The sequence below is a fragment of the Pristis pectinata genome, chromosome 28 (assembly GCF_009764475.1).
Source record: "Pristis pectinata isolate sPriPec2 chromosome 28, sPriPec2.1.pri, whole genome shotgun sequence".
NCBI lineage: Eukaryota > Metazoa > Chordata > Chondrichthyes > Rhinopristiformes > Pristidae > Pristis > Pristis pectinata.
In genome coordinates, this window is record NC_067432.1 from 6,954,751 (window position 1) to 7,098,929 (window position 144,179).

General features: G+C 39.9%; 1 protein-coding gene and 1 long non-coding RNA gene across 7 annotated transcripts; both read left to right on the top strand.

Moving 5' to 3' along the window:
- Window positions 1–37,959: 37,959 nt before the first annotated feature.
- Window positions 37,960–86,922, top strand: LOC127583989 (uncharacterized). Of its 6 annotated transcripts, XR_007958322.1 has the most exons (6): window positions 37,960–38,101; window positions 65,358–65,483; window positions 65,922–66,039; window positions 83,874–83,902; window positions 84,762–84,847; window positions 86,838–86,922. It is a non-coding gene; the product is annotated as an uncharacterized LOC127583989 (long non-coding RNA). The 6 variants fall into 6 exon arrangements; XR_007958324.1 differs by lacking the exons at window positions 65,922–66,039; window positions 84,762–84,847 and adding an exon at window positions 68,626–68,748; XR_007958323.1 differs by lacking the exon at window positions 65,922–66,039.
- Window positions 86,923–86,937: 15 nt separating this feature from the next.
- On the top strand, window positions 86,938–112,040 carry LOC127583987 (D-glucuronyl C5-epimerase-like). The gene is given in 6 exon segments (XM_052040465.1): window positions 86,938–87,168; window positions 87,171–87,224; window positions 87,227–87,432; window positions 87,434–87,464; window positions 106,594–106,839; window positions 107,743–112,040. Coding segments are annotated over 6 exon segments (1,692 nt in total). The 5' UTR covers window positions 86,938–87,038; the 3' UTR covers window positions 108,768–112,040.
- Window positions 112,041–144,179: the final 32,139 nt, after the last annotated feature.

Below are 144,179 nucleotides of genomic sequence, written 5' to 3' on the forward strand. Positions count from 1 at the left end.
AATCCCATTCCCAATTAATTTCCCTGTAACCTATTCTACCTCACATGCCAATTACATCTATCCTGATTCTCCAACCACTCAGACATAAGAGATTCTGCAGATGCTGGAACCTGGGGCAACACACACAAAATGCTGGAGGAACTCAGCAGGTCAGGCAGCATCTATGGAGGGAAATAAACAGTCCACATTTCAAGTTGAGACCCTTCATCAGGACTGGAAAGGAAGAGGGCAGAAGCCAGAATAAAAAGGTAGGGGGAGGGGAGGAGCAGGTGCTAGGTGATTCCAGGTGAGAGGGGGAAGGTAGGTGGATGGGGGAGGGGGGATGAAAGGGAGTGATGTGAGAAGCTGGGAGGTGATGGGTGGAAGAGCTCTGAGGGGTCATTCTGCTGCCCTTTGTCAAGTGCAACAAGTCCATTGTGTATAGGGTGTGACCGTTCATGGACTGATTCTAGTCAACACCAACACCCCCAAAAGAGTGTCTGCTGGTTATTACTTTGCCTACTGTGAGATGAGTAGTATCTGTTGACCTCTTTTTTTTTACTGAGTTAGGTGATCTTCACCAAGAAATAATAACGATAGGACAAGTGATCTAACACACAAAGCGCTGGTGGAACTCAGCAGGTCAGGCAGCATCTATGGAGGGAAATGGACAGTTGACATTTCGGATTGAGGCCCTTCATCTGGACTGGAAAGAAAGAGGGCAGAATCCAGTATGAAGAGGTGGAGGCGGGAACTGACAGGTGAAGGTGGTGATAGGTAGATGAGGGAGGAGGGAGAGTGGAAATGATGTCAGAAGCTGGGAGGTAATAAACATATCTTATGGTTTTGGGTTGTGAGAGTAGGTTGGGGCCGTCTGTGATCTCAGTTTTGACTGATATTCAATTATTCTTCCTACAAAATGTATCTGTACCTGAAAGGTGATGGGATTGAATTGAACTCCATGGTGAAACCATAGTTTCAATAACCTATTGTCACTCACTGTCTTGGCAAACATATGGGCCACTTAAGCAAAGTAATGTTTCTTGAAACAAACATAAGAAACAGATCAACATTATCAGAAGGGAAGGAGAAAAGAGTAGGTAAAAAGAGAAAAGATTTTCTGAAAATAACATTGATAATGTCATGAAAGTTCTATCAAGCTGGCTTCTGACTTTTTTGTTTAATGCAATTAATTTGTAAAACTTCCACACAAAATACTTGGCTCTCAAGGACCAAGTTATAACAAGGATAAAAGTGTGGTGTCAACACTCACAAATGGTTGTGACATGCAGCTTAATGTTCTAAGACAGTATCACATTAAAGAGTTGTGATAGTTCACTCAGGCAGTTTATGAACAGCACCCCAAACATAAGATGTGCAATTGCCTTGAAACATCTCCCTTGCCTGTTTTGATCTCAAATACAAATTAAAACTCGCACAATTTTTGGACAGTTCTTCGTTGCTCCTTTCCAATTTTTTTTCATTTCTGAGGTGCTCACACATAAACCTAGAAATTAACTTGCATAAGACTTTTCTCTGGAACACAATAGTGACTATTCCTGTGTTGTTTCACGTCCCTCCAGAAACTTAACTGGGTACACCCTCGCATCCTTGAAATGTTTCCACATGGGAACAGATAATTTGTTGTCATTCCCTGTGCAATGTTCTTTTTGGAGCACTTCAGAGGAGCATGGACCATGGTGTCCCATGACTGACCATTGTTGAGCATCTCGGACTAACCTAATGTTCTCTGTGCATTGTTGGACTGGGAGTCCTCGTAGGTAAGACCTCTACTCACTCCACATCCATTGAAGATCTTCTTATTCCCCACCATCAGACTTCTGCCACTCCCCAAACTCTATCCTGACCTTGTGATTGCTGAAGGTCAAGATCCCCCAAACTCCTGAACCCACAACTTACCGAGCCCCAAGGAAAAGGCCTTGATCTCCAACCCCACACCTGCTACTTAACTTATTCTTAGCCCCATTCATACCACAATCCTTCTCCTTCTCCTCCTACTCCAATGTGAGAAACAGGCCCTCAATATCCTCTTACAACTCACTGCTGCGACACAGCCCCAATTCGTCCTATTGCCACTGGCCACCCTGAGCCCCAAACATGGCCTTGGGACCAGCTAGTTGGTAGTACATTTGCAATTTAGATCTAAAAGCCTCAGATGCATCTGAAGGTGATAACATGGAACCTACAATCAAGATTATCAGTTAGCAGCTCATTGCAACATCCATCCAGCACTCCCTGATGGGTGGCTGTATACACACACAATCCAGGTTACCTTTTCCTTTCCGTGACTGTGGGCACTGAGATTAGTTGTAACACCACTGTCACAATCTGCTTAACAGGCAGAAATTCAGAATCAGAATCAGGTTTATTATCACTGACATATGGTGTGAAATTTGTTGTTTTGCAGCAGCAATACAGTGTAAGACATAAAGACATAAAAATTACTATAAGTTACAAAAGTAAATAAATAGTGCAAAAGAGGAATAATAAGGTAGTGCTCATGGACTGTTCAGAAATCCGATGGTGGAGGGGAAGAAGCCAGGTAGCTGCTGGTCTACACGGCTTGTACTTGGTCTGTGAGGTTACTGCAGTCCACCCAGACATTTTCAGTTTTCACTCTCTTCTGTATCATGGGGTCAAGGTCATGCAGCACAGAAACAGGCCCTATGGCCCACGGAGTCTATACTGACCCCCAAGCACTCACTTACACTAAACCTGTATTAATCCCATTTTATTCTCCCCACATTCTGATCGAGTCTTTCCAGATTCCAGCACTTGCCTTCACACTGGGAGCAATTTACAGAGGCCAAATTAACCTGCTGATCTACACGTCTGTTGGATGTGGGAGGAAACCAGAGCAGGAGAGCAAACCCACATGATCACAGGAAAATGTGCAATTTGTAATTTATAGTAATTTTATGTCTTTGCACTGCACTGCTGCCGCAAGACAACAACCTTCATGACATATAAGTCAGTAATAATAAATCTGATTCTGAATTCCATACAAATGGCACCACAAGTCAGGATCTGTGAGGCAGCAACTTTACGAGCTGCACCAGTGTTTCCTACAGGGCATGTTCCCGGAGGTTTTATCATCTGATCCTCCCACCTTCAGCAAACCTGCCCAGTCAAACAGACTTTTGTCTCACTTCCAATATTTCTTGAACTAATAAAGCAAAGTGTTGAAAGAACACTGTTGTGAGCAACCCTGGGAGAAAAATCGTTGCAGCACTAATAAAGCTTGAATGTCATTATATTTTCTTTGAAGTTGAATTCATTCTTGTAAAAATATTAAAGGGAAAAAGCACCAGCTGACTAGGCAAGGTGGTTTAAAATGGGAGGCGTGATGATTAAGTCATTTAAACAGAAAAATCATTTTTTAATTCTGCTGTGTTTAACTTTCTGGATTGCATTTGGAACTGGAATTGGAATTGGTTTATTATTGTCACCTGTACTGAGGCACAGTGAAAAACTTAGTTCTGCATGCCATCCATACAGATCAATTCAAAACATCAGTACATTGAGGTATTACAAGGGAAAATTAAAAATAAAATGCAAAATATTGTGTTACAGTTACAGAGAAAGTGCAGTGCAGGTAGACAATAAGTTGCAAGGGCCATGACGAGGTAGACTGAGGTCAAGAGATCATCTTTAATGTACAAGAGGTCCATTCAAGAGTCTTATAACAGTGTTATAACAGCATTTGGTGGTATTCAGAGATGAATCCAATTTCTGGAGCCAATTCTTAAGCAATCAAGCCTCCCCTGAGTCCCTCCACACCTACCCCACCCTTCCTACCCCACTTCTCCTACCATACCAACTCACTGATAAAACAATTTTCCCTCCACTTCTGGCCACAAGCAACTGTGAGGTTGCACTTTCTCTCTACTCTGCAACTTATGGAAAATAAAGCAACGTTCTCTTGCACTGATCTTGAAAAATGTTGCTGCTTGTTTGAGATGTTACAAATATCAAGATGCAGTTATAGATGACTGAGCAATGGGTTTAGAAGAATGCTGGTTTCACATCAGGGAGTATTTCAGGCAGACTTGCATCCTAAAACAGTCAATCACAAACTGATTTGAAATCTTTGTTGCATTTCCCACTGCGCCGGAGGATAAAGACACAATGCAGAAACAAGCTTGTCACCTGATAAAATGTTCCTTTGTGCAGCCTCCAACCTCTATCATATGTTTATCCTTTGTGCAGCCTCCAACCTCTATCATATGTTTTATGGCCTTTATTTTATTAATAATAAACAATTGTCACTGCTGCTGTGAACTTCCAAAGAGTCCCGATTAATCAAACTCTCTCCTGCTCTTTAACCACATCCTGTATTATCAGTGCTGCCAAATCAGTTGGCTTGCATGCCTGGAGGTTTAATCACGTCCAATCTCCAAACACCCCACCAAAATAACCACCCTATTTCCCCATCTCCAAAATTTTTATGACTAAAACATTCAAAGAAAAAAGACACTCCAATGAAATTTCTCACAGGTCTGTCAAAGCAGCGTTCAGAATAATTTTAATTCCTGGTGACTGCAGGCTATTGGAGAAGTGCCAACCTTATCTGTGTACTTTGGCCCTTGGCCCTGATTTAGCTTTGCCTATTGCTGTATGAACTTGTTTTTGAAAAAAATATTAATAGTTGCGTTGACAACAAGGCCAGTCTTTTACAGTCTTATTGCACCATCACATCTCTTTCAAAGATGGAGACTATGAGCTTCTTAAAATACTGCAGTCTAGAAAGGTGATAATTTTGGCCAGGTATTTAGCATGCTCACTACAATAATACTGATATAAATTGTTAAATTTCCATGTTAAAATAAGGGAATTTTGCATCAAACTGTTAGGTTGCTATCCCTGACAATAGTTTCTAAGTTTGCAATTGATTTCATGATTCCATTAAGCAGTATAGATGTGACCTTAACAGGTGAGGGCTAACCAGAAATTAAACTTGGGTTGCTTTCTGCATTGCTGCTTCACAGAATTAAATTGATTGCTTTGTGACAGTTGATTTTGGAGTTCAATATGTTGCTATGTATCCTTGGTATGATTTCACAGCTCAGATCTTTGGCAGGAATAAAAGTGGCAGCTTAGAATTCAGTGTCAACTTATAATGGATCTCGTGTTTGTCAATTTCATCTCCTGGGGAGCATGGGTAATCTGCCAGATCCAAGCCTGAAGTTTCTTCTTGGCCCATAGCCACTAAAGGAAAGCAGCTAGATAGAGTACACTACTCTGCAAATCCAAGGTACAGAAAATGACCTGGAATAACTCCCTTCCACATTGCTCTCTTCCATCCTTTGGAAAGGCCATTCAGCTGATAATATTTTCTTTAATGGGAGAATCAGGAATGGGGGTGGGGAGACAATATTAAAAATAGAAGCAGGACATTTCAGAGGCACTTCAATCAGGAAGCACTTCTTTTCAAAGGGTAGGAGAGATTTGGAAGGTTAACCTGGGTCAACTAAAGAGAGACACAAGAGATTCTGCAGATGCTGGACTCTGGAGCAGCACACAGAATGTTGGAGGAACTCAGCAGGTCAGGCAGCATCTATGGAGGGAAATAAACAGTCGACGTTTCAGGTCGAGACCCTTCAGCGGGACAGCTAAACCTTTTATTGTTGTGAGTGATGGATTTTTGTTTTGTGAGTATATCAATGGATACAGGACACGTGCCTGAAAAATAGAATCGAAGTATGTAATTGTTTGGCAAAGCAAGCTTGTGGGGTAGAAAGGCCCCTTCCTGTTCTATGGACAGAAACGAGTAAACCTTTAATACAATTACACTTAACATGACGAGAAGGTATAAAGCTGCTTTTATGTTGGACTTTAGCTACCAGCTCCCACTGCAGCCACCTAATGAATAAATCTACTGGATTTTTACTTTAGATTGGTGGTGGGAAAACCAATTGTTACTAGTTTTTCTTGTCAGCCATTAATTTTCCTGCTCGGAAAATGCTCCTCTTCAATGGCAGTACTGTGGTTTGGTGGCAATGTCTTGTCTCCATCACACATGCAGTGCCCTCAGGGTTCTGTGCTTTGTTAAAATGGTTGAGGATATAGAGCCATAAGAAGGTCACATATGCATTAGAAAGTGTGGCAGCCTTAACTGCAGTGCATTGTTAGAAGTGGGATATTAAATTAGAACATAGAACATAGAACACTACAGCACAGTACAGGCTCTTCGGCCCACAATGTTGTGCCGACATTTTATCCTGCTCTAAGATCTATCTAACCCTTTCCTCCCATGGAGCCCCCTATTTTTCTATCATTCATGTGTCTATCTAAGATTCTCATAAATGTCCCTAATGTATCTGCCCCCACAACCTCTGCTGGCAGTGTGTTCCACGCACCCACCACTCTCTGTGTAAAAAACTTACCCCTGACATCCCCCTTATACCTTCCTCCAATCACCTTAAAATTATGCCCCCTCATGTTAGCCATTGTCGCACTGGGAAAAAGTCTCTGACTGCCCACTCAATCTATGCCTCTTATCATCTTGTACACCTCTATCAAGTCACCTCTCATCCTTCTTCTCTCCAAAGTGAAAAGCCCCAGCTCACTCAACCTATCCTCATAAGACATGCTCTCCAATCCAGGCAGCATCCTGGTAAATCTCCTCTGCACCCTCTCTAAAGCTTCCACATCCTTCCTACAATGAGGTGACCAGAAATTGAGGCTGTCAACCTTCTTGCAGATGTGTAAAGGAAATTAAACCACTGATTGAAGGACAATCTTCTTTTCCCATGAACCTTACAACATTTTTCCAGAAAAAGCCGGTTATTTTCTGCCTGAGGAAACTTGCTCTGTCTGAACTGCTGCTGTATTTGACAACATAACAATGGCTGCCCTTTAAAATTATCCATTGATTGTAAAGTACTTTAGAATGACCCAACTCTCTTAAAAGTGTTGTAGATTTACAATTTTATTCCTCCTTTAACAATTACATCAGACCCTAGTATCCGATAACTAATTATTCTTCTTTCTAGATAAAAACCTCACTCTCTCGCAACCTTTCTTGTCTCTGTTTCATTTACATTGCTATGTCGTATCTACACTGAACTTGCCACTCTTACTTTCCCTAAGATGCAATTATTCCATCTTTCACTTTATTCTCAATCCCTACATCCTTAATGTGCTGACATTTAGATAGATAGACCTATACATTAATTCATTGGACCAGATTTTGTTAATTGGGGCCCATCGCCCACAATTGCACTGCAGTGTGTCCACTTCTCACATTTGTCCTCACCTCGAGAGGTAATTTTGCTGGCAGAGAACACTCTGGAGCTGAGCAGCAAGGCCCTGAGTGGCAATAGGACCTTGTGTGAAAAAAACTGGGACATGTAGGTGGGAGAGTAAAAAACCCACGCCCAAGTGTCCTCTGGAAACCTCTGGTAGACAGCAAGACCCTACCTCCAGCTTTGACATTAGCAAAGCTCTCAAGGTTTTTCAATGCTTCTGTATTTCCTGGTATTCAAAAACATTTAAAAACCATTAAGCAAGAAATAAACAATTAAAACATGTTTAAATTATTAAAATATAATTAAATAAAATCAGCTAAAATACTTTAAATAATTAAAATGTTTAAATTATTAAAATATTAAAAAATAAATCAACTAAAACTCCTTTAAATAATTAAAACCATTACTAAAAACACAAATATTTGAAATAACGTAATTTACCCTTTCCTTAACTTTCTTTCTTGCAGCTGTAAAATCTCATTCAAATGAATGTGTTTGTGGATCTGAACCTGGCACTGGATCCGATAGAAGGTTCTCGATGTGCACTGGGAATTCCCATAGGTTCCTGCTCTACAATGGCAAAGTGCAGCTGCGAAGTTGGAAGTGGACCATAGCCAGCAAGTTCAGAACATTGTGTTTGTGCATGAGTCCCAAACTTGCTAGTGTTTCTGAAGGTAAATGCCAAGTTGAGCTGCCAGCAAAGCCATTATTTCCTAAAATCACAATCTTACTGTGTCTCCTTTAACCTTGTCTTCCTTCTGAAATTAACAGGCTTTACTTCTTGATTTATCTCGTCTTCCTTCCGATGTTCAACATTGGGGTATCCACCACTATGGTTGATGGTCCTTCACTGCTGCCCTTTAACAGAAATTCACTTGGAGTTTACTAATTCACCATACTCAAAGTCTAACTCCATCTAGCACTATCCCAGAATATAGTCCAGGGTGGCACAGTGGTGAAGTTAGTGAAGCTGCAGCCTCACTGCTCCAGTGACCTGAATTAAATCCTGGCTTCCAGAGGAGTATAAACGTTCTCCTGGTGTTTCTCCATGGATTTCCTTCAGGTGCTTCAGTTTCCTCCCACATCTCAAAAACATATGGGTCGGCAGTTTAATTGACTATTATAAACTGTCCCTAGTGTGTAAGTGAATCATAGAATCTGGCAGAGTTAATGGGAATGTGGGGGGAATCAAACAGGATTACTGTAAATGGGTGTTTGATGCCAGCACAGACTTGGTGGGTCAAAGGGCCTGTTTCTGTGCTTAATGGTTTATAACTCTATGATCTTCATAAGAACCAATTATTTCAACTAAAATATGGGAAGGGCACAAATGGGACCAGATGGAAAAGGACATTAGGGCTTAAAATGTAGTTGTGATACTTTGAGGGATTTTTCTTTAAAGGGAACTACTTTTGCTCCTAATCTTTTAGCCTTTCCTGATGAAGACTTTGGGGTATGATAACACAAGAGTCAAAAATCTTTTGGTATCTCAGCCAAGTGATATAGGCTCAGACAATGGTAAAATTTGCTTTATTAGATCATGGAAACAGTTCACACTAAGTGACACTCATAGGGTCAAGTGGGAACTGGTGATAATGAAGTGTTAAAAATCTGACCTCTTTAGGTAAAAGTTGATTAAATCCCATTTGCAAAGATCAGTACAAAGGAAGTTAATCTGTTGTTTAAACAGGCATATAAGTGTAATACTGTGTTAATGAAATGAACCCTCATTATTAGACATTATAGGCTAAAACCTACCATGTTGGGAAAGAATTTCAAACGATCAAGAAAAATGTATATGTATTTAATGAAATCGTCCTGATTACTATTAATATCAATAGGTATGGAATATGAAGTCAAAAGCACTATTTATCAAGACATTCACTGAGCGTGTGGGCATTTGACATATTGACACTGTGATGCTATTGCTCTAGAAGCCCATTAGACTACTAAAATCTGCAACACAGTTTGCTCTGCTAAACTGCCACCTCCCCGCCAACTCCCCCACCCCCCACCACCACATTCTGAGAGATGAGATATCTTTATCAGTCACGTGTACATCGAAGCACACAGTGAAATGCATCTTTTGCATACAGTGTTCTGGTGGCAGCCCGCAAGTGTCTTGCATCATACTGCTGCCACAAAACAACAAATTTCATGACTTATGTCAGTGATAATAACCCTGATTCTGATTCTGAAAATGACATCGGTGACAGTAGAGCACTTCCTCGGTATTCCTCTCTCTGAAGTATCACCCTAGATTATTTGCTCATTTCTCTAGACTGGGATCTGACTCAGAGGTGAGAGTGTCGACACTGAGCCACAGCAGACGTTTTCACTGAAAATAAAAACAAATTCAGACATTCTGGGCAAAAAAAACACATTTCATACCCAAAAAATTCTTTCAAAGAGTAGCAGGATACGGGGTTCAGCTCTGTGATTTATTCTGATTTATTTTTTGAGCATGGTCCTGCCATCATGTAATAATCCCAGGCAGGAACTAGGCAACCATTTACAGGAAGTCTGGAAAATATCACATCTTAGACAGCCAGGGATATACCTGCACACCTTTCAGTGCACATCTCAGATAAATGGGGCAGACTGGAGAATACACTAACAAAATAAATAATAAATTTCAGGACAGTCCCTGCTCTCCTCCCTTCATCAGCCACGTTGTACAGACCAGCAAAGTTCAATATCCTGTGGAATTATCTCCAATCAGCATGCACTTCAAAGGAAAAAGAAACTCTTGAGGTACAGAGTAAAGCTGTGGAAAAGTGCTGACTAGGATTTTGTACTGGGTTGTTTTGTTATATCAAGAAGACTGCTTAAAAGAGGAAATATGAGTTATATTGGTGCATTGTAAATAGAATGTAATGGTTTGGTGGCACAATTAATGGCACAGTGAATGTAAAGAAAGACGTACTGTGTTGTGTTTCTTGTCTATATATTTATGAATAAAGTTTATTTTTAAAATGAAAAAAATATCCAAAAGACTGCTGCATCTATTGAAACAGGAATTTGGTGACAATTGAAGGGTAGTTTATAATCCACAACTGTAGACAGATAAACCTAGCCAGGGCTGATTTGTTCAAAAGAAAATCGTTTACTTTGGAGCACTGTAGCCCAGGCCTACATGATAACAATGCAGAAGCACATTGTTGATGACCAGCTTAGGTAGCCAATCAGGAACTAATTCCAGGGATGGTGAGACCATGGCATGAGGAGAGATTGGGTCAACTAGGCTTGTATTCACCAGAGCTTAGAAGAATAAGAGACCTCATTGAAACATACAGAATGCTGATAGTCATTGATCATCTCAGGATAAAGGGATAAGACATTAAGGACTAAGATGAGAAATTTCTTCATTCAGAGTATGACGATTCTCTACCATGGAAGGCTGTGGATCCCAAGTCACTAGCATATTTAAGAAGGAGATATGAGGATTTCTACCTGCAAAAATCATCAAGGGATATGGGGGGCAGGCCAGGATATGGTGTAGTGATAGACGAACGGTCATGATCAAATTGAATGGTGGAGCAGGTTCGAATGGCCCATTCATGTTCCTATTTTTCTGTGTTTCTGATCATGAGGCTACTCACGGAGTACAATAGGAATAGTGGGAGATATGAACATCAGCACTGCAGTCAGGAGTCAACCTAGTCAGCTGGACTCATGAAAATACGTTCAGCTCAGGCTGACTACCTGAGGAATGACTGTACCATTGCAACTATCAGTTAAACCAGAGATCTGTGAGCAGAGAAGATAAAAGTGATCTGTAGTGATGGTGACTGTACTTGTGGAAGGTGTAACTCACAAAGAATAAAGTTATTTGTTTACAAGATCTAGGTCATCCATCTTGCTGCAAAATGTAAAGTTAAACTTCTATAATGCACAGAATGTCAGAAGTACTCTGTTCCTACAGTCTGTGCTTGCTCAGTGAAGAGTTGTCTTTGCAGCATGCCAGTAAGGATTCTATAACTGGCCTCAGGAAGGGAAAAAGAATTGGTATGTGGTTCCATACCCGATGAGGTAAGGATCTGTCCATTGCCTCCCATGGACTGAAAGTCTGCTGTCTTTGTTCACACATGACGGACGGCCTTCTGAGAGGTGCCAGAATCTGTGGAACCAGAGCTGGTGCTTGATTACAGAGAGAGAATTATGAGGGTCATTTAGTGAGAACAGAGATTTACAATAATTTAAGAAGAAAAGTTGGAGCAGGAATTATTTTACTCAGCAGCTTGTTATGATCTGGAATGCACTGCCTGAAAATGTGATGGTAATATTCAATCATAACTTTCAAAAGCAAATTTTTCATATGCACAGAAGAAAAAGAAATGCAGGGTTATGTGCAAGAAGCAGGGGAGTGTAGCTCTTTCAATGTGCTGATACAGGCAAAAGAAGTCAAATAGACCGAGTAACTTGCACGATTCTACTCTGTAGTCGAGAAATTCCACTGCACCCAGGTGGAGTATTCCCAAGATGGGAGGTGAGGGGAGCTGGGAGCAGAGACCAGGGAGAGAATTTTTACAGAAGATTGGAGCAGTGTTGAGACAGTGATCAGGTAAGTGGCCAGGTAGAAGTGGGTGGGGTGATGGGGGCTGTGTGTGGGAGTTGGGAGGTCATTGTCATTGGCCTGTGCCAATCCATGGTAAGGGCAGAGAGGGTTAGTGTAGGAGAGTCATGAGTTCAAGAGATTGGAATATCCAGGTCAGGGCATGGGAGACACCTTAGAGGGTCATAGCATTGGAGGGTCAGGACCATCAGCGAATGGTAGAGTTGAAAGATTGAATCCTGGACTTAGCAAGGTCAGGAAACTGAAGGAAGTGGAAGGGAACATTCAGAAGGATTAAAAGTAAGTAAGAGACTCAGCTTACAGAGGTCCCACTCCACTGCTATATTGGTAAAACATGGTTGTCTGGGGAATGACGAGTTGAATTTCCAAAGCGCTGTGAAATGACCCAGAAACGGCTGCTATCACGTTTCACTGCAGGTCAAATCAATTTTTGATCACAAATTGTTCTAAAAATTTCTTTTGCAATTGAATTTCTAGGCCCGTGTTATGAGTCATCAGTAAAGATAAAATGGGGAAAATAAAAATTATGCCAGAATAATCTATTGAACATTCAGGATTTTTAAATAAAAATCATGCTGCTACGTCAGAGTTTCATTCAAAGCAGAAACAATAGTGTGGAATAAGGTATAAATCTCTGAGCTGTCCATAGAGCTGTTGCTCCCAGCTGAACGTTTTAGTTGCAAAACACTCCGCTAAAATGATTCCATCAGATTCTTTGTTTTCTTCATTCCAGTGGCTTCAAGCATGACAGAGAGGTTAATAACAGATACAGGACCTAATAAGTTAAAGCCTGGCACTGCAACACATCACAATGTGACAATTAGAAACCCGATCTGAATACAAATCACCAGCAACCTGATAGACTTCAAACCAATCCACTGGATTTTGCATTCTCCCTCTCCGAATCATTTATCATTTTCCTGACAGCCTACAAAGCTCACATTGAACATTAGGATCACTTCCTGACTCCACTGTGAATGATCTATGCAATAAGAAAATGGGATAAAATCAGTTCTTCCCCCGTTGAATATTTATTACTTGCTTTTTCTCTTGCAGCCTGAGGGCCTTTAAAAGAAGGAGGTTATGAGGGTTATGCTGTGGCTATCTGTCATGCAACTGTGTCTACTGATTGTGTTATTGAGAAGATCCATTTATTGTGAGTCATTTGGCAAATGCAGATAAAAGAACAATTTGCTATGCAGGCAACTGTATAAAATTCTCTTCCATATCAACAAAATAACATTGCGGAAAAATAGTGAGTATCAGGGAGATGGCTAGGGGAGAAAAGGAATGAAATATGGATTTTCTTTAAAGAATCGATTTGAGTTTTGCTGTGGGTTTCTTACATAGTTCTCTAAGATTCCATTTTTCACACTGCTGCATGAAAGTTTCTATCATGTCTGACACTTGATCTGCCCAGTTCAGGAATGAATGTGGAGCGAGGTCAGGCAGAGGAATATTTGTGGCACTACAAATGGCCTCAGTACCTCTCTGCCAAAGGGGCATCTGGTGGTGAAATAGTGGGGTGAGGGTGGCTGATGCGTACGGTGATCTTCATCCAGAGTCCATGTTGGAAAGTGCACACCCGGGTGAGGTCAGGATAAGGCTCATATGTGATATTACTCTCCTTCCCTTACAAAGGGTGAAGTAACCACTCCTACTCACTCTCCAGATGACAAATTGCCATTTGTGTGAAGTACCTGGGACTGCCAGCACCTGAGGAAACATACCTCAATATGAATAACGCCCTCTGGACAGCTGGAATTTTAAATGGAAATAAAAGATGGAAAATCCTTCATGCTGTATATCATGTTGTTTTGTACACTTGTTCTGGCTCCTTCTGAGATGATTAAAGATGGTGGTCCAAAAAATACTAAACCTCTTAAAAATTGTCATTAGCTTCAGCAGCTTTTTGAGATTATTTTTGAGTGGGGATTTTGATTTTGCCTGGATTGGGGAGCATGCCTTATGAAAACACGTTGAGTGAACTCGGCCTTTTCTCCTTGGAGCGATGGAGGGTGAGAGGTGAGCTGATAGAGATGTATAAGATGATGAGAGGCATTGATCGTGTGGATAGACAGAGGCTTTTCCCCAGGGCTGAAATGGTTGCCACAAGAGGACACAGGTTTAAGGTGCTGAGGAGTAGGCACAGAGGAAATGTCAGGGGTAAGTTTTTTACTCAGAGAGTGGTGAGTGCGTGGAACAGGCTGCCGGCAACAGTGGTGGAGGCGGATACGATAGGGACTTTTGGATAGGTACATGGGGCTTAGGAAAATAGAGGGCTATGGGTAAGCCTGGTAATTTCTAAGGTAGGGACATGTTCGGCACAACTTTGCGGGCCGAAGGGCCTGTATTGTGCTGTAGGTTTTCTATGTTTCTATGATTTGTACTATTTTGCATAAAAAGCATGATTTTGTTTAAATCATGCGAAATAGATGATCTCAGTGGGGGAAATATGAGGGAAACAGGACCTCTCGAACCTGATAGCATGAGGGAGCTGAATTATCTTTGGTGGACATAGTCATTAAACCAGGATGCTTCAGCGATATTGTCATTTCAATTGTGTGCTTGTTAATCCAAAGCCATCATGCTGCAATGCCTTAGGACATTATTGTCAGCCAGTCTCCATGATGATAACAGTGCTGTCCATGATTTACATTTAAATGATTTTTTAAATATTGCATTTAAGCAAAAAATATAATTAAAAAAAATCAAAGGATAGAAAATGTCATGAGACTGGTGTGAATAATTAGTTTTGCATTTGACCTTTTCAATAAAATTTCCTCTACTTTGCAGCAAAATGAGTCTCAGCCATCATCTCAGAATAAAGCCCTGTTGTTATTTTACAATTTCTCAGAGTATGTGGTGTCAAACAAGGGACTGTTGTGTGCATTAAATCTGAGGCCACTAAGGATTGGATTAAAGGTCAAAAGGGATGACGTTGCAAAGCAAAATGGTGAGCTGATGGGACAAGAATGAACAAGGCTGAGTCCAGAGGAGATGTAAATGGCAATGACAGAATCACTGTAAGCAGTAACTATGATCTGAAATTGTGAACTCAGTTATGCATCCAGAAAGCTGTAAAGAATGCTCAACCATCTCTGCACCCTCACCTGAAACTCTCCCACCCCAACTCTTTCTACCCTACTCCTGATCTTTACCCCCACCCAAAACTTTCAATTCATATCCTAATCCTCTCTCTAACTCCACCCTAATTTTCTCTCTACCCCCACTCCTGATTCTCTACCCCACAATCCTCGTTCTACTTCCATCCCTTAATTCTCTAATTCTCCTCAACCCCTATCCATTCAACCTGTACCCCCATCATCTTTCTATTCCTTATCCCAATCCTCCTTCAACTGCCCATAACCAAACTTTTCTGCCCTCGTCCATATTCACTCTTTAGCTTCATCCCGCTCTTCCCTCTATCCCCACCCTGATTCCTCTCTCTACCACCCACCCCTAATCTTCTTGGGCCTAGTGCACTTCAGAATTTTGTTGTTGGGTGGCCTTACAAAAACTTGAGCAGAGACTCCAAGCAATGTTGCTTGAATGGCTCTTTTGAGTCACAGTACAATTTCTAGCCCAGGTGTTGTCACTTTATCCTCTGACCCCAAAGGTGCCAAAGCTAATTACAGCACCCCAATGCTCACCATGGCTGTGATCAATTAACTTAATGCAGACAGGAGCTGTATCTTGGATCTTCCTGTTGGAGTCTTGGAGTTGTATGGCATAGAAACAGGCCACCACAACTATACCAACTTTTTTGCCCATCTACACTAATCCTATTTGCCCGGATTAGGTCCCTATCCTTCTAAGCCTTGCCTATTCAAGTGTGTAGTGATTGCATCTGACTCCACCACCTCCTCTGATAAGAGTTCCAGATATCTACAACACTCTGTGTAAAAAACTTTCCCTTCAAGTCCACAATAAAACTCTCACCTTAAACCAACGCTCTCTTGTTTTTGATACTTCTACCTGAGCAAAAAGATTCTGACTATCTACCCTATCTATGCCTCTTATAATTTTATATACCTCTATCAGGTCACCCCTCTACCTTCGCTCCAGAGAAAACAAGCCCAGTCAGTCCAATCCCTCCTCATAACTAAGCTCCTCCAATCCAGGCAACATCCTGGTGAATCTCCTCCACACTCTCTCCAGTGCATTCACATTCTTCCTATAATGTGGGGTCCAGAACTGCACAAAATATTCCAACAGTGGTCTAAATGGTGTTTTGTAAAGTTGCAACATAATGTCCCAATTTTTAATATTCTATGTCCTGACCTATGAAAATAAGCACACCATATGCCTTCTTCACCACCATATCTACTTGTGTTGCCATTTTCAGGGTACTATGGCTTGAATGTTAATGAACAAGGTCCTTCTGTTCATCAACATTTCTTAGTGCCTTACTATATACTGTGTATGTCCTACCCCGATTTGACTTCCCAAAATGTATTACCTCACACTTGTTGGGATTAAATTCCATCTGCCAATGGTCTGCCCAACTTTCCATCTGATCTATATCCTACTCTGGCCTTAGAGAAACTTCCTTGCTATCCACAACACCACTAACATTCGTGTCACCCACAAACTTACTAATATACCTCCTCCACTTACATCCAAGTTGTTAATATATAATCACAAACAAAAAGGCTCCCAATGCCGATCCCTGCAGTATACCACTGGTCACAAACTTCCAATCAGAAAAGCACCCTTCCACCATTACCCTCTGCCTCCTATCACCAAGAGAATTTTGGATCCGATGTCTTACTAAAGTCCATATAGACAACATCTACTGCCCTGCCTTCATCAATCATTTTAGTTATATCCTCAAAAAGCTCAATCAAATTAGTGAGGCAGGATTTTCCCCACACAAAGCCAAGCTGATATTCCTTTATAAATGTACAGAAGTCCTCTCCCCTGGAACGTTCTCCAATAATTTCCCTACCACTGACATAAGGCTCACCATCCTGGAGTTACCTATTGTCAGACTGAATTTCATATGGGGTATTATACCACAACTGTGCATTAAGTTGTTATCAAGAGTAAATTTAGCTGGTGTGTGGGTGCAAATAAACACCCTATTCTCTGGCCTGTTACAGATCTCCAGCTGACTGTAGAGCAGGAAGAATTTGTATTATAAATCACATAATTTAGAAGTTGCTCCCACACTTTTATTGAAATTCATCGCCCTTGCTTCTTCAAAATATGTTTGAGCATCCATTTAGTGTTTCGATGGTGTGAATCAATTAATTTATGAGAATCATGATAGATGTTGGAAACACATATTGATGTCAGCATTAATTAAAGGGCAGGAATAAGAAAATAATTGCAAGTTTGAATTTCACAGTATCTTTTTACAAAATTATTCAAATAACTTCAGTTATAATGTGCATTATGATCCATCCTCATGAACATTTTGAATAATTACATACTGCACCATAGAGCTGAACAACCCAATTGCTTTAGAAAGTTTTTTGGCTTTCCTTTTCAAATTATTAAGTAGAATTATTTACTTATAGATATCCCCTGAAAAGTGTGCAAACAAGCTACATAGACCCTGGCTACACAGACCCTCACTGAGACATTTTTTGTTAGTGCTCGGAAGGGGCACTACAACTTTAGCTAGTGAGGTGAAAAGCCACCAGTGTTTCATCTACTCGTACCTATCACACGTTCACTGGTGCACCATAGATTATCATCTACCAAGTGCACTGCAGTTACTCATAAAGGCCACATTGACAGTACCTTCCAAACCTTTGACCTCTGCCATCAAGAAGGATGAGGACAGGAGCACGAGGTGATGGGTAGGAGAAGATCCCTCCCAGTAGCACACTATTCTGATTTGAAAACATATCGCAGTTCTCTCATTGACACAGGATCTAAATCCTGGAACTCCCACCCCAACAGCTCTGTAGGAGTACATTTGCCAGAAGACTGCAATAGTTCAACAATACAGCTTACTTCATTAGATTGGGAAACAAAAGTTGATCTTGCCGGCAATGGGCATACCTGAAAAATGAATTTTAAAAACGGCATGTCTTTGGATATTCATTGTGGGCAGAATTTCGTTCATCTGTTTCTCCTCTAAGTCTAATATTTTCCTGACTCTCACAATCTAAGCCCACAGATGAAAAATGACCACTGAGGTGAGGTATCTGAAGACTGTTGGGATGGGTTAGGGAGCATAATTCAGGTTAGGACACAGAAAACAATTGTGAAAATGTGCATAACTTTACAGAAATATACTTATGCTGAAAATACTGTTGTGATGGGGAATAATATTAAAAGTTACTGGTATAATCTCATTTACTTTTTAAGGATATCATTTTTTATAAAAAATTATATGAAAGAAAGATATATAGACAACATCAAATGCTTTCTGTAGTGTAAGTAGATGAGGTACATTAAGTCTCATGAAACTCAAAAAACAGGATTTTGTGAAATCATGGTTCTATTATTTTAATTTGCAAATCAAATAATTAAAAGCTGATAAGGACTGATTTAAGATGATCTAGAAATGAAATTTTATCTTAAGTATTTTGTCATTTTTCTTGTAAATTGTAAATTGGTTTATTATTGTCACAGGTACAGTGAAAAACTTTGTTTTGCATGCCATCCAACAGATAATTTCATTACAACAGTGCATTGAGATAGTACAATGTTAAACAATAACAGAATTAAGGGTTACGGTTACAGAGAAAGTGTAGTGCAGACAGTAAGATGCAAGGCCATAACGAGGTAGATTGTGAGGTCAAGAATTTGGTTTCCATAATGTGCTGAGCTGTGATCACAACTCTCTGCAGTTTCTTGCAGTCTCGGGCAAAGCAGTTGCTGTACCAAGGCGTAATGCATCCAGATGGGATGTTTTCTATGGTGCATCTACATTGCTCTTTTTAAATATCCCAATATCACTGCATAATCATTCTGTTATAGGTATCTGATTGATATTCAGCAATAAACTCATAGACAGATTCCCACACAAATTTTGCATTGAGGCCTGGGAGAGGCTTGGACGTGCCGTCATGGAGTGAAATGTAAATAATTCTTTTCCATTCTCCTTTCTTTTTTGCATATCACAGTTACGGCTTGCTGAAGAGGTTAACCTTTCATCAGAATTGATGATGGGTCCCATATGAAGCTTTAATCTGCCTGTTCCAATTCAGATTTTCTTGAACTGTTTGTATTTGCAGTATGTTCCATCGTTACTACTGTTTTAAACTTGTAATCTGAAGAGTTGAAAACCAATCAGCTCTAATTTAGGACAGCCAACTTGATTCTGTCCATTTGGTACATGTTATTTCCTAATTAATTTCATAGCATTGGCACTGAAACTATGAGAAAATTGTAAAATTTAGCAATCTTCAAGGTAGTGATGATGGGTGTGCCTAGAGGTTGTGCGGGTGTGGCGTTGTGTGGAGAGGGAAGTGGAGGTAGGGAAATCAGGCTCACACAGCAACTCACTGTACCAAGCATTACCTGGTGCCTGATTCAACAATATACATGATGTTACCAGAGTTAAGACCAAAAAACTGCACCTCCTACCCTTACATGCTCTTTGAAGTTTCTGATGTGCTATCAATTACACCAGCACATCAACGATTACACATGCAAAAAAAGCCACCATAGATGTAACATTAAAGGGATGATGGAAGTATGTCTATGCAACCCAAACTACAAAATTATCCAAATAACATTGGGTACAATCTGCAATACAATCCATCCTGAATATTTTAATTAATCGCATACTACAAAGTTGCACAACCAATATAAAAAAACAAGATTCACCTGCATTAAGATCCAAAGTCATGCATTTTTAAAAAATCTTTATGGACTACGATCTTTGATGGAAAGCTCTACTATTGCCTATCCATAATTCTCTTTGTGAAGGTGCTGGTCAGCTGCCTTCTTGAATCATTGTATTCCTTGTGGTGAAAGTATGTTCATAGTACTATTCTGGGCTTTAGACTCAAATGTCAATGAGGAATATCTGATATAATGTCATGGTTGTGTGTGACTTGAAGGGGAATTTCACCTAATGGTAATCCCATGCACCTGCTGTCCTGGTACTTTTTGGTGGTGGAGCTAATACATTTGGAAGGTGCTGTGAATGTAGCCTTGGTAAGTACATTTTGTAGATAAGCATTATAGCCCTGGTGCACCTGTAATCACCTGATAGAGCCCGTGAACTGAAACATTGATTTCACTAGCTGGAGTGACACTAGGTGATAACTCGTGACAGTGTCTTCACCAGATGACTGTGATTTGTGGCATTTTGCTATACTTTCACTGAAGCATGTGATCTACAATAGTTTGTTGAGTGAAGGAATTGCAAAATTCCATGAACACTCTCCCAAAGCTTTTTCAGTGCAGGCATTGACATTCGTACATTAACATCGTGCCAGTAGCAGGAATATTGCTCCTACTTATATTCCTGTAGTTGAACCTTGTTGTTTTTATTTTGATTTTTGTGATGATGCAATGTTATGGCACAAGTCTCATGAAGCTGGGAGTATGCTCAGAGTTCTAAAGTCAGTCAAAGGCAAGATCCCCAATGAACAAATCTGCAAGTTGACCATGTGGCAGTTGTGCTGTGTTATTCTCATACTTTGAGAGAAAGTGACACCAATACCTTCCAAAGCCAATGTGGTGAGAATAACACCAATGTGGTCTGATGAGAAACTTTAAATTAGGCTATGGCTGATTGCTGCAAAGACATTTGCCTTCACAGGATCCTGCTTGAGCACAATCAGCAATATTATTGTTACCTTGAGATCTCTGTGCAGCAATTCAACACTAGATCTTCAGGAAAAAAAGGCTGTTACTTTTCAACATTTTATCATTTTGCCTGCTATTGTTTAGAATGCAAATGCTTGCATTAATCATTTGCAAAGTGAGTTTGATTTGTCTTCCCCATCCTACCCCCACCCAACACCTCTTATTTCTTTGATGATTGCTAATTTTACAACTGTCTTAATTGTATTAAGGTCTCCAGTGCTAACAGTATGAAATTAAGCAGGAAATGACAAGCACTAAAAAGACAGAATCAATTTGGCATCGCGACAGTGGGCCTGGTTGATTCATAACTCTTCAAATTAATCAATCAATTTTTCATGCTGCATTTTAACTTTTGCATGTCACTAAATGGTACAGTCAGCTGTCCTAAATCTCATTGATCTGACAGTCGGATCAGAAGAGCAAGTCCACGATTAAACAGATAAATTTGAAGATCCATCAATAGGTTATGCACATAACTTTTTAATTCTGCAAGATAGATTAAATTAATACAAATGGAACAAAGTGGAATTAACATTCATGCAATTAAGCAGAGGAACTATATTTTTTGTCTTTTTTGTGCGCTTCATTTTCCTGTTAGTATCTTATTTCTCTATAATTTATTTTCTGGCAGTTTATGAGGGTAGGATATCCTTCTGTGGTACTCAAAGGGAAGCAAACATGAATGGATACAGAAATTTTCCAATTGGTCTTTCCAATTAAAAGAACTGGCATGGCAGCCATTTGATAACTGTCTTCAAAAGATTCTTTATCCCAATCGTAGCAAATCCATTAGAAAGACTGGCATTCATGGAATGTGGTTCAGCATAAGATATTTCCCTATCTTTGACATAGTTTTGCCAAGAACAGATCAAAAGGTTAAAAAATAATTTAGTATTAATAGGTTTCATTTCTACGAATAGTATATATAAAATGGGACTGAATCAAGCTGATTACACATCTGACGTAGAACTGAGGTATCTACATTAGGAAAGACTATAATTAATCTCCCTGGGCAAGCAAGGAGAAAATCAACCAGGGTGCAGACTTCCAATCTGTCTACTGATCTTATAAGTGCAGAGGCATCAAGGTCATTTTGGCATAAACTGAGTCAAGATGTAATGCCATGAGAAATATTACTCTAAAATAGCTCTTCAGTTCTGACAATCTGATCCACAAAGTCAAGGTAACGCAGTCTGATTTATGCTTGTTAGGATAATTTAGCCTCCTGCAGTCCAGGCAATGTGAGTCAAAGATGGCACTAAAACATTGTAGTTTTAATTCTCTGACTCCCACATATGCAAGTGGGGTTTCTTGATGGGAGTATAGAAATCTAATATTTCTCATTCGTTATCATGGTTGAAAGTAATTGGTTTAGAGTTTTGGAATGGAGATTTCTAAGTGCTTTTGCCTCAATTGGTAGAATAAGCCTACTCAGAGCATTAGAACCCATTACTATCAGTTAATGGAAATATTGATTCAAACCTAATTCGCAGTCTTTGAATCTTCATTTAATCCACCTACTGAACTAGAACACAAAGTCAAAAAGTAGGACGGAAGGTAACCACCGTTACTCTTGTTACTTTGAGGGATCAAGTTTAGTCACTAAGTGACATGAAAAATTGGTGCAATGAAATTCATTAGAACATGAGGATTTTTAAAAATGAGAATAGCATTAAGCCAGATAAATCTGTCCCTTATTGATGAATCAAAATAACATGCCACTGATTGATTAGACAGGTCAAGCTTTCCATTAATCCTAAGGGCCTTGGAAGTACACTCTGCAATGTACATTGTCTCTGTATGAAAGTCCTGTCTCTGATCTTTAATCTGTTGCATTAAGTCATTCAAATTTAACAGATTATTTCCTCTACTAAAAGAACAAAGGAACCACAAATCTATTAAGTATTCATGCACTAATATTGTTCAGTATAATTTCAAAATCATACAGAATTTTTAATATAAGTGAAGCAATTGGGAGATTGTGCAGTGAAGATACAATGCTTCTACCAAAATAAGGAAAAATGTCAGAATAGACATCAATTCACCTACTAAAGCATAGATCCAATTAATGGCTAAAATGTTGGTGGTGAGAGAGAGGGAGTTGCCTGGCAAATTCTTGTCTTACCAATCGTACATTTGTTTAAGTATAAAAGATGACAGAATTCAAATAAAAGCATAACTTGTACTAACTTTAGTTTGAAAACTCTGTTGGGTAATCATTTCTCGAAAGGAAGCACACCCCATTTCTCTGAAAAATGCATTATTTGCCAATCAAAAATCTACTCAGTCTTTATAATAAATGTGACAATGTGTAATTAGGACGATGTCTTAATTAGGTTGATGCATTTCTTTCATTGCCACCACTAATTTACAATAGTCCAGAACCAATGCTATAAATTTACATCCAAGACATTTGTTTCATATACTTTGCTGACTCATATAGTGTTAATATCTTGGATTTAGTGCTAATATCAGCATTATGACACCAGAAATATTCAAATTTAACACAGATTCAAATTCAAATACAAGGTATAAATATAACAGATCTGAAGTGGAATTTTGTTCTTGTTTGTGCATGGTGATTAAAATTCACAGATATTAGCCTCACGTTGAAGGAAACATTTTTTGAATCTTTTGCCGTAATGGCTCAGCTGATTAAAATATTCAGTAGCAGAGTTGCAGATATGAAAGATCATAGGCTCAATTCTTAGCTTGTGATGGATTAGATTATCCGATTGGGTAACATTTGGGAGACTTCCAACAACGTTAAGGAGGAGAACCAGCCAAACTTCTTTTTACTTATTGCTTAGCTGGAAACATGTGGGACCAGGTAGACTCATTATCTTCAGAAAAAAAAATACAGAATTATGTAAATACTTGTACATTTACAAACATTGACCTTATTTAAAATGCTATCAGTGTACTGACCTCCAAGAGAGGAATGGAGAGCAGGTGGCTGAATCCAATAATCTCTAATGCTAGAAATAACACTGCAGGAGCTGGTGTGTGGTTTCCCAGCATGCAATTTCAGAGATCTGAGAGCTAGGACCAAGATGTGCGGCACCCTTATCAATGGACTGTACATAAAATCAGTAAAGGAAAATAGTATTATACAAGGCTTGTCTAAAAAAAAATCCTGATTAGGAACCTTAGTTGATTTTTCCCTTCTTGTGGGCCAATTGCTGTCTTGACTAAGATCCTCTAACTCATCAGAGATCTAGGAATTGAGTCTCTGATCTTCCTAATTTGTATAGCTCTAGCTTAGTCAGATGAGTTAGTTAGGACAAATGTTTGTAGAACCCCTTATTAAAACAATAATGAAATTCTGTAACAATGACATTTTGAAGTAATTGAAAACACCAAGCACAAACAAGAATAAAATTACACTTTGCATCTGTGCATTTTCACATATTTTTATTAAAGTAACCAAGTCTAGATGGTCTAAGTTTGGACATTGAGCCTGTTGGTCCCATTTTAAGGAAATTCCCATTTTTTGAGTTAACATTAAAATCATGCAGAACATTATGCAGTGACCATGCTGATGAGAAAATTATTACTAAGTGAGAATTATAGAGAGCTGAGTTCCATCAGTGATTCCTAGGTACCTGAAATATTAGATTGTTCAGGCATAGTCGGTGGCGGAAGTGATTTGCGGAATTTAAAATGAACACCTTAAGTGATAGTAAGAAGTTGCATGTACATGGGTGCTGTTCATGTCCCTTTCAGGATCTCCCAAAATGTTTCACTGTTAATTAAATACTTCTTTTGAAGTGCATTCACCATTGTGGAACTGGAGATGCAGCTTGATGACCCTCGTCTGGTCAGAGAGAATGAGGAGGTGATAGAAAGGAGTTATAGGCAGGTGGTCACACCTGGGCCACGGGAGGCAGGCAAGTGAGTCAACGACAGGAGGGGGAGGGGGAAGGGGAAGAGTCGGGTACTAGAGAGTACCCCTGTGGCTGTACCCCTTGACGATAAGTTCTCCTGCTTGAGTACCGTTGGGGGAGACAGCCTACCTGGGGGAAGCAACAGTGGTAGTGCCTCTGGCACAGAGTCCAACCCTGTGGCTCAGAAGAGTAGGGAAAGAGAGAGGAGGGCACTAGTGATAGGGGACTCTATAGTTAGGGGGGGCAGACAGGCGACTCTGTGGATGCAGGAAGGAAACTCGGATGGTAGTTTGCCTCTCAGGTGCCAGGGCCTGGGATGTTTCAGGTCACGTCCAAGATATCCTGAAGAGGGAGAGAGAACAGCCAGAGGCCGTGGTACATATTGGTACCAATGACATAGGTAGGAAAAGGGATGAGGTCCTGAAAAAAGACTATATGGAGTTAGGAAGGAAGTTGAGAAGCAGGACCACAAAGATAGTAATTTCAGGATTACTGCCTGTGCCACGTGACAGTGAGTATAGGAATAGAATGTGGTGGAGGTTCAATGCGTGGCTGAGGGATTGGAGAAAGGGGCAGGGATTCAGATTTCTGGATCATTGGGGCCTCTTTTGGGGCAGGTATGACCTGTACAAAAAGGACAGGTTGCACTTGAATCCCAGGGGGACCAATATCCTGGCGGGGAGGTTTGCTAAGGCTACTGAGGAGAGTTTAAACTAGAATTGTTGGGGGGTGGGATCTGAACTGGAGAGACTGGGGAAGAGGTGTTTGGTTCTCGGGTAGGGAGGGCTTGTGGACAGTACGAGAGGGAGGATAGGCAGGTAATAGAGAAGGGACGTACTCAAACTGACAGTTTGAGATGTGTCTATTTTAACGCAAGGAGTATTGTGAACAAGGCGGATGAGCTTAGAGCTTGGACAAATACTTGGAGCTATGATGTGGTGGCCATTACAGAGACTTGGATGGCTCAGGGACAGGAATGGTTACTTCAAGTGCCGGGTTTTAGATGTTTCAGAAAGGACAGGGAGGGAGGCATAAGAGGTGGGGGAGCGGCACTGTTGATCAGAGATAGTGTCGCAGCTGCAGAAAAGGTGGACATCATGGAGGGATTGGCCGCGGAGTCTCTGTGGGTGGAGGTTAGAAACAGGAAGGGGTCAATAACTTTACTGGGTGTTTTTTATAGGCCGCCCAATAGTAACAGGGATATCGAGGAGCAGATAGGGAAACAGATCCTAGAAAGGTGTGAGAATAACAGAGTTGTTGTGATGGGAGAGATTAATTTCCCAAACATCGATTGGCATCTCCATACAGCAAGGGGTTTAGATGGGGTGGAGTTTGTTAAGTGTGTTCAGGAAAGATTCTTAACACAATATGTAGATAAGCCTACAAGAGGGGAGGCTGTGCTTGATTTGGTATTGGGAAATGAACCTGGTCAGGTGTCAGATCTCTCAGTGGGAGAGCATTTTAGAGATAGTGATCATAATTCTACCTCCTTTACAAGGAGAGAGATAGGAACAGACAGGCTAGAAAGGTGTTTAGATTGGAGTAAAGGGAATTATGAGGCTCTCAGGCAGGAAATTGGATGCTTAAATCGGGAACAGATGTTCTCAGGGGAAGTATGGAAGAAATGTGGCAAATATTCAGGGGATATTTGTGTGGAGTTCTGCATAGGCATGTTCCAATGAGACAGGGAGGTTACGATAGGATACAGGAACTGTGGTGTACAAAGGCTGTAATAAATCTAGTCAAAAGGAAAAGAAAAGCTTACAAAAGGTTCAGAGAGCTGGGTAATGTTAGAGATCTGGAAGAGTGTAAGGCTAACAGGAAAGAGCTTAAGAAGGAAATTAGGAGAGCCAGAAGGAGACGTGAGAAGGCCTTGGCAGGCAGGATTAAGGAAAACTCCAAGGCATTCTACAAGTATGTGAAGAGCAAGAGGATAAGAAGCGAAAGAATAGGACTTATCAAGTGCAACAGTGGGAAAGTGTGTATGGATCCGGAAGAAATAGCAGACGTACTTAATGAATACTTTACATCAGTATTCACTATGGAAAAGATCTTGGTGATTGTAGTGATGACTTGCAGCAGGCTGAAAAGCTTGAGCATGTAGATATTAAGAAAGAGGAGGTGCTGGAACTTTTGGAAAGCATCAAGTTGGATAAGTTGCCGGGACCAGATGAGATGTACCCCAGGCTACCATGGGAGGCGAAGCCTCTGACAATGATCTTTGCATCATCAATGGAGACGGGAGAGGTTCCAGAGGATTGGAAGGTTGTGGATGTTGTTCCCTTATTCAAGAAAGGGAGTAGAGATAGCCCAGGAAATTATAGACCAGTGAGTCTTACTTCAGTGGTTGGTAAGCTGATGGAGAAGATCCTGAGAGGCAGGATTTATGAACATTTGGAGTGGTACAATATGATTAGGAGTAGTCAGCATGGCTTTGTCAAGGGCAAGTCCTGCCTTATGAGCCTGATTGAATTTTTTGAGGATGTGACTAAAGACATCGATGAAGGGAGAGCAGTAGATGTAGTGTATATGGATTTCAGCAAGGCATTTGATAAGGTACCCATGCAAGGCTTATTGAGAAAGTAAGGAGGCATGGGATCCAAGGGGACATTGCTTTGTGGATCCAGAACTGGCTGGCCCGCAGAAGGCAAAGAGTGGTTGTTGAAGGGTCATATTCTGCATGGAGGTCGGTGACCAGTGGTGTACCTCAGGGATCCATTCTGGGACCCTTACTCTTTGTGATTTTTATAAATGACCTAGATGAGGAAGTGGAGGGATGGATTAGTAAGTTTGCGGATGACACAAAGGTTGGAGGTGTTGTGGATTGTATGGAGGGCTGTCAGAGGTTACAGCGGGACATAGATAGGATGCAAAACTGGGCTGAGAGGTGGCAGATGGAGTTCAACCCAGATAAGTGTGAAGTGGTTCATTTTGGTAGGTCAAATATGTAGAGTATTAATTGTAGGACTCTTGGCAGTGTGGAGGATCAGAGGGATCCTGGGGTCCGAGTCCATAGGATGCTCAAAGCAGCTGCACAGGTTGACTCTGTGGTTAAGAGGGCATATGGTATATTGTCCTTCATCAATCGTGGAATTGAATTTAGGAGCCGAGAGGTAATGTTGCAGCTGTATAGGACTCTGGTCAGACCCCACCTGGAGTACTGTGCTCAGTTCTGGTCGCCTCACTACAGGAAGGATGTGGAAGCCAATAGAAAGGGTGCAGAGGAGATTTACAAGGATGCTGCCTGGATTGGGGAGCATGCCTTATGAAAAGGGGTTGAGGGAACTTGGCCTTTTCTCCTTGGAGCGACAGAGGATGAGGGGGGGACCTGATGGAGGTGTATAAGATGATGAGAGGCATTGATCGTGTAGATAGTCAGAGCTTTTTTCCCAGGGCTGAAATGGTTGCCTCAAGAAGACATAGGTTTAAGGTGCTGGGGAGTAGGTATAGAGGAGATGTCAGGGGTAAGTTTTTTACTTATAGAGTGGTGAGTGGGTGGAATGGGCTGTCGGAAACGGTGGTGGAGGTGGATACAATAGGGTCTTTTTTTGGATAGGTACATAGAGCTGAGAAAAATAGAGGGCTATGGGTAAGCCTAGTAATTTCTAAGGTAGGGACATGTTCGGCACAGCTTTGTGGGCCGAAGGGCCTGAATTGTGCTGTAGGTTTTCTATGTTTCTATGTTTCTAGGAAGATGAACTGGTTAATTCATGTCGCAGGCAAATTGAAATGACTCCCACATGCCTGCTGTAAGTGCTGAGGATTGTACATAAATATTTAATATCGTGCAAGTGAAGAGTATAGACTCTGCAATCTACTCTGGATTAAAAAACTGTTAATAAATATAAAACCACAATTGAATCTTGCAATTTAAATGTCAACAAAACTACTGACCTGAAATCAATAATTTTGATTATTGACATATTTTGTTGCCCAATATTCTGCATTTCTTGACTATCTTAGTTAGAACATTAATGCAGTGCTGATGAAATTCTGCCTTGTCAAAAATATCACCCTTCAGACAAAGTAGTAAACTAAGGCCTTATTGGACAGTGGATTGGCCAGATTTGAAGACTACAAGGCAATACTTGTGGAATAAGTTCTCCTACTCTTGAACAGTTCCCATTCAATCATTACCACTAAGCTGGCTTGTATTTATGACTGTACCTAAGTTCCTGTTACATTTGCTCAAATAACAATTGGAACACCTTATTAAAGGTGTGATATAAAAATTGTTGAAAAATACAATTCTACCAGAAACATTTGGCGATTTTTTGGGGGAGGAAATTTGATGAGATCATGCATACATGGTTCACTAATTCCAGTGATTAAAGTTAGTGGTCTATGCTAAAGCAGCATTTAATATTGGGGAAATGGTTTATGAATAGGAAAATGATACTTGTGTAGAATTAACTCCTATCAACTCTGAACTTTTTTTTAGGAATAATAGATTGGAGTTCACACTGCTAATTGTTCAGTGTCAAGCTATACATTGGTGATGGCATGAGGGCAAGTCAGTGCAATAGAAATACAGTGAAATCGGTACCAGATATTGGTCTGAATGTACTGTAGTTAAATGCACGTAGCATTAGAAATAAGGTGGATGACCTCATAGTACAACTACAGATTAAAAGATATGACGTTGTGGCCATCACCGAGTCATGGCTTAATGGTGGATGTGATTGGGAACTGAATGTCCAAGGATACACAGTGCATAGGAAAGATAGGCGGGTAGGTAGAGGGGGTGGCGTGGCCCTGATGGTAAGCAACAATATTAAATCAATAAAAAGAAGGGACATAGGATCAGGAGAGGTAGAATCCTTATGGGTTGAGTTAAGAAATGGCAAGGGTAAAAGGACCCTAATGGCAGTTATATACAGGCCCCCAAACAGCAGCCGGGATGTGGACTACAAGTTACAGCTGGAAACAGAAAAAGTGTGTCAGAGCGACAATGTCAAGATAATTATGGGGGATTTTAACATGAAAGTGGATTGGGAAAGTCAGGAAGGTACTGGATCTCAGGAGAGAAAGTTTGTGGAATGCCTACGGGATGGTTTTTTGGAGCAGCTTGTTGATGAGCCCACCAGGGGATCGGCTGTTTTGGATTGGTGCAGTGTAATGAACATGAGGTGATTAGGAAACTAAAGGTACAGGAACCCTTAGGAAGTAGTGACCATAACATGATTGAGTTCAGTTTCAAATTTGAAAAGGAGAAGCTGATATCAGGTGTGTCAATATTTCAGTGGAACAAAGGAAACTACAGTGACATGAGAGAGGAACTGGCCCAAATTGATTGGAAAAGTAAGCTAGATGGAGGGACAGCACAGCAGAAATGGATGAAATTTCTACAGGAAATGAGGAAAGTGCAGGATAGGTATATTCCAAGAAAGGAGAAAATTATGAATGGAAAAATGGCACAAATGTGGCTAACGCTAAAATAAAAGCAAGAGGGAGGACATACAAGGAAGCAAAAATTAATGGGAAAACAGAAGACTGGGAAGCTTTTAAAAACTTACAGAAAGAAGCTAAGAAAGTCATTAGGAAGGAAAAGGTGAATTATGAAAGGAAGTTGGCAAATAACATACAAAAGGATACTAAGAGTTTTTTTAAATATATGAAGAGTAAAAGAGAGACACAGGTAGATAAAGGACCAATTGAAAACAATGGTGGAGAAATTATAATGGGTAACAAAGAGATGGCAGAGGAACTAAATGAGTATTTTGCATCAGTCTTCACTGTGGAAGACATCAGCAGTATACCTGATAGTCAGGGGTCTCAGGGGATAGAATTGAGTACAGTCAAGATTACTAGAGAGAAGCTGCTCGGGAAGCTGAATGGATTAAAGACAGATTAGTCTCCCGGACCGGATGAAGTGCACCCTCGGGTTCTGAAGGAGGTGGCTTTAGAGATTGTGGAGTCATTGGAGATGACTCCAGGAGTCCAGGAATCGATAGACTCCGGCATGGTTCCAGAGGACTGGAAGGTTGCAAATGTAGTTCCGCTGTTTAAGAAAGGAAGGAGCAGCAAAAGGAAAATTACAGGCCTATTAGTCTGACATCGCTGGTTGGAAAGTTATTGGAGTCAATCTTCAAGGACGAGGTTATGGAATACCTAGAGGTGCATGACAAGATAGGTCCAAGTCAGCATGGTTTCATGAAGGGAAGATCCTGCCTGACCAACCTATTGGAATTTTTTGAGGTAATCTCAAGTAGGATGGACAAGGGAGAAGCAGTGGATGTTGTGTATTTGGATTTTCAAAAGGCCTTTGATAAGGTGCCACACAAGAGGCTGCTTAATAAAATGAGTGCCCATGGAATTACAGGAAAGATATTAGAATGGGTAGAACATTGGCTGATAGGCAGAAAGCAAAGGGTGAGAATAAAGGGATCCTGTTCTGGTTGGTTGCCGGTTACTAGTGGTGTTCCGCAGGGGTCAGTGTTGGGGGTGCTTCTTTTTACACTGTATATCGATGATTTAGATTATGGAATAAATGGTTTTGTGGCTAAGTTTGCAGATGACACCAAGATAGGTGGAGGAGCAAGAAGTGTTGAAGAAACAGAAAGGTTGCAGAGAGACTTGGACAGTTTAGGAGAGTGGCTAAAGAAATGGCAGATGAGATACAATGTTGAGAAATGTGTGGTTGTACACTTTGGAAGAAGTAATAAATGGGCAGATTATTATCTAGATTTGGAGAAAATTCAAAATTCAGAAGTGCAAAGGGACTTAGGGGACCTCGTGCAGGATACCCTAAAGGTTAACCTCCAGGTTGGGTTGGCGGTAAAGAAAGTGAATGCTATGTTGGCATTCATTTCAAGAGGAATAGCGTATAAAAGTACGGATGTGTTGATGAGGCTCTGTGGGGCACTAGTGAGACCTCATTTGGAGTACTGTGTGCAGTTTTGGGCCCCTTATCTTAGAAAGGATGTACTGATGTTGGAGAGGGTTCAGAGAAGATTTAAGAAGATGATTCCTGGAATGAAAGGGCTGACATACGAGGAGCGTTTGTTGGCTCTTGGACTGTATTCATTGGAGTACAGAAGAATGAGAGGGGACCACATAGAAACATTTCGAATGTTGAAAGGAATGGATGGAGTAGATGTGGCTAAGTTGTTTCCCATGGTGGGTGAGTTCAGGACAAGAGGGCACAGTCTTAGAATTAGAGGGTACCCATTTAGAACAGAGATGCGGAAAAATTTCTTTAGCCAGAGGGTCGTGGATTTATGGAATTTGTTGCCACGTACAGCTGTGGAGGCTGGTGTTTGGGGGTGTTTAAGGCGGAGATCAATAGGTATCTAATTAGCCAGGGTATCAAGGGATATGGGGAAAAGGCCAGGATTTGGGGCTAGATGGGAGAATAGTTTAACTCATGGTGAAGTGGCGGTGCAGACTCGATGGGCCGAATGGCCTACTTCTGCTCCTTTGTCTTGTGATACCTCCCATGATTGAACAGCCTCTGACACTCACAATCTGGGCTTACTTATGAAGAAGTATCACTGGACTGATGGCTCCAGTGAAACTGTAACCCCAACTTAGATTTATATAGCACCTTTAATGTAGTAAAATAGCTCATGGTGTTTCACATGCAGCATTATCAAACAAAATTTGACATCATGTCGGACAATAAAAGATGGGTGTTCATGGTGTTAATTTGGAGGGTGCAAGAGATGGGCAGATTTTTGAGAGGAATTTCAGAGTTTAGGGACAAGGCATCTGTAGGCATGGCTGTTAGGAATGAGGAAAATGAATCATGTTCAACGAGTGGTAACTCTTAACTGAGTTGACCTTTGGTTTTCCCCAAATTAATTAATATTGTAGCAACAAACTGCAGTAGATGTATGAATGAAAAATGTTGGCAAATTTTCATGATTTTTTTTGTTTGATAGCTGTAGAGAGGAATTCTCTGGGTAAATGATGGCTCTCACACCATCATTTATATATACCTCAAAAACTGAAGGAGATTTCCAGTTATATTCAGTTGTACTATTTTTCTGGCTATTATTAATCCTTAGAAGATTTCATTGCACCAAAATATAGTGCAATACCAGTAATGAAAATACAAAAGACTGCACGTGTATGTTTAACACAGAGGATTATGACTCCATTAATTTGAGTGAGACCCGTGGTGGGGAATGGAATAAGTTTCCATTTAACTGTTAGCATCAAGTACTTGAAGTTCAGGCACATCATTAGTCCCATATTGTCTTTGCCCAAAGCACATCCTGTTACAGCAACAAGATATTTTCCAATTTCCCATACAACCATTTTGTGTCTCTGAAAGTGAGATAGCCTTATTAGCTTAGAACCAGTAGTTTCGTGCATTTGCCCATGCTTACTACGAATTGGTAAAATTGCTAAAAAAATGTCTTGGGGCACTGGCAATAATTAAGTAGCGGTAATATATGTGCAGGACAAAATGGTTTCCAAGTTCGTGTTCTCACTATCTTGCTGCTCTTGCCCTTTGCAGTGGTAGAAGTACTAAAGCAAATTTTGCAAAAACTCTTCATCTGTTGGCTACTGCAGCTGGAGTGTGTTGGTGCTGAAGGGGGTACAATTGAGAGTGACAGGGGTGATGATCAATAAGACTGTTTCAATCTGGATGGCATCAAGTTACTTCAGTGTAGTTGCCAATGCCTCTGTCCAAGTAGGAGGCAATTACTCTGTTGCTCTCAGACTCGAACCTTGAAGACCATATTTTAAGCTTTCCGAGAGTTAGAAGGTAAATCACTCATCACAGAATATTAACTTTTGCTCTGGTCCTACAGGAATAACAGAGATATGGCTGATCAATGGTGGACTACACAGAACCTGTTTGCATCAAGCTATGTTTGATCCCTTATATCCCTTCCATTTGTTTTATGAATTTCTAAGAGAATATTTTGAAAACAGTCAATATATCAAAGAAGTTTGCAAACCATCTTTTCATTTGATCTTCTGCTGTTACATTGCTCACTGAGGTACCATCAGACAATTTCAGTATATATTTCCACTTCAAATGACTTTCAGTGATTTGATGAATCTCACTTTCCTAATCTCTAGACCACAGAACCGTACACGTACTGTTTGTATGTTTGAAAATGATGCTGCTTTGTCTTCAAAGTTCTACTGAATGATGTGTGCTCATCACTGAAGATGTCTCAGAAGTGACAAGATCAAAGGTGGATCAAGTAATATATATATGGAAAACATTTTTCCTTGTCAAGACATTTCCCACTACTCATATTTACTGACAAACAGCAGGGTCTGGTAGGAGGAGGTAGGGAGAGATAGGTGTGTAATCCTGAATTTAACCACAGAACCTAATTCACAACTTTTGGACTCATTTTCTGCCTGCAATCAGCCAGAATGAGAGGTTGGATGGCTGTTGGACAGAAAAGCATGCAACACCAGTGTGTGGCTAGGGAGACATTAGGGCTTGGATAGATCATAGGAGATAAGACTGGGGTGGGAGAGGCAAGAAGCAAGTAGGTATGGATAGCAGCAGGATGCTGATTGCTTGGAGTGGGAAGCATATTTACTGAGGTCTGGGGAATCATTCCTATTCCTACTGTCCATAGGCACTGGTGAAAAATCACTTACTTGTCAGATCAGGCTGTTCTCATCTCCTTTCAGCTGTTGGGTCTCCTGAGCCGCAAGAGACCCAAGCTGTGTCCATTAAATGTAAAACACGACTAAAATTTGAGCCACTTAACCTCAAAAAAATATTTAAATTACTCATTTCCAAAGAGTAGGTTAGTCTCCTCACCATGCCTCTTTTATAAATAAGACAATTAAAATTCTCTCCAGACACTCCTTTTCATACATGAAATGTACCACTTATTTTTATGCTTGTAATCTAGATAACTGATGTATACTCTTTGGCCCAAATGGCCAATGTCTCTTGCTGGGAGCTTCCTTTCACCTCACCAAAAATTAATTAGAAAAAGGTAAAGCTGTGAGTATTAAATATTGTATTATACTGTAACGAGGTTCTAGGGAGAAGGTTGTCTGGTGTATATAGAGCAAAAGGGGTATGAAAAGGAGTGCTTGAAGAAGCAACTACCACCTCGGCATTAATAAATTGGAAAGAAGCACAAAAAAATTGCAGTGAGGTTGCAGCCATCTATGTGCCTATTGGATGAAAATCTTACGCTCTTTATTCCACTTGCCAAAGTGAAAGCCACTGCTTTGGTGAATAAATGGAGCATGCTCAGAATGTTTATGAATAACTATGTTTATTTTTCGACATTGAACATTGGCAATTATTTCAGAAATGGCATGGTATTTCCTTCCATTGTTTAGGATTACAATGACACTGCATCGTGGAGAAAAATTTAGATATTAATGAATACAACATCAGTGTACAGCATCAACACCTGCCACAGGTGAGCAGGGCATACACATGTGGTTCCTGTTTATTTTCCATTCACTTCTTGATTGCACGAGCTGTCTGGAAATATGCAAAGTGGTTCTTTTAATGCTGATAATAACCTTATTTGAACCTATTCCTTTTGAATACTCTGTTGTGGAGCCTGTTGACTTAAATGCTTACATGAATTTTGTAACATGTATCACTAGGTAAAAGTTGCATTTTGCCAATCACTATAACGGATTAAGAGTTTAGAAAGTTTCTGACCAAGTTTTTAATCATCTGCTCTAATATTTCAGGCATCACAGTGTAAAGTTTTATTTGAAGCACCTTTGGATGTTGCTACGGCTTCGAAAATGCATTACATGAGCTCACATTAAGAATGGTCACATAGACAAAATACTTGACAGCCAATTGTGTGCCTCCACTGCACAGGAGTCAGTAGGCTGAGGGGCAGCAGTATATTTCTATTTAACAAAGATATACAAAACCAAGATAACCAGCTTTGGAGGGTTTCCAGATGATATCCACTTTGGCACATTGGTAGCATTCTCGTCACCAAGTCAGAAGGTTGTGATTTCAAGTCCCACGTCAGGAGCTTTAACACATAGTCAAGGCTGATACTTCATTGAAATACTGAGGAATCGCAGTGTGAAATATTGAAATGAGATCCTACTGTCCTTTAGGTGGATATAAAAGATCACAAGACATTATCCAAGAGCAGAGGAGTTCTCCAACATCATTAAAACACATTATACAGTAGTTATTTAATTGCTGTTTGTGGGGTTTTGCTGGGGTTCCACCCATTAAAATAGTGACTGCACTTTAAAAGTCAATAATTGTTGTGATATGGTATAATCTTGGGGCTATGAAAGGTGTTATGCAAATCTTTTTATGTACTTTTTATAAAGTTATCGATCTGAAACATACTTCCATGGCACAAAAGCAAAACATTTCTTTCTGTTTTCTATTCCCATGGCTTGTTAATGTTATTGCCAAAATATTGAACAAGAAGTTTCTTTTCTACAGCTTCAGAGCATTGCAAAGCATATTGGAAACAATGAACTGCTTTTTGAAGAGTAATCGCTGTTGTTATGCAAGTGAACACAACTATCAATTTGCACATAAGGTTCACAAAGGGCAAATTAGATGAGGGAATCAATTAATCGCTTTTCTGTTACAGGAGAAATGTTAGGTAGGATAATTATCTATTCTTTGAACAGTGCTGATGGAATCTTCACTTCCACTCGAATGATCGGTTTAATGCTTTGTCTTAAGGATAGCATCTCTGTGTCTTTACAGCGTTCCTTAGTATTACAAAGGGTCTGTCAATTCTAAACAAACTAAAGCAAATATATTGAAAAAAGCAAATACTGTCAATGTTCAAAATCTGAAATAAAGCAAAATATATTGAAAAAAGCAAAATACTTGTCAATGTTCAAAATCTGAAATAAAAACAGAAATATGCAGAAGTCAGATAACATTTGTGAAGAAATAGATTTAATGTTGATACAAGAGAATGTCATTAGTTAATGATCTTTTATCATAACTAAGTTAACTCGTTGCTGTCCAAATGTTTGACTGTTAAAAGTCTATAATGATGAAAGGCCATTTAGTCAACTAGCTCATCACTTCATAAAGATCAATGGGATTCTTAGCACACTGTCGGTCATTACTTATCTTTATTAAACATTCTTCTGTCACTCCTTCAAAAGCCACTAGTTGAGGGAATGTAATAGAGTCCTTATTGGAAACAGGGTAAAGGGATGTGTGGTTATGCTAATTGTGGGTGCAATATCTTAGTGTAGATATTGGCTGCCAGCCTATACCTTGAAACGTAGGCAGAGAAATGGAAGATGGACCATGTGAAGCAAGACAGCAGGGTGGAAATTGGCAGCGGAGACAATGTGAAAGCAAGAAGCTGTATTGACATAAGAACAGAGAACAAAGTAAGACTGAAGCAGAGAGTGCTCTACATATGCCAAAGATGCAGGCGTAGCTAGGGTCTATAATTTCCCTTTTATTTGGAACTGAACCCAGCCATGCTTGGACCTGCTATGATTGTTAAACGTTTTCTGTATTTCAGATTCCCAGGGAATGCAGTATTTTTTTCTCCTTTCCACGCTCCACCTCGACATCCAGCAATAATTATTTCTCTCTTTAGCTGATGGCATCTCCTGCACAGGCTGCAATGAGCACCATGAAAACGCCACCTGCCTGTCTTCTGGTGCTCTGTGCTGTTACTAGATGCCGCCGGGCCAAGAAACGGTGCGGCTTCCCATTGGCCAACCCGCTTGCCCACTCAGCGGCGTCGCCTTTCACCAATCCCGGGCCCTCGGCGGCCCTGACTGACAGGGGCCTCCGCTTTAGCTCCACCTCCCTTGCCGGCCGGCACCGCCTACTCCAGGCAATCCCGTGGACCTGATTGGCTCGGCTCCCACCTCCGAGCCCCACCCACCACCCCGCGGCTCCTGTCACTCACACCTGCGCCGCGTGACGTCGGCTGTTAGTCAAGTTAGGTTGAATAGCAGCTTGTAGATAAAAACTAAGAGAAAGCCGGCGGTTGTGTGAATGCACCTCGATTTAAGTTGCGGCTTCTCTTATAAATCTACCCTTAGAAACTGTGAGCAAGAATGTGGCTTTGCTGCGGTATATAAGCAAGGCAGTATTTTATTTTATGTTGTTTTTCAAAAAAGTGAGCATCGAGATAAATAAAAAGGACTTTCCCATCGGATTACCTTCGGTCCAGGTGGGTGTGCACGAAGTCCGGTGACTTTTGTTCTCCTTACCTGCTCTTCGTTCGGTTTATCGGTGCCCGGACCGACCCAACGAGCCCACGCCGCAACCGTTGGCTTCGCCGAGTCCCCGCCTCTTTCGCCGCCCCCCATTGGTTGACTCGGTGCGTGGCGTCGGCCGGGTGCCGGCCCGCCGGTTGGCTGCCTCGGATGTCAGTCCGCCGGCCGAGTGGGAAAGACCGCGCATGCGTACTGTCTCCCTGCCCCGCTGGGCTGACTGTGGGTGCAGTTGGCAAGCAAGCCTTGCTCTTGCCCGGTTGGGTAAACATTGCAGAGTTGGCAGTCTCGGTGATCCCGCTGTTTCCTGTATGTGGATACCTTCTTTCGTACTCCCACGAATTGTAACATTTTTGCCAAAAAAAAATACTTGCGTGCCAGGAAGAAAAACCTGAAGTAAAACAAACCATTTGGTGTCAAAAATCATTGCTACTGTTGTGATGGTCGAACACATCCTGTGGGACTGCAATGTAAGATGTTTGCTTTTTTTATTGAAAGTATCTCTAAAACCAGTTTCTCTGCAAACCGGCAGTTCAACATTCGCTCACTTCTAATGTTTTTCTTTCCATTCCTCGCTCGTGTGCAATAGCATATGTGCTTTGAACTGCTGCGCTTGGTTATCTAGTGCAATGGAATTAGATTTTAAGATGGTGCATGTTGAATACCAAAATCTCAAGTTCGTAATCCTGTTCCAAATCATTGGATGTTAAGGAAGTAACAGGTATGCAGTTCGATGCCTTGGTACAGAGCAAGCTTTTTGTTTTTTTTAAGGAGGTGGAAGAAGCCCCCTAGACCAATATTGACTTGCCAAATAGTAACTTCAGATTCTTCTGTTTGTTACCTCGTCCGATGGTTATTGCATGCCTTTGGAAATCTGAGTTTAAAATAGGCAGTGGATAGAACTTGTGTACGACCAAATCTGACTTGAAATGTAGGCTTACTGACATATTTCGGAGATATAAAATGAGCACAACATAATTTAAACTATATATGAGCTGAAGTTAAAGCCCCTCATTCTCGCAGTATGAATATTAAACACTCCACAGTTGCAGCCAGAATTCCAACTCTTGTTGAGGTATTTTGCTTTTAGTTTACATTAGAATGTTGCAAAACCAAGTTCATTGAAATCTGTGACATTTGTTGACATTAAGCTCTGAATAATGTCATTAGGATTTCAGTAAGGCATAACTATGTATTTTTCTTTATTTTAGATTTGCATTTTGACAAATTGTTCATTGGTATAATTCTGTCCTTTCAATCATGACGTGCTTAGAATGAGTATTTTAAAATGCTTATTTTTGGGTGGAGTGAGATGTGTGTGTGTTGGTTGAAAGCTCCTGGTTGTTTGAGTAATATCAGGTAGAAGAATATTGAGCAAGATGTTTATTGGTATAATATGTAGGCATTTATTTTAAGTGGAATTTCTGAAGTATATTATAGAGATGTCTTTGGAAAATATTATTTACACAGTAATAATGGACAGTTATGATGCAGTATGTTAAATAGATTCTATATTGGTAATCATTCAGTTAAATCAAATCTAATTTGACATCTACTTGACAAGAGTAGACCAAAGTAAGTGTTTTGAACTTTTTCCTGGGAAAAGAAGTGATTCATTTTGAAGATATGTTCTTTCATGGTGGTTTTGGAACTGTAAATGTAATATGTTTATTTGATTTGCTTTGGAGAAGGTTGAGAGAAAAGGAAAGAAAGACTTTTTGTTGGGAACTGGGTAATCAGATACTGTTATTCTTGATGTAAAATTGATTATTTCTTTCTGTTCATTTTACCATATTACCCATGCAGCAGTGAGGCTGTTAATTTAATATGAATATGACTGACGCTGTGCAGAGTACACAATCTGGAAGACTACTCGAAGGAAAAGAGTTGAGTTTTATATATAAAGTTTGAATGACAGTTTCACATTTGCAGGCTGTGAAATTTGGGACAATATGACAGCTAATTGCTCACTGTTCCTAATCAATACCTCAACCCTAATCCCTCAGTCAAATGTTAAATTTTGAATTTGCATATATTAGGCATTAGAAATGTCAATACTGGCTCTTCCTGGCCCTTCATGGCTGTTAGTTGAAGAATTGTAAAGAACTATTATTTGTTGAAGGACTGCTGATGATAATGGATAATTTCATCTGAATTATGTATATCTGAAGTTAGTGTGCTTGGCAGGGTGTATTTTGGGTTTGCTTTTTGATATGGATTAAGCTATTAAACTGCAGATTTGACATGTGATGTGTACACTGAAGAGTTGGAGCTGAGCAGGAATTTGAACTGTATGCACAATGGTGAATCTGACTTGATATTTGCATGTGCAGATTTCATAGGAACACCATTTAGATTTAATATTGAGCTTGTCTGAATTGCTGCCCAGTGTTTGTGTTCAAAGTTCTAGAATGATGGCTTTTGTCTTTCTATGGAGCGGCTCATATCTTATCTCACGTCAATATAAGTACTCAACTCAACTTGGGGCATTGTTTGTAATGTGACATTTGGCATGAAAAAGAATATGGAATGGTCTATACTGAGCAAAAGAAAATAAACATGGGAGAAACAAATTGAATTCATTTTCTCTTAAGTACTTTTTGAGGGCGGTGGAATGACTTTTTTTGAGAGAATTCAGAAGGTGTCAGGGTTAGAAGAATAGTTCCTAGTAGGGAAGTTAGGAATGAACATGACTATTGCCTGAGTGTATTCAGTTATGTAATCAGTAATGATTGCCGCAATATGCGAGTGGAAAAAAAGGATAGTTAACATCTGTAGACATCTGCTCTGATAGAAGTTGTGGCATTTGAGATTTTAACAGATTGAGCAAGCCTCTGGAATGAATTAGTTGATTCTTGCCAGTGTCAAGTTGCGAACATTATATTTTCTGTAATTCATTTGCAGCTTATCATCGTAACTCGTCACTAATCAATTTGTTTTGCATACTATTGTAATTTAAACAATTTCTTATGATTTCACTATCAAAGCTCCTTTTCCTGTTGTCATTACAGGATTAGTGAAAGCAGATTCAAGCAGGAAGAACAGCTTTGAGACTATTGTATATTCTTGCATTAAGTGGAGTTAATTGGTATTGTTAAAATGCTATAATCTTGGTACACGATGTAAAAGAGTGATGGTGAGTAACAGTTAACTTAAAAAGTATGAAGAAGGTCCAAGGTTGACTGAAAGTACATTAGCAGGGAAATGCAAAAATAATTGTAAGATCATATACAGCTATATTTTTTTTAAATAGAGAGTAGCAAAAAATAACTGAATCTCTTGGAGATGAGTGAGAGAAATTATAATGGGGAGTAAAGAAATGGCACAAGCATTAAATATTCCATCTGCCTCCTCTGTGGAGGACAGTAACTGTAGCAGAGATAAAGGGAAATTTGGTGTCTAATGACAGTGAGGGACTTGAAGTAATTAATCGAAAGGAAAAGCATTTATAAATTAAGAGAATTAAAATCTGACAAATGCCCTGGAGCTGATGGCCTGCATCCCATAGTTCTGAAAGAGCTGGCTGCAGAATAAGTGAATGCATTAGTGATCATCTTCCAAGATTCCTTAGATCCTGGAATACTGCCAGCTGATTGGAATGTAGCAAATGTATTACTGCTATTTAAGAAAGGAGGGAGAGATATGATAGGGAGCTGGAACAGAAAAAAATGCAGTTGCTGGAAATCCAAAACACACAGTGCTGGAAGCACTTGCAGCTTGAGCAAAGTTGACTTTTCTGGTTATACACCATTCATCAGAACTGGAAAAAGTGAGAAAACTAGCCTTTTTCAAATTGTGGAGAGAAGCAGAAGGGTTGCTTGTGATAAGGCGCAGACCATAGTTGACCAGAAAATAAACAGCTAGAGGAAAAAAAAGAAAAAGAAACAAATTGAAACAGAACCACAATTGCATCTGTGAAGAGGAGGTGGGGGGGAGGGCATGGGAAGGTTGGTTATCTGAAATTAATAATTCAATATACTATCTTGAAGGCTGGGCTGCAATGTTAGTAGAGGGGTTAGCTGCTGTTCTTCAAGCTTGCACTGGTCACAGATAGAATAATAAGAGGCCAGGGACGAATGGGAGTGGAATAGAGAATTAAAGTTCCAGACAATTGGAAGCTCGGGGCTGTCATTCTTGACTGAATAGTGGCATTCTGCATAGAAGAAACCGTCATCGGCACTTGCTTCCTATAATGTGGTGGACACCATCTTGTGACACTTTTTACAGTAAGTTTGGAAAACTTTGACTTTTTATTTTGAGAATGTAACTTGCTGGATAAATAGAGAGCCAGTGTACGAGGCTTATTTAATAGATATTTGGTCGTACAAAACAAGGCTGTCTGGTGTGTGTGGGATTTGTTTAAGGATCATACAAAGAGTAGGAATTAAGTTGTTTTTAGCTTGACACACTTACTGGTGGTTTACCACAGTGTATTTGGCTGTTGACCACTTGCATTAATGACTTGTAATGTACTTCAAAAGGACAGCGGTTAGGTAAATGGCAAAAATGTGGTAGCTTTAGTACAGTATAGTGAAAATGTAATTTTTATAACGGGTAGGCAGAATAAACCAAGTGTTCTTAAATGGTGAGAAGTTGGCAACGTGTTTGTGCAGAGGGATTTCAGTGTGTTGGTTTGGGAGTTGTGGAAAGCCAACAAGCTGGTACAACAAGCAATTAGGAAGGCAAATAGTGCTGGTCTCTATTGCAAAGGTGCCAGAGCAAGGAGGTCTTGCTGAGATCATGCAGGGCTTTGGTAACTATGGTGAGTAACTGTGCTGTCCACTCCTGAGGAAGGGTACACTGGACTTTGAGTCTGTGTGTACGAGATTCTGTCTTGGAGAGAGGGGATTCTGCCGTCAAGACCGGTTGAAGAGTTTAGAAGAATGAGAAGTAAGCTCATCGAACTGTATAAGATTCAGAATCGGGATCAGGTTTATTATCACTGACATATGATGTGAAATTTGCTGTTTTGCAGCAGCAGCACAGTGCAAAGACATTAAAAAACATCTATAAATTGCAAAAATAAAACAAAATGCTCTTTTTTAAAAAAAAGTAATAATGAGGTAGTGTTCATGGACTATTCAGAAATCTGATGGCGGAGGGGAGGAAGCTGTTTCTGAATTCTTGAATGTGGGTCTTCAAACTCCTGTACCTTCTCCCCAATGGTGGTAACGAGAAGAGGGCATGTCTCAGATGGTGAGGGTCCTTAGTGATGGATGTTGCTGCCTTGAGGCACCTCCTCTTAAAGGTATCCTCAATGGTGGGGAGGGTTCTGCCTGTGGTGGAGCTGACTGAATCTACACCCCTCTGCAGCCTCTTGCAATCCTGTGCATTGGATCCTCCATACCAGGCTGTGTTGCATCCAGTCAGAATGTGCTCCACCATACAGCTATAAAAATTTGTAAGAGTCTTTAGTGATATACCAAATCTCCTCACTCCTAACGAAGTAGAGCTGCTGGTGTTCTTTCTTTGTGATTCCATCAGTGTGTTGGGCCCAGGATAGATCCTTCGAGATGTTGATGCCCAGGAACTTGAAGCTGCTCACCCTTTCCACCACTGACCCCTCAATGAGGACTGGTGTATGTTCTCTCAACTTCCCCTTCCTGAAGTCCACAATCAATTCTTTGGTCTTGCTGATGTTGAGTGCGAGGTTGTTGTGTCACCACTCAACCAACCAATCTATCTCACTCCTGTGTGCCTCCTCGTGGCCATCTGAGATTTTACCAGCAACAGTGGTGTCATCTGCAAATATATAGTAGAGAATTTGGAAATGGTCTTTGGGTGGATGGAGTCAACAGGAGATGCTGGCAAAGTGGTGACCTTGGCCAAGGTTAGTTCATTCTGGCATTAAGCAGACGAGTGCCATTTATTCTGTGATTTTTTTTGTTAAATACAGTTTTATCGTATTTCCCATGAATAAACCTGGATTGCATTTCGATTGCAGGTTGTCCCAAGTCCAACTTTATTGATTAGGGGTTTCTTCTTGAATTACGAAGAGTACACGCGTCTGTGATCGGTAGTATGTTATGTAAATCAGTAGTTCCTCCTCCTTTGTCGGCAGCTACTGTTTTTTTTGGCAGCAACTGCTGTGCTCTTTATTGTGCCAGTAGTTAGTGTGCTGCAATAACAAAGTAATTCAGGGCCTGCATCTAAGCAAAACCTCGCATAATGAAATATCTTTTTCTAATCAGAGGAGTATAGGAAGTGTGAAGGGAAAGAAGAGCTGATGCTTAGACTAAAGTATGATGGCACAGGGAGAGGTGGGAACGAAAGGGAGAGGTGCCAAGGGTACTTTCTACCTTGATAGTTTTAGCAAGTTTGTTAATTTTATTTCTGTGCCAGGTCCTAGGAATGCTGCAGGGATTAGCTTATTGTGTGAACTCTCATCATTGGTATTGATTTATTTAATGGGGCCCTTCATTAATACAAGGGAAAGAGGACCTTTAGTTGTGTTCCTCATTTGTTCTATGAGCACCATCTTGGCTGTATCTGAGACTTGGATCCAAATGACAACCACAGGTGATTTTCCATAAAGCAAAGATGCATCATCTGTGCTGACATCAAGAAACGCATTAAGAAAAGAATTTGTTTAGTTACTTGTTTTTTTTTTTACATGGATTCCATAGATTTTACATAAATGTGTGCAAATTTTATTCTGTATCTCAGATTATTTTGGTAGTGATATTGTGAATTCTGTAAGGGTGATTTTTTTTTTTCCCCATTACCCAAACAGCTATAACATGGGGATCACCTGTATTCAGAGTTGAGAAATGGCAGCCATGCAAGTGGCCACCACTGAATTTCACACCAAGCTAATCAACAAGCTATCTTTAAGTTTTGTCTATAACTTATCAATTCCAGTGTAAGTGGGACTAATAGCAAAGAAAGGTTACTACTGCATTGGTAGAACTAATAATGACCTGTGCTCATTGAAAGCTACATAGGAAAACTGATCTCATCTATCTGCCAGGAGACATGAGGAATTGTCTTTTCTGCTAGCCCTACTCTTCAAGGTGATGAAGAATACCTTGCTGGTGCTTTTCTGCCACTTTAGTGTTAATGGTTTTTCACTGAGGGACTGCCAATATGGAAACCATTGCTGAGAATTTCAGCTGCATAACATTGCTTTTATTTTTCAACATTTTCAGTTAGGTCTTGTTTCCTCAGAGTGAAATCAATAATTATTTCTGAGTAGTTCTGTTTCTTTCCAGAAATTCAGCTAGTTACTTGAATTCTTGAACCACTCTTCTGTCCCTGATATGATGACCTTATTCTCCATATAGTGCTCATTTTGTAACATCATGAGAGATTTAGAATAATGTTGTTCTGAGAAAACTGCTCACACTTGGTACCTCCCAACACCAATAGATTTAGGTTCTATTGGATATGTCCCATACTTCACTTATAGTACATTGACCTCCCTGTTCCCCTAATGTCATTACCAACCCGAAGACTTCCAGATGAAGGGCCTTGTCCCGAAACGTTGACTATCCGTTTCCCTCCATAGATTCTGCCTGACCCACTGAGTTCCTCCAGCATGTTGTGTGTTGCTCCAGATTCCAGCATCTGCAGTCTCTTGTGTCTCCCAAGAATTTCCCCAATGGAAGCTTGATTTATTTCCGCCCCTCCCATGTCACCTTAATCATGGTTAACTATGATTGTGGGCCTAATCCTCAATTGTTCATTTACTTCTGGTTATTTCCCCTTCCTCCCCATAAATATTGCTACCACCCCCCCCAGTCCATCCAGATCAGGTGAGGTGGGGAAATCTGTAGGACTGGCACATAACCTGTGAAAAGGCAGGAACAGCTAGGACCTATTTGGGTTTCTGTGGCCGCACCTGTTACTTGGAAGAAGGTAGTGAAGTTACTGGTAAAGTTGTTCATTGTGAGAATAATTTCACCCAGGTGGACATAGATAACTCTTGAATTTATCTATAGAAAAGGTAGCTCCATTACAGTGAGAATAAGTTGTGGTGCCTCAGTCAAAAATCTGATTTTTTTGCTATTTTAAATGCAAGTTTCAGTGTAAAACAAAAAATATTGGCTTTATCTGAACACCTTTTACTGAAGCAATTGTTTTTCATTGTCAATTAAATTCATAAACATGTATCAGTATGTTCAAAACAATAAGCATTTTAAGAGGTGTTATACATAAACAGAAGTAAGCAATTTATGTACTGTTGGATAAAATATTTTAAACTAGAGGCTTTAAATATTTACTCCCATGAACAGATTGATTAATTTGATTAAACTGAGAAAGCTAAAATAATGAAACATAAGTTAACCTTGAGGTTTTTTTAAAATTTTGACTTGATGTTTTTTCTTAACTTTTTAGTTTGTTGTACAACAAACCTTTCATTAAAAATTGCCAAAATCCTGCATCACTTAAATTTTCTAGTTTCCAGCCATGCTTTCAGCATAGGATCTTTAAAAGAAATTCCTCAATTTCTCTTGTTGACAATGTGGTAATTTTTAACAAGATATTTTATTGAATGATGATCAGTTTTTTCCATTCACTATCAGGAGTTGGTGGCCTTCCAGTATGAATCTGAAATTGATGGGTATGTTAGATTTAATGTAATTTTTTTTAGACCTGATTATCTTCCAATATGATTGTATAAAGGTGGGTGCTGTTGTATATCATGCTATTGCAATGTTACTACAGTCGGCAAGAAAACCAAAATTAGGAACCAAATGTTGTCATAATTTGTTCAAACTTTGTAAGCCCTTCCTTGAAGGATCTGGATTTGTGTACGTGTATAATCTCTTGTATAAGTATCTTACAAGTACTTAAAATTATGCATCCTTTTTCATCTGAGCAGTTTCACCACATTGTCATATGGTTCACTATGCATATTTATGAATTTTAATTCACTGTGGCTGCAGTGTGTTCCATTCACAAGACTCTGATAGTCCCCAGTCTTTCTACCCCAAAGAAAGACATAATTACTGCGTAGGTGGGAATATCATCTGCATTCCCACTAAGTTGCATGATTTGCCATTCCTTCATATTCTGTAAGGTCAAAATAAAGACACTTTGATTTGTCACAGTTTTACACTGGATGTAAATATAAACTCATTATCGTTATTTATGTTTGGTTCCCAATGATTTTTGATTGGCAGGGGCGATATTGGAGAAGAGAAAGGGGACAGAATGCTATACATGTTTGTGAAATAAAACTAATGTGGGGGAAGTATGCAGACTCTACCTGGCATTCGAATAAATTATTGCAAACCTGAAGGACGCCTGTTATTTGAGTGTTTTGAGGATTTAAGTTTTAGTTTGTGACAAAGGTGTAACAGCTTTGTTCAGTAACATAATCTGTTTTTAAGGTAGTAGATTATCTTCCCAATATTTGTACCAAAATTTGGAACAGTATTACAGAACTGCAAGTTCAGTTAAAGCATAAATGTGTTGGATTGCTGGTTATTCAGTTTGTCAAGTCCTTGCTGATACAAATGGTCAATTATTTTTTAATGGACCTTTTTTATAGTAGCAAGAAAAATGAAAGTGAGCCAAATGTTTTCTTAGGTCTTGCCTCTCTGTGTCCATTTTTTTTCTCCAGTATTGATACAGATGGTACGTTCTAATTCAAATCTGGTACTGTTGGTGCCTTGGTTTGAATCGGTAATGTATTGCTAGCAAAATAATATTTTTGAAATCTTCCAAACCATGATGCCGTGACTTGAGTCCAATGTACGCAGTGAAAATTTTTTTCTCAACTTTGTTTCTAACAATATTTATGTAAATTAGTGAAAACAATATTCAAGAGTTTCTTCTGCTATTAAGATTAATTTTTAAAATTGAAAATCTAACTACAGATGCTGGAAATCTGAAATTAAAATGTAGAACTGCTGCAAACACTCAGCAAATCAGGCAATTCAGCAAGCCTGACCTGCAGAGGATAGGCAACCCCCTGGTTATGATAGTTCAGGTAACTGAAAGTTGCCCTTGCAGAATTCACAATCACTACCAGAATAAGAACTTGCTCTCCCAGAATTTATATGGGGGGGGGGGGGGGGGAGGGAGGGAAGGTGGGGAAGTACTTTCCCTGACACGAGCAGGTGACACAGCTTCACATTACGGAAAATCGCAGTATGGTCCATTTTCTAGGAAAGCAACCCTGCCATTACGTGGGGGTGGCCTGCATTTCCAGCATTTTTCTGTTTGAATCAACACAATTATCCCATCCAAACTCCTCATCAGGCTTCAAGACCTGGGCCTCTGTACCTCCCTCTGCAACTGGATCCTTGACTTCCTCATCAGCAGACTTCAATCACTGAGGGTTGGTAACAACATCTCCTCACTGACCATCAACACAAGTACACCTCAAGGCTGTGTGCTTAGCCCCCTGCTCCACTCCCTATACACACATGACTGTGTGGCTAAGCACAGCTCTAATGCCATATACAAATTCACCAACAACACCACTGTTGGATGAATTACAGGTGGTGATGAGTCAGTGTACAGGGGTGAGATAGGACAGCTGTTGGAATGGTGGTGCTACAACAACAACCTCACTCAAGGCCAGTAAAACTAAAGGGCTGATTGTTGACTTCAGGAAGTGGAAGGAGGGCGCACATGCACCATTCTACGTTGGTGGATCGGCGGTGGAGAGAGCAGCTTCAAATTCCTGGATGTTAACATATTGGATGACCTGCTTGGGCTCAGCACATAGATGCTATCACAAGGAAGGCATGCCAATGGCTTTACTTTCTTTAGAAGGTTAAGGAGGTTCAGCATGTTACCAAACATTCTAATAAACTTCAACAGATGTACTGTTGAAAGTATCCTGACTGGTTGCATCATGATGTGGTTTGGCAATTCAAATGCGCAGGAACGTAAGAAGCTGCAGAGAATAACGGACTCAGCCCAATATATCACGGGCACATCCCTCTCCACCTTCAGTAGTATCTACATGAGTTAAAAGGCAACATCTATCATCAAAGATCCCCACCATCTGGGACATGCCGCCATCTTGCAACTACCATCGGGCAGGAGGTACAGAAAAGTCCCACACCACCAGGTTCAAAAACAGCTACTTCCCTTCAACCATTCAGTTCCTGAACCAACCTGCACAACCCTAATCACTACCTCAGTATAGCAACACTATGACCATTTTTCACTATAATAAAATTTTCTGTGTTCTTTCTTGTGTAATTTATGTTTAATTTATGCTTTTCTTATCAATATTGTGATGCTGCTGCACGTAAGTTTTTCATTGCACCTGTGCACACATGTATTTGTGCATATGACAATAAACTTTTACACAATGACATTTAAGTTTAAAAAAAATAATAATTTTCATACCATTAATATTACCTTGCATTTACGTTAATGGATTTGTGGTGATAAGGTAGAATGCTTGCAATGATTTAAATTGGAAATAAAAAACAAGATGCAGAAAACAATCAATTCCATCATCATCTGTAGGGGGGAAAAGGATTTAATGTTTCAGGTCATCAGAACTAACAAAAGGTTGTTCAGCTGCAATGTTGATTTTTTTTTGTTGTTTCTCATTCAATGGATGCTGCCTAACTTTGTTGGATATTGTTCTATGGATGTTATTTGGCCTCTTGTAGTTCAGCCAAATAGCCATTCTTCACAAGAGGCTAAACGTGGGGTACATTTTGAAAAGCTTTTTATGGGGAGGAAATTATCAACATCTTGCATTTGTATTCTCTTCCTCAAGTTAAAGGAGCTGAGAGAATTTTTTTGTCCCTAGACACCAAGCATAAACTGATACCAAATGAGTATTGAATAATTTGATGTGATGTTACTTCTCAGTTAATACTGACATTAACAATACACATCAGCAGTTTGCGAAAACAGGTTTATTCTCTCATGATGGCATTTGAGGTGTTTTATAAATTGATACTTTGCATTTGGGTTTTTTATTTTTGAATAATTTATGAAATTTGAGCTTTTTCCCAAAATGATTCATTCTAAATTTAGAAGCATGTCATTGGTAGCTTCATTTATCCTGAGACCTCCTGAATAAAGTGTCTTTTTGTCCTCTTTAGCCTTGGGAAATGGTTTTGCAATATCAGGAAAGTGCAGTTATGATTTTTGTGGGAGTTTGAGTAGCCAAAATGAAATTAAGAATAGTATGTGCAATGATTTTATTTTAACTGTTTTGCAAAAGGTTACTTGGATAACTATAACATCATTACAGCTTTGCTGGCTTGTACAGGTGGGTTGATCTACTTAGCCTATGAACAATCAGAAAACAACTACAGTGCCTGTCAAGTATAATTCTCTGCATTGTCACTGGGAGCTGTGCAGAATCTATAGAAACTGGTATCTATAGAAACTATTCTCTTGATGTGTTGCTAGCTTCTGCCACATTTTGAGAGCTGAAATGGATTGAGTGGTGATCAGGTGTGCAGGGAATTAAAAAAAAACAAATTTCACAGTTACCAATGACCTTATGGGCACATAATCACAAAAATGTGTGATGGCCTAGAAGCTGTAATTATGGCTAAAAATAGACATGCTCTTCTCCTGGTGGGAGTGGGGGAAAGAATTCAGTCCTAGCAAAAGGGAGAAATTTGGAACAGCAACATTTTTTTGACCACGCCCTCTCCCTATTTTCCTCTTTTGGCTGACTTGGAATGCCAGCTATCCAAAAACAAGTCTTTTTTTAAAAAAAAACTTTTGTTTTAAAATTTTATTTATACAACACGGTAATGGGCCTTTCTGGCTCAACGAGTCTGCACTGCTCAATTACACCCATGTTAACCTACTTAGCCATACATCTTTGGAATATGGAAGGAAACCAGAGCACCCAGAGGAAACCCACAGTCATGGGGAGAACATACAAACTCCTTACAAACTATCAGGGTTCAATGCCAGCTGCTATGTAATAGCATTATGTTAACCACTAAGCTACCATGCTGCCCAAGTTGTAAGAATGCATTGGGAATGCAAGAAATGCATAACAGGAATGGGGTTTCTCCTTTTTTTTAGAAAAAGACACTTCATTACTAGGTTATGGTGTTTGTGTTTTGAGAACTATATTAGAACTGCATTGCTCTTTCGGATAGTCATTCAAGTGTGATGTGTGGTAACTGAGGCATAGAAATTAGGAAGGTTCCTGTTCTGATCAGGTTGTGATGAATTGCACTGGGTCCTTGCAACTGGTTTTGGGGAGGGAATCAGAAATTGGATGGAACTGCTCTACGTGGGCATCAGTAGCGCAAGCCTGGGAAAGAGACAGCTTCTCTGTCAAATCTGGAGTCCGGCAAGGTTGCCCACTCCTCTGTCTTGTTTGTATGTTGTATTGAGCTATCAAGGGATGTACACGGAGGTAAACGTCAGCTACTGCTGGAAGAATGTCAACTTGCTGAAGGTACACTTTGATCTGCCGGAAGCTTGTTGGCCTCCAGTAAGGAGATAAATGCAAGTTAATGCCGCTGACTGACACATCCTGAGGTTCAGGAGGTTCATACTGAGGGAAGCAATGGAGCTCTGTGCAGCCACCACAAAAGTCATGACTACTGGACACTGATGGGCTGGATGCCATGTAACACCCTCTCAAATGCTTCACAGATGCATTGTTCAGGAAGAAACATGAGGGGCATTGACACTCGCAGAATGCTTTGAATTGATAGTACAATAAGTATGTCCTGATTAGTATTTACTATATACGTTATGAATAAAGCATTTTAGGGGGTGGGGGGGGGTATTCTCTCCCTACCCCACCCACTCACATAACTGCTATATGAGGGGGTGGGGGAGAGGAAGGAGGGGTTAGATCAAAAGAGGAGGCCGCAGTATGGATGTAATTTTACAGCTTCCATATTTACCTGTGACAACTACTGAACAAGATCAAGCTTTTCCTGAACCTGACTCTCATTCCCCATAAATTTCAGTTGCATGCTACATTGCATCATTTTGCATACCTAAAATGGATGCTTAATTAATATACTGGGTCAGGGGACATTCCTGCAGAATTTTTTGAGGGAAGGATTAAAGGGTAAACAACTCCAAAACATAATCTAATATTCTATTAATTATTTTATGTTAGAAGTTTTAAATAAGGTGGACACAGTAACACTATATTGTAAAGCTATCTTTATTGCATGGTTCTGTGAGTCTGTATTACAAGCAATGATAATGTTTGGAGTCTTTACAAAAATTAACACAATCCCTGAATTGAGTTTGTATGTAAGCTGCTCATGGGACCTCTGCCTTTCTGATTTCCTTTTACTTCACCCAGCTGTTTTCTTAACGCAATCATTTAACACATGTATTCAGAGAGAGGGATATCACTGAGCTGCTTTTAGGGGGGAAAAAGTCTTATCAGCAGTTCCCTTTTGGGAGAACATGATTTAACCCTCATTTTCCTTTTCCTTTATCCCCCACCCCCCTTGCCAATCACACTCTACCTTCCTCCCATTGTGCGCAACGCCCCACCTGCAGGCAATTTGGTTTTATTTTTGGCAACTTCTCAGGAACCAGGCTTCTATATAATTTTTCTTTTAAAAGTGCTTTTGAAATGTGTTTATCTTGCTTTGAAAGTTTAATCCAATGTATTTTTCTTTCATTTACTTAAAACGACTAAAACAAATGTGTTTTTTTTTGTTTTTTGCCTCTGCATGAAGAATGCGAGTCTTTAGGATGAAAGCAGCTTTGTTACAACACCTCAGTGCAACTTGCTTGCATTCTCCACACTGAAGTGGTAACGTAACCACCTTCCTAGTACTCAACAATACTACTTGGGAAAGCCCACGTAACTCGCAGCTCAATTTTTTTGGGGGGGGGTCAAATCCATTTTTATAGCCAAGTCGAGAGAAAAAATGTGTGAATACCGAGTTTTGGAATAAAATTTTGGGGAATGAAGACCAAATTATTATAATTTTCTGGGGAAGGGGAGAAATATTGAATGGTACATGAAGGAATCTTGTCTTGTTGTAGAAGATTGAAGGCAGATTGTAATATGTTTTGAACAAGGCTTTTTAGATAAAATTGCCAATAAAATAGTATCAATTTTCACAGAAGTATTTAGTCTGGTGATTGCACGGGGATTTTTAAGTAGTTATTCTTGCCTGGCCATATGATCCAGGAGATTTTTATTCTGGGATTTCGCATTTCATTATGTTTTATTTTGAATGTCTTTGAATGGATTATACAAACTCTGTTTTTATCTAATTCTTTTGATGGGCTACCTTTTGTCAATATCAAAGTAATTTGTAAGGGAAAGAATATGTTCAAGAATGTACTCTTGAACACAGCTTGGTTCTGACTGCATTTTTTTTAAATAATAGCTTTTAAGGAACTTTTCCTTCAGTAGCAAAAATGGTAAGCAAAGCTTGTATGTGAAGAAAATCATGAATTCTTCAATCTGTTTTAAAGAGAGATCTTTTAAATTTTGATTTTATTCACCGTCCAGCTTTCATTAAATTTATATACATACTGTTTTACTTATTTTCAATCAGTAGAATGATTTAAACTATTAGGGTGTATTTCTTTCCCACTTTCTTTAGATGTAAATAGAAAAAGTATATTTTTGCAAGATTCCTTGCAGTTGTTAATAAGTTATTTATTCTTTTAATGTAAACCTTGTTCTCTATCAGAAAACAGATTGAAATAACCACTTATTCAAATGAGAAAATGGAGAACAAGTGTCTTCTCTTCAACACACTTGCACTCTAATGAAAGTTTAACTGTGCATATTGGATGTAAATTTTTAAAAAAAAGCCATTGCAGTAGTTATTTTTTCATTGGCTCTGAAAAGTGGATCAGTGATAGCATGTATTAATAAATGGTTACAGCACAGGTTTTCACTCTTTAGTGTTGAGGGTGGATATGATTTGTAGTTTTGGAGCAATATTTTTCTCTTTCATGGCCATGCGCAATATTTTCTTCCATCTGTATGCACCCATAATATTTGTAAATAAGTACAATTTAACATGACTGAAAATGTGGCACTTCAGTAGCAAAATTAACATCTGTGCAAGTTGTCTTCTTTAACTTGCATCCAGGATGATGTGCTTCTACTCTTTTGATTGTGAGGTGACAAAGGTCGATCTGTGTGACCTTCAGACTACCGACCTGCCTGTCCAATATGGCACCTCCCTGCTTGTCTGTGTTGATTTGTGAGGTGGGGTGCCCCTTCCACTGTTTACTCTGAACTTCCTGAATTGAGCTTCTCAATGCTGTTCTGAATGATCTTTCTCTACCTTTTTACAAATTACTTTGATATTGACAAAAAGTAGCCCATCAAAGTGATCAGTTGTACCCCCACCCCCAAAGAAACTTTGAGAACATCCATGAATCATTTTCCTCTGTCCACCTGGTGGTCCCTTCCCATGATCGGAATAAGGTCTTTCTTGGAAGTTTGGTGACAGGTGTGAATGGTGTGGCCTGTCCAGCAGAGCTGAGTGTAATTAGGACCTTGGTGATATCAGCAAACTTGCCCAAGCTGACGTTTATTCACTTTCCAGATAATTTGGAGGATTTTGCAAAACTGAATTTGTGGCACATCTCCAATGCCTCGAAGTCCCTGTTGTAGCCCCCACATAACAGAAAAATAAAGCAAGACCGGGATCATTGCTGCCCATTAGATCATGAATTTTCTCCTAGATTTATTGTCTGCCTTTGCTTAAGAGGTGGCTCATAAGATGTGGAAAGTAGTCCAGGTTCTCACCGTGAACCTTTATTGTTCAGCAAACAAGACTCTTGGCTTCCCTACCAAGAAGAAAGGAGACTGGTTTGAGAATGATCAGGAGATCCAGGAGCTAATTAACTGCAATTGCAAGGCAATCTCTGGAGACACAAGAAACTGCTGATGCTGGAATCTGGAGCAAAAAATAAACTGCTGGAGGAACTCAGCAGGTCAAGCATCATCTGTGGTGGGGGAAATGTTGCTGTTTCGGGTCCAGACCCTGCGGCAGTCCTGGTGTACAGTCTCGACAGGAAACGTCAACAATTCCTGTTACACGTGCACGTGCACACACTTGTTATTTTAGCATTCCCTGCATTGGAAATTTTCACCTTGTCTCAATGGGAAAAACAACTGCACCTGAAGGCCAAGGACCAGCAGAAAAATGTGTGATCTAAAGGACGCATGGTAGGTGGAAAGAGCATCAGCAGATCAGTAATTCACTGACAGTCATGACGTGTTCCTCGGCACGTTCAAGGCTTGCAGCCAAACATCCAAGGCCTCCACCCCAACGAGAGCTAAGAACAGAGGTTAACTTATTTTGGAGAAAGGCAATCAGTCAGCTGGAATGAACACTTCTTGAAGTCCTCAGTAATTTGCATTCAGAATACTGATGGTATTATAACGAAACTTGAGTACTTACTGCAGTACATTGAAATGTTACTGAATTTTGTAAGTCATCTTGTAAGGCTTATTTAATAAACCCAAAATTATTTTGTTTTTTGTTTTGTTTACTTGAACCTCTTTCTCTGAACAATGAACTGTCAGTGAGGGACAGTATTGAAAGGATCTTCAGGGGCTGGTTCAGGCATGGCTATTTGCAAATCAACACTAGAATATTGATCTCTACAGAACCTTTTTTTGCCTGTGTTTCTTCCACCACGTTCAGCTCAGTGCATTGATGTTTTGAAAACCATTATATTGAAGGCTGTATTGGAAATGTTCACTCACTTGAATTATTGGTGTGGACAGTGGTTATTCCTTCACACACACAGAGTCATGTCATCCTAGACATTGGTCTTGTGTCAACTACTTTATGGTGCATTATTTCTGGTTAAGGTAGTTATTCTGCATCCTGTATAACATCAAGGGGAAGCCCACTTTAGCTGAAGTAAGTGTACTCCAGTCCAGGTTCCAGTTTCCTTTTTGACTTGCTGGTAATCTAACTTTTTAAGTTTCAGCAATGTGAACTCCTGAATCCAGGTAGGAAGTAAGCTGTTGGGAGGATGAAGAAATTGTCAGAGAAAGGCAGAAGGAGTGTGTAAGCAGAATGCCAAGATGAGGAGTGTACAGAAGTAAGAAGGAGGCTTTCAGAAATAATTGACAATAAAGAAAAGAGCATCTGAAAAAGTATAGGGGCTCACTGTTAAGTTAGGTTGTGAATCTGATGTTAGGCCCCTACTCTGCACTCTAACCATTCTAACTCAGCTATATTTTTTTTAAAAAGTTATCTTTTTAAAAAAAACTGTTTAACCTGTTTTGTTCAGTGGCAGGAGCCATGTAATCTTCACCTGCAGGTCTAGTCTTGCACTGTGCTTAACTCTTGAAGCCCTTGGGGCTACTTGAGTGAACAGTATATAGTCAAATGTTGCCAGTGTCCCATGAATTTAAAAGAAAATGCATGCATAGGCACAAAAGTGAAAGGGAAGCAGAACAAAACCCTCAGCAGTAATCTACAGGGAAGTTCTAATGACTGTTACCAAATAGGAATTAATTTTATAATATCAGCTCATTGGGCAGGCACTTTTTTTTTAAATGACTTGCACTTCTTCCAAGTCCAGATGAATTGCAAGCACACCCATAATCGTCATTTTGTTTGCCTCAGTTTCTGAAGTGCCATCAAGGAGGAATTATTACCAGAGCCAATATCTTTTTTTTTCCTTGCAGCTCCACCATTCTAGCCCCCCTACATTTATGGGCCCAAACTGTGTTGTAAGTATAGATCTTTATCTTTGTTTGCTGAAGTCCCAGACAAATAACACTTGTATTCCCAACTTGGACAGGTTCATTTAACATTCTAGTACTCGGTTGCTGTTGTGATTTCCTTGGAATCAGTCAATTTGGAAGTTTCCCTAGTGACAAATTGTGTTCTTTTCGGCTTAAGCAAACTAGCTTTCTGTGGACGTGGTGATCCTCCATTGCACTGTTGCAGTAAATTGACTTTGCTCATCCTCCCTTGGTTTGTAATTTACCAGAATGATCATGAAGCATTTCCATGAGAGGGGTGTGAACCCCAGGATTATTTGTTTCTCAGGCTGATTTTTGGGGAAATGGGTTATTTTTGCTTCATCGTGGTCCTCCTTGCTGGTGTTTCTACACTGAGTTTAATTCTCTAAGATTACATGATATGCTCCCTTTTACTCTTGTCTGTATCAACAAGTTACTTAATCTGGTGATAATCACCTGCTATTTTTGTATCTCTGGTATGATTTATTGATGTGCCTTTTTATATATTCCTTTGTGTAGTTCAAAGCAAGTTCTAAGATATGCTGATTACTTGATTCAGAATTAACTGGGACAAATCAACGTTTCTATTGCATGGTGTTGTGTAATTGTCATTTTCCAAATTATTTCTGTCTGTATTGTACACAAGTCGCATTGTATTTTTTTAAATGATTGTCTTGGTTTCCTCCCACAGATGTGCTGTTTAAATTAATTGGCTGTTGTAAATTACCCTTTTAGTATGAGTTAATGGTTGAAAGTATCAAAGGAGTTGATGGGCATATGTGAGAATAAGTTGCAGAGGTGCAGGGAAGTAAGGAGCAGGGGGTATGGGACTAGAGGATTACTCCTCAGAGCTCTTCTGTCATCAGGAGTAAGTTCTGGTTGCCACATTGTAAGAAGGGTGTGATTCCACTGGGTTGGATGCAGAGATTTACCAAGATGTTGCCTGCCTTGGAGCATCGGTTGTAAGGAAAGATTGGATGGGCTGGATTTGTTTTCCCCAGAACAGAAGTGGCTGAGGGGTAACCTAATAGATGTATACAATAGGAGGATAGATGGTAAGAATCTTTTTCCCTTGGTGGGTGTGTCTAAAATGAGAGAACATGAGTATAAGGTGAAAGGGCAAAGTTAAAGGGGATGTGAGGGAAAATTTTTCTGCATACGGTCATTTTGGAATCTGGACTGTACTGCTTAAGGAAGCAAGTATCTCTATATTTAGGAAGCATCTCGACAAGCAATTGAATTGACAATGCATAGAAGTCTATGTACCAAATGCAGGTAAGTGGGACTAGTTTAGCTAAGTACAATGGTCAGCATAGACGTAGTGGGCTGAAGGGTCTGTTTCTGTGCTGTGTGACTTTGAGGTAAGATATCCATTTTTGCAAAAAATACAGACATGGATGATTTTCCAGGAAGAGTACGGGGTAAGAACAGTTGAGGGTAGAGGGGTGGTATGAAAGGATAGACAAATGCTGTAAACAAGAAGGTGGAATTGATGAGTGATATTTCTATATTGTGTTTTGGTGCCTGTGATCTGGAGAAAAGGCAAGTAAATAGGTTGTGGAGCAAATCCAGACATGATATGGTTGAGTTGCAGAACAGTCTTAGGGGCTGGATTGCCTACTCTTGGTCCGGGATTTCTGGTAGGTGGCAAATACAAAGCAATGAAGGTGGGTTGCATTGCTGAGCTTATATAAAAGGGGATTTCTGACACCTTTGGCATTCTCTAAGGGTATGGTAATGCAGCAAAGCATAAACTGCTAGAGAACTGTTTTCAAATAACTTGAAGCTTTTGAAAACTGCTTTCAAAAATGTGTTTTGCAATATTTCTTGTAGTAACATGCATTTGTGTCCATAAATCCCAAATTGATTTTAACAAAAATCTATATTGAATAAAATCAGACGAGTTTTTCCTAATGTGTCAATATCTGAAATAGTTATAGCTTGATCCTATATGTAATATTGATTCTGAGAAGTGTACCTACATGAAAAATACAGCATATGGTAATAGGATGAGATTTTGTATATTCCTGTACATAAGTTCTGTTGCCTAGTTCCTAGTAAGTGTTTTAAACTTTTTCCTTCTGGAATTTTACTGCATGTGGAATTTTTAAAAAAAGCCAGTAAACCTCAGGTGATTTGTACATGGTTAGTCTGCAGAAATGTTGCATGTTTTAGTGCAAGAGATTTTTCCACAAACATTTTCTAGTCATGGAGTCAAGGATTGCAGCTAACAGCTCCATCTCATGGAAGAATCAAGAATAACAGACATTTAATTTTGCAGCAGTCATGAGTTCAAAGAATTGGAAAAAAATATACAGTATTTTAGACAGTGACATTATAAAATCTAAAGAAATAAAGGACTGCAGATGCTGGAATCTAGATGAAAAACACTATGGTGCTGGAGGAACTCAGCAGGCCAGGCAGCATCTGTGGAGAAAAGCAGGCGGTCAACGTTTTGGGTCAGGACCCTTCCTCTGGACTGAAGATAGGAAAAGAGGAAGCCCAATATATAGGATGGAAAAGCAGAGCAGTGATAGGTGGACAAAAGAGGGGAGGTGGAGTGGGCGCAAGGTGGTGATAGGCAGATGTTGGGGAGGAGGGGAGGGCAGACCCACCAGGGGATGGATGGGTCAAAGGTAAGAGAGAAAGGTGGGGGGGGGGGGGGAAAGGCTAGGAAAGGCCTTTTATAACCCTGGCCTCACTATAGAGATGTTTGAGTAACACTATTGCAAAATATCTGTATTCAGTGTGCAGGGATAACCCTGAGCTTCCTACTGCTTACCATTTTAATTGTCCATCCCATTGCCTCTCTGATCTATTTGTCTGTGGCCTCCTGTTCTGTTGTAAAAAGGCCAGGCATAAATTTGAGGATCAGCACCTCCTCTTTCATCTGGGCACGTTGCAGCCTTTGGGTCTCAGCATCATTTTCAACCATTCCAGATAACCCACTTTTTCTGCTTAAATGATCTATTTACTATAATGCACTTTGCTGGAAAGCAGGTTGAGGTTGGTATCCACTGAATGGAAATTCTAACTGGGATCAAGAATGGTGGGGATGCTGGAATCTGGAGCAAAAAAACAGACCACTGGAGGATCCTCCTTTCTTTCCTCTACCTCTCAGTTCAGATGAAGGGTCTTGACCTGAAACAATGTTAACTGTCCATTTCCCACCATAGATGCTGCCTGACCCACTGAGTTCCTCTACTGAGTCCTTCCTTTTTGATTAAGAATGGCTTCTGTCTTGCAATGTTTAGACGATGTTTAGCACTAGACGTTTGGCAACTATCTTGATTGATTTGGTGGAGGAGTCAAAAGAATTGGCATGAAGTTGGATGTCTTGTTAAAACTGATGCTATATTACCAAAGCCCAGCATAAAGTTAAGAAATGGGATCGGCCTTAGGATGCTTCCTTGATGCACACCAGAGGTGACATTGTTAGTGTTGGAAGAGAAGCTCTTGATGATAATTATCACTGATGATTCTCTGCTTAATGCATTTAAGGCTCAGCTGTATGTTTAAATGAAACTGAATTTCCCATTTCAATATCCTTGCACAAGGTAGGTCCAACAGTGCGAGGCACTTCAATGGTATCTAGTTTAAAAATTATGTGTAAGGAGGTTTATTGAGAATTATAGAAAAGAGAAGGCCTAAAGAATTAATGCAGTTCTAAGTGAACAACTAATTTTATTTGAAAACTGTTCCTTTAGGAAAATAATTAGATTACAATTTGGTTTAAATGAATTGCATATTGCATTTTTTTTTACAATGGATTAGTTGATTTCTCTTTTCCCTACCACCTGCCCCTCCTGCCTTTTATGTCTGCATATAGTTACTCTTTTTGAGAATAATTTGCAGAGGGAAATGAAAGATGTGATTGCAAATGAAAAGCTTAGTAAATCAAAAGGTCCCAGACTTATTGTGTTCATTGATGGTGGAGCAAAGGGGATGCTGGAAGGGATGCTAGTCAAGCAGACTGCTTTTCTTCTGGAACATGTAGCTTCTTGAGGGTTGTTGGAACCACACTTATCCAAGCAAGTATATACACTTGTGCTCTTTTGTGGGCAAGCTTTGCAGTTGGGATTGTTACGTACCAGCAACAAAAGAAACACACCAAGTCATGTATAAGTGTTAGAAACTGTTTTATTAGTAACTACTTATGATGATAAGAAAAATAAAAGTAAAAATGTTAGATCTTAAACATTAACCCCAAAAATTAAACTCGTAGTGTGTGTGTGGCAAATTCCTTAACTCCAAGTCCAGGAATAGTTCTCAAAGTTCCGTTCAGCAAGCCATAAGGTGAAACATGAGCAAAGGCTTCTACAAAGCCACCATTGACTGAAGAGAAGATGTAGAGAGAGAATAGAGAAATTACAAAATCCAAATGTTCCATGATGGAACCCATACGACACCTCAGTGTCTACTCAGCAGTGACTACTCCACTGCTTTGTTCCGAAGTATCTGCCATCCCGAAAGGCACTCGAGACGTGGCCATCCACACAAATACCTGTTTCCTTCTACAGGTTAATGACAAAGTGGACTCCACTGGATTATTCCAAAAATCCATACGTGGATTGTAGTGACAGGCACAGTTATTGTTTTTCATCCATCGATACAGAGACCAGCAGGCAGGGTCTCTCTCCTCCTCCTTCTCCTCCTTCTCCTCCTCCTTCTCCTCCTCCTTCTCCTCCTCCTTCTCCTCCTCCTTCTCCTCCTCCTTCTCCTCCTCCTTCTCCTCCTCCTTCTCCTCCTCCTTCTCCTCCTCCTTCTCCTCCTCCTTCTCCTCCTCCTTCTCCTCCTCCTTCTCCTCCTCCTTCTCCTCCTCCTTCTCCTCCTCCTTCTCCTCCTCCTTCTCCTCCTCCTTCTCCGAAAACATCATCACCTCCTGTTGTTGTCGTAATCACGCCACACACGCACACACACTACTGTACTATGTTTTAAAGGGATATTCACCAATAGTAACTTAACCTATAACAGGATTGTCACCTTTCACAAGATAAATAACCTCTCTGATGTACTATTATAGTCACAAAATGGTAATTTTGGTGTAATTAACTTCCTGGCCCATGGTCACCCTCCTCCTCTGAATAACATATAACATTTCAGATTAATGATATTTTCTAGGTCTTCATCCAGAAATGTTAATTCTTGTGTCTGTCTCCACAGATGCTTCCTGATCTACTGAGTATTTCCAGCTTATTTCAGATTTTATTTTTATAAATATTATCAATATCACGAAGAATGCTTCTGATACGTTAATCCTCCGCTCTCCAGGTGGATTGGCAGAGTTAGGATTTAAGTTCACATCTCCTGGGTTGGAGTGAATTCTGAACTCTGATTTCAACAAAGGGAATTTTCAGGAATGGGAAAAGTGCTTTTCTTTATTCAACTAAACATTTCAAATGGACATTTTAAAAAGAAAAGATACTGGAAATCAGAAACAAAACAGAAAATTTAGATTAAGCAGCAACTATGGAAAGAGAAACAATTAATGTTTCAGGTCAGAGACCCTACACCAGAGCTGAGAAAGGGAAAACAAGTTGGTCTGCATTACAGAATTTTTCTGTTGGTGTGAAATAATGTAGCCATTGAGGGGCAGTTAAGATCCTTTCTCTGTGTAAAGAGAAACGCTATGTAACGCTAAAGTATGGGTGATTTTGTACAATCTGGCCTACTGGGACACGCCAAGCAGGCCTGAATATAAAGATGAAAGAAAGGATGGCAGGCAAAAATACTTCAGTTTAAAAAATAATGCAATCTTGACTCCAAACATTTAAGATTTTTTTGAACATCTTGATTGTTCAGAGTTGAGATTGCATTTTTTTAAACTGCAGTTTTTTATATTTATGTATATATATAATATAGAAAAATTAACCTGGGATGTTCTGATTCCAATATCAAATTTTAAATATGTAAATATGCAAGAGCAAATTAGCTGCTTTTTATTGGACTTTTATTCAGATAAAGCAGATTAATTTATACAATTTACTGAAAGATTTTTTTTTATAAGTGTCATGTCAGAAAATTAATGCAGCATTTTTTTATTTCCTTGGATTAGGTTAAAGCATTTGCCATATTTTAAGATTTTACCAAGTTGGCACAGATTTATTGTGTTGATGCTGTCCAGGGTACCAAATCTTGTCTTTTTTCTTGCAGTTGTTCCTTGAATGATGAGGCAGTGATCAAGGTTTGTGAGTTACATCATCTGAGGGGAAAAAAAATTGCTCCTTAAACGTGTTAGTTGGACTGTTTTACTATTGCAAAGTAGCTTTCAGCAGGTTGTTTTCCTCCTATTAAGAAAACTGTCCTTTGACAAATTTTCTTACTTCTGTATTTTGTTTTGCAACATCTTTTGAGATTCAAAAGCCCCTGTAACAACAGATCTTTTACAATTCAGTAAAATGCTAACAAGCTTTAAAGTGGAATCATATGGCATCAATAACTAGACTACTTACTAGTATGAATCAGCTATCATTACCAGTTAAGTATATAATTCAGGAGATGGCTATTAATATTTCAATATTTGACTTGCGCAACTAATTATTTGCCATGCTTTAGATGAACTAAAGTGTCTAAGCTATAACAGTCTGTTCTATTTGCCTGGTAACGAATTGTTCATCCTCAAAGCATGCTGAGAGCAGACTGGTCGCAATTAAAACCTACAAGGATAATTTCCACCCAAGCGATGCACTCAGTTGAGGCTTCGTCTACCCCATCAGGTAAATGTGCACGATCCCATGGTGATATTTGCAGAAGAGAAATTTTTTCTCTGGGTGGTCCTAGTTTTTTATGTCAGAGGACAAATTATGAATCTCTTGGTGTTTGTGGGACACAGCTGTGCCAAGACTTGCTGTTGTGTTTTTCTTTTTACAGTAGTGAATACACTACAAAGGTGTCTCATTGGCTGTAGTGTTTTGGAATGTTCTGAAGTTGAAAAAGATGCCACATAAAGGCAAGTCTTTGTTTTCTTGCCATCATTTTTAATATCCTGATGTTTGAGGCATCCTCTCACGTCCATCAAACTCTTGTGATAGGTACAATGTTTTTTTGATAATGTAAAGAATCAGATTTATTATCACTGACATAACTTCAGATTGCTACATGTTGATGAGTGTTGTTAAAAGTGATCAATTGAGTTCCATTTTCATTTGATTTAACATGTTTTGTTATGACCTCGTATCTTTATACAAAATTACTGGGTTAACTTTATACTAATAGTAACTTCAAAGCTGGAAGTCATTGAAGATTTCAAAACACACCTTTAGCGTGGTTTTTTTTAGTTCGCTACCTATGGGAACACAGTATTGTTAGATTAGTGCAATTGTGTCTTCATGGAAAAATTTTAAACATTTGCTGTCACTGCCCATTATTTACAGTCTTAGTGTAAATCTATAATATTGGAAAGTCAATTCCAATAACCACTTCCATAGTTTAAAGTCTTATGAACCCAATATGTGGTGGCCTATGTGGTTGCATGATGTATCAAACAACTTTGGAATCTGACTGCTTTCTGGATTGGTGGCTGTTTATCAAATAAATCAGCAGGCATGCCAGACTACAAGTCTGTCAGGTTGGCCATGCGACTGTATTTATAAAATGATTATTTTGCAGTTGCAATTTATGATTTGTATGCATTGTTTAATGTAATTTAACATTTTGTTCTGGTAATTTTAGAATTCATCAAATTAAATTTAATTGTACTGCTTGCATCAGAAAGTGTTTTCTGCTTTTTTTTGTTCCTCTATCAAATTCCAAGACTTGGAAACAGAATATAGAACAGTACAGCACGGGAACAGGCCCTTCAGCCCACTATGTGTGTGCCAAGAATGATGCCTAATTTAACTAGTCCCCTCTGCCTGCACATGATCCATATCTCTCCATTCCCTGCATATTCTTGTGTCTATCTAAAAGCCTCGTGTGCCACTATCGTAGCTGCTTCCACTACCATTCCTGGCAGTGTGTTCCAGGCACCTACCACTCTTGTTTATTCAACAAAAGGAATTTGCTTTGCACACCCCCTTTTAAACCTTCCCCCTCGCACCTTTAAAGCTATGCCCTCTAGTATTTGACGTTTCTACAGTGGTAAAAAGATTCTGGCTGTCTGCCCTATCTATGCCTCTCATAATTTTATAAACTTTTATCAGGTTTTCCCTCAGCCTCTGAAGCTCCAGAGAAAACAACCGAAGTTTGTCCAACCTCTCCTTGTAGCTCATACCCTCTAATCCAGGCAGCATCTTGGTAAACCTCTTCTGATCCCTCTGCAAAGCCTCCACATCCTCCCTTTAATAGGGCAACCAGAACTGCATGCAATTCTCAAAGCGCAGCCTAACCAAACTGCCATGTGACTTCCTGACCCTAGTGATAAAGGCAAGCATGCCAGACATCATCTTCACCACTTTTATCTATTTGCGTTGCCACTTTCAGGGAGGTATGGACTTGGAGTTTAAGATCCCTCTGTACATCATTGCTGTTAAGGGTCCTGCCATAAACAGTACAATTTCCTCTAACATTTGACCTCCCAAAGTGCAACACCTCACGCTTGCCCAGATTAGCCTCTGGACAAAAGAAGACCCAGAAGTAATTACATTTCTTTAAACCATGAAATAATTTATCTTTATGGTGGCCATTTGCTAACTCTCAGTGCTTACTAACCTACATTGGGCTCTGATTTTGCTGAAGCTTCAGTTTTAAAATTTGCAACTTTATAATCCTGTAACCCCTACACCCCTTAAATCTTTCTACCCTCTTAATCTAGGCTCTTAACACATGCCAGTCATTGGTGTCTTCAAAAACCTTCCTGTGTAACCAAGCCTTGGGTCACTGGTCATGATATTCCCTTTCATGTTTCAAATTATTAATGCATTTTGGCACAGCTTGTGAAGACGTTGTTGCATCAACTAATGCCCAAGGAATTTGAGGGAAGAAAATTTATTTTGCACTTGGCTAATGCATTCACAGTGGTGAACATTTTGAATGGAAGAAATATTGATCTGAAACAAATTTTTAATTGGATTTAATGCCATTATTGGGAAATGAAATTTAAACAAAAATGTAGCTGATTCCAGCACCAGATGTAGAACTGTTATTGAATAAGTGACTTTTTTTTATTCCAGTGCTCACTTATTGGAGATCAGAATACTAAACAAGGTTTAGACATGCTTTTTCTACAATAAAGGATGAATTTTGCCTGTACTGCTTAATTATTTATGGAGCTCATCTACTCATTAAAGTGAAAAAAGGTGAGTTTGTGTTTTCTTTCTTTTCTGACATAGATCTGATGCAGAAAATTGATTAAAATATATTTACAAATACTCCTCTTAATTTGAATACACATTGGTACCAGGTGGCATTTAAGCACCATGCAGTATGAGGGAAACAGATGTTAATGAATCATCCACTGTAGTACAATTCTATACTTGGCTGACAGATGTGTATTCAGTACATTATTTATTAAATCTCTAATTTTTATGGAATTGAGTAGGCATAAAAGAATATTGTTTGCTGAAGGGAAGGAATTTGAGGTGTGGACAAAAGACCATGTTTTTTTGAGAGATTTGTATAAAGGTGGGGAAGAGGGAGTATGGTAAAGTTATTTTATGGTAGCCAAATGATCTTCAACAGTGGAAGACTGAACTTTGACCACACCTGCAAATTCTGTTGTTATTGACTTGGTTTAGATTGAAGCTAAGATAAGAATTTGAACATGAAGAACATGTGTTCTCTAAGTCAATGGTAGCCAGAAGAACTGAAAGGATGGATTTGCCGTAAGGTGACGTCCTAAGGTTCAAGTCAAAGGTGAGAAAGTTCTTGTAAATTTCGGGGAAAACAAACAGAAACCAAGGACTAAAACAAAGTTACAAATCTTAGCAAGTCATAAAATATACATGAGTAATGTGGTAGTTAATGTTGCAGCATTTTTGTTTGGAACTTCCTCGCACTTATCCTTTAACAAAGGGCCAAAGATCAGAAAAGGTACCTCTGTTTTCACTATCTTCTCCTTCATTTTTCTTTGTCATCCTTTGCTAGTTTCTAAAAAAAAATTTCCCATTCCTCCTTGCTTCCCAACAGTCTGACATTGTACACCTTTTTTTTTCAGTTCAGTCCCATTCTTAAATTCTCTAGTTAGCTATTCATAGTGCATCCTTCTTGTATAGCCTTTCTTCTTCACCAGAATATGCTACTTTGAGATTTATGAAATGCCTCCTTAAGTGTCTGCCACTTCTGATCTACCATCTTATCATATCTTTCCCAGTCTATTTTAGCCAACCCTGTCCTCATGCCATTGTAATTGCCTACATTTAAGTTTATGAGACTTGTTTGTCATCTTCAAACTATGATTGCTCTTCCCTAGGGGATGGTTTAATATGAGATTTTTAATTATTCTTGTCCCATTACACTGTACCAGATCTAAAATAGCCTATTTCCTGGTTGATTCCCCAATGTATTGCAGTACAAAAAAAATCATCCCACATACACTAGTCTTAAATGTTATCCTTGCCAGTTTGACTAATCTAATCTGTATGATGATTAAAATCATTCAAGATACAGAAATGATTGGAAAGATCACTGAGTAATGATATTAATTGATATTGGTGTAGGATGTGAGAAATCACATTATAAGAGATCTTTATTAGTCACATGTACATCGAAACACCCAGTGAAATGCATCTTTTGTGTAGAGTGTTCTGGGAGCAGCCCGCAAGTGTCACCATTTTTCCGGCGCCAACATAGCATGCCCACAACTTCCTAACCCATATGTCTTTTAGAATGTGTTTTCTCTTGCTGCTTCCATATGTTATTCCCATAAAGACCAACTATGATTCCTTCCCTCCTTGAATCTTTAAGACTTGATTAGTTTTCTTGGACCTTCATTAGATTTCAATTGTTTTGGGGTGCTTGGAAGCAAAAAGCATGTATAGATTCATTCCTGAAATACAGCTTGGTCCAGCATTAAGTTTCAAAAGTCCCATCCAATCCATCACCATATTAACAATTTCTCCACTGCATTTGTAGCCTTATCACTGCAGCTGAAACTGGATTTGATCTCTAGTAACATCCTTGTTAGTTCACCCTCTTTCAATCAAATATAAGCTTACAGCTTTCTCAAACTCTGGCACACACATCATTCTGCTCTACACTGCTAGAAATGTGTTCCTTTTCCTTCTACCTTTCCCATCTACCTATATTTTTTTTTGTCCATTGTTTATTGGCAGTGTCTTCAGTTACTAAGCCTAGCTCATTCTGTAAATACAAGAGCCTCTTTTCAAACAAACTTCAACCCTTTTTGGTTGCAATTTTCAGTTGCCTTTCGGTCTTTGTACAATAAAGTTACAGGCTATTCCTGGGTTACAATCTTCCATAATATAAAATTCAAAAGTCTGGCGAATGTACGTGTTCATTCCTATGAACAGCTGTACCAGTTTTCGCTCTTGCTCTCTTCCTCAATTTTCCGACCCCACTCTCAGTAACTGTTCTTTCTTATCAGTCTTGTGTGTTTTTGACGCCATTCATTATTACAATGCTGTGGAGATATGGTCACCATATCGAGTGATTTTTGTTTTTTGTGTATTTTCCGACTTGCATAGAAAATCGACTTGAGGCTATCTGTAAAAACGGAACTTGTGTGTGCCCTGTACTTTGTTTTTGGGATCTATTCATTCTCTCTTCTCAGAATTTGAAACAAATGTTGTTTTTAAATGTATGAATTGACTAATGTTCGTGGCTTCTGAATTGTATATAAAAGAGATGCATTGCTTCAAGAATTGTAAACTTGAAAGATGATGCCTGCTTGATGTGTGCACTTTTACAACTGCTTGCAGTACATTCCTTCCCAATCTGCTTTAGTTTCTCTTGTTTTTACTACAAACAAGTAAAACTGTACATTTATTTTCTATTGAACTATTGCCACAGGTGAAACATTTTAAGTCTGATCAATCACTTCAAAGTTAAATGTGAGTGAGCAATTTATTACCAGACTAAATTGAAGTGCAGAGATCTGTGATGACTGAGGATAATACTTCTAGTGTTCTGCACTTTAAAGGGAGCAAAATCATCTGCTTCAGTGTAGTTATTACCTGTGACTTTCTGCAATTTAATCTGCTCTGCGAATTCCTCAAAATGAAAAGGGTGGCTGGCTGGTTTCAATTCCTCCCACAATTGTTTGTCTTGTAAGGCATTAACATGATTGAATTCTTCAGATGACACCATAAAACACATGAACCAACCTCTTGCAATTTATAAATGTCACCTGAATCTACATGGGATTGCTATCATAAAATTGCTGCTCTTTGAATTTATAATGTAGGGTTAACCCTTTTACTCCATTTATGTTGCCTGACCAGGTGAATAACCCCAGGACTTTTTTTAATTTTGGTTTTCCAGCATTTGTCTTGCCTGAACAAGTCTTCAGAAATAAAGAATAGGAGAATTCCCTTCAGCTGGTCAGCTAACTACAGTTTGATTACACAAGGTTGCTTCAAATGAGATTACGTTTTTACTTTCCAAGTAAGGAACTATTGTGATGAAAGGTCATTGGTCTGAAATATTTCAAGGAAATTAGAATACAAAAAATGAAAATGCAAATAGGCTATTTGGTCCCTCGCACCTGCTCTGCAATTCAGTAAAACAATGGTTGATCTTTTAGCTTGCTGCTTTACTGCAGTAATCTCGTATCTATGATCTCCTTAATATTTAAAAAAAAATCTATCGATCTCTGTCTTGAATGTTCTTGGTAACTAAGCCTCATGTCCCTCTTGAGTAGAGAATTCCAAAGATTAACTGGTTAATGAAATTTCTTCTCCTCTCTGGCCTGAATAGCAAACTCCTTATTTTGGACTCATCCCTGGTTCCAGGTACTTCAGCCAAGGGAGAAAGCATCCTTGCATTTGCACTGTCAAGATCAATTAGAATTTTTGTATGTTTCAGTGAAATCATCCATCATTCTTTTAAACCCCAGAGTTGTGACAGTGAATGAAATCTTTCCACAGAAGACAGTTTGACCCTGTCCTACACCCCCATCCCAAGAATCAATATAGTAAATCTTTTCATGTGCTTCCTTTATCGCAAGTATATCCATCTTTGGATAGGGAAACCAGCCATGTACATGGTATTCCAGTGGGTTGGTCTCCTTGGAGTCCTGTATGATTTTAGTAAAATGTTTTACTCTTGTGCTCAATCCCCTTATGATAAAGGCAAACATATCATTTGCCTTCCTAATGGCTTGTTGGACCTGCACTTTAACTTTCATAGATATCTCAGCACCAACACCATTTTTGTAAGACAAAATTCTGTTTCTAATTTTCTACCAAAGTGAATGATCTTGCACTTTTTTCTACATTCCATGTCCTCATCCATTCATTTGACCTGTTTATATCCCTTTTGAAGCTTCTCTGCATCTGACTCCATTATCACACTGGATCCCCTCATCCCTAACATTGCTATGGATTGTGAACTGCTTTGACCCCCATCAGTGCCTGTGGCAGCTCACTAATCACAGCCTCCCAACTTGAAACTGACCCAATCCTTAATCTGCCTCCAATCCCATGTTCTCAATTTTGTTTAATAATCACTTGTATGTACCTCTTTATTAAGGGCTATCTGCAAGTCCAAATACATTACATCCTTTGGTTTCTTATCTATTCTGCCAGCTGTAAGCTTTTTAAAAAAAGAAGCAGATTTGTCAGACATGATTTCCTTATCATAAACCATGCTGTCTCTGCCATGTCATTATTATTTTCTCTCTCCATAAGTGCTACCTGACTTTCTCTCTATCTCCAGAATTTTATGTTTTTAACTACAGGTTTAGGGCATCCATTGTGTTTTGATTCTGGAAAAATGTTACTGGATATAATCCTAAAGTTTAGTTGGCATCCATATGAATTGTCCTTGGAAGATAATCTTGTGCCCTTTTTGGTAGAAGGCTAGTGGTTTTTCAGTGTGGCAGCAAATTGAGTTGGGCAAACAATTTTGTTTTGTACAAATCATCTGTTTTTGAAATAAAATTTAAAACTATACATGTTACATCCATGTGGATTTGATTTTAACTGAAATTTGTATCCATTTTATGTCTGTGTAATTTGAAATTGGATCTCTTAAAAATCAGAGACTCAACACTGTATTTTAGGTATGAAATATTTCATTATCTTCCTGATTTATCCCATGCTTAATTTAAAACAAAACATGCATGAGCATAATTTAACATGATGGGAAATCTAATTATTGTCCTTACATTTAAGTGAAAAATTTATAACAATGACACCACACCTTGACACGGTGGTAAATAATTATTTGAAATTTTATGTACTATACTTTGTGCAGAAAGATTTTTTTCATACTTTCATCTTCCTGTAACATCAACATTTAAAAATGTTGCTCCAAGGTATTAATTTAGAGGCTGCATTTTCCTTCATTATTTTCATAAAGCTCAAATCGTACACTGAATAGGCCCAACAAGCTTCTCAGAAACATTGAAAACCCTTGGAAAAGTGATCTTGTTCCCAGCCAGGAAAAAAAAATCGAATGCAAAGTGTTGCTGCACTTTTGGCAGTGTGTTAATGGTGTCAAACTGGCACTTCTTTTGGCCCTATATAAAATTCCCAATAAGCAATGCATTCAGTAGTTAGTATAGATGCCTCATATTTCAAGTGACATGATGTATCATTTTTTTTTAACCTCAAAATCAATAAATATGATGGAAAAGTTTTAAATTAACATAATTATTATTTGGAAATCAGACATAGTCAAGGCAAAATAAAATTATGGTGGGGTGATGGTTACAGAGAAAACGTAGACATAATATAGGTCGTTCCGGCAGTTTCATTTCTAATTGCTATGCCATTTGGCACGCACACAGATGTGTAGTCCAATTTAAGAAAGGGGCATATTTGCAAGACACTGATAATAAATTTGGTTTGATTAATTAAAAAGACTGCAATGATGATAAGCTTGATGTGTTTAAGGCCTGATTTTCATGGTTGGATTGTTGGATGTGGAGGATGGGCATCTTTAAAATAATTCCTGAGCATTTTTTTTGTGTGATAACCTGACATTGCTTGCTTGTTAGTGTATTTAACACTGTGTTTGAATACTGGATGTAATTTTAAAAGCTATATTTGATATGTATTGTCAATTTTGGAATAAAGCAGCAAAGGAAAAACTTTTTATTGAAAAATATGTATTTTTTTTTTAAAAAAATTTCTGACTGTTATTCTGGAAGCTTGCTGCACGATCACTCAACTCTGTGGCACTGTTTGAGAAAATGTTATTGCACACTTGTCAGCAGCTGCCACAGTTTGAAGTTATTATTTGTGCCATTAGCAAAGATTTTAATAACAGTACCCATCTGGTAATTAGTTGGATTTATTGGTCCAAACCTTAAAAGGACTTGTAATTATGACAGCAATATTCAGAGGCTGCTCACCATTTGAGTGATGTGTCAAGTAACTTGCTATGGGAAGCAGACTGAATCCCATGAAATTTGTTTGCTGTTGGAGCTCTTAATTGTTAGTAAAAAGCCATATGGTGGCAGGCCACAGCATTTTGATTCAGCACTTTATGAATAATTGCTGTGTTTGAGGTTTATAGAAACGAGCTGGTTCACAAACCAATGTACAATTATAAAGCATGGGTCTGTATGCACAAAGGCACAAGGTTGATTGACCAGCACCTACTTTAGATTACCAGAAGTTATAACTGACTCCTTGTGTAGTATTTTGGTCTTAAGTGAAATTCATTAGTTATTTTTGGGCTTAACAGAGTCCTTGACTACATTTATAGAACTTGCCAAATGGTGTTATTTTTATACTAGTTCATATATGCAGTGATATAGTTTTCGGTATTTCAGGCAAAATATCAATTACTGAAGCTGGAGTTTCATTATGTCATCCTATAATGTCTGGTCAACAGCACATTCATGAAATCCTGAGATTTTTGTTCTAAATTGCTGAATGTTTCTTGTGGCAGAATATCACATTGTTTATATGATGGTTTTACCTCGTGTAATATGATCCAGTATTCTGCTTTGTAATATTCTAGTTTAGAAATTGACTGTTTGGATCACAATCTTAAATTAGTGCATGAAGTTCTTTTAAGATGGCTCGCAATTTAGTACAGAGTTAATTCTGTCTTTTATTGTTCATATTAAATGTCTTTCATTTCACTTTTGGTGATATGGCTATCACTGGCATAACTAGTATTTATTGCCCATCTGATATTACCTTTGAAAAGATGGTGGTGAGCTGCCACCTTGAATCTCTGCTGTCTGGTTAAGGTACTCCCATGGTAGTGTACAGGAGGAAGTTCCAGGATTTACACTCAATGACAATGATAGAATGGCAGTATAATTCCAAATCAGCATATTGCACAACTTGGTAGGTGATGGTGTTTCCATACACTTACCTCTGCCACCAGGAAGGATAACGATGGTTAATGGTTTGTTAGGAGCTGTTGGAGCAGCCTATGCCAGCAACTGCAGCCACTGTGCTCATGGTAGAGGGAATAAATGTTTAGAGTAGCTGATGGGGTACCAATCAAGTGGTCTGCTTTGTTCTGGATAGTGTTGAGATTTGTTGGAGCTGGATTCATCTAGATAAGTGGAAAGTATTCCATCACACTTCTGACATTTGCCTTTGTAGATAGTAGAAGGGCTTTGGGGTGTCAGGAGGAGAGTTACTCTAAGCAGAATATCCAGCTTTGAGCTTGCTTCTATAGCTGTTATTTTTGTGACTGGCCAAGTTGAGTTTCTGCTCTACAGTGACCCCTGGGATATTCAAAATGGGGCACTCAGTAGTGATAATGCATTGAATGTCAAGGGTGAATGGTTTGACTCTTTTGCTGGAAATGGTTAGTCATTGTCTTTTGTGGCATCAATGTTCTTTTGTCACTTGTTAGATCATACCTATATGTTTTTGCCTGGACAAGCTGTATGCAAGTATGCACTGCTTCATTTCCTGAGGAATTGCAAATGAAATTGAATACTGTGCAATCTTTAAGCATCCACACTTGACCTTGTGATGGAAAGGAAAGCCATTGATGAAGGACCTGAAGGTGGTTGGGCCTAGGACATTGTCTTGAACTCATGTCCTGGAACTGGAATAATTGACCTTCAGTAACCACTATATGTCTTTGTGTGAGGTATGTCTCCAACTGTTTTCCTTTTGATGCCCATTGATTTTAATTTTACCAGTGCTCCTTGATGTCATAGTCGTTCAAATACTGTCCTGATGTCAAGAACAATTGCCCTCACTTAGATTCTTATATTCAGCTTTGGTCAACGTATGGACCAAGGCTGGAGTGAATGATTATGGTGAAATGCACACTGGGTACAAGTCAGCAAGTGAAGAAGTGCTGCTTGGTAGAAGGACTGACACCTTTGTCACATTTCTGTGTGGGAGTAGACTGAGTTGATCAATAATTGGCCCCTTTTTGTGAACAGGACCTACCTGGGCAATTTTCCACACTGTCGGCTTGATGCCAGTGTTGTAACTATACTGGAACAGATTAGCAAGAGAAACAATGGGCTCTGGAGCACAGGTCTTAAGTACTGCAGCTAGGATGTTGTCTCATTGCTTTTGGTGTACCTAATGTTCTCTGCCATTTCACTGTGGTTTCAAGAGTCAAATTGGCTGAAGTTTGGCTTCTGTGATTGTGGGAATCATGGGAGGAAACTGAGATGATCAACTGTTCATCATTTCTAGCTGACCATGGTTTGAGTGCTGTAGCCTTCTCCAGCAATCTCATGCCAGTCCCTGCCATTGCTGAGGGTAGGGATATATTGTAGCTGCATCTCCCTATTAGCTGCTCACTTATCCACCATTTCATGAATAGAGATGTGGTAAGACTGGAGAGCTTTAATCTGATCAGTTGGTTACTTAATTCTATCTGTTGCTTGCTGTTTTAATATCCATACAGTCCTGGGTGCAATTTCACTGAACTAATGTCTTTCATACTCTGATGCTCCATGGGACTTGGTGCATGCCCTTTTGCATTCCTCATTGAGCCAGCTAGTTATATTGGGTGAATGCAAGGTGACCACTTGTATTTTTTTCCATGTCTAATTAACAAGCAAACCGTTAAGAGATTACACTTGACTGGAGCCTTTGATCCTAGTTGCAACAGATTTGAAGCAATCTAAGTGTGTAATTTTGCTGCTTTTTGTTATTAATAAAGTGATGAATAGTTTGGTCCAAAGTAGCTTAAAACTAATTTCTGAATAACTCTTTTTCTCTCCCCCCGACCCCATTTGATGTAATGATTATTTACTGTTGTTTCACAGGCTATCATTTGGATGCTCCAAGATGTTCATGTGCAAAGCTTGGCTGTGTGATAAACTAATTGAATTTAGAGGACATAACAGCAAAGCCCCTTTCTCTCACTGCCCGACATTAACAGAAGGGATATCTGGCTGGCTATAGAGGGGAATCTGGCTGTTTTTCTTGTAAGCTACCAGAGGATGGTCATTGGAGTGACCTTGCATTTCAGATAATCGACTATTCCTTTGCCTCCACGGATGTTACTTGACCTGCTGAGTTCCTCCAGTACTTTTTTTTTGTGTGCGTCATACTACTTGCTGGGTCATCAACTAGTCTTTCTAAACGGGATTATAGGTTATTGAAGCTTTAAATGGGAAGGGGCATTGTGCAGGCGCTGGTGCCATGCAGGGATTTGCCACTTAGGATCAGGATAGCATTTGCCAACAAGTGAACACTGTATTTGTTGTAGATCGGCAGCAAATGTTGGTTCACATCTACTTTGACAGTGCTTCAGGTCTGTCTTTCAACAGACAGAAAAATGTTCAAACTGACAAAAATTCTCATCCATTTTATGTTTTTTTTTTACTTGCCTGACACTAAATAAAACTCCAATTGCATGGCTTTGCAATTAACCATCTGTATATGTATTGAACTTTATTCAACCACACTTTAAATAGATAGAAATGTTTTCCAATGAAAAAGAAAAATTCCAAGGGAGGGACCCCTGTCCATGTTGGACAAAAAAATTTAAAGGTAGCTTTAAATTTGAAGAACATAAAATTGTGCAAAGAAGAGCAAAAGCTCCAAAGATTGCTGTTTTTTATTCCACGCAATGAATAGCTAAAGGATTAATAAGTATGGAAAATTAGAGTACAAGATCATGCCTGCCAGAAATGTGAAAACAAATGGTAAGAGTTTCTTTAGATATTTAGAAGAGTTCACAAAGTGAGCAATTGTGTTGGTGAAATTAATAATAGAAAGTAATAATAATAGTAAGTGAACTAGACCTATTTTGTGTCGTTGTTCATTTATAGAGGATACAAGTAACATCCCAGTAAATCTGGAATTGTGTGGGAGGAACTTGAAAATTATAATCGCCAAGAGAAGTGATTCTGAACAAATTGACAATTCCTAATGGATTTCATCCTAGGGACTTTAAAGACAGTTAATGCATTTGTTTTGATTTTCCAAAAGTCCCTAGATTTGGTGGTCTCATAAGACTGGAAAATAATAAATGGGACTCTTTATTCAGAAAGCAGGAAACTACCAGCTAATTAGCTTAACATCCCTCATTGGGAAATGCTAAAAACTATTAGTAAAGATTTTATAGCAAGGCACTTAGAAAAATTCAAGTTTAATCAGACAGGCAGCTTGGTTTTGTGAAAGAGAAATTGCCTGACCAATTTATTGGAGTTCCTTAAAGTGTTTTGGATAAAGAGGAACCAATAGATTTACTGTTCTGAATTTCTGGAAGGCATTTGATAAGGTATTGCATTAGAAATCATTATGGAAAATAAAAGCAAGTGGTGTGGGAAGTAACAAATCAGCAAGGATGGAAAATTGGCTGATGAAATGGACTGTAGACATGGACTGGTCATTCACCAGTTGGCAAGATGTAATGAGTGCTGTACCACAGAGATGGGTGCGGGGGCCTTTTTTTTTTGTACAGATGACTTGGATGAATATATTGAAGATATGGTGGATTAATTCACTGATGGTATAGGTGGGTAAGAATGAAAGTTTTGAAGTGGATATAGGAAGATACAAAGGGATAGAGATGGGTTAAGTGAGTGGGCAATGATGTGACAAATTGATTTAATGTAGGAAAATGTGAAATTGTTCATTTTGGCATGAAAAACAAAGTGTATTGTCTAAATGGAATGTTATTACAGAGCTCTGAGGTACAGATGGATCTGGGTTTCCAAGTGCATGATTTGCAAAAGGCCTATATGCAGGTACAGCAAGCAGTTAGGAAAGCCAATAATATTATTGTGCATTGGCAGAGTAACTGGTTACTGTAGTATAGAGGTTATGCTTCAATTACTTTGGGTGACACAAAATAGTTGTAATTACTTACAACTGAAGTTCTGTCTCCTTGGAAAGATGTAACTGCTTTGGAAGCAGTGAATGGGTTTAATTGGTTGCTATCTGGAATGGGCAGATTATCTAGTGAGGAAAGGTTGGATAGGCTAGGCTTGAATCTGCTTTTTTAAAAAAAAGTCAACAAACCTGCAGATGCTGGAAATATGAAATAAAAAGAAAATACTGGAAACACTCAGCAGGCCAGGCAGCATCAATGAAAAGAGAAACTGTTAACCCTTCTGACAAACAGCAGTTGACCCGTAACAGTAACTGTTTCTCTTTTCACAGATTTTGCCTGACCTACTGAATGGTTCCAGCATTTTCCGTTTATAATTTTTATCCGATTTACTTCAGAAAACTGAGACAGAACTTGTATAAAATTCTGAGGTGTTGTAGCACATATATTTCAAGAGAATATTTTCTAAAACTGGAGTTGCCAATTTGACAGATGAGCAATCTTTCTCTCTTTAGAATGTCACAAGTCTCTGGAACTTTTATCTCAAAGGCTGGTAGAAGCAGTCTTTGATTATTTTTGTGACAGAGAGATCTGTTACGGATTAGATTACTATTTGGGGAATATCCCTTTAAGACATAGTACAGTTGTGTGTGTGGCGTGATTACGACAACAACAGGAGATAATGACGTGCTGGCATTTTGGAGCAGTCAGTTAGAAAGGAGAGAGGAGAAAGAGAGAGACCCTGCCTGCTGGTCTCTGTATCGATGGATGAAAAACAATAATTGTGTCTGTCACTACAATCCACGTATGGATTTTTGGAATAATCCAGTGGAGTCCACTTTGTCGTTAACCTGTAGAAGGAAACAAGTATTTGTGTGGACGGCCACATCTCGAATGCCTTTCGGGGTGGCAGATACTTCAGAACAAAGCAGTGAAGATCATCAGTGACTGAGGTGTCGTATGGGTTCCATCGTGGAACATTTGGATTTCGTAATTTCTCTATTCTCTCTCTACATCTTCTCTTCAGTCAATGGTGGTTTTGCAAAAGCCTTTGCTCACGTTTCACCTTATGGCTTGCTGAACTGAACTTTGAGAACTATTCCTGGACTTGGAGTTTGGGAATTTGCCACACACACACTACAAGTTTAGTTTTTGGGGTTAATGTTTAATATCTAACCTTTTTATTTTTCTTATTATCATAAGTAGTTATTAATAAAATATTTTCTAATACATGACTCAGTTTGTTTCTTTTGTTGCTGGTATGTAACAGATCCTTGTTGAGCAAGGAGGTTAAAGGCTGCTGGGGAATGTTAAGTTGAAGTTGCAATCAGATATGATCTCATAGTATTGAATGATGGAGCATACTTTGAGCCAAATGGTTTACTCCTTCCAGAATTTGTGTAGTATGATATGTTGATTTTGAAGTCAGAATCACTTGTGTTAGCAATTTCTATTTGTCTAACCTAGACAGTGTGTTAAATGCTTTAAATTTTCGTGGTACTTGTCGATGAAAACACTTATTTCTGTGACTGTTCAGTTTTCTGGTGTGATGGTACAATTTCTTCATTCATAGCTGAATTTCTTTTGAATGTTAGGATGAGGAAAGAAGCTGTATGGACATGGACAAAATTTGCAAAAAATTTATTTTCTAAATTTCTATTTCTTTTAATTAAAAAGTGAGGTACCAGAAATCTAGTATAATAACTAGTTCCAACTTTTGAGTAACTTGAGATAAATTTTAAATCTCTGCAGATTTACATTGTGGTTTGCTGACTAGATGCCATTTTATTACTTCTTCACTTGTCCTGATACGAATCATATACATGAATGGATTCTTCTTGCAAGTAGGATTTGTGTATAATCCCTGTAATGTACTGGGGGAATTTGTACACCACTTCTTGAAAAAAAAAGTGTTTTAATTGCTGGAATTTTTTAGAAAGTATGCATTTAATTGAATCAGTTCAGCGATACTAATTGAAAAGCAATGTATTTCCCAATCAGTGTGACTTGAATGAGAACTTGAGAGATGGAAGTGCTCATTTGCATCAGCCCTTGCCCTTTCAAACCAGACAGGTATATATATTTTTAAAAAATCAATAAGTATATAAATATTCATTTATCTTTATCTCTTTTCCTCTTCTGCTTCCCAAGTAAACAGACATAGATGGCTGAAAGATGTTTCTGGTGTCAGTAGGAGTGCGAAAGAGTGAATGTGTTTACTAGGGTTTCCAACCCAGCTGTGGTTGGAATGGAAAACATTGCTACTGCCAAAAGAATAAGCAAATGCAAATAGACAGATGTGTCCTTTTTGAGTTGCACTTCAAAATCTTCTGCATGTGTCCATTTGGATTCAGTTAGTGAGTACAATTGGTTTAGGCAACTGTAGGAATTGCTAGTCAAGTTTATAAACCACTGCCATTGACTTGAGCAGTGTCTTGAGCATAGTCTTCCATGTTATATATAGCAGTCTTGCTAGATTTACAAGTTGATTGAACTTGCTGTGGAAATTTAAGAAGGATAATTAAGAATGCAAGTACCCAACTATATCATGGAAATGTTGCAGTGTTACCCAGGAGTCTATGCTTGAGAAACAAATGTACATAGAGTATGACCTACCACTGATTCTTATTCCTACAACATGGGAAATTGTAGTCTGCTGTCTTTGAACAAAATTAGCCCCCATTTGGATTGGTGATCTACTCAGTAGATGGATCCTTTTATGGTACTTGAGCATATGAATCAGAAAGATTGTATCCATGGCTAAAATGGAATAATTTCTGAAGCATTCTTTTTATCTAGTAGCTTTCATTTTTGAGAGAGTGGGTAAAATTTCTTCTGCTGCAACTAGATATAAACTGCCAATATATACAAGAGGAAGGAAAATGTTCTTTTTCTTCCTGCAGCAATTTTATTGGAACAAATTATTAGTGAGTCATGAACTCTTATCCATTTTTTGTTAAATATTAGGATTTGGAAAGGATACATGTAGAAGCAAAGTAACAGAATTTAAGAAGATAGCCTGAGCCGAAAACTATATATTACTATAAACTCATCTCCTGCTATTTCTATTTATGATTCAGTGAAGTAGATAGTGCTTTATACTATAGGTTAGCATTGATGCAGATTTCAGATGAAAGTATTTTATAGCCTTTAGTATTCCACAGTTGGTTCAAAGTTTGGGGATGCAAAATAGAACTGTTTGATTTGATAATTTCTAAAATTGGTATATGATATAATTGGCCAGAGAGTAATATCTGTCAGCAGTGGTCATCTATTGATTATCAAAGTGTCATAAAATAAGTAATTTTCTGAAACTAAGTTTGCAACCATCTGCTGCAGTAGGTAGGTTAACACTGGTAACCAACAGAGTTTAGTGTTCAAGTTCAGGATAAGGTTTTCATCTATTTTGGGGTAAAAGGTAATTGACTGGCCAGTATTGATGGCTTCTATGCAAAATTGCATTTGCAGGGTACCATAACTGTCGTAATAAAAACTCCAAACTACTTTTTGAAATTGCAAACAGGAAAGAGTTGGATCAGGTATTTAACGCTAGTATTTGAATTTGAACCATAGTTGGTCATACAGCACAGTAACAAGCCCCTGGCCACTGGGTCCAGGCTGACCAACAACACATCTTATTTTTCCCTCTTACATCCCTGTAAACTCCTCCATTCCTCTCCACATTGATTCTCTTGCCATCCACCTACACCAGGGCAATTTACAATAGCTAAATAATCCACCAATCTGCATGACTTTGGCATGTGGGTAGGAACCGAAGCACCCAGGGGAAAATCCACATGGTTACAGAGGACATTCAAACGCCATAGAGAAGGCAGTAAAGGTTAGGATCAAACCCAGAGCACTAGAGCTTGAGACACCTTGAATACTGATGGTCATAGATTTGATGCATATTGTAGACACTAATGAAGAAATATAACTAAATTTCCTACTCTTTATGGATCCATTCCACATCAGGCAGTGCACTTAATTCTTAGGTTGCCCCAATGGGTGTTTGTGTTCATTTTTGCTAAATTAAAAACCAATGCTACTTTCTACACTGTGGTGCTCAAACGTCATTCTAAGCTTATCATTTTTGTCCTTTTTATTTGAAACAAAAATTTGTAGTTTACCTAAGAGGTTTAAACTGGTTCTGGAATGCTTTTTGCAGCTGGCATCTTGAAATGTATAACATTGCAGTGAAGTGGATTAATGCTTTTTGTTTTTTTTACACACTCGAGTAAATAATTGCCTAGACAAGCAGCAAAATTGACATCTGCTCCCATGGAATAAATGATTTGTGTTGGAAACCTTTGGAGACCGATTTTCATAAGTTGTTTTTGCAGGGGTAACTATAGACCTGTGAGCCTAACATCAGTGGTAGGGGAGAAACTGGAAAAAACTTGAGGGGGAGGATTAATGATCACTTGAAAAGGTAGGGACTAATCAGAGACAGCCACCGTGGCTTTGTCAAGGGCAGATCCTGTTCGACCAATCTGATTTAACTCTTTGAAGAGGTAACAAAATACATCGATGCGGGTAGGGTTGTAGAAGTGATTTACATGGACTTTAAGGCCTTTGACAAGATCCAACAAAGAAGATTGGTTCAAAAGGTTTGTGCCCATAGGATCCAGGGCAAGTTGGCAAACTGGATCCAAAATTGGCTTGGCAGTAGGAGAAAAAGGGTGATGATGAGAGGAGTTTTTGCGGTTTTTGTTTTGGATGCCTGTGACTAACTGGGACCCTTTCTGTTTGTAATGTACGTGAATGACTTGGATATGTGGGCATGACATGAAGATTAGCAAAGTTGACAGTGTGGAAGGTAGTCTTGGGCTGCAGAGGGATGTTGGTGTGTTGGTGCAATGGGCTGAAAAATAGCAGATGGAGTTTACGCAAATGTGAAGTGATGCATTTAGGGAGAATTAATGAGGCGAGGACATACACCATGAATGGTAGGACCTTTCAGAGTATTGAGGAGAAGAGGAACCTTGGAGTACAAATCCATAGATCCTTCAAGGTAGCAATGCAGGTAGATAACATAGTTAGGAAAGCATGTGGGTTACTGGCCTTCATTAGTCAGGGCATTTGAGTACAAGAGTAGGGAGGTTATGCTCCAACTTCATAAAACCTTGGTCAGACCTCAGCTGGAGTACTGCATCCTATTCAAGGTATAGGAAGGATATAATGGTGCCAAAGAGGGAGCAGAGAAGATTCACCAGAATGTTTCCTGGGATGGCGCAGATCAAGTCATGAGGAAACACTGGAGAGGCTAGGTTTGTTCTCCCTGTAGCAGAAGAGGTTAAGAGGGGACATGATTAAGGTATATAAAATTGAGGGGTATAGACAGGGTAGACCTGTGGGGAAACATTACCCCCATATCAGAGGGATAGAACTAGAGGACGTAGGTTTAGGGTAAGGGGGAAGAGATTCGGAGGGAATATGAGAGGGACCTTAACCCAGTGAGTGGTAACTACCTGGAATGCACCGCCTGAGAGAGTGGTTGAAGCTGGGTCACTAACAGCACTTAAGAAATGTCTAGATGACCACTTGAATTGCTTAGGCATAGAGGGCTATGGACCAAGTGCTGGAAGAAAGATGCCCACTGGTCGGCATGGACGAGTTGGGCCAAAAGGCCTGTTTCCATTCCCATACCATTTTATTCTTCAAATAGAAGAATGTAATTTTAGAAATTGAAACAGAAAATGCAGGAGACTCTTGGATGTTTTTTAAATTAATTATTATCTTGATAGCTTTGGTCTGTGTGCCAACACGGGCATTCCCTGTTCCCTCCACCCCTTACCTTCTCTTCAATTTAAAATGCACTTATTTTCTCACTTTTCTGAATCTGAAGGTTCCTTGACCTGAAATGTTGACTCTGCTTCTCTCTGTGGTTGCTGTGTAACCTGTTGAGTAGCTTCCAGCATCTTCAGTTTGTTGCTCCAAATGTAATTTTTAACAGTGGTTTTGAGAAATTTTTCAAAGGCTAAGCTGTCATGTGGAGAGATGCAGACAAAATCCTGAAATTATTAAAAGGTTAGTTGGAGTGGAATTGACTATCATTATCTTTTGTATTGAAACTGCCAAACTGAGTGGAGGTCCCATGATTTATTTCCTTTCATCCTGTTTTCTGCTGCACCCTATATTTCACCCTAGTTCCACATTTTGAGGGTCTATAGACTACCCCTACCCATGTCATTTTCCCCTGCTCTTCATGATTTCAACTCAAACTGATTCTACATTACAATCCACTGCCTCTATGTCATGACTCGGACGCCACTCTGATAACTTCCATGTTTAACGATGCTGTGTTAATTGGATCCTTCCCCCTCCCACTCCAAGTTCTCTTTCAGCCCAAAAGAGATGTCCTTAAGCCTGACACCAGGAAGGCAACACAGCCTTCATGACTCTTTGCAGCAGAACAGTGTCCATTCCCTTGACTATGCTATCCACTATGACTACTACATTTCACTTTTTCTCCGCACACTTGAATGGCTCCCTGTATCGTGATGTTATGGACAGTTTGTACGTCCCCCGCAGTCCCACTCTGCTCCACACAGGGACCAAGAACCTCATGCCTGCTGGGTAAGGTTAAGGCCTCCTCTGGAACTATCCCTCTTCTGCAATCACACTGTGTTGTCTCTAACCATTCACCATATTAGACGTGGTTAATCTAAGGAGTGTGTCTGCCTCCTGGAATATTATGTTCAGGTAGCTTCCCACATGTTGCAACCATGTCACCTGTCCAATTCTCTGTTGGTTGTATTTATTAGCTTGTATTAGATGTTGCCACTTTAAACTTGCAGAACTTGTTCACGTCGATATTCCTTGATTTGAAACACTTGACCAATCAGAATGGACAGAGAGAAATGAAGGAAAAATACTCAACATTTGCTGTCCTGTGACCTCACACATGGGCATTCACAATTAGGCTGTGAAAGGTGTTTCTCCTTCAAGCTGAAACTCTCTAGGCAGGCTAGTGTCTTTTTATAACTACTTTTCTGTCTTTAAGTTTAAGTCTTGGACCTTTCCTGTATTTTTTTTTGAAGTGCTCCTTGCTGCTCTTGGCTTCTCCCTTCTCCGAGGGTGATCTGTTTCTGGAATTCTCTATCCCAGATGGTTGTGGAGGCCAGATCATTGGGGGTATTTGAAGAGCAAGTAGATATTTTTTTTAAAGAGAAATGAGGACTATGAGGAAATAGCACGTAAGAGGAAATGAGGCCTGGAGTGGATCAGCCATAATCGTACTGAACGGCAGGGCAGGATCAAGGGGCCAAGTGGCCTATTCCTCGTATTGTAGTATTAATATGAAGTACAGTTGTCAATTCCCGTCTCCTCCACTGTTGCAGGAATGAAGTTTCTTGGGGACCGTCTGCTTGTGAGTACCTTGCACAGGTTGCCACTTATGTCCCAAATGTTTGATTTGTGCTTTACTACCTGCTTGATCCTTCTGTCTTTTCTCCTTTCCAAAGTCAGATGCATAAAGTTATACAGTGCAGAAATGGGCCCTTTGGCCCAACTCATCCATGCTGACCAAGGTCCCATTTGCTTGCATTAGGCCTGTATCCCTCTAAACCTTTCCTATCCATGAACTTGTCCAAACGTTGTAATTGCACTCACCTCTACCACTTCCTCTGGCAGCTTGCTCTGGATACCCATACGTCCTGTATGGAAAACCTGCCCCTCAGGTCCCCTTTTAAATCTTTCCCCTCTCACCTTCAACTTATGCCTCTAGTTTTAGACTCCTCTACTTAAAGACATGTGCAGCATTTCTTTTAGAAACTATAAGAACTATTCTTATTAGTTGGGGAACTGAAGCAGAAATGGCATTCCTGATGAATTGCACACTGAGATTAACTCAGCATAGATTGCTGACCTAAATTAGTACTTCCCTGTTTGCCTCAACGCTTGTAAAACAAAATTCAGATACTTAACATTTTGAAGTTCTATTTCACTAACACTTCACAGTAAAGAATTCTTGATCGGTTCTGTATGTTGCTATCAATTTTGTGTTCTAAATAAATAGATCATTGATCCATTTCTTCTGAAGCTAGAATGTTGTCTGTTGATAAAATGATGATGGCTTTTGTCAAGTATTCTGTTTCCATGCAGGGATTTGTATGTGATTAAATCCACTAGTGCCTTATGGAAATAATTGAGCTTTTAATTCATGGTTAACAGAAACAGTTCAAATTCTTGCTTTGTAATTCAAATTTGTGTCGTTCAACTATCTGAAGAAACAGCATCGCGTGTTATCTAATTTGCATGGTTTGGATCCTATGAGGAAGAAGCTGGTTTAAATTCTAGAAAGAATAATTGGAAGGTAACTGCTATTTTGGTTTGAAATCCAACAATCATAAAATCCTAGAAAATCTATGACAGGAAGCTATTCAGCCCTGTGAGAAGAACTGCCCAGACTCCGGTAAACCTGCAGATTACAGGAGACTGCAGATGCTGGAATCTGGAACAACTCACAAAGCACTGGAGGAACTCAGCAGGTCAGGCAGCATCTGTGGAGGGAAGTGGATAGTTAACATTTCAGATCAAGACCTTCATCTGGACTGAAAAAGAGAGGGGATCTTCCCAACTTTGCAAGTTCTTCCAGCTCCAATGTGATCCCACCACCAACCACATCTTCCCCTCCCCACCCCTTTCTGCTTTCCACAGGGATCACCTCTCACCATGACTCCCTGATCTCCTCATTCCTCCACATACATCCCCTTCCCTCCACAGGCACTCTCTCCTGTAACTGCAAGAGTTGTAACACCTGTCCCTACACCACCCCTCCCATCGCCATCGCCATCCAGGGCCCTAAACAGCCCTTCCAGGTGAGGCAGTCTTTCACATGCAAATCCTCCAGAATTATTTATTCCATCCAGTGCTCCAGTTGTGGCCTCCTCTACATTGGCGAGACCGGATGCAGACTGGGTGACTGCTTCGCCGAGCACCTGCGCTCTGCCCGCTGTGGCTGTCTGGATCTCCCAGTTGCCAGCCATTTTAATTCTCCCCATTCCCACACCGATACATCTATCCTTGGCTGCCTCTACTGCCAAGATGAGGCTAAACACAAACTAGAGAAACAGCGCCTCCCTATTCCACCTGGGTGGCCTACCACCTGATGACATTAACTTTAACTTTAAATTCTCCAACTTCTTCTGAAAACTGCTCTCTCCTCACTTTTCTCACTCCTCCTGATCTACCTGGCCCCTATCACCATGTCTCTTTCCCCTCCTCCATCCTCTCCATCTGCCCATAACCCACGCGTCCCACCCCACCTCCCTCCCTTCATTCCATACTCACCCCTCCATAAGCCTGTAGCTGTTTGGTCCAAACCCAAGTACTGTGGAGGAATATCTGTAGGTGTTGAATATAATCCTATCTGTAAAGTAATATTAGGTGCTTACCTACAGTGGCCTTATCTGCCTACAATGTGTAGCCATTTAAATGTAGGCTTTTAAAAAACTGGCAATTTGCAAGGGTCCAGTAGTAGTAGGAGAGTCTAGGATCCAAGGACACAGCCTCCCCTTTACAACTGAAATGAAGTGGAATTTCTTCAGCCAGAGGGTGGTGAATCTGTGGAATTTGTTGCCACAGAGGGCTGTGGAGGCCAAGTCATTGGGTGTATTTAAGGCAGAGATTGATAGGTTTCTCGATTGGTAAGGGGTGTTAAGGGTTACAGGAAGAAGGGAGCTATAACAAAAAAAAAGTCAGCCATGATTGAATGGTAGAGCAGACTCAATGGGCTGAATAGCCTAATTCTGCTCCTATATCCTATGCGTCTTATTAAGAAAGTGTGACTCATCAAAACTTCATGAAAAAGATACAATGCAAATTGCCCACAATAACACTAGCTTATTATTTTGGGTTTTGACAGACTTTAAGGGTGACTGTGACGAGGGAAAAAATAATACCGCTGTGGGATAGAAGTTAAGCTTTTGAGATGTGTTCTTGGGGAAATATAGTGAGACTTTTATGGGATGTTTTGATAATGCCATATTCAATGATGCAATTTAGAGCATAGAAGCAATTCATGAGACTTGTCACAAATCTTTGTTTTTTGCTTTTACCAACTACATCTTAATGCTGATTTATTTTGTCCAGTGGGGTTGATGTTGAGCACAAAGGTGTGACATCTATCAATGCTGTGCTACAAAAACAGATGTAGAGATAATGTTGTACATTAAATACAAGAGTACTTTCTTGAAAACTGAAATTCCTGTTTTAAACAGTTTTAACTTTTTAAACATTTGAAGTGTTGAAGTCTAAACAATAGTTATTTTAAACTGGTATTTTGAATTTTTTTTAATATACAGGTATGAAGTGAATATGCGCTTGCTTGGCAGCTCGCGTTAACTACAAGACTTTGATTAGCATCTGCGCTCTGTTTACCCTGGTCACCTGTACTTCGTGGAACAAATGCTCGAGTGATAAAGCAATCCAATTTCCAAGACATCTCGGCCACCTGGAGAACCTGGTTGGAAAAGGAGCTTTGGAAAAGAGGGAAATTGACTCTGATGACGACAACTATCTGGCTAGGCCTTTTAAGGGGGGGGAAGCCTCCAGCAAGCAGCCCATCTGTGGATGCATCCCATCAGGAACAGCAGAGGGCTCCTCCTGTTGCCAATATTCTAAACAACAATGCCAATAAACTGTTGGTATTAACTATGAAGAGATGGATTGCTTAATAAATGATGACTACACAATAAAGGCAGGAAGGAAGGCAATGAAGTTTATCTGCCCTTCAGCTGGATTGAGAAGTATTTTGAAGTTTATGGAAAGATTGCCCAGTATGACGGTTATGATCGGTTTGAGTTTTCCCACAGTTATTCAAAGTATACACTCCACGGAGGGTACTTACCGGCCAGATGGGTATTCATGTCATTTGAAGGCTACAATGTGGAAGTCCGAGGACCGTGTGAAGTGCATCAGTGGCATTGAAGGTAGGTCTTGCTGTAGAAAATTATCTGTGCTAATTTTTCTCCATCCCAATAAGAATTCAAACCATTTTTGACAGCAGCTATGGTCCTGTCAGAGTGCTTACAAATAGAGGGATTTTTATGTCTTAACTAGACTACTCGCCATAAATAAGAAAATGTGCTATTTTCTGTGCTGTGAGTCACCAAGAAAATAATCCAACAGATTAATGTACAATGTTTTTTGAGTGTAGTCTGTAAATTACTGTAATTTTGAGTGGCATATGTTGGCATACTGAAGTGCCTTCATTTTTTTAACATTTAAATGTGGAAGCTGATCCTGTTTTTAATCTGAAATGGTGTAGGTGGGTTTTTGTATGTGTGGTACCCCAAGTGATATGATAAACTTCATTCTGGCATACTTTTATAGTTCTTCTATAAGTAACTTTTTAAAATTGCAACATGTTCTAATTGTCAATTCAGCTTCAGAGTTTCAATATATACATTTTGATGTGACACCAGAATATAATGACAGGAGTATGATCTGGTCATATGTGAATAAATGTTTTTTTTAAACTGTGCATGATCACTTGAGATTAGAAGATTGATTTTTTTATTTGATTACGGATGGTTGAAATGTTTTGAGCATTTGATGGCTCCTGTCAAAGAGTTTGTGTTTCTACATTTCATTTCATAACCTCAGGATATCCTAGTGTTCTACATCTTGTTACTTTTTACATGCAGTCAGGTATTTTTAGGTAACAAATCATAGTAGCCAATTTCTGCAACCTTTGCAACAATGCCCACGTATTATTTCTAAGAATGGAGTGCAACATCTCCTGACATTTGACATTTTGGTAAAATTTAGAATTTGATTTGAAAGCTAACAAACATTTCCTGTTGTATTAGATAAAGTTCTTTGAACATGAAATCCTCCAACGAGACGTTTACACTCGAGCAATTCAAATATTATGATGAAGGGCTCCTCTGACAGGAAGGAAATGAATTTTTCATACTATCTGAATTTTGTGGAGTTTTTTTTTGCATGGTTGTCGGTGAATCAAATCATCTGGCTCATTGCCTCCACCATTCCTGCTCTTATTTTCCCTCCATTTTCTAAAGTCCTTGTTATCATAAAGTTGTATCACATCCTTTATAATAAATTACAGCATTTTCCCTTGCTATGGATATCAGACGGATGGGTTAATAGTTCTCTATTTTCTCTTTTTTTTTCTTAAATAGCAGGGTCATATTTGCTACCCATCAATCTACAAGAACCATTCCAAAATCCATAAAATTTGTATGATGATCAGAGCATCCATCTTCCCCCTAGTCACCACCTTTTCAAAACTCTGGGATATTGATCATCAGGTCCTTGGGAGTTATTTGTTTTCATGCTTATTAATTTCTCTAGCAGTATTTCTTTACTAATACTTTAATATCCTTATTGCACTAAACCTTTCTGGTCCTCCAGTATTTTTGGGAGGTTTTGTACAACTTCTCCCCTGAGGACAGACATTGTTTTGCATCACATTGAGCATTGACAGTTCCTTTCCCCCACAAATGCTGCTTGACCTGCTGAGCTCCTCCAGCAGTTTGTTTTTTGCTTGACATTGTTTAATTCTGCTGCTATTTCCCCTTACCCCATCTATCTGTAGAGAGCTACATTTGCCCTCGCTAGTATCTTCCTTCTTGCGCGGCTATGGATGTTCTTACAAGTTAACCTTTCTCATGACACGTTACTGGATCTAAAGTACCCTGTTCACTCAACATACTGATCTAGACACCAATCTTAATACATTTAAGAATTCACCCTCTACAATGTTAGTACAGTCCATTTGCCCAAGCTAAAGTTCCCCATGATTACTTTGTATCACATTATATTTACACTTCTAATTTCTTTATTTATACCATGTTTGACATCACTAGTACTATTTAGAGGCCTGTAAACAACTTGCATCAACTTTTTCTGTCAACTGCTGCTTCTTAGCTCCACCAAAACAGATTCCAATTCTAATCCATGATCTGTCAAGCCAGAACTCCTTCTAACTAAAATGCATCTTTTCAAGTGAATGAGGGGGAACCAGTGTCATATGTTAGGATTTTCAGAGATCTTTTGATAAGTTCTCCTTCAGAAGGTTAGTGTAAATGGAATTGGAGGTAAAATAACAGTGGGCTGAGAGTTGGTTAGCAGATAGAAAACAAAGGTTGGCAGGTGGTGACTAGTGGATGTCTAATCATCGTCTATGTCAATGATGTTGGCTGAGGGGATCAAATGTAAAAAAAAATCCATGTTTGCCGATGACATGAAACTAAACGGGGAAGTACATAATGATGATGATGCAAAGCCCCTTCAAAGGGATTTAGGTTATCTAAAGAAGTGACGTTATTCATCATTAGGGGAAAAAAAATTGCTGAAGATTTTTTAAATAGCAAGAAACTGGAAAACGGTGATGTTCTAGGGACCTGAATATCCTTGCACATAAGTCACTGAAAGCTATCATTGCAGGTGTGGAAGACAGATGGTGTTTACTGGAAGAGAATTTGAGTCCAAGAGTAACCATGTCTTGCTGTGGTCATTCAGGGCCTTGGGTGAGAATCCTGGAGTATTGTGTAACATTTTGCTCTCCTTACTTGCCATAGGGGAGTGCAGCAAAGAGTCACCAGACTAGTTCATGTGATGACGAACCTGCCATGAGGAGGGATTGAGTGGCTAGACCTCTGCTCTTCAGAGTTGAGAAGTCTGATAGGTGACCTCCTTAAAATGTACTGAATTCTAAAAGTGCATGACTGGGTAGATGCTGGCAGGATATTTCCATCAGTTGAGTTTAGAATTGTGTACTGTAGCCTCAAGGTAAGGGGAAGGCCATTTAGGATGGAAATAGGAAATGTCCCCACTCAGAGGCTGGTGAATCTTTTGAATTCTCGACCCTGGATATTTATAGAGGCTCAATCATCAATTGCTTTAAAAACAGATCACTAGATTTACATATATTAGAAGAATATCAGGATAGAGCAGGAAAATAGTCCATGATCTTAAATGGCAGAGCAGACTCAAAGGACCGAAAGGTCTTCTATTCATTATGTTCTTATCAGTCATGTATCACATCTGTTCCTGGTTTCTGTGCTTGGAACCAATTGAATTTTGGCACCTGATTAAAAATTGTTTTGATCCTAATATAATCCAAGCAGAGTTTGGGGAGTAGAATGAGTGAGCTACCTAATGTGTCCCACAATTGAGCAGTTGCAGTTTTTCAAATTGAACTAGTTTCAAACAAACTATGATGTGTATCATTTAATTTGTTGACCTTTGTACAGTAAAATGTGCAGGCATTTTGTGTGTATGATTTGAGAAAGTTGTCACAGTTTATATTGAATACGTAATTAGAGTGAGTTGGTGAAAAGACTAGGGGGTCCTTCTGTAAATTTTGATCTTTTGATTGCTTTGCTAGCGTAGAAATCCTCTTGCTTTCTTACTAGGCTGATTTAAGTTGGGTAGAATATTACGCAGCATTGTCTGTGTATTTTTTTTCCACTTTCAATAATATGAAATGCAATGGGTAGGTTGTGGAATAGTGGGTAGAATAAATGAATTGTGCATGCTCACTGAATTATAATGAACAGATGACAACTGCAGTGAAGTACTTGCTTTTAAAATGGAAATGAGATTTCTTTACCCAGTCAATACTGAATGTAAACATAAATGTTAAGTAGTGGAGAAGCTAGTAAGTTGCCATTTTTAATTTGTAATTTTGTTGGCCTGAGTTCAAAAATATTTGATGCAGTTAAACTGTATTTCACTATGTTCTCTGGAGGGTTCCTGAGGCACCACTTCTGAGGAGGTAATATGATACGGTCTGCAATTTCAGATTTGCCTAATGTCTAATCACTTTGGTTAAAAATTGTTACTCGCTTTGTTGCACTGCAGAGAAAACACATCTGCCTTTATTAGAAAATATGAACATTCTGTTTTAAAGAAATTACCATCCTGGGCTCCATGTAGAAAATGCTTAGAACCTTTATAAGCTAATCCTTGTGGAGTATTTAATTTTTAACAATCATACAGCACAGAAGTAGGCCTTGAGCCCACCAGGTCCATGCTCACCCCCATCTACCAGCACTTGGTCTTTGGCCTTCTATGCCTTGGTGATTCAAGTGATTAATGTTAGAGTCTGTATAAAGTCAGAAAATCTCTATGGAGTCATCACTGGGTAGAGAACATAGTGAAAAAGCAGAATTATTCTATGTTCAGAAAGCATGTGTGTTAAATGTTTCAACATTCAAGCACGCTGATGAAGTAATGGCAATGTTTTGAACTCATTTGTAAGTGTAAAATCTGAGGATATGATTTCCTCCTTTTGTTGATGTTGTTGGGCCATCTTGCTCAAATTCATCAATTGAAGTTTTATTGGGAGCTGGGGAGTTGGTCAATCCAAGATGTACTTCATTTTAACTGTTGTGTTCAAAGATTAATCTTGATCTGCCATGCCATCTGTTTCTTGGTAAAGCTTTTCTTTTAGTACATTTCTTCCACTGCTTGTAGTCTAATCCAATGTTTGACAATATTTTTGTTCCGTTGTTTCCCAAAAAACTAGGGATTTGTGAAGGAACTTGGGAAATAAAATGCATGAGTTGGCTTGGTATACTGCCAGATGTGTGTGTAAAGTAACATTGGTCCATAATAATGATTGAGCAACAATGCCTGTCCTGATGCAGAGTCTCAACCCGAAAGATTTACAATTCCTTTCCTTCCAACAGATGCTGCTCGACCTGCTGAGTTCCTTCAACAGATTGCATGTTTCTCCAGATTCCAGCACCTGCAGTCACTTGTCTCCATAATGATGGTTTCATTACAGAAATAGTCTTTGGCACTGGGCAAACATTTTTCCAAAGTGGCTTCCATTTCTAAAGCAAAATGTGTGATTGCCATTTGTACTGAATGCAACACGTCTAATAATGGAATTTTGGAGAGAGCGGTCACCAATGGTGTTGCAAAATAAACATTAAAAAAAAACAGCTTTTAAACCTTTATAAATAACATAGATTAATAATGTTATAAGGAAGAATACAGTAAAGGTTCACCAGAACAATGTACTGAATAATAGGTTATGAACGTGCTTTTTCACAAGGAGGGCTAGGGGAAACATGGGTGTGAAGATTAGAAAGGAAAAACTTCCAGGTAAATTGGATTAAAGGATCAGTTTTTCCTACTAAAGAGCTGGCACCAATCATAATGTCCTCTTCTTGTGCTGTAATTTTTGAGTTCAACTCCAGACCTGGGTATACATTCGTTGTGATGTAACAATCTGTTATGTAACTCCAATATGTCATTTTATCGTGGCCTGGAAGAAACGTCTACTTTATTTTGTTACAGCTTCTCTATGGTTGTTTACTAAAATCATTACATTGGAAAAGTCTTATTCATCTGAACTACTGATTCTGTACGGATGCGCGTATTGAGCTAAATTAGTTTTTATCTTGTTCAATAGGTTTTGATAATTGCCAATTCTGGCAATCCTTCCACAAGCAATTCACAAGACACTTGGTACTGATCCTATTATTGTGTTTTTATATTTCTAGGTTTATGCCTAAAAAGCTAACTTTAAAAACATTTTGTCAAAGAAGAAAGCTCTCATTGCTCATATGGTAGGGCTTTAATGAGCAAGAGAGAGGGTTTGCTACTGGCATTGTCATGCTGATTAAAATATTCTAAGGATTGAGTTGTTATATAAATTTAACATGCTTGGCTATCTTGCTTCTCTGCGTTATATTCTCTAAAATCATGACAGCTTTTCCTTCCAAGTTGATTTATTGTACTTAATTGTTGTATTTCTGCATTAATGCAAGCTGAACAATTTTGAGTGCAGCATTTTAAAATTTGCTGTAGAAGGAAGAATGGTCTGCCTTCATAATTCCAGGTGCCTTTCTCTTGGCTTCAATAGCTTTGTTTGCATGAACTCACTAACAACCTGTCATTCCTCCAAATAGAATAAAAATGTGTCACAAATGAAATTGCTAAAGATACAGCAATGGGTTCTTTATAGCTCTGTCAGTTAGTTAAGTCAGTTAAAAACTGCTCAACATTGGAGGTTAATGCTTGGGCCTGGCCTTTGATGGGCAGTTTATTCTATAAAGAAACTCATTTCTATAAAGAAACTTTTCTTCAACAGAATGTTTTCTTTCAGGGGAGTTAAAATGGGTAGAAGGAAGTGCAGTAGAAATTGTTATATTAAGCAAAGCTTCTCCAGTGTGGTCCCCTACGACTTAAACATCAGTTCATGATTTCAAATCAGCACAAATAAGACTTGTCCTAATGCTGATGTTTCCTTAGTGATTGCACATGACTAGTGTAGTTAAAACCTGGCATTTACACTGCCCTGTAACCTTTTTTAAAATACAAATGATGGTATCTTGACTTTGAAATTCACCTGTTTTCTTTATTGGATGAGGTTACTTTTATTTGCAAAACTCTTGTTGATTTTAAACCATCCTGCAATATAACCAGATATCAAATTGATTTGAATGACACAATTCTTTTATGTTGTTATGTTCGTAGGACTTAATTTGGAACTCTAAAGGCTAGCACTGGATTATTTAAGGAAGTGCTGCATTTTTTTTACTGGTGCTCTAAGATCTGTACCTCAAAATTTCATTCTTAAAAAAATTTGGGTTGGTGCAAGATAATGCTTCTATCTCCAGAAAACAACAGATGAAAATGTAGTAGTATTGTGTAAAATATCATACACTGTTCAGAGGGTAGGGTGCACTTTCAACTTGCCCTCTTAAGATGATATTTCTTTCCCCAATGCTGCAGAGTTAACCAGGCAAGTACCTGATGTTTGGAGGCTTTTGAAAGTGCTCCTTACTGCCAGACTGAATGACGTACAGTTTCATTTGTGCAGTTGTGCATTCAAATACTGCTGTGTGCTTATCCCATTTGAAGATAAATGACTGCATTGATCACGAAAAAAGTTTAATTTATTCTTTTCACTGCTCTGAGTACTTACCTTGAGCTGTCTTGTAGGTAAATAGCAGTGGAATCTTGTAATTTGAAAGTTGAACCATTTTACAACACAATTCTGTGCTGAAAGGCAAAGTTCAGCAATTGGATAAGAAACCCAAATAGTTATTTGGTGTAACTAACTCCCTACTTCTATTTCTGGATGTTGCAAAATGTCTGAATACTCTAAATTTGTGGAGGAGCTCATCTTGAATCCTAAAGTAATCAGGTTAAATCTTGACAGGTTGGTACTTTTTTGGGAACATTTTCCAAAACACAATTAAAACAAAAAGTCTGCTTGCATTGATCTTTGTGAATTTTTTTTTAGTGAGCATGACACATTTTGGTTCCAGCCACATTTTGAAGACAGCATTGTTATTCACAAAACTTTTTAATATAGACCAACTTGATCATGATGAATCGGAGCATCTCTGGTTTTTATATCTCAGTTATTCCTTGTAATGCCCAAGCGTTATGCCCAAAGCTTTATGAAGGTCACTGATTTTATAGAGAATGATATAAACAAGTGTTTTTTTTTCCACTCCTTGATACCACCTTGGTGTTTTGGGAATTAATATGAGTTCCTGATGCCCACATTGTTGTGAATTATGTGTCATTTTCCTTAAAATAATTGGGGTTTTATTTCTTACCGTTCTCAGCGATCAAGGTCCATAATACCAATGTATAATATTGAAGCTGGGAATTATGATTTCACAGAAGAAACTATCCAGATGCATATTTTTAATGTTCTAGCCAGAATGTTCTGATAAGATTTGAATTGTACAGAAAGTTGCCCTGCCCTTTGATAGCATCTGGTCTTGTTTGGGTTGCTACCAAGATGGTTGCCCCACATCGCTTTCCATTTGAAGTGGAACGTAAAGAAAACTGGATTCCATCATCTCTTATTCCTCTCCAATCGTTGTACCATGGTATTTTGGTTCATTTGATTCTGAACTGATCAAATAAAAAAAAATTAGCCTATTTCATCACAACTACTTACTAAGTGCCACCATTGTTTTGCATTTTGACCCTACCTTAACTCAATCTGTATACGTGTTTTTGTCATCTTACTTCTCACTTACCTCCCAAATGGGTGCCTTGCAAGAGCAATAAGAATATGGGGAACCCACCACCAGCAAGATAAGCAATGTGCCCATTAGTCAGGAGTCTCACGAATTGGAGCTGAGTTCAGTTGAGATTAATAGGGAGAAGGTGCTTGGAAAACTAAGGGGCTTAAGGCTGATAAGTCTCCCGGACGGATGAGGTGCATCCCCGGGTTCTGAAGGAGGTGGCTGTGGAGATAGCGGAGGCGTTGGCGATTATTTTTCAGGAATCGATAAGATTTCTGGCATGGTTCCGGAGGACTGGAGGGTAGCGAATGTTAGTTCCGTTGTATAAGAAAGGTGGGAGGCAGCACAAAGGCAATTACAGACCTATTAGTCTGACGTCAGTGGTGGGAAACATTATTGGAGTCTATCCTCAAGGAGGAGATTACCGAATACCTAGAGGCGCAAGGCAAGATAGGACCTAGTCAACATGGTTTTGTGAAGGGGCAGGTCCCTGTCTGACCAACCTATTGGAGTTTTTTGAAGAAATCACAGGTAGGTGGATAAGTGAGAGGCGGTAGATTGTTGTGTATTTAGACTTTCAAAAGGCCTTCGTATAAGGTGCCTCACAAGAGACTGATTAATAAGATGAGAGGTCATGGAATTATGGGCAGGGTAGCAAAATGGGTGGAGAATTGGCTGGTTTGGCAGGAAGCAAAGGGTGGAAATAAAAGGATCTCGTTCTGGTTGGTTACCGGTTACTAGTGGTGTGCCGCAAGGGTCGGTGTTGGGGCCTCTCCTTTTTAACCTTGTACATACAATGATTTGGATGATGGAATAAATGGTTGTGTGGCTAAGTTTGCGGATGACACCAAGATAAGTGGAGGAGTAGGGAGCATAGAGGAAATAGAAAGGAATGCAGAGGGACCTAGACAGTTTAGGAGAATGGGCAAGGAAATGGCAGATGAGATTCAATGTTGAGAAATGTGCAGTTGTGTACACTTTGGAAGTAGAAATAAGCGGGTAGATTATTATCTAGAAGGAGAGAAGATTGATAGTGCGGGTAGTACAAAGGGACTTGGGGGTACTCGTACAAGATACCTTAAAAGTTAACCACAGGTTGGATCGGTGGTTAAGAAAGCGAATGCTATGTTGCATTCATCTCGAGAGGTTATAGTGTATAAAAGTAAGGACGTGTTGATGAGGCTCTACCCGGCGCTAGTGAGGCCTCATTTGGAATACTGTGCGCAGTTTTGGGCCCCGCATTTAGGAAGGATGTGCTGACGTTGGAGAGGGTTCAGAGGAGATTTACGAGAATGATTCCAGGAATGAAAGGGCTTAAGTATGATGAGCGTTTGTCGGCTCTTGGACTTACTCGCTGGAGTACAGAGAGGAGAGAGGGGACCTCGTAGCGACATTTCAAAATGTTGACAGGTAAGGATAGAGTAGATGTGGCTAGGCTGTTTCCCTTGGTGGGCGTGTCCAGGACCAGAGGGCACAATCTTAGAATTAGAGGGTACAGTTTCAAGACAGAGATGAGGAGAAGTTTCTTTACCCAGAGGGTGGTGAAATTGTGGAACTCCTTGCCACGCACAGCAGTGGAGGCCAGATCAGTGGGGGTATTCAAGGAGGAGATAGACAGATATCTAAATAGTCAGGGTATCAAGGGATATGGGGATAAGGCTGGCAAATGGGATTAGAATAGTTTTTTTTTCTCTCTCTCTTTTTTCCCACCCCATTTCTTTTTCCCTTTTCCTTGGAGCAGACTCGATGGGCCGAATGGCCTGCTTCTGCTCCCTTATCTTGTGATCTTGTGATCCAGATGTAGTATATCTTACTCTTTCATTGTCGCTTGACCCTGGATATTTGAGTTGTTGCCAAGAAATCTGAAATTTCAAGTCTTAACAAGTTCTTCTTCTTGGACTCTTCTGCTTATGTCTGTAAGTGGACTTTGCAACTCTGCAAAATGGACAGCACCTTTATTGCATCATCTGATTTAGTTATCCATTTCGTATCATTCCTTTTTACCAAGAAAACGTTTCTTTTCATTTTGGCCCTTGTGAGCTGAACTTGCTTCTTCAAGTCAGCAGTACCCGAAAAACTGATATTCACCTTGCTGTCTCACTGCTCTGGAACTAAGTGGCTCATGTTTGTCTTTTTAATATGGAGCTTGGCTTTCAACATCATTGGTTTGGCAAGCTGGCTACTCTAAGTAGAATCTTGACTAGAAAAAAGTCCTCCATCTGTTCAGGCTAACTAAGCTGTGGCTTGGATGCTTTTTGAATAAAAAAATTTCTTGAATTAAAGCTGGAAACAACTGAAGGGTATATTTATTCACTACCCATTAGCCCAAATGTAGATAACAATCTTAATGGTAAAAATCTCATAGTACACCACATCATATTAACTTAATTATGTTACTTTATTGCAGGAGAATGCATTAGAACCTTGGTAAGGAAGACAGGTCTGCTATAGTTAAGTTTTATTGCATTTGATACATTCTTGTGGTTGACAAAAGATATGTGCTAATCTTCCACTGAGATTTGTGAAACTAAAAATTCAACCACTGTTAACTCTAATACTAAACTCTTAGTAATAACAACTTTGATGTATGTAGCACCTTCAGTGTGTTAAGCAAAATATAATCTCTGAGCATTTGACTAAAATACCCAAAGAAAGGGGTTAAGTGATGAAATCATTTTTCTAAAAAAAAAGGTACAGGTTTAAGATTGGCAAAGGAGACACAAAGACATTATTGTTTTGTGCTGTAAGATGTTAAAATATGGAATACAACTGCCTGAATATTCAGTGGAAGAACATTCAGTCACTGCTTTGAAAAATGAATTGTATAGGTACATGAAAGGGGGAAAATGCAGAGTTATGGCAAATGAGCCAGGGATTGGGACTATAATTGACTTCTGTGGCAACCCACCTTCCACGCAGGTGAACCAGCTCCAAAAACGGCGTGCGCGTCGGCAGGGAGGCCAGCCACAAAATGGCGCTGGGCCGCCTTCTCCACCAGCGAGGGGAGAAAGCCCGCGCATGGGAAAAGGTTCTGGTGGTACACCTCTGACATCATTGCTGCCCGGAGAGGACGGGAACTTAACTGTTTAAAAGCCAGCGCGGCGAGGTTTGCAATAAACCAGTCTCAAGTGCAACCTACCGACTGCATGTCGTTATTTCTAGCTCAGTACATAGCCCATCGCTACACTTCCTTATTTAAAAAAAGCTAGCACTAGCTCAACAGGCTGAGTAGCTGCCTTGTACGCTGCGGTGATTTGGTGATACTAATTTGTGGGCCAAGAGAGTACTTCCCATCTAATGAAAGATCTTTCTGGTAAAGAAACAATACAATCAAATGGACATTGATGTGACTCCAGCAAGAATTCTGTCCAAGTCAACTTGTATTATTGTGAAATCTCAGATATAACCTATATCCAGAATTCATCAGTCTTTCTGGGTTTTGTTGACATTTTACTATTTTATAATTGGGGTTATGGCACTTTTGATTCTTCTAAAAGGTCCATTAAACATTTTAGGTTGTCTCTGATAGAGATTTTAAGACATCAAGCTCAATTATTTTTTTTCCTATTTTAACTGAATTGTCCATATTTGGCTTGTTGCATGTAGCTTGATTGAATTTGATTTAGAATCTTGAACAAAAAAATCTAAAATGGCTTCACTGTATGATAAAATTAATCTAAATTTAACCTGTTTCCACCATCAAATAACCTCAAATTAGCTTTCTCAATTTTGATTTCTTTTTGTGTTAGAAAAATATGTGCTTCTTTCAATACATTCTTACTATTAAACTGAAGCCTGCAAGTGAGCATCCAACACCATACACATTTTGTGCAAGTAGTTACTATGGAAATGTTTTGTACTCACTTGTAATTTGCCTTTTGCTGTGATGCAGTGGCTGATACAGAACACATTTTATAGATTTCCTCTACTAATTAAAAATTATTGCATTTGTCAAGAAGTAATTGGTACTTTCAGACAAGGATCTTGCACTTATTTTACTTAATCTGTCTCACCATGTTAATTGCCTTTTCTAAATGGTGATCAGAAAAAGAAGTGTCAAGATTGGGGAAAGTTATTCCTGTTTTTAAAAAAAATCTTGTCCTTTGTTATTCTAGACCCATTGCTGCTGTATTCTCAAAGCAATAGATTACTCAGTGCCCAATTATTAAAAACAACTACGAAGCTATGCACATCACAATTATTGTTTTGAAATATTATTTATCAGAATTTGCAGGATTTTGCTAGAATATGTGCTTTTGAATTGTGAACAGACTTGAAACAATTTTAATAGAAAAGCCTCCATGATGGGTGCACATAGTTTGGGTCACCAGCCAAATGATGTGTTTAGAATGCAGCTGTAAATTTGGTTGGTGCAAATCCTGTGTCATGGTCTTTCTGTCACCTTGTCCATCTTAACCTACCTCTCTCTGTGCAGAATTCCAGTCTATTGATTTCAATCCTGATGCTTTCATGAAATTTGCTTGTAAAAGTATCCTGATTATTAGAGCAACTTTTAATATTCCATAAAATGTATTGTTAACCTATATTAGTAGTTGTGCCTTTTTTAAAATTTATTGATGTGCACTTGAAGATGAAATCCTTATGTTTTCAATGTGCATAAATACCTATGAACTTTATCTAATTGACCCAGTAAGACATAAAACAATGGTATATCATTAGTAACAAAACACAACTATAAGTTCATCAACATTCACATTAAAAATAGCCTAAAAGTGACTTTGATTGATAATATTGTGGAATATAAAGCTCTTGAGATCACCAGGATAGAAGGATAGTAAATCATCAGTGCAGTTGCATTATATTCAACTTACAGTTTTGAAGGCAATCTACAATCTCTTCCCATCTGCATGGTATTGTGTGCCTTGAAAAATAATAATCAGAATCAGGTTTATATTATTACTGACATATGTCATGAAATTTGTTGTTTTGCAAGACATAATAATTTTTATGTTACAAAAATAAATAGAGGCTGTTCCTAAAATGTTGAGTATGGGGTCTTCAGGCTCCTGTACCTCCTCCCTGATGGTAGTAACACGAAGAGGTGGTGAGGGTCCTTAATGATGGATGCCACCACCTTAAGGCACTGCTTCTTGAAGATGTCTTTGATGGCAGGGAGGGCTGTTCCCATGATGGAGCTGGCTGGGTCTGCAATCCTCTGCAGCCTCCTTCGATCCTGCACATTGGAGCCTCCATACCAGGCGGTGATGCAACCAGTCAGAATGCTCTCCACCGTACATCTGTAAAAATTTGCGAGAGTCTTTGGTGACATACCAAATCTTCTCAAACTCCTAATGAAGTAGAGCCACTGGCATGCCTTCTTCATGACTGCATCAATGTGTTGGGTCATCTGAGATGTTGATGCCCAGGAACTCGAAGCTGCTCACCCTTTCCACCGCTGACCCCTCAGTGAGGACTGGTGTGTGTTCTCCTGACTTCCCTTTCCTGAAGTCCACAAGCAATTCCTTGGTCTTGCTGATGTTGAGTGCGAGGTTGTTGTTGCAACACCACTCAACCAGCCGATCTGTCTCACTCCTGTACACTGCCTCATCACTGTGTCATTGGCGAACTTGTAGCTGGCATTTGAGCTGTGCCTAGCCGCACAGTCACGAGTGTAGAGAGAATACAGTAGTGGGCTAAGCATACATCCTTGACGTCCACCTGTGTTGATCGTCAGCAAGGAGGAGATGTTATTACCGATCCGCACTGACTGTGGTCTTCCGATAAGGAATCAAAAGGCACGTTATCCCTGCAACAGCCATAGCCTCAATACAGTATTTTTTTTTCTATTCCCTATTGGTGGCATTTTTGCTTTTACATTTGGTCCTGCAGCCAAAGCCATCTTTCTTCCAGACTTGATTCATTTAGCTTATAGCAGGCCTTAGTTATTCAGTGATCATGAAATATTATTTATTAAAGATCATCTCCAAAAGGTAATAATCACCAAGTGCACTCTTTACAGCCCCTTGCTCATTCCAGCAAGGAGTTCTCATCTTCCACCAGTATCAACATTTAGTAAATCATTTCCCTTATCTTGTGTGTGATGTCAACATGAGTCGTCTCCCTCCCCTTTCACAATTGTAATTCCCTCTTCGATCTGCACAGGCATAGTTAATAGATTTGCTTCTGGCAATTCTAATGACCCAGATTCAGTCTTGACCTTCAGTACTGTCAGTTGAGTTTTCAGTTTCTGTGACTCTGGGGTTTCTCCTAGGGACTGTGGTTTCTGTGCACATCCCAAGAAGTGTGCATTGGTAGGTTAATTAGCCACTATAAATTGCCCATACTATGTAAGCAAGACCTAGAATCTGGGGGATTTGGTGGGAATGTGGGAAAAATAGGTTACATTGAAGATTAGTGGGAAATGGGATTGCTTTGTACTAGTATTGTCCCCATGGGCCAAAATATCCTCCTCCTATGTCATAAGAAACTATGGTTATAAATTGCTCAACTTCCCACATTATTCATGCACACTGTGCAAAATACAACACTTGCCCTTCTACCATCATTCCCGGTGCTCAGGGCTTCAAACTCTCCTTCTAGTTCAAACAGCAATTTTCAATTTGGTACTGTGTTTGCTGTTAACTTTGTGGTCTTCTCAGCAACTCTGGCTGTGTAATTATTTTGCCACCTCTTCAGTTAGTCAGTCCACATGTTGGTAATGGTGCTGCTGTGGACACTTGCACTTCATCCATCTTTTGTTTCTTGATGTCTTCATCGCCATCTCACTTTGCCTTGCATCATCCCTTTTGTCATTTAGTCACTCCTGCTTTCCACGTTACCCCTGACCGTTTTGCTACCTTTTCCTCATGGTTCTGCAGTCACTGTAAATCTCTTGCATTGCTTTCAAGTTCTGGGTTAATCATTTAAAAATATTAATGTGCTTTCACTCTCATGCTGAAATGTATTAAACATCATAATTAAGGTCAATCAAGTATAATAAACTAAGACATTTGAGATAATGAGAGATTGGCCACAACTCCTTGACCTTGAGCATAACTATGGACAAAGATGGGAGCAGACGACATGGGAAAGTTTTTAATTGTGGCGGGGTGGGGACTAATTACAATGGTATTAGGCAGAAACTTGGGGATGTAAATTGGGAACAGATGTTCTTGGGGAAATGCACAGAAAAAATGTGGAGGTTGTTTAGGGGCCACTTGCATGGGAAGGGAAAGGATGGTAGGGTGAAGGAACCATGGTCGACAAGAGAGGTGGAACGTTTAGTCAAGAGGAAGAAGGAAGCATACTTAAGGTTTAGGAAGCAAAAATCAGATGGGGCTCTTCAGAGTTATAAGGTAGCCAGGAAGAAGCTTAAGGGACATAGGAGAGCTAGAAGGGAACATGAGAAGGCCTTGGCGAATAGGATTAAGGAAAACCCCAAGATGTTCTACACGTACGTGAAGAATAGGAAGATAACTAGAGTGAGGGTAGGACCGCTCAGGGATAAAGGGGGAAATGTGCCTTGAGGTGGAAGAGGTAGGGGAGGTGCTTAATGAATACTTTGCTTACGTGCTCACCAGGGAAAGGGACTTTGAATGTGAGGTCAGTGGAGAACAGTCTAATGTGCTGGAGCGTGTCGAGGTTAAGAAAGAGGCAGTGTTGGAGCTTCTGAAAAACATTAGGATAGATAAGTCCCTGGGGCAGGATGGGATATACCCCAGGTTACTACAGGAAGTGAGGGAAGAGATTGCTGGGCATTGACAATGATCTTTGCGTCCTCCCTGGCCACAGAAGTGGTACCAGAGGACTGGAGGATGGCAAATGTTGTTCAAGAAAGGTAATAGCGATAATTCTGGGAATTATAGACCAGTGAATCTTGCATCAGTGGTGGGTAGTGGGGGCGGCATGGTAGCGTAGCGGTTAGCGCGATGCTATTACAGCGCCTGCGATCAGGGTTCGATTCCCTTCGCTGTCTGTAAGGAGTTTGTACGTTCTCCTGTGTCTGCGTGGGTTTCCTCCGGGTGCTCTGGTTTCCTCCCACATTACAAAGACATACAGGTAGGTTAATTTGGGTTTAAAAAAAAATGGGTGGTGTGGACTCGTTGGGCCGGAAGGGCCTGTTACCACGCTGTAAATAAAAAAAATCAAAGAAAAACTATTGGAGAGGATTCTTAGGGACAGGATTTACGAGCATTTGGAGAAGCATAGTCTTATTAGGGATAGTCAATATGACTTTGTGAGGCGCAGGACATGCTTCATGAGCCTAATTGAGTTTTTTGAGGTAGTAACAAAACAAACTGATGAAGGTAGAATGGTGTATGTGGTGTATATGGATTTTAGTAAGGTGTTCGACAAGGTTCCCCATGGTAGGCTCATCCATAAAGTCATGAGGCATGGGATCCATGGAGATTTGGCTGCAGGGATTTGGAATTGGCTTGCCTGCAGAAGGCAGAGGTGGTAGTAGATGGAGAATATTCTGCCTGGAGGTCGGTGACTAATGGTGCTCCACAGGGATCTGCTCTTTGTGATTTTTATAAATGATTTGGGTGAGGAAGTGGACGGGTGGGTTAGTAAGTTTGCAAATGACATGAAGGTTGGAAGTGTTGTGAATAGTGTAGAAGGTTGTCATAGGTTACAACTGGACATAGACAGGATGCAGAGTTGGGTGGAGAAATGGCAGATGGAGTTCAATCTGGAAAAGTGTGAAGTGATGCACTTTGGAAGTTCGAACTTGAAGGTTGAGTACAAGGTTAATGGCACGATTCTTTGCAGTGTGGAGGAACAAGGATCTGAGTGTCCAAGTCTAGATCCCTCAAAGTTTCTGCACAAGTTGATAGGGTGGTTAAGAAGGTGTATCGTGTGCTGGCCTTCATTAGTAGAGGATTGTTGCAGCTCTATAAAACTTAAGAGTACTGTGTTCAGTTCTGGTCACCTCATTATAGGAAGAGTGGAAGCTTTAGGGAGGAGATTACCAGGATGCTGACTGGATTAGAGAACCTGTCTTGAGGAAAGGTTGAGCAAGCTAGGGCTTTTCTCTTTGGAGTGACGGAGGATGAGAGGAAACTTGATAAGTGTATAAGATTGAGAGGTATAGATAGAGTGGACAGCCAGCAGCTTTTTCCCAGCGCAGCAGTGGCATACCAGAGGACATCTGTTTAAGGTGAGTGGAGGAAAGTTTAGGGGAGATGTCAGAGGTAGAATTTTTTACACAGAAAGTGGTGGGTGCCTGGAACGCACTGCCGGGGGTGGTGGTAGAGGCTGATACAATAGGGACGTTTAAGAGACTCTTAGATAGGCACATGGATGTAAGAAAAATGGAGGGTTATGGACTGTGTAGAAGGGAAGGGTTAGATTGATTATGGAATAGGTTTATATAGGTCAGCAAAGCACCATGGGCCAAAGGGCCTGTACTGTTCTATGTAATCAGGAAGTACATTTGCTACAATTCAACAAAATTACTTGTGTGTAGAATGCTTTTCCAGTGTTTACCATGATAGCTGTAGAAAGTGAGTTAGGCATTGAATACAAACACTGTACAATTGAGCTGTGAGCATAAATAAACATTTTAAAAATAAGAACACAAGCAATCGATGAAAATGAGCCTAGGGTGCTAACAAGTGGAATTGCAGAGGAGCTTTGCTTTTGTGACTTCTGATGTCAGGCCTGTTGATGTTGTGGGTTTAGGATCTTCCACTGAGTTGCCTTGATGTTTGCTGTATGGTCATAAATGTAGTGTGAAAGTTCAGTCTTAATCCTAACTAAGTTGTATAATGATCCGAATCAGCAATTCCAAACTCAATTTCTTCACATTGTACTCTGTGCTGGTCTGTTCAGTGCTTTGTTTTTTATATATAAATGGACAAAATAGTTTTTCTCTTTGCTTCAGCTAGTTGAGCTATCACAGGATTATCAGGTGACCAACTAAATAACAGTGTACATGTAACAGCCACTTTGTCCAAATCTAGGTGTTTTTAATTCTGTAGAACAACATTATTGATGACATAATTATCAATAAGATTTTAGTAAACATCAGTGATGTGGAAATCTTTTGTAACTTCCACTTGTGTCAAGAATATTTGGCAACACAGTTAGGAATTTTGGCCTTCCAGATTTTGGGATTGAATATGGAGAAAATGTACAACCAATATGATCAATTGTTTCTTATGGGAACAATTTTGAGAAGATAATTAAGAGTTTGGGCAGTTCTCAGTTATTTTAAGGCTCTCAATTGAAGTCAAAATGTTTTGTATTGACATTACAACAGTCTTTGGCTTTGAAATGTTTTGGGATACCTTGTGGTTGTGAAAACACCCACACAAGTCCAGTCTTTATTTCATATGTTATACTAAACTCTCCAGTGCCTCCTGTTATGTAATCTGAAAGTTCAATTTAAAGTAACGTAATGTACAGCAGCCAAGGAAGGTTTATCAAGTTCCATTTGTGCTCTTAATTTTGAAGGAAATTGCACATTGACATACTTTTAATTTAAGTAGTGGTATTAACATTCTTTGATCATATTAGTCAAGTATAGATTAAATTCTTCATTACAATACAAAATGATACCTTAAGTTACAGAGCAATGACACAGTATGCCATATGCATCTGAAACTCCATACTTCATTTAAAACATCACTGGGGGGTGGGGAGTTTTATTAAAACAAAACTTAGGATAAAAACAGTATTATAACATAACATAGCATCCCGGGTTGAAACATGTGCATTCTCTGCAATAAGCTCTCACTTTTTGCTGTGCTGATAGGATTAAATTGGAGGTCTAGCAGTTTTCAGCTCTGGGAACGACAAGTAAAAATAGAGAGCGAGTTACCAGGAGATGCCTGCTCATTGTCGATGATCAAGTGGCATTGCTATTTAAGAGTACTTTTTTTAAAAAAAGCCTAAATTGGGTCACAAAACCACCATGTTTAACTTGCTGAACATCTAATTGACACCATATTGGGGAATAATTATTTTGCATTTTATTAGACTCTTAATTTAATGTTGACTTTTAATTTAATAAACTTTTTTTATTTAAAAAAAACAAATTGCATCTATTTCAAAAACCAATTGTTTGAAATTCTTGGTTAATTCTAAATATTAAGCTTTATCATTCTTTCCTCTCCTATAGGTGTTCCTTTGTCCACTCAGTGGGGTCCACAAGGTTATTTCTATCCTATTCAGATAGCACAATATGGGCTAAGTCACTACAGTAAAAACCTCACTGAGAAGCCTCCACATGCCGAAGTCTATGAAGTCACAGAGAAAAAGGATAAAAGCACAAAGCAAAATGACTGGATGGTGCCAAAAGGTTGTAGCGTTTCTACAGTCTTTGACAAAACAAGATCCAGCAATGTAAACCAGTTCTCTGCCCCAGGTATTTGACCTTGCTGAACAATATTTGTTAGAATGAATGTGTCTTCTATTTAGGAAAAACATTGAAGTAATTGTCAGTACTAAAGCTTCAGAATTTTGCAGAAAGATTGTAAAGGTCCCAAGGTTTGACATTGCGGAGATAGAGGTCATGTTATAAAATCTCTAAAATGTATTCTAGATTATTCCAATATTAATGGCAATTTCCAGACCCTGGGGGCCTCAGGCAAATCCACAGATGTAAATCCATTAATTACAATATTCTAAGTCTTTGAACATTGACATTTTTTTTAAAAAAATCAAGACAATCCCCTCGATGGCAAAATCTGAAAGCTCTCTGAATCGAAAAACATTTACAATTTAAAAAAAAATTCCAACTTCCATGCTACAAATTTGCAATTACTTGTGCAGCAAAGGTTGAGTTAGAATCTGTTGCAAAATAATATTGAGTGTTATTTCCACAGGGATATATCCTAAAAGCTGGATTAATGTTGATAATATAGGGAGTCACTTTGAAATTATAAAGTTTTGATGGACCAGTATATGAAGTTTCAATCTTTCACAATGAAATGTCTAGATATTTAAAACTAAAAAATAATTTTAAATGTAAGGCTTCCACAGAATTGTACAGCTAACTAGTGAAAGTCTTATAAACAGAGCTTGTGGATTAAAATTAAGCCTGCCACACATTCCAACTTCTGTAATGTGCTATACTTCATCTACTTAAAGTGATGATATAAAATGTAGCATAGTTATTGCATCTGCTTTGGTAGTTCTGTGTATTCAGGATTGATTGAGTAGAGCTGGTGGTATTAATATGGTTTCTAAATCTAATTTTGCCTGCTAATTTGTAAAACTGAAGTATTATACCAATGTTTCAGCTTGAAACTTTTTTTTTTCTTTTCAGAATCTTCAGAAGGAGTTTCTCTGATGCTTGGAAATACAAAAGATTTCATTATTTCATTTAAGATTAAATTCTTAACAAATGGGAGTGTTTCGGTGGTGCTGGAGACAACTGAAAAGAACCAGCTGTTTACAATTCACTATGTCACAAATACACAACTCATAGCCTTCAAAGACAAAGACATTTACTACGGCATAGGTCCACGGACTAGCTGGAGTACCATTACTAGAGATCTGGTAACTGACCTGAAGAAAGGGGTTGGCTTGTCCAATACCAAGGCTGTAAAACAGACTAAAATAATGCCCAAGAAAGTCATAAAACTGGTTGCCAAGGGAAAAGGCTTTATTGACAACATCACAATAGCAACTACGGCACACATGCCTGCCTTCTTTGCTGCCAGTGACTGGCTGGTAAGAAATCAGGATGAGAAAGGTGGCTGGCCAATTATGGTAACACGCAAACTAGGTGAGGGTTTTAAGTCTTTGGAGCCTGGCTGGTATTCGGCCATGGCACAAGGTCAAGCCATGTCTACACTTGTAAGGGCCTATCTGCTTACAAAGGAACAGGTGTACCTCAATTCAGCCTTACGGGCAGTCATGCCCTTTACTCTCAAGTCAGAGGATCATGGGGTAAAAGCTGTGTTTATGAATAAGTATGACTGGTATGAAGAATACCCAACTGTTCCCAGCTCTTTTGTTCTGAATGGCTTCATATACTCTCTATTAGGTCTATATGATCTGAAAGAAACTGCAGGTGAGAAACTAGGACAAGAAGCTAAGAAACTCTATGATCAAGGCATGGAATCTTTGAAAGCCATGCTTCCATTGTTTGACACTGGCTCAGGTACAATCTATGATCTCCGCCATTTCATGCTTGGTACAGCTCCAAACTTGGCGCGCTGGGACTATCACACCACCCACATCAACCAGCTACAATTGCTGAGCACAGTCGATGATGCACCTATCTTTAAGGAATTTGTTAAAAGATGGAAGTCCTATTTAAAAGGAGGGAGGGCTAAGCACAACTAGAGCTGAAAGCCAAATTATAATCTTGTGAATCAATCATTATAATATATGAGGAGGTTCCTTAATTTAAACATTTTTCTAAGCATACAAACAGTACATTTTGTATCCCTGCCACCCTCTTAATGGCACACTTTTAAGAGTGTAACACTCTGTAATTCTATTTAAAAAAAAATCAAATGGTTTGTGAAGCAATATCTCTGACTAAGCATCGTTTTGGTTGTATTTGCCTTTTCTCTTGGGGGACACTGTCATTAATCGAATTTTCAATTCCACATGCTGATTCATCTCGCTACCACCTTCAAGCCTTTTCTAACAATACAATCATGTGAATGGCACTTGCTGATTTTTCAGCTGTGCCCTTTCATTTCTGCCTGCTGTTATTTTTATTATTTTTTCTCCCTAGATTTTGTTTTTTGCTGCCACTTGATTATATTAAATCATGTACCTTTTCAATAGTAGAATAAATAATTTTACTTTTTTTTAAAAAAAAGAATGTCAGCATCTATTTGGTATTCCTAGTATGGCAGCAGTCTCAACATCTGCACTCAGCAACCCTGTACCCTTATCATTCTTCCAGTCTCCAAAATCCCAACTAATTTGCTGATTTCTCTGCATAAAGAAATGTTGAAAATTGTGATTAACCCCTAAGGTGGTTTTGTGGGCATGCTGTTGTTTTGTTTTCTGTTTGGGGATGAGGCTATTCTTTTAAAAATTAGGAACTAGCACGAACTTTATAAAATTCATTCATTGTGTTCACCTGTAACTAGCACAGAATATTTTTCCATTGTATGTTTTAAAAATTCATTTGAAGCTTATTGCTCATTTAGCTTTTGATGCACATGGCAAAGCACAACAGAATAAAAAATTGATTAAAACTGTAACTGCACCAAATATAGTAATATATGTATAGTGGATTCCGTCATACAGTGCAAGGGATGGGTTTGGTTTCCAATGGAATTGGACTGTTCCACGTGGTGCCATTTTCACCCTTTTGCCTTGCCACTATTTTTATCCCACCCCTTTCATTCGTGAATAAGCCTGTTTCTATTTGTGGCCGATTTTGCGTGATGCATAGCATCCTAGGATGAGGGTACATCGTAGTAATAACTGTCTAATTTTGCTTATTTGGCTTTTTAAAAAATTTTTGTTTGATTGCAATTTGTCCTCATAATTCGAGCATTGCTTCCCTCCCACCCCTCAATGTCCGTTGTAAATATTACAGGAATCTTGTTTATTGGTGTGTTGATTTAAGGAATAGAATCTAGTTCACTTTGTCATTTGATTATTCCCTTGGTTTAAAAACAAAAAACGCACCAGAGTAAGCGGCATAAGGAGTTTGGTTATTGACACTAAATGTGTCCCTTTCATTTGTTTTGATGAATGATTATGGGCCTAAAGTGGCAATTGACTATTTTCATAGATGCTGACTGACCTTTTTTGTATGTCTAATTTATTATGGTTGTATTTCTGATTTGCATAATTGTTCTATTTTGATTTTTATTTCAAATCCTGAACTGATTGACTATCAAACAATTTGGGAATGGAAGGAGTGGTTTAAGCTATATTGTTACTGTATTTTTAAAGTGTGCATTCAACAATAAAATCACCAGCCCAGAAATGGATTTGAATGCTGAAATCATTTGAACAATATTTTCAGAACTACTTTATTTGCCAGAGTGTATCCTCAATCCAAAATGAAGGACTTTTTTTGGTGTTTGTCATCTTTCTCAAATTGATTCAAAATAGTTACTGGGGAGTGAGGAGAGGGGTCATCTAAGATATTTACCACATTGATTGTAAATATGTTGCTTGGTGACTTTTTAAATCTAATTTTTAAATATCTACTTTGCATATGTGGGACCAAATTGATGTTTGATATTATGAGCATTGACATATAGAATAATTGCCACAATGTTGACAAGGCCACTTGATTCATCATTGAGGTGATTTACATCTTTCAGCTTGCCTAAAATTTTGTTAATCCTATTTTTTGTTAACTACAAAGGAGGAGACATTATAAAATTTGATTAGTACTGTTCCTAAGTAATTAACCAAATAACTATAGTTGATCCAAGTTTGTGAATCAACATTCAAGATTCTGCTTGGTTAATAATGGAGTTATGAGAAAATTAAACTATTTTCCCGCCCCTCCCCTCCTCTCCTCTCCCCTCCCCTCCCCCTTTGTTTGTTGTGCCTGTGCCTGCTTGTCTAACCTTAGTGCTAAGTATGGAGTGGCCAAAAATACTAGAACTGATGCTGGTAAGGCCTGTCTGCAATATTCACTTCTTGGATCTAATTATTTAGAAAGGAAAACATACAGAAGAGTATTTATTTGCAGATTATGGTTTTGATAGCACATTGTCCAATAGTGTGCGGTTTTTTTCTCAGACGCTGATACCTAGTTGATCTTGATGCATGGTATATATCTATATGAGAAGTGTTCATTTTGGCAATTTGATGGAGATAAAGTATTAATGGGAAGTATTTCCAATGTATTTGTTATCCAGCCTTTTCTGTTGCTGAAAGGTTTTTATATGCAATATTATGTTTTTTTTCTCTCTCCCTCTTCTTCCCACCCTTCAAAAATTATCATGGTTTGGTTCCTTTTTGCAAAGCATTTCCTAGTGGTTTCATGGTTTTATATCAAAAGTGTATTGCTCTCTGTTTATTTTCTTTGCATTGTGGGATTCTGTATTATAGCTCAAAATCATCTTCTCTTCAGATTTTGTGTTGTGAATACCAAAGCATTTAAAAAAAAATCCTTACACACTTGAGCAGGTTTTCTTTTAACTTGTGATATTACACATTTTTTCTGGTCATTGGATGCATTAGAATGTAAGTTGCAGGTGGGTATATGCAAATAGATGTCACATGAGTGCAGTAGTAACTTTGTGCCGATGTACCCTGTCTGGACAATGCGCAGGACTTTCACGGAAAGCTGCTATTTTCATTCACACTGTATTTTTGATCATTTTAACTTGTATTTTTACATGTGGATTTGAACCATATGTTGGATATGCAATAACTTGTTTACTAAACACTGTTGCCTGTTGACAGGGTGAGGACAGTGTAGAGCTGTACCAATTTGCATTTGTTAAGCACAATGTGCACACAGTAGTACAGCATTGCTATTTTGTACACGGCAAGAATTCATAATTTTTCAAATAAAGTGACTATATACTACGTTTATATAAAAATATTGATTGGATCAATCTTTGCTGTGCTGAGTATCTTTGCTTATTGGAATTGTACAATAAAACATTTTCTAAAAAGGGATTTCATAGTTCTGTTTGTTAATCCTCTATTACATACTACTGTTAACTTGGAGATTAAAGATCTGTTCTTAGAAATCGCTCCTGATATCTAAACCTCCCAGCCAGTCTCCACCTCCACTGCATCATGGAGTCATAGACTCATACAGTAAGAAACGGGCCCTTCGGCCCAGCACATCCATGCCAACCATTTTGCCCCTCTACACTAATCGCATTTGCCTGCATTAGGTTTCTATCCTTCATACTGATTTTCTATTTCAGTAATTCCCCATGGTAGGATAGGGTATAAATACTTCAAACTGACAAATGCATTTCACTTATTTAAGCAATGCAGTATTATGAATGCTATTCAGATCACTGCTCTGGTCTCTTGTTATTAAAAATGGTACACTTATTTTAATGTCCCTTTCCTGCCAAAAATTTGTTTGTCAAATGTTTTTCAATATATACTTGTGAATTTATGTGAAAATCAGGAGTAGGCCAGTCACCCCCTTGGCCTGCTCTTCCATCCAATAAGTTCATGGTTGACCCAATCTCACCTCAACACCACATTATTGCTGTCGCAGCATATCCCTCAACCCTTCTTGTAATTTAAATTTCTGAAGTATATTCCCTGCCTGAAGTATATTTAATATCCATTACTGGATGTTTTGTATCTTCTGCTGTGAAGACAAACCCCAAATAATTTTCTCTTGGATAGAGAATTCCAAAGATTCATGAACCTTTCAGAGAAGAAATTCCTCCTGGTCTCCCTTGAAAATGGGTGAACCTCTTAGATTTTGATATTCCCCACTTAGTGAAAACCATCTCCTCATCAACCCCTCCCCCTCTACAATCTTGTATTTCAATAAGATCACCTCTCGCTTTTCTAATCAATGATATAGACACAGCTTGCTCAACCAACATACTGTTTCATCTCGGGAATCAACCTGGTGGACCTTCTCTGTACTGCCTCCAATGCATGTATCATAGCTATATGCAGTACCCCAGGAGCAACCCCTGTAAAGTTGCATCAAAGCCACCCTGCCTCCATATTTTTTTTGCCATACGGGCCAACATTCTGTTAGCCTTCCTAATTTACTGAACCCGCATACCAGACCTTTGTTTCACCCATTTTGGCCCGCAGATCCCTTCAAACCACAATATTTTGTAGTCTAACTTCATTTAAATAATTACAATCTCATTCTTGCTTCCAAAGTGGAGAACCTCACATTTTCCCACGTTATTCTCCAACAGCCAACTCCTTGTCCACTCACTTAGCCTATCTGTATCCCCTTGCAGATTCTTTGTGTCCTTGCAATCTTGGCTATAATACAGTCAGTCCCTTCATGCAAGTCATCAACATAGATTTTAAATAGTTGAGACTCCAGCAGTAATCTTTGTGGATTGTAGTAACTGGCAATCCAAAAGTGACCCATTTATCCCAATTCTTTCTCTTAGTTAACCACTTTAACCACTTTCTTATCCATATCAGTTCTTAATGGCTTCTGGCATTTTCCCAATGACAGATGTTGTGCTAACTGGCCCAAAGCTTCCTGCTTTGGGTCTCTCCCCTTTTTTTTGAATTGTGGCATTGTGTTTGCAGTGGATATGCTGATTGCAGTCCACCATTTCTGCAGTCACTCCCTTTTTAAGACTTCAGGATGTAAGCCATCTAGTCCAGTGGGACTTGTTGATGTTTGTACTTTTTCTGTGATAGAGATCTTTTTAAGTTCCTCCATCGCTGTAGCCCTTTAGTTATCTATTGTCAGGATGGTCTTCGTGTCTTCCACTGTGAAGACTGACCCAAGGTAATTTATTATTTTTCCGTTTCCCATTAATTCCCCTTTCACATCCTTTAATGAACCAATACTGACTTAAGCTACTCTTTCTTTTAATACCCATTGATGTTCTTACTTTTGTCTTTATAGAATTTGAGAATAAACTAGCAAATAATATCTTCTTTCTTTTATTTTTTTAGTTGTCCTTTTGGCTTCTAAATATTTTCCGATTTTCTGGCCTAACATGAGTCTTTGTCACATTGATAATCAAGTTGAAATAAAAGGAATACATTCTTAACTTTGTTGGCCACTGATGGTACAACTTTCTTGGAGCCTTTCTTCCTCATTGGAATACATCTTCACTGAATTTATGAAACCTCTCCATAGTCAGTCATTGCTAAGTTACCTTTCTAACCTTTGTTTTCCGGTCCACTTTAGGAAACTAGTTCCAGACCCAAATTTCTTGCCTTTTAAATCAAATTTGAAATTCGGAAATGTTATGATCACTCTTTCCTAGGTGATCCTTTACTATGAGATTATTAATAAATCCTCTGTTATCAAACCATGCCTGATGCCCTGGTTGGTTCCTTGGCTTATACTAAAAGCCATTTATGAACTCATCCTACAGATCAAACTATAAAAGACAATCGGCAGGACAATGTTGCAGTACCTTTCTTACAGGCTGTCATTATTTGATTTGTGCTGACATGCCATCAAATATGGGGATGGGCCTAAATTCTACTCCTACAAGTGACTACTTCCCAAATATTATCTCCACCCAAACTGATTCTATATTTTAAGTTTATGAGCCAATATTCCTCACCACTGCAGAGATCTCATCAGTTTACTAACACATCTACCTGACCACATCTCTTTTTCTTTCTGCTTGTCCTCTGAATATTCAGCTCCTGGCCTTGGCCAACTTGCAATCATGTCTCCGCAATGGCCATTGGATCATACCACTTAACTTTGTGCCATCAACTCATCTAGCTTGTTATGAATGCCGCAAGCATTCAGCTAAAGAACCTTTAATTTTCCCTCATTTTACTTTGGTTCTATTTGCTGGTGCATTTTTAAGCTTGTCTGTTCTGCTCCTTCACAATCCACTCTGGTTATCTGCAGCCCTGCACTATTGCAGTTTCTCTGCCTTCTGAAATACCCCTTCAGCTGAATCCTCATCTATTTTCAGCCTAGCTTCTGATTTTAACCCTCTGGTTCCCACACCTGCTGCCAAACTAGTTTAAGCCATCCCCAACAGCACTAGCAACTTCCCACCCTACCACAAGGATCTTGGCCCCATTCCTATTGAGATTCAGCTTGTCTGGCTTGGTCCCACTTCCCTCCCAGAAACTCTCTCAATTCCTCAGAAATCCCTCCTTCTGAGGACTTGAGCCTTCCCTCCTTTATCATCCTCGTTTCTGTACTTGTGTATGGCTGGATGACATGCAAACAAAAGCTTTTCACTGTATCTTGGTACATGTGACAATAATAAAGCCAATCTGTACTCGCAAGCATATGGCATTGAAAGTGATCCAGGTTACAGTATGACTCTGATAATTTTGTGCCCTTGGAACTTTGGTGGCAGGCTAGCAGATTTTCCACACTATTGGGAGTTACTCTTGATCACACTTTTATTTTTTTTACATGTTTCACAATAGTGAAAGTTGTATTTGTAAAGAAAGTGGTAAATAGAACCTGGTTAAGAAAGTGGTAAATAGAACCTGGTTAGTCGCAGCTCCTGTGTTTCAGCTTGCTGCAAGCCTCCCCATAGTCTGAAAGCCTGGCTCTCATTGCACACCCTGCTCTCACTCCAGATCCCAGGCTCAATCTGCAGAGTAACAAATGAGCCAGATGCCAAAATTGCCAAACAACTGGATGCCAAATTATCAGACTTCCACTATCGGTCTTTTTATTAAACCTAGTTCCTTAAACTCTGCCTGAAAGACCTCATCCTTTTCTGTCATTGGTACTGAAATGGACCATCATCTTGGATTGTTCACCCTCCCCATTCAAGGTGCACAGCTTCAGTGCTCCTGAGTGGTTGCCTTGGTGGCTCAAACGATAACTCTGCATGCTGTGAAGCAGAATTTGATCAGGAAAGTACCAGGTATGATTAATGTTCTGTCCAGTTAGCTTTTGAAATCAAAGAACAAGTTGCTGGAAGTATTCAATAGACCAGGCGTCTTCTATGGAAAGAGAAGTAAAAGTGCAGGTGTGATTAGAAGTAAGTTTTGAAAAATGTCAGAGGATGAAAATCAATGCGCCTCAGATGCTGGAAATTCCTTTTTTTTTGGACCCATCCATCCCTCCCACACCTGTCTCCAATTTTAATTCACTTTCTCACAAGCTGTTGGAGGAACTCAGTAGGTCAGGCAGCATCTGTGGAGGAAGACTGATGGTTGGCATTTTGGGTCAAGACCCTGCATCGTGATGTCCTCCTTTCTTAATTCTAATTCAGGATCTTCAACCTGAAAGGTTAGCTGGAGACACGAGACTGCAGATACTGGAATCTGGAGCCATGCACGAAACACTGGAGGAACTCAGCGGGTTGGGGATCATCTACGGAGGCAAATAGACAGCCGACATTTCTGGTTGAGACTCTTCTCAACCCGAAATGTCGACTGTCCATTTCCCTCCATAGATGCTGCCTGACCCGCTGAGTTCCTCCAGCATTTTGCGTGTTGAAGTGTTAACTGTTTCTCTTTCTGCGATGCTGTCTGACCTGTTTTCAGCACTTTTCCCTTTTAAACATCAAAGGAAGAAGGGGCAGGGGGTATGATGTAAGGTACCCAAGTCTATCGATGACATGAAAATAAGTGGAAGGGCATTTTACAATTCTGTAACAAGGTATACTGTAGATATATTGTGAGTTGGTGAAAACTGGGCAAATGGGCTTTAATGTGAGAAAGCATGCACTTTGGTGAGGGACATCAAAAGGCAAATTATCTAAATGGAAAGAGATTACAAATGAGTGAAGTACAGAAGAATCTAGGTGTTCTTGTGCATGAGTCACAAGAAAATTAGCAAGCAGGTGCGGCAAGTATTTAAAGGCCAATATTGCCAATTCCCTTATTGAAGAGGGGTTGGAGTTTAGAAATGGGGAAGTTTTGTTGTTGCAGTTGCACAGGATGTGGGTGAGGCCACCCCTGGAGTACTGCATACAGTCTTCTAAGAAGGTATCTAGAAGCATTGGAGGCAGTCCAAAGGAGATTCACCAGGTTAATTCCTGGGATGAGAGGATTGCCCCATCAAGAGAGGCTAAACTGGTTTGTGGTCTGTATTCTTTGAAGTTTAGATGAATGAGGGGTGATCTTATTGAAGCGTATATGATCCTTAGGAGGCTTGACAGGGTAGATGTTGAGATGTTTTTGCTAATGGGAAATCTTTGAATGAGGGGATACAGTTTCAAGAGAACAAGCGGTCATTTATGACCGAGGTACATAGAAATTCTAGCAGAAAGTAGTGTATTTCTGGACCTCTGCCACAGGACTGGATCATTAGCCATATTTAAAGTGGGGGCAGATAAATTTTTAGAAGATTGGTGGATTGAGGGCTTTGGGGATCTGGAATGGAGGCCATGATCACATTGAATGGTGGGGCAGGCTTGAGGAACCAGGTGGCGTACTCCTGCTCTTACTTTCTTTTCTTGTGAAGTGATAAGCAGATGATAAACAATGAAAGGATAGGCCTTGTGGAGGTGTTAAAAGCAACAACAAAATCACAACTTGGCGAGAAATGGGAGAATTATCATTGACCTGAAGTTGCTGAACTCAGACAGATAGATGAAATGTTGTTCCTTTGTTGCCTGTTCAATTGTGGCTAGAGAGAAGTTCGAAGATGGTGAGGTCTGATTGGGAGCCAGCAGAGATTTAAAGTGGAAAAGCCTATGGTCTTACAAATGTAACAGAAGTGGTTCATCAAAGTAATCATCCAAACTGATTTATTTCCTCATTTTAGAGGAGACCCCATTCATTGTGAATAGTGAATGTAACACAGTGGATTTCAAATTGCACAATAAGACGACCTTAATTAGGATGATGTTGTAAAAGTCCCCTCAGAGCTGGGAAGAATAAACTTTGCCTGATTTTGCTCCTGATCGTTTTTGCAGCTGGAAAATGCATTTCAGGGGAGGTCAAATTTGAGCTGAGCCAAGGTGTTTGCCAGTAAATGCTGGCCATATCCTTGTTGTATTGAAGGATGGGGCTAGGCAGTGAAGCAAGAATCTGCAACTTCAGTAAAATGCAAAAAAAAGAAAAAATGTTCAAATTCTTTACATAATTATTAAAATTGGTGATATTCAGCTAACAATAAATTTATGCTGTTAGTTATTCCTATAAAATGGATAGAGTAATTGTAGGAACAAACTGAAATTTAAAATGTTACCAATAACATTTATAGGACTTTCTGAGGTTGTTTAATATGTAGGTATAAGGGCAAACAATTTTTCATAACCAAGTTATTACATGGTGCAAATGACTATTTTAAAATGTAATGAAGGTCTGGGAAGCAAAAGAAACTTCTGTTTTATTAGTTGTATCATAGGATTTCTTCTAATTCACTAAAAAAAAGGCAAGCAGGGATTTTTTTGTTTAACACTTGAACAGAAAAACCTGCCTCGTCCGCAGTGTACCCTTCCCTCAGTACTGCTCTCGGTTGTAACCCAAGTTGATTGTGATTACAATCGTCTCACTCTAAAGAGTAATTTTGCAAGATGAAAATTGGGCACTGGTGGATGGAGGAATTGATTGACTCGACTTGGAGCAATTAAAGGGAGTGTGTTGGGGGAGGAGAGAGTGCGGGGTAGAATCTGTGAGAAGTGATAGGAAAGGCTAATAACCCTAAGGGGTGATGGGCTGTAAAGTGAAATAAAATTATAATTGCTTTAGGATCTGGAAAGTGACATGTCATTGCTCAGTGTTATGTGGCTGAGAGCTGGGGGAATTATAAAGCAGGCAACGTGGCTACATTATGAAGGCAGCTGGAAAATGAATGCTACCCTTTGATCCGTAGTAGCAGATGTACTTGGCAACCAAAAACAAATGTTTTATTTTTTTATTTAACTTTCTCATCACCCACTGCAGTATTTATTTACTTTGTTCAAGTTAAGGTAGAAAGAAATTGTAAATGTATTGCCTTGGTTATAATTTTGAATTTTCAGCTGCCTAATGTCTCCAAGGCACATCATTTTTGATCTCAATGGAAATTCAGAAGGGTTCAGTGCTTTAGTTTCAGTTATGTCTGCTTTTGTTTTAAATTGTTACCAATAACATTTATAGGACCTCCTAGGCTTGTAGTTATAAGGGCAAATAATTTTTCATAACCAAATTATTACATGGTGCAAATGAAGATTAAGTTCAATTCAAAGTATTTAATTTGCAGTGGCTGGTTTCCCAACTTCTAGTGTTCCAAGAAGTAGCTTGCAAAGCTTCAGGTAACAATGGGGAACTGTAGTACTGATACCGAGAGAAGAAATGCCTCAAGGCAGTCTTAAGCCCCCACAACTTGGGGGGAAAAGAAAAAGGCTTAATGTGCCTTTTTCCCAGGGTAGGAGAGTCTAAAACTAGAGGGCATAGGTTTAACATGAGAGGGAAAAGATTGAGGGGCAACTACTTCATGCAGAGAGTGGTGGATATATGGATAGATCTACCAGAAGAAACGGTAGAGGCGGGTACCATTAGAATGTTTAAAAGATACTTAGACAGGTATGTGCGTAGAAAAGGGCTAGAAGGGTACAGGACAAACATAGGCAAATGCGACTAGCTTAGGTAGACATCTTGGACGGTATGGACAAGTTGGGCCGAAGGGTCTGTTTCTGTGCTGTAAAATTCTGTGTATCTAGTTTACTTTCTGGAGTTGTCTTCATTGGGAAATACAATGGTAAAGGAGTTGTTGTTGTTGTTCCATCAGCAATGAATCTGAAGAAAGTCCTGAAACATTAACTCTGTTTCTCTCTCCATAGATACAGCCTGGCTTGCTGAATATTTCCAACATCTTCGGCTTTTATTTCAGATTTACAGCATCTGCAGTTGTTTGCTTTAGTTATTAAATGGTCTGCTACAAACCCAAACATAAGAAATCCCAGTGGTGGAGAGCTTTCAGAAGTCACCCATTTCTCCCTTGTAGACAACCCTCAATATGTCACAGCACAAGTTGCTTATATTGTATGCTGTAATGTTTACATTCTTTAAATCCACCCAGTATCCATTTATGAAAGTAATATTGATTCATTCCATCCACAGAAGGAGCCTGTTTCAAAGCCTCAGCACTCTGATTCCTAAAGCTCTGTGCAGGCCTAGCAAAAATAATCATTGAAGATCGCTTCCCTGGAGCAATCAAAATATATATCTTACTTGATCCTGGATAATCTCTGCAAGCCTTCTATTGTTAGCTGACAAATGAATGTTGAACACTGGGGGGAAAGATATGATGGGCACACTTCTCAGCAATTTCTTTTAGAGAGCCACTGAGACTGAGATTTTACCATATCTGTTGTCACTTGTTTAGTTTCCCCACTTTCTTGAGCAATGTGCCTCGAACTAGGAATTCTTTGAAGCAAGGATATGCTGCATAGTTTGAGAGAAGAGGTGAAGTCTCAGTGTCTGGGAGAGAGCATCAACCAATGAAATGTTATCATTCATGAGGCCCAAGTCGTTGTTCAGGCCTTTCTTACCAAACCTTACACAGAGACCTTCAGAACAGTTCTGATCAAAGCTCATCGAGTTGAAACGTCAACTGTTTTTTCTCTCTCCCCAGATGCTGCCCAACCTGCTGAGTATTTCTAGTACTTTCTGTTTTAATTTCATTTTTCATATTTTCATGTAGAAGGAGGCCATTTGTCCTATCAAGGTAGATTAGACAACTGGTATCTTTTTCCCAGGATCGAAACATCTAATATCAAAGGGGCATGCACTTAAGATGAGAGGAGGAAAGTTTAAAGGAGATCTTCAGGACAAGTTTTTTTTACACAGAGTGTTAGGTGCCTGGAATACACTGCCAGGGGTAGTGGTGGAGGCAGATATTATAGAGCATTTAAGAGGCACTTAGTCATGTGAATATGCAGAGAATGGAGGGATATGCAGGCAGAAGGGATTAGGTGCCTTTAGCTTAATTAGTTTGGCACAGGGCCTTTTCCTGTGCTGTACTGTTCTGTGTAAGTCTATGTTGGCACTCAGCTTTCAAAATGAGCTGAAAACTATTAAAACTACTTGGACGCACACACACGTGTGTTCACGTACGAACATACACCCTGCAAGCACGTACACACACAAGTGTACAATAGCGGTGAGGAATTAGAGGGAGGCTTTGGTGTGGGAATTATCCTCGTTGTGGGCAGAGGAACCACTGAAACATGGAACACCTCTCCAGTGAGTTTGTACAAAGACCTGCCAGGTTTGCTCATTAATAATGTTGTCGTTGTAATTACTACAACCCTTTTGCACTGATCCACAGTAAACAGCTTTAATTACTGTGTGTGCTGCAGCATCATCAGAAGATTGATTTGGGCATAGATTATCTGCCTTTGCAAAAAATGAGGAGAGCTCCCACCCACGATTCCCGCTCACCGCCACGTCAGTACAGGTAGCACAGGGAGCAGACGTGTGGAGAAGAATGATGGTGATCAACACTGTGTGTAATTGCACCTGGCAACCAAAGCAGGACCTCAGACTGTCTCTGTGAGGGAGGGTAAATGACGTTAGAGGGATGCATGTGATGGGGGGAGATGCACCAACAGAGTGAGTGCAGAGCAACTAAATGTTGCAGCACACACTCCCTGCTAGTTGGACCACCTTGAGGAATCCATAAAATGCTTTGGCAGTTCTAGGGCTTGGGAGATGTCCCAGTGTCGGCAGAGAGGCCCTTTAAATCATGACGAAATGAGAGACATGGCACGATGTGCTCCCTGTATGTTCGACGACAGTTGTCCATAGCGATTCGAGCTTCAGTTTAAGTTGGTAGGAATTGAAGCGTGCATTGCAAGATAATTAATCCCATTACGAGCACATGCTGGAGGACACACATTTAAGGTGAGAGGGGGAAAGTTCAAAGGAGATGTGCAGGGCAAAGTTTTTACACAGAGAGTGGTGGGTGCCTGGAACCAGTAGGCAGGTGTAGAGGTGGAAGCAGATACAGTAGTGGCGTTTAAAAGGGAATTAAGACAGGCACATGAATAGGCAGGGAGTGGAGGGATATGGATCATGTGCAGGCAGAAGAGAATTAGTTTAATTTCGTGTTCGGCATAGATACTGTGGGCCAAAGGGCCTGTTCCTGTGCTGTACTGTTCTATGTTCTGTCTGATGGCAGGCAACCACCAGGCATGGTATGTGATCAGAAGTGCCTGGGCTAATCTTGCATTTGCTGCGTTTTCACTTGGAACTGGTTGTGAACACTGTTTACTCAAGATGAAATCAATTTTGAATTGCAATCCATTGACGGGGACAGAACTGTACAATCCAATCTTGTGGATATTTATATGTGAATGGTACATGAACAGGTTGCTGTAAGTAGGGTTACTGTGCAAGTGCACAAGATTGCCAGATCAATCATCTTCTGACCGTTTATTCCACGGATACTCTTTACTGTTGCTGCCTGTTTATTGCTCTCTGGATCATCTTCACATAAATGACTAAACAATCTTCTCTTGTCTCCCTTAGATATTTATTACAGGTGAACGTATTCTCCGTTCACATTTTCCTCTTGATTCGCATACAATCTGGCATTTGTACAACAATTAACCTACCTCCCTGCTGCGCTTGTATCTTGGGAGTGTCAAGTGTAGGATTTAATCCAATCAAAGACTTAGTACTTTTCTGTCTAGCCGTCTGCACAATAACATTAACTCAACCAGGGTTACTTGCTTTTTCGAGAATTATCATGCAATTGAAATAAGGAGGTAAATAAAAGCAGTCCTCTGATTTTTGTTCCTTTGGAGCAAACATGTGGCACAGTGAGTAGAGCAGCAGCCTCAAGCACCAGCAATTCAGCTTCAATCGTGAGTTCCGGTGCTGTCTGTGTGGAATTTGTACATTCTTCCTGTGTCTGCATGGGCTTCTTCCAGATGTGTCAGTTTCCCCTCAAGTTTATTATTGTCACATGTACCGAGGTACAGTGAAAAGCTTGTCTTGCATACCATTCGTACAGATCAATTCATTACACAGTGCATTGAGGTAGTACAGGGTAAAAACAATCACAGAATGCAGAGTAAAGTGTCACAGCTACAGAGAAAGTGCAGTGTAGGTAGACAATAAGGTGCAAGGTCATAATGAGGTAAATTGTGAGGTCAAAAGTCCATCTCATCATTCTAGGGAACATTCAATAATCTTGTAACTGTGGGATAGAAGCTGTCCTTGAGCCTGGTGGTGCGTGCTTTCAGGCTTTTGTATCTTCTGCCAATGGGAGAGGGGAGAAGAGAGAATGTCCAGGGTGGGTGGGGTCTTTGATTATGCTGGCTACTTTACCGAGGCAACGAGAAGTGTAGACAGAGTCCATGGAGGGGAGGCTGGTTTCCGTGATGTGCTGAGCTGTGTCCACAACTCTCTGCAGTTTCTTGCGGTCACAGGAAGAGCAGTTGCCATACCAAGCCGTGATGCATCCAGATAGGATGTTTTCTAATGTGCATCGATAAAAATTGGTGAGTGTCAAAGGGGACATGCCAAATTTCTTTAGCTTCCTGAGAAAGTAGAGGCGCTGATGAGCTTTCTTGGCTGTGGAGTCCACATGGTTGGACCAGGAGGTGTGCAGATTGTTAAGTTAATTGGTTGCTGTAAGTTGTCTGCAGAATGTAGAAGAGTGGATAGAACTTGGAGCAATTGATGAGAAAGTGGGGAGAATTGCTTACAGGGAAAATTAGAGGGGGAATGGGATTACTTGGTTAGCTCGCATACACTCGATGGACTGAATGGTCTCCTATTTCAGAAGGAAACAGGGAAATAATATCGAAATTTCTGTTCAGCTTGTAAGATAAGATATCTTTATTAGTCACACACAGTGAAATGCATCTTTGCGTAGAGTGTTCTGGGGACAGCCCGCAAGTGTCGCCACACTTCCAACGCCAACATAGCATGCCCACAACTTCCTAACCCATATGTCTTTGGAATGTGGGAAGAAACCAGAGCACCCGGAGGAAACCCACGCAGATACAGGGAGTACGTACAAACTCCTTACAGACAGCAGCCGGAATTGAACCCGGGTCACTGGTGCTGTAATAGCGTTATGCTAACCGCTACACTACCATGTTATGGGCCTGATCTTTACATGTTTATACGATGGAACAACTGAGATGAAGAACTAAACATACAGTGAATCGTGAGCTGAAACCCACACCAAATGTTGACTTCCAGTGCACCATGTTGCTGAGCAATCCATTGGGGGGAAAGAGAAAAAAATCAAATCAAAACTTCCACCGTCACCAGACAACGAATCAAATGGCAGTGGGTTCTGGTAACTCCAGACACCAAAATGTAGGCTGGTGGGATAGAGCAGCGTGTTCTGCTTTCCGACAGTGCCCACATTTCTGAAAGTACCTTACTGGCTGTAAAGTGCTTTGAGAAGTCATTGGTGGCACAGTGGAGCAGCAGGTAGTGCTGCTTTGTACAGCTCCAGTGACCTGGGTTCAATACTAACTCCTGCCGTCTCTAGGGAGTTTGCAAGTTCTCCCTGTGACTGGATGGGTTTCCTCCCACATCCTAAAGATGCAGTGGTAGGTTAACTGGTCACTGTAAATTGTCTCCAGTGTAGGTGGGTCGCATTAGAATCAGGGGAGTTGATGGACATGAGACAGAATAAGTTATAGGGAAGTAAGTGGGGGAATGGGACTGATGGGAATATTCTGAGAGCCAGCAGGGGTTTGCTGGGCTGAATGGCCTCCTCCTACATCTTAAAGTCCCATTGGTCCTGGCAAGCAGATCTAAAGTTCCCTTGGTGCTATTTTGAAGTAGGTGGGAGTAGTTCCCAGAGACTTGACCAATAGTTATTCCTTAACCTACTCCTAAAAAAATTGGTTATTTATTTCAGTGCTGTTTGTGGGATCCTGCTATGCAAAAGTTGGCATCCATCGAAAGCAAATAATCAACTGGTGGTGAAAGGTGCAAATTGTATGCACAAGCAAGCTTTTATTTCTATCCATATTTTGCCCATTTAATACTTTCCAGAACCTTTCCTTCAACTGACCCAAAAGGAGGAAGCTTCTAGTTTCAGGGATCTGATTTCCTCAAGCTCACACTACATTTTCTAATATCTTCTGGGTGTTTTTGAAATGCTACTCATGCTATAGAGAACCTTAGCCTGTGAAAGCTGGAGCCCAAAGTGTTTGAGGGATAACCCTGTGGCTTCCTTATTGAAGGCCAGCTACTATGTCAGCCTAACACAGCCTGAATGTTATCTCTTTCACCCCTTGCCTGCCTATAGACTAGCATCAAACAAATAAAGTCAATGTCTGCCTGGTGTTTTTATTTTGGGAGGAGAATCAATGCACACAATATCAGGATTAGACTGTCCAATTGTCCAACCAAACCAAAATTCCATCATCAATAAATAGGGCTTCACAATGATGTATCTCCATCCAAGCCATTACTCTTTATGTTTCCTACCTCAACGTTGCTGAGTGTTTTAAGGAACTTTTTGTTCTGTATGTATGAAAACAGTAGTAGCAATGACCCCTCCCGGCTGGTCCATCAACCTTATTTCACTTCAAAGATAGCCAAATCATCACGGCTAGACAAGTTCTAATCTTTAATAACACATCCCTTGCTCTGTCTATCTGGACAATCACCTCAGAAGCACAAAACAAAATTCTGAAAGACTCAAGGCTAATATTGTAGGGAAAAGAGCCTCTTAACTTTCTTTCCTTCAGGTGGCTGAAGCTAGTTCAGGAGATCACGCAGAGCATCTGATTGTTACCTGTGAATCACTCAATTTTTACGTACTGTACATAAAATGCCAACTAGTCCAGATCCCCCTTGAAAGCAGCAAGTCAGCATCCTCCACACCAGTTGGAAATGCATTCCCAAGTTTCCCTTCTGGGATGAGAAAAACTATACAACATCCAGTCCATCCTTAATTTTGCATAGCTCAAGTGCATTCCTCCCCAATATGTCAAGTTGAAATAATCAAGGTGTGTAGAATCCAGGACTCATAAGTGTATCAGGTTGCCATGGTATCTACTGGTCTAGAATAAATAGATGAGTTCCCAAAAGCCAGTTTGAGTAGCTAAGTTCTTTCAGGTGAAAAATTATACTCGTTGTATGCCCTCTGAACCCTTTTCCTCTACCACCATGTAGTGGAAGAAAGATAGCAGTATTCTAGGTACAGATACCACGTATAACCTGTATAGTGACTCAACAGTATCTCTTGATTGTATGGAGTGGTTCTAAACACAACCCAATGCCCAGTTTGCTTTGGTTACATCTTAGTATCCTATTTTCCAGAAACAACAATACGTGTTTTTTATTAAACCTTCCTATTATATGAATATTTTAACTCAAAAGCTTTCTGCCGTCTGTGGTATATTACAGAGGGAATAGAGAGAAAGAGTTTGTGATGTTAGATGAAATTTTTTTTTAAAATGACAGCTTTTCTATCATAAATCTGTGGATAAATCCTGCAGTAAAGATGTTTTGAAGAGAAGTTAAGATAGCAATGTATTGGTAATATGTTGCAGGGTCATGTAATATGAAGCTGAAATTCTTTTTAACAAAGTTAAATGTTTTATTTCATAGAAAATGTCATAGAAATTCTGTATATCCAGCTCTTGAAACAATGAGCAATGCTTTACTTTGTTTATTACTGTCTACATCTGTAGCATTGTTAATCAGTTTGTTTTCTTTGAGCTATCATCTCACCATCTCTGAGTACACATGACATTTATTAATACAGCAACCAGGATGCATGGCAAAGGCACAATTCCTTTTATTTAAAAATAAGTGGTATTTGTATAAGAAAATTAACAATTTCTGTCAATTTAGATTTGTGTATGTGGGTAAAATTTTAAATATTCATTACAATAACTTTAAATTATGCTAGTTTTTAAAGATGAAATATTGTTTGCCATCAGTGGATATGAATAGAACAGAGCTGAGCATTTGCTTTGATGGGCATTTAACAGATTTCAAATCACTAATTGGGATTGTGTGTTGCAGTATAAATTCATTTTTTTCTCTGCTAAATTGGTTCAGTGCTTTTTTGATTGGTATCTATCTTAGTCCTTTGTTAGCCGAATTAACATAAGTAAATTTTGGCTCTTGCGAGTAGAACATTTAAGTACGGACAATTGGGAAACTTTTAATGATAATTTCATTCTATAAACCAACAGCAATTGAGTTTCAATATCTATTTAATGAAAAGATTTATAGCTCTAACCTAAAAAAGGAATAGCATGCAGTCAAGATCCTTGATTTGTAGCTGAGAGAAATCAGAAGAGAGCTGAGGTTCCAAGACATCAAACTCTGTACAATTATTTTTAACTTGTAAACTTGACTGTTTTTTCACTGAAGAAAATATTGTGGTCATGATTGATCTGTGGTGAACTTGCCTTGTAATTTCTGTATATTCTTTAATGTATAAATAAATGCTATATTTATTTTAGCCTGTGTGGTCTTTCGGTTAATTTATTGACTTGGGCCATGTTTGCCTCTATCCGGGGATGATTGTGATCAGGATAAGGGAGAATTGCATTCTTGCCAGCATGCTGAGGACCTGCTCAGGGACTGTAATGAACTGTAAGTGCTTAAAATAAAGCCGAACCCTAGCAGCATCTCTGACCCTGTAGCAGCATCTCTGACACCTCTTTTCGTATTAGAAACTATTCTTTTCCCCTCCTGTTTGTCCTATGAATTAGCTTCATGACATAAGTGAAAGGCCTGAATCAAATTTCTGTCTTGTGGTTTCATTTGATTGACAGTGCTTAGGAAGAAATTTTAGCTAGTGTTTTTTTTATTATTGGATTATTCTCTTGTGGTTATGTGGCAAAATATTTCCAAGTCTGGATGTTCTGCAATGTGGAGAGAGGCCTGCAGGTGGCAGTGTTCTAATATCCCTGCCGCCCATGTCCTTTTGGCGTTGGGCACAAGTTCTTAGGTGCTGTCACAGTAAGCTTTTGGCTTGGACAATGTTGATTTTCTGAATGTTGGTGGTGACGCATTCATCACTGAGGCAGGTGGCGAGAATTTCAATTCACTTTGACTTGAGCCTGGGATGTCAGGAGGTTAGTCACTCACCACAAGATACCCAGCCTCTGCAGCCACAGTATTATGTGGATGGCCCACAGGAAGTTAATGATGGGGGGGGAGGGGGGGGTGATGATGGTAGTGCCATTGCATATCAAGGGCAAGAAGTTGGAGGTGGTCATTGCCTAGTGTGAATGCTACCTGCCACTTATCAGCCCAAGCTTGAATGTTATCTGGGCCTTGCTGCTACATTTGCTAAGGATCTGTGAACTGGAGGGAACATTGTGTGATCTCAGTAAACAGCTCCACTTCTCCCTCATGATGGCAAGAAGGTCTTTGATGAAGCAGCTGAAGGTGGTTGGGCCCAGGACACTGCCCTGAGGAACTCCTGCAGAGATGGCATAGGGATAGGATGATTGACCTTTAACAAACACAAGCACCTTCCTCTGTGCGAGGTATGACTCCAGCCACTGGGTCGTTGTTTGGGTGAAGCTTGTTAATGTCAGTTTTGCGTGGGTTCCTCGATGCCACTCTCAGTTAAGTGTGGTCTGCATATCAAGGTCAGTCACTCTTCCCATAATTCTAGATTGGGCTCATTGGTCCTTGCTTGACTAAGGTTCCAATGAAATCAGGATTAGAGTGACCTGGCAAAAGCCAAACTGGGGAACAGTGAGTAGATGGAGACGCAAGAGACTGCAGATGCTGGAATCTGGAGCAACAGAGGATCTGCTGGAGGAACCCAGCGGGTCGAGCAGCATCTGTGGGGGGGGGGGGGAAGAATTATCGACATTTCGGGTTGAAACCCTGCCCCAGGAGTAAGAGTGGAAAGAGAAGATAGCCAGTATAAAGAGGAGAGGTGGAGCGGTGAAACATGGGCCAGTGGGTGATTGGTGGACTGAGGAGGTGTGAAGGATGACAGACAAATCAAACCAGGTAGGGGTGGAATTGGGAGACACAGGCAGGTGGGTGAAAGACAAAGGCAGGCAGTTGGAGCCAGGTGGGAGGGAACAGTGAGTAGGTTCTTGGAGAGTAGGTTCTGGTTGATGGTGTTGTGAATGTCACCTTCCAACACTTTGAAGATTGAGAGTAGACTGGGCAGTAATTAGCAGGATTGTATTTGTCCTGCTTTGTCTCAACAGGACACACGAGTGCAATTTTCCACATTGCTGGATGTTGTAAATGGACTGGAACAGCTTGGCTGGAAGCCAAGTACCATGGTCAGCATGTTGTCTGGCCCCATAGCCTTTGCTGTATTCAATGCTTGCAGCCACTTCTTAATATCACATGCAGTGAATCGATCTGGTTGGAGACTGGCTACCGTGGTGGTGGGGAGGTGGAAGGGTGGGTTTGGGAGACAGGAGGCAGCTGCAATGGATCATTGACTCAGAGCACCAAATCTTCCAGTATTTTTTTTTCTTTCTGAAGTTCCATTCAACCAACACATTCATCATTTCAGTCTTTGACTGCACTGCGGGGAAGTCTAACAGAAGGCTTTATAAATGGAACACAAGGGTGGAGAGAGCAGAAAGATGAACAAATCTATTATAACTCAAAATATATTATCTTCTTACTCAATAATTTAACATTATAGATATAATTCAGGCCAGTTTCTAAACTTGCCTCAAGTTTCTAAAAGTCAGCCGGTTTTCCATCTTCATTATCTTGTATTTGAGAATGGAGCTCTGCGGACCCTGGTACCTGTTTTGCCTTGGTGTCACAGTCAATGATCAGGCTGACTGACTCTAATTGCTGTTTAGGTAACCTCGAAGATGGTGACCAGCACCCATAAAATTGTGTTTCAACGATGTGTTCAGGATCAGAAGGGCAACAACTGTAAAGTTGCCAGCATTGCCCACAACAATCCATTGCGAGAAACTCTCACGCAAACCTGACAACGTTCTTCCTTTTTCTGCTGATGATGTTTGACGAGTTCTGTCTGAATGCTGGCGGCATCATCGAAACTTGGGGAGCTGATTTAGCATCACAATCACTGCAGAGGCACCTTCAGTTAATTAGTGTATCTGTATGGATGCTAATTTTACCCTCTGGTGTTCTTGGGCTCAGTAAGACCTCTGACTCTCTGATGATGATATCCGCATTCCCTGATTAAACCAGAACTTTCAAAATTCTAGCAGAATTTCCAGGGAACATTGCCAGGCATATTAATGCATTCCCTGAGATATTTTAGCTAGCTCAACTCCCTGCTTTCTCCAGCATAGGTTCCAAAGTTGATTACCAGGTGAAGCCGGAGCAGAGGTTTCCTCGGGTATAAATTCGAACCCAACGTGACCACAGTCAATTCGGATCTGACATGGGGAGATGATTTGCAGTTTCTTTGAAACCTAACTCAACCTGGACTAGACACACAAGGGAAGGGGAACTAGGTTCTACACTGAGTGTTGGGCTGCAGTGGTTTCCATGGGAGAATATTTTATGTAAAATGGTTTAGCTCCTCTGCACAATGTAAAGTCTCATTTTATAATGACAGATATCATTAAAGGAGCATTTCTACAGCTCCTTTAAAGTGGTAAATCTTCTCAAGCTGCTTCATTGTAAAACAAAAGGGATATAGAAACAGGTGACCAAAGCTTGCTCCAAATAGTAGCTTTTAGGAAGCAAAAGGGGTAGAGATTGGGAAGAGAATTCCAGAACTTTGGTTCAAAGACACAAAGTGACGAAGATTGGGAATGGACAAGAATCCAGAAATGGAGGAACAAAAATATCTGAAATATCACAAAAAACTGCAGATGTTGGAAATCTGAAATAAAAACAGAACATACGAGAAGTACTCAGCAGGTCAGGCAGCACCTGTGGAGAGAGAAACAGTTAATGTTTTGGATCTGTGCTGGTGAAGGGTTCCAGAGCTCAAACGTTAACTCTTTCACTTTCCACGGATGCTGCTGAACACAAAGATTTGGTGGGGTTTGGGGATGGGGGAGATGGAGAGGGCCATGGTCATTCAAAACAAGAGTGAGAGGTTTTACAATGGAAGAGTGTCTGGGACTGGGAAAGTAAAGTGGAGCAGTGAGCAGCAGATTGATGACACACCCTGTGCATTAAATGCGGTGAAAGTTTGCACCTTGATGGTCTGTTCTGTGACACTGGAAGCAGATTGACCACACATAGACATTGTTGGACACTAACTGATTTCACCCAAACCTGTAAAAGGCTGCATTCTAATGGCTATAAGTAGGTATATCCTGAGGGCAAAACAGGCAGAGACTGATAGAGGAGAACAAGATGCTTGTACTTCTCTTCCTCCTTTGGCAAGAAGAGACCAATTGATTAAGGTCATTTCAAACTAACTAAAAGTGGACACCTTCATGTCTCTCCAAGCAACTTAACTGGGGCCAAGGAGGGAGGTGGGAAGATGTTACTCTCATCTCCTCTAGTGTTAAGCAGTGACCCAGGCAGTAATTCACAGGTAATTTAAAGATGTAGGTAGCACTCTCAGCTACGCCAGAGACTTGAGCATTAAGTAAAGGACTGAGACTGCAGGACAGTACTGAGGGAGCATTGCACTTTTATAGTCATAGAATTGGACAGCATGGAAACAGTCCATTCGGCCTACCATGTTCACACTGACCAGTTGGCATCGATCCGTTTTAATCCCATCTTCCAGCACTTGGCCAATTGCCTTCTATGCCCAGGTGATTCAATTGCTCGTCCAGACACTTCATAAATGCCGTCAACGACTCTGCTTCCGGTACCTGCTTCCGAGAGTTCATTCTAGGTACCCACACTCTGTGTGAAAAAGGTCCCTCTCATATCCCCTCTGAATCTCTTCCCCCTTAACCTAAATCTATGCCCTCCAGTTTTATCTACCTCTGATATGGGGTAAAGTTTCCTGCAGTCTACCCCATCAATACCCCCCATAATTTTATACACCTCAGTCATATCCCTTCTTAACCCCCTCTGCTCCGGGGAGAACAGACCCAGCTGCTCCAGTCTCTCCTCATAACTGATCTGCTCCATCCCAGGCAACATCCTGGGATTCTGCACCCTCTCCAGCACCATCAGATGACACATTAAACCATCGCCCTCCCAAGTAGGTGCCAGATGACAAGATTCCATGGCATGATTTTGAAGAACAGGACATCCCGCTGAAATCCTGGTTAACATTTATCCCAGAAGTTAAAACATTTTCAAGTCTTTTTCATTGCTGTTTGTGGGAGATGCTGTGCCAGAATCTGCTGCATTTACTACACTAAAACAGTGGGAACATTTCAATTAAATTCTTTGAACTGTAAAAACTGGGATGTCCGGAATTTGTGGAGGTCACTTTATATTTGCAAGACCTTTCCTCTTTGGCACTGCACAGAGACAGCAACCTTCCAACCCCATAGTCCAATCAACTTGCACCTTTCCAACTTTTCTAAAAAGTATGAAGTAGATGCGATGGGCATGAAAGATTAACTTGCCTAGTTGCACATTGACTTGTTGTAAAAGCCCCCTCACCAAGTCAAGGGCAAAACTACTTCTGTTTAATTTGTAAATGCAATGCTTTGGGATTACTTTAGGATTCTTATCTGGAGATTGCTGTTATGAAGCACTCTAAAATATTAATGCACATCTCCTCCTCCTGGGTTCAGCTTGAGCAATGTTGCTTTTAAGTTGCTATGACAAAAGGGCATTGATATGCAATTTAATTCTGGATGTCAGGCTCTGGGAATTACTGCTGCTAAGAGTTCGAGAAATTGGCTTTGTAGAAAGATCATTTTAAAGGTGCAATCCAAAAGAGAGCAGTCCTTTTATACTGTGCCTCATCACAGCTCAGACCACTTGATGACTAAATTACTTCTGGTGTGCAACCTCCATGTAAATGAACCATCTTTGCCTGGAAGTTCTAGTGCACAAGTTAAGGCTTCGATTACAAGAGACTGGGTCGGCGTTGCTCAATATTACAGTTGAAATGGACTCATCCCGTCCTTCTCTCTAAGAATCAGGATTTAGAAGTCGACCACAGACCTGGTCAGATGTCAGGAGTCAGCCTTGGTTTGTTTGTGTTGGGCTGGTGGGACTTTGGACGGGGACTGATTAATTGTGGCTTTGAGGAGGGTTGACAGAGCAAATGTCATGAGAGTCTCTCCCCTCATAAGGGAATCTGGAACTAGGGGGAATCTCTCAGAATAAGAAGCCATGCATTTAAGATGGATAGGAGGTGAAATTTGTTCTGGGATTCTCTGTCCCTGAGAGCTGTGAAGGCTGAACCACTGACTATATCCAAGGCTGAGATGGATCTATGGGGAAGTTAAAGGTTATGAGGGACAGGCAGTAAAATGGAGCCTAGGCGACATCAGATCACCCAGTGCTGGTAAATGGTGTTGGTATAGGTAGCTACTGAAGGCCAGCATAGACATCATGGGCCAAACATCCTTTGTTTGTGCTCTCCAACTATGACCTTACTGAAAGAGGTCTTACTATAAATATACAGGCCTCTGTAAGAGCATACCAGAAGTGTTATGACCAGTTTTGGTCCCTTTATCTGAAAAAGGACATATATCCTATAGAGGGGGTGCAAAGAAGATTCAGTAGGTTGGCTCCTGGAATGGTGGGTTTAGTAATATTCTACCGCTCCCATTTTTAATTTTCTTATGTTCTCGTGTTCAGAGGTCAGTGGAGGAGGAAGAGCGAGGTATTGGAGGCTGGAGGGAGCAGGTGATTGGAGGTCAGGAGACCATGGGGAGAGGTCTGGGGCAGAAATTGCAAGGGGAGAGGGGGTTTTCACTGGATCAAAGTCGTGCCAGGCGCCCCTGAGGTGGGTTTTCAAGGACAGATGTTGCACAGCCCAATTTTCCAAGTGACATAAAACAACCTGGAAATGACCTCATGAGAAGAAAGCAAATTTCAGTCGTGTAATCACGGGAAAATATGAAACTGAATTTGCAGGCATTTGATTTTCGTTCACAGTCTGCACGCAAACGTCTGCTCCAGTGTTTGGAGAGGCTGTCAGTGATCCACATCAGGTTGTGGGAGGGAGGTGACAGTGGGGTGAGGGTGTGAGAAACAGAGCTTCCACCTTGCGACATGGTAGGGTGGAGTTGGCTCTCTACTTTCCCTGTTGAACTGGCTACTTGGCACCTCTGTCAGTGAGGTGCTGAAGCCCAAATGAAGACATGGCTCCTGTTGTTATTTTAGAAGCAGTCCCATTCGGAAGTCAATGTAAGTGCAGTCTTGTTAGATGCAGGAGGTCAGCATTTATGACAATAAACCCAGCCAAGAATGTACCCTACAATATTATTGATATTAGGAATGCAAAAAGTAACTGTTTTTACTTTTCCTATCCCATATTAGTTCCTATATTTTTATTTAATAAAAAACCAAACAGGGTGTAACATTGAGGCCCCACTCCATCATAGATTAATACAGCACAGAAGCAGGCTATACCACCCATTGTATCACTGCTGCCTTTTTGGAAGAGTGATCCAATTTTCCTGTTATTGTTTTCACCTGTACTACCTCAATGCACTCTGTACTAACCCAATGTAACTGCACTGTGTAATGAATAGACCTGTACGATCAGTATGCAAGACAAGTTTTTCACTGTACCTCGGTACAAGTGACAATAATAAGCCAATACCAATACCTTCCCAATAGCTCTGCAAATTTCTTCCTGTTATTAAAACAAAAGTGATCCAATTTATTTTCTGGAACTTGGCAGCAAACTATATTGTGAAGGAATGTCCATATTTATTTAACAGTTAAGACAGTACACCACACTGATTATAAAGTGATCAGACTTGCAGATATCTTCCTCCTTTGTTGATCCAGTTAGGACTAACCAGAGTGCCTTGGCGAATCTAGCGTGGTTTTCACGCAGTTCTTACTTTCCAATGACGGCAAGTTATCATTCCTGCTGTGTTATTTTCCTAGGAATTTTTGCAGTGATCCTGTATTAAGTCCTTCTGATTCCTACATTAAAATAACATAACAATTAAGAGCAGAGTAGGCTCTCTAGCCCTATGAGACTGCTCTGCCATCCATCATGATGTTGGCTGATCTTACCTCTGTGCCATTTTCCTTCACTTTCCCCATATCCCTTGATTTCCTTAACATTCAGGAATTAATAGACCTCTGTTTTGAATGAACTCAATGACTGACTCTCCACGGCCCTCTCGGGTTAAGAATTCCAAAGATTTACCACCCTGAAAGTCATGAAATTTCTCCTTATCTCAGTCCAAAAGGGCCTTGTCCTTATTGTGAGATTGATCCTGGGTGTAGACTGCTCAGCCACGGAAGCATCTTACTGCGTCCATCTTGTCAAGCTCTGTAAGAATTCTGTGCAATTCACCTCTCATTAGATAGATAGATAGATATCTTTATTAGTCACATGTGCACCGAGACACACGGTGAAAAGCACCTTTTGTGTAGGGTGTTCTGGGGGCAGCCCGCAAGTGTCGCCACGCTTCCAGCAACAACATAGCATGCCCACAACTTCCTAACCCATATTTATGAGTATTTGGAGAAGCATAGTCTTATTAGGGATAGTCAGCATGGGTTTGTGAGGGGCAGGTCATGCCTCACGAGCCGAACTGAGTTTTTCAAGAAGGTGACAAAACAAATAGATGAAGGTAGTCCGTGTGTATGGACTTTGGTAAGGTGTCTGACAAGATTCCCCATGGTAGGCTCATCCAGAAAGTCATGAGGCATGGGATCCATGGAGACTTGGCTGCATGGATTCGGAATTGGCTTGCCCACAGAAGGCAGAGGGTGGTAGTAGATGGAGAATATTCTGCCTGGAGGTCAGTAACCAGTGGTGTTCCTCAGGAATCTGTTCTGGAACCCCTGCCCATTGTGATTTTTATAAATGACTTGGACGAGGATGTAGAGGAATGAGTTGGTAAGTCTGCAGATGACATGAATGTTGGTGGTGTTGTGGATAGTGTAGAACATTGCGGTTAGTTACAACAGGACGTTGGTAGGATGCAGAGCTGGGCTGAGGAGTGGCAGATGGAGTTCAACCTGGAAAAGTGTGAAGTGATTAACTTTGGAAAATCGAACTTGAAGGCAGAATACAAGGTTAACGGCAGGATTCTGAGCAGTGTGGAGGAACAGAGGGATCTTGTGGTCCAAGTCCATATATCCCTCAAAACATCTAAACGTTGGAGAATATGGGCCTAGTCAGCTCAATTTCTCCTCATATGGCAAACCCACCATTCCAACAACTCACCTATGGAATCTTCTTTGCACTCCCTCCATGGTATAAATGTCCACTTTGAGGTAAAAGAACCAAAACTGTGCACAATACTTCAGGTGTGCTCTCACAAAGGACCTATATATTTATAGAGACATTTGTAGGGAATCTAGAGCAACAAACAAGATGCTGGAGGAACTCAGCCGGTCAGGCAGCATCTGTGGAGGGAAATGGACAGTCAACGTTTCGGGTCAAGACCCTTCATCTGGAATGATGAAGGGGCCGGATGAAAGGTCTCGACCTGAAATGTTGACTGTCCATTTCCCTCCACAGATGCTGCCCGACCCGCTGAGTTCCTCCAGCTTTTTGTTTGTTGCTCCTATATATTTATAGTAAGACCCCTTTACTCCTGTACTCAAACCCTCTTGTAATAAAGGCCAAATATCATTTGTCTTCCTAGTTGTTTGCCAAGCCTGCATATTAGCATTCAGTCACCTGTGTACAAGGACACCCAGCTCCCCTTGAACATCAACATTTCCCAATCTCTCTCTACTTGAAGAAACACTCAGCTTCCTGTTCTATGCACCAAAATGGATGACCTAAAATCTTCCAACATTACATTCCATCTGTCTTGTTTGTGCCTCCCACTTAGCTTGTCTTGAATCTTAGGCTGGTCTCTGATCGCTGATCTTTCATCTTGAGCTTAGAACTTTTTAAGGATGTTAACAATTAAAACATGCTATGCATGATCTTAGTTTAATTGAACAACTTCACATTTCAAATCACCATCATAAAAGCACCAAAGAAATTTTAACAAACTACATGAATCCAAACATCTCCAGCATAATCAAAGACCTCACCCACCCAGGACATTCACTCTTCTCCCCTTTCCGATCAGGCAGAAGATACAGGAGCCTGAGGGCACGTACCACCAGGCTCAAGGACAGCTTCTATAAGACTATTGAACGATTCCCTTATACAACGAGATGGACTCTTGACCGCACAATCTATCTAGTTATGACCTTGCACCTTATTGTGTACCTGCACTGCACTTCCTCTGTAGCTGCGACACTTTACTCTGCATTCTGTTATTGTTTTTACCCTGTACTACCTCAATGCACTGTGTAATGAATTGACCTGTACGAACGGTATGCAAGACAAGTTTTTCACTGTACCTCGGTACGAGTGACAATAATAAACCAACACCAATACCAGTATCTCTTGGAAAGATCTTCACAGTCAGCAGTTGATTACTCCTTAACTCTTATACTAAGGAAACATATTGCCATGGCAAATAACTCATCTTCATGTGGCTTGCCGTCCCTCCATCTATTGTCAGTTCTGTTCATTTTCTTGGTTTCCCACTTCCATCCAATTACTCTATGGCAGAGGAAGGAGTTTCCATCTCTTGGGTCTTGCCATCACTCCTGAATAACAGAACTACTTTTCCTGGGCTGAGATGTTAGGTAAAGATCTCTTGTTAGTAGCTTGAAGACCAGAAGTTTCATGTACCTCTCTCTGCATTCTAAAACACAGACCTCACCAGCACTTCAGACTCTGCTGTAACATTATTATTTGGCCTCAGTTCATATACTTTCAATATCTCCAACTGGATACACAAAAGACTGCAGATGCTGGAATCTGGAGCAACAAAAATGATGTGGGGGAACTCAAGGTGTCAGGCAGCATCTGCGGAGGGAAGTGGACAGTCGATGTCTCAGGTCGAGACCCTTTATCTGGACTGGATATGTGCTTTATTTGACAATTTCCCATTGCTCCCTTTACTCATTCAACCTTTGACAACAGCATAACCAACGGTATTGATCATCCTATGTCTTTAATTTAAAGTTAACTGTTAGCAATCAAGACATTATATTTTTGACCCACTTATCAGTGAAAAAACCCATAAACATATATTCTAACACCTTCAGGAATTTGTCCAATCTATCTCTACTGTCTTTTAGATTGTAGCGATGCTGAGTTACAAAAAAGAATCCTCTTTGTCTCTTCTCTGGTCCTGTTCCTGATTACCTTTTGTATCAATCTTGTCCACTGCCTAATCCACAAGATGGCAAGCATAGTGGAAGAAGAAATGCACTGGTGACAGACGAAATGTCAACCTTACCCTTGCTTGATAATGCAAACTTCACTCAGTTCATTGCCAATCTTCTAATTTTATTCTTCCTGAATCTGTATGTATGAAAAAAACGATTACATTCTGCTTCGGCATTAATATTAAACCACTATTCACATGGCAGTGTTTCTACTGAAGCAGCAGTGTGAGAAGAGACGGCAATAACCACAGAGTTTCAGCAGGAAACCTTTCAAAATCGTCAAATGTCCCAGTTTGCAAGCTTGGCATTCAATCAGATCTCAGCAGATCGTATCACTGTTGTAATTATTTGCATAAATTACACACAAAATTGAAATGGATTCAATTCTTGAATGCTAAAAGACAGTGGCCAGATTTTTATTTTGTATGGCTGCTTACGGCTGCTTTATTCCTTGGTGTATAGGAGCATGAGGGATGACCTTATAGAGGTGCATAAAATCATGAGGGGCATAGGTAAGGTGAATACACAGTCTTTTTCCCAGGGAAAGGGAATCAAACATTAGAGGGCGTAAGGTTAAGGTGAGAAGGGAGTGATTTAAAAGAGACCTGAGGGGTAACTTCTTCACACAGAGGGTGGTGGATATAATTGGTAATTGGTTTATTATTATCACATGTACTGAGATACAGTGAAAAACTTTGTTCTGCATGTCAGATCATTCTAAACATCAGTACATTGAGGTAGTACAAAGGAAAAAGCAATAACAGAATGCAGAATATCATGTTATAGTTACAGAGAAAGTGCTCTGCAGGCAGACAAATAAGGTGCAAGGGCCATGATGAGGTAGATTGTGAGGTCAAGAGTTCATCTTTATCGTACAAGAGATCCATTCAAGAGTCTTATAACAGTAGGATAGAAGCTGTCCTTGAGTCTGGTGGTACCTTTCTCAAGCTTTTGTACCTACTGCCCAATGGAAAGAGGGAGAAGGGAGAATGTCCGGGGTGGGAACGAGCTGCCAGAGGAAGCAGTTGAGGCAGGTACAATAACAACATTTAAAAGACATTTGGACAGGTATGTGAGTAGGAAAGGTTTAGAGGGATATGGGCCAAACGTGTGTGGTTTAGAGGGATATAGGCCAAATGTGGGCAAATGGGACTCGCTTAGATGAGCATCTTGGTCAGCATGGACAAGTTGGGCTGAAGGGCCTGTTCCTGTGTGGTATTATTCTATGTCTCTATGATGCAATCTGCAGGTTTTATGCTACTTTCCCACCACTAATGCCTGCCCCCACCGTCCATTTATTCTCTGGGCCTGACTGACTGCCACTCACTATCACATCCAAACATGACTTCTTATAGAAGCCTGGATAAGGAGTGTCAACCAGGGCAGGAGAGATGGTCAAGGTTCAGCCTGAGCCAACCAGCCATCTGTTGTCCAGGAGGCAGCAGGACCCTTCCAGGGTCACCAAGGTGGGAGGGATTGGGGTCAGGTTGGAGCTTTTGATCACTGCTACAGACATTTGTTTAGCAATAGAATTAAAATCCAACCCAATTATGGCCAATTTGAGCCCTAGTACATATAATTATTTACTATATCTAAGCCACACCGGATGTATTTGCTGCACAGTACACACTAATGATCACAAACAGAAGTGTGGTAATACTAAGGACCTTATCCTGAACCGGGTGAAGTACTGAGTCAAGTCAGTGGTCTCACCTGACCCCAGCCCAAGTCTACACCATCTCCCTCTTGGTTGAAATTTTGGTGGCCTAGAAACCGTGTTGCCCAGCACACTGTGCAATCGTGTTTTATTGGCAAACAGTAGTGTTATTTATTGTATTTTATTGGAGGTACACAAAATTATGAGGGGTAAATGCATGCAGGCTCTTTCCCCTAAGGTTGGGTAAGACTAGAACCAGAGGTCAAAGGTTTAGGGTGAAAGGTGAAATATACAAGGGGAATCTGAGGGGGAACTTCTTCACTTAGAGGGTGGTACAAGTGTGGAACGAGCTGCCAGTGGAAGTGTTAGATGCGGGTTCAATCGTAACATTTAAGAGAGGTTTGGAAGGGTACATGGATGGGAGGGGTTTGGAGGGATATGGTCCGGGTGCAGGTAGATGGGACTAGGCAGAAAATCAGGTTGGCATGGACTAGATGGGCCGAAGGGCCTGTTTCTGTGCTGTAGTGCTTTATGACTCTATAACCAATAATTAATTGTAGACACAGGAGACAGCAGCTGCTGGACTCTGGAGCAACAAACAAAATGCTGGAAGAACTCAGCATCTGTGGAGGGAAATAGACAGTCAACATTTCGGGTCAAGACCCTTCATCTGGACTGAAAGATAGAGGGGAATTAGCCAGTATAAAGAGGTGAGTATGATATTAGCTATCTCCCCTCTATCCAGATGAAGGGTCTCAACCTGAAATGTGGACTGTCCATTTCCCTCCACAGATGCTGCCTGACCCACTGAGTTCCCTCAGGACTTGGTTTTTGCTCAATAACTAATTGTGACCAGCCTTTCCTACATCTTTAACAAAGTTCACTAATGCTTCTGAGTTCTCTGTATACTTAAAGCATTGACACCAGGAGTGCCCAGAGATGCCCAATTTTGACAAGGTCATAAAACCTACAAGGTTTAATTGTTCACAAAAAAATCCCTGCATTTACATGGGATCCTTAAAATAATAAAATTTCCTGAGTCACTGAGCTTGCAATCACAAATGGAGACTGTTCATCCTGTGTTTCCCATGTCAGCTCTTTGAGAGATTATTCTTTTAGTCCCAGTCCCAGTTGTCCTGAGAAATTCTCTTTTCAAGTTGTTATTCACTTTTCCTTCAAAAACCAATAGGAAATTTAGAAGGAACAGTATGATCAGAATACAGAAACCAGCACCACAGGAGAGCTGTGAATTGTAGAGCAGAGGCAGGGAAGAAGAGGCGATAAGTGTCAGCACCTCCCCAATGTCCATATCACTTTGACAAATTTTTAAAAATGGGATATTACAGTAAATGAACAGGAATGTTTGGGAAACAAACTGTTCTCTCTGGAGACACAGGAGACTGCAGATGCTGGAATCTGGAGCAACAAACAATCTGCAGGAGGAACTCAATGGTCAGGCAGCATCTGTGGAGGCAGAGAGATGGTCAACATTTCAGGACCCTGACGCAGGGTCTCAACCCAAAATGTTGACTGTCCCTTTGCCTCCACAGATGCTGCCTCACCTACTGAACTCCTCCAGCAGTTTGCATATTTTGCAAAACTACTCTATTTCTTGGAACAATAGCTCCACCTGGAGGGAGGTTAACAAAATCTAAGCACAATGCACTCAAAGAGTTACTTGTGTATGCACCCTTATCATTAAAGACAAACTGTGAAAGGGTTCTGATTTCATGACAGATCTCTGAATTGTCTTCTCAGCTTCCCACATTGTAACATTCCACCTTTCCATCCAGCTGGGTCTATCACTCAGCTCTCTCCATGCCTTGGGGTTGAGGGTGACTTGATCATCTACTGATGAACGATAATTCAATACTGCGAATTATAGTCTTACTTCACTGGTGGGCAAATTATTGGAAAAGATTCTTAGGGACAGGATTTATGAGCATTTGGTGAAGCATGGTCTGATTAAGGATAGTCAGGGTGGCTTTGTGAGGGGCAGATCATGCCTTACAAGTCTGATTGAATTCTTTGAGGATGTGACAAAACACATTGATGAGGGTAGAGCAGTGGATGTGGTGTATGTGGACTTTAGTAAGGTGTTTGATAAGGTTCCCCATGATAGTCTCATTCAGAAGGTCAGGAGGCATGGGATCCAGGGAAATTTGGCTGTGTGGATTCTGAATTGGCTTGCCCATAGAAGACAGAAGATGGTTGCAGATGGAGATTATTCTGCCTGGAGGTCGGTGACCAGTGGTGTTCCGCAGGGATCTGTTCTGGGACCCCTGCTTTTTGTGATTTTTATAAATGACGGATGAGGAAGTGGGAGGGTGGGTTAGTAAGTTTGCAGATGACATGAAGGTTGGTGGTGTTGTGGATAGTGTAGAATATTGTCGAGGGCAGATGGAGTTCAACCTGGAAAAGTGTGAAGTGATTCACTTTGGAAAGTCGAATTTAAAGGCAGAATACAGGGTTAATGGCAGGATTCTTAGCAGTGTGGCGAACCCAAGTCCATAGATCCCCCAAAGTTGCCGTGCAAGTTGATAGGGTGGTTAAGAAGGCATATGGTGTGTTGGCCTTCATTAGTCGGGGGATTGAGTTCAAGAACCACGAGATAATGTTGCAGCTCTATAAAACCCTGGTTAGACCACTCTTAGAATATTGTGTTCAGTTCTGGTCACCTCATTATAGGAAGTATGTGGAAGCTTTAGAAAGGATGCAGAGAAGATTTACCAGGATACTGCCTGGATTGGAGAGCATGTCTTATGAGGATAGGTTGAGCGAGCTCGGGCTTTTCTCTTTGGAGAGAAGGAGGATGAGAGGGGACTTGATAGAGGTGTACAAGATGATAAGAGGCATAGATCGAGTGGACAGTCAGAGACTTTTTCCCACGGCGGAAATGGCTAACACGAGGGGGCATAATTTTAAGGTGATTGGAGGAAAGTACAGGGGGGATCTCAGAGGTAAGTTTTTTACACAGAGAGTGGTGGGTGCGTGGAACACGCTGCCAGGGGTGCTGGTAGAGGCAGATACATTAGGCACATTTAAGAGACTCTTAGATAGGCACATGGATAAAAGAAGAATGGAGGGGTATGTGGGAGGGAATGGTTAGTTTGATCTTAAAGTAGGTGAAAGGTCGGCACATCATTGTGGGCCGAAGGGCCTGTACTGTGCTGTAATGTTCTATGTTCTATGTCAACTGCCTGGAAGCAATTCAGAGAAGTTTCACTGGACTAATACCTGGAATGAGGAGATTACCTTATGAGGAAAGTTTGGACAGGCTAGGCTTGTGTTGGTCAAGAGTTTAGAAGAGCAAGAGGTGACTTGAATGAAATGTGTAAGATCATGAGAAGTCCTCACAGGGTGGATGTGGAGAGAATATTTCCTGTTGTGGCAGAACGTAGAACTAGGATTCACTGTCCAAAAGTAAAGAGTCGCCCATTTTAGACAAAGGTGAGGCAAATTTTCCTCTGAGAGTCGTGAGTCTTTGGAATTTCCTTCCTCATCTGTTGGCGAAGCAGATTCTTTGCATATTTTTCAGTCAGAGGGAGCAAAGGGGTGAAAGGTTAGGCAGGAATTCAGAATTAAAATTTACACTCAGAGCAGCCATAATCGTATCAAATGGCAGAGCAGGTTCAAGGAGCCGAGCAGCCTATTCTTGACCCTAATTTGTAAGTTTGTAAGAAAACCTTACGATCAGTTTGGGCTGGAGTCTAAACCGATGGCCCATCAAGGACTTCCAACCACATTTTGTGAGACTGTGTAAGCTAGAGCAGTTTGTAGTTTAGGAGAGGTGTTAGACTGTTGAAAACAGGCATTTCCCTGTGTGTTCTGTCCTTTTGGAAGCTGTGAAAATATTCCGAAAGGCTTATACATGGACATGTAGGTACAGAAGCCTGAAGTCCCACACCACCAGGTTCAAGAACAGCTGCTTCCCTTCAACCATTTGGATCTTAAACCAACAGGCAAAACCCTAATCACTTCAGGAAAGCAACACTATGACCACTCTGCACTATGATGGACTTTGCTTTTTTTTGTTCTATTTGTGTTTTTCTTGTAAAGATTGTGTATATTTTATGTTTAATTTATGTTTTTCTTGTGAATGCTGCTTATCTGATGCTATGTGCCTGTGATGCTGCTGCAAGTAAGTTTTTCATTGCACCTCTGCACACATGAACTTGAGCATATGACAATAAGCTCAACTTTAACTTTGACTTTATTGATGTATATGCTTCTCAAAGCTTTCATGCTATATTCTGATTTTACATCATCCTCCTAATGATTTCAGTCCTTAATCGGGGGCCATTCCCATCACTCAACAACACAACACATGTCTATCCCTTGGGGCAGAGAGAGAATAGAAGTGTGCAGTAAGACTGATC